Source organism: Eleutherodactylus coqui, chromosome 11 (genome assembly GCF_035609145.1).
Source record: "Eleutherodactylus coqui strain aEleCoq1 chromosome 11, aEleCoq1.hap1, whole genome shotgun sequence".
Taxonomy (NCBI): domain Eukaryota; kingdom Metazoa; phylum Chordata; class Amphibia; order Anura; family Eleutherodactylidae; genus Eleutherodactylus; species Eleutherodactylus coqui.
Window position 1 is genome coordinate 115,653,085 of NC_089847.1, and position 144,179 is coordinate 115,797,263.

General features: G+C 46.2%; 2 protein-coding genes across 5 annotated transcripts; both read right to left on the minus strand.

Annotated features, from left to right (window-relative positions):
• Positions 1-16,074: 16,074 nt before the first annotated feature.
• Positions 16,075-83,312, minus strand: FAR1 (fatty acyl-CoA reductase 1). Of its 4 annotated transcripts, none has more exons than XM_066583294.1 (12): positions 83,232-83,312; positions 61,790-61,993; positions 56,090-56,265; positions 51,467-51,646; positions 46,851-47,028; positions 43,446-43,490; positions 41,440-41,558; positions 41,263-41,330; positions 35,728-35,899; positions 27,228-27,357; positions 25,458-25,585; positions 16,075-23,402 (listed from the first exon to the last, which is right to left on the minus strand). In XM_066583294.1, exons 2-12 carry the CDS (start codon positions 61,976-61,978, stop codon positions 23,240-23,242), a joined length of 1,548 nt encoding a protein of 515 aa, XP_066439391.1. In that variant the 5' UTR covers positions 61,979-61,993; positions 83,232-83,312; the 3' UTR covers positions 16,075-23,239. The 4 variants fall into 4 exon arrangements, with proteins under 4 accessions (XP_066439391.1, XP_066439390.1, XP_066439389.1 ...); XM_066583293.1 differs by lacking the exon at positions 35,728-35,899 and adding an exon at positions 38,403-38,574; XM_066583292.1 differs by having other exon boundaries at positions 41,431-41,558.
• Positions 83,313-94,213: 10,901 nt separating this feature from the next.
• On the minus strand, positions 94,214-95,620 carry LOC136581775 (uncharacterized). Its single transcript, XM_066582398.1, has one exon. The coding sequence runs from the start codon at positions 95,618-95,620 to the stop codon at positions 94,214-94,216; it is 1,407 nt and encodes a 468-aa protein (XP_066438495.1).
• Between the last annotated feature and the right edge of the window lie 48,559 nt (positions 95,621-144,179).

The following is a 144,179-nucleotide window of genomic DNA, read 5'->3' on the forward strand; positions in this document are numbered from 1 at the left end:
GACGCCTCCAAGGGGGCGGAGCCAAAACGCAGATGCTTCCGAGACCTGCCGAAGGGAGAAGATCCATCTGCGCAAGCGCGTCTAAAAAAGCAAGAAGACCCCGAAGTTAGACGGCACCATGGCGACGGGGACGCCAGCAATGGAGCAGGTAAGTGAATAACTTCTGTATGGCTCATATTTAATGCACGATGTATATTACAAAGTGCATTAATATGGCCATACAGAAGTGTATAACCCCACTTGATTTCGCGAGACAACCCCTTTAAAACTGTGTACGATTTGGTGTTGGAGCCACAAACAGACAATGACTTTGTTACATCCGATCCAGACGTAATAGTAATGTCTAAAAGGACATATATACATGCAGAGTATACATGCGGATAACAAAAAAAATTACAAAAGGAAACACAAAACTTGGGGAAAGGAAAACTAAACCTAAATGCTAGTAAGAGGGAAGACTTTACCTACCAGCAGAGTGCTTGCACTAATGAGGGCGACCCCACATCAGGAACCTGAGGTGACCCTGACTTTCCCTACATGGTGATATAAAACAGTGGCAAATGTTGACCCTTAAATAATAATAAACCACAATATATAGGGAAATAGATGTCAAACATCCCAGATTAAGAAATTAATAACCAGTGGTCTTATCTTTAACTGTGACGCAGGTCAGGACCAGGAGCCACCAACACGACCAGAACATCTTCAGACAGAGTATAAACGGCATCCTCTGTGAGGAGGAGCCAGAGTGAATGTACACAAACTAAGGGCGATTGGCTGGCCGGGATGCCCACCTCTAAGCCAACCAGCCACCAGCAGAGAAGTGTCCCCATAACGTGCCAAAATGACAATGAACACTCAGGAGAGTGAGGATCATGGGCTCAGCCAATCACAGGCAGCTCTCAGCTATTTATTGAATGACAACTGAGTGCTGCCTGTGATTGGTCACAGCACTCAGCCAATCACAGGCAGTGCATGGCCATTCATTGAATTTTAGAATACAGCCCGTTCATCAGATTTTAAATCCCCACCTGCTAAAAGAGGTTCAGAGCAGTGCAGGGAGAAGACAGGCTAGATGTGTCTGAGCCCCTGCAGCTGAGGAGAGGGAGTATAATTTTTTTTATTTTTAACATATTCTAGGGATGATTTTTCAGGGAAGAGCTTATATCTAAAGCCCTTCCCCGAAAATCCCTGCAGGGCTTACAGGCAGCCCATTGCTTTCAATGGGATTGCAGAAGTGCCGGTCCCATTGAAAGCAATGGGAGAACATCGTGATCCTCTGCCACAGCTGTGACAGCTGTGGCAGGGGCTTCTTTACTCCCTGCGGGGAGTCCTCTTGGCACTGATCACCATGTTCAGTGACAAGGGGACTCCCCGCTGAAGAATATTGACACGCACCACGGACCTATGGTGCACGCATGTCCTTTGTTTTGCAGGTACGTGAGTTTGCACACCTGTAAAACATGTGCATGTGAACACTCTATAGGGAACCAATGTTTCTAATAGGAGCGTGTCTTTGTGCGCACAACTGTACGAATATAAACACGCTCGTGTGAATCCACCCTAAGGGGAGAGATGTTCTTTAATAAATCAGTCATGGGGTGTGTAACTTAAAAACCATGTCCTTTAGTTGTTCTGACAAGTGTATACTTACTTGGGTACATCATAGATGGGAGGTTTCTTCATTTTCTGACAATAAGGGTATGTTGAGGGAGAGCTATGCAATGATTAACCCTTTCCAATCCACTGTCTGACGTCTGCCTACATTCTGATTGAAGCTTTTACAGCTCCAATGTCAGAAGACGTCTGACAGGGTATTCTTACCATCTACTGCCAGCCACTTAGCTGTGGGAGCCTCTCTGGTGCACACACACTGGCTTTAGCCAGCAGATGGCACTGTTGTGTTACACCAAAAAGAGAAAGACTTTTAGGAAACCCTGAATCTAAAATTGGATTGGAAAGGGTTAAGGGTCAGGTGTATGGTCTAAAATGTGGAATAGGTTTTTGAGGGACGTCCTGTATTTCTTAAAGATGCTTTATTAAAATTTTGATTTATTGAACGACTGCTGGGGAAAACGTGTATTTTTATTTGCTGGATAAAGTTGCCCATTTGCCGAGAAGCATATATATTATATACTGCACCAGTCATAAAGCTGCTGGTAATGCCTGTGGGTGGCAATGCCTTCTATGATGCAGTCCTAGTACACAAATAGCACTGCGGATCAAGGAATGTTATATGCCCATATAGATCTTCATAACCCGCAGGTCAGGGCAGCGTTCCTTAAGCTCCATGGGATATGAGAGCAGAAGACCCACCTCTGTTAACACCACGACACAGCACCTCGCTTGGGCTCATGAGGATACTGACTGGACCCTACAGGATTGGCAACATGTGATGTGGGCGCTGACCCCATAGAGTCATAGAGCCAAATTGTCAACAAGACACTGTGCAGGCTGGTGGTGGTTCCATACTGGTGTGGGGGGTGTTCTTGTGGCATGGATTGGGTCCACTAGTCCACCTAAACACATCAGCAACTGATACCATTTATAGCCCTTCATGGACTTTACGTACCTTCATAACTATGGGATATCCCAGCAGGATGATGCATAGTGCCATCAGGCCCAAGTTGTCCAGAACTGGTTGGAGGAGCATTCCGAAGAGGTCCTATGAATGGTATGGCCAGCACGTTCATCCGACCTGAGCCCAATCAGGCATTTACAAGATGTGGTGGAGAGGTCCATTGACCTTGAGATCTTGCACCTATAAATACAACTATGCTGTGGGTGGCTATCAAGACTGTATGGCCCAGCATCCCTCCAAAAATCTTCCTTTCACTTGTGGAATTCATACCACATCAAGTTGTTGCACTTCACTGGGTATAGGAGGTCCTACACAATACTAGGCGTTCCTGTCCCATGACTTTTGGCATATCAAACAAATGAAAAACCTACCACAGCATACTTGTGTGTAAGTGCGCAGCAGTGCTCAACATCCTTGTTCAGTATGCTTGGGCCCCTTCCCTGTGGCTCTGTAGGTGTTGACGGCTCTAGAAATATTGTGCATTGTAGCTTTAACCCTTTCAATCCACTGTCTGACATCTAAAGACATTATGATTTAAGGTTATACTGCTCTGATGTTGGAAGACGTCCGTCGGGGTTCTCTTACTGTATATTGCCAGCCTCTCTGCTGTCGGAGCCTATCCAGCATGTCACCTCATGCAGTACTGGCTTTAGCCAGCAGATAGCGCCGTTGTATAACAGCAGAAAAAGAGTAAGCCCCCTAGGAAAATCAGAATACAAATTGGATTGGAAACGGTTAATAGAGCTTGATACTAGAGTGAAAACCATAGCATGGGCAGTTGGTCCTCACTAGGGTAAACATCGTATCACTAGGTCAATTTTATAGGATTCTTCTTTCATTTGTCAGTGCGGCTCAACATTATCTATTATATGTACAAGGGGTACCTGGCCTGCAAATGGCGTTCTTCTTGATGAAAGCATTGGAATTAGCCGAGCATTCTAACTAAAGTGCTTTCAATTGTCCCATTGAACTCTCTGTAGAGGCTTGGCCATCATCATACTGCTCTCCATCGGAGAATAGGGATTTAGGGCCCTAGTACTTGGCAATGTTGGTGTTTGTAGTGGTCTGACCCTTACTCAACTTACTTTTTGATCCATCTCATTGGCGGGTAAGGCCGGGGCAGCATCAACGTGCAGCACTTTTTCTTCCAGTAATATGTTGGGCGGCTGAGCAGAAACCAAACAGACTGCATTATAGTCAAAGGGGTTCATTCAGGCAAGGGATTCCCCTATCCTGCTCTCCGAATGGAAAGCAGCCTTATAAATGTAGAAAAGGGGTTTCTCTTGAAAGTAAGCAAAGAGGGTTCCTATTAAATGGCAGCAAGCAGAGATGTTGAAAACCATCAGGAACTGATACAGAAAGTATACTGGAATGAAAGCGTCATTAGCTGCAACCATAATGCTCCTTCCCAAGTATGTTCTTTTTTTCAAACCCGATCCCTGCTATTTGTGCCGCGTGGCGTTCTTGCAGACCCACAGCAAGAAAACCAAGAAGACCATGACTGTTTCCCACAGGAGACGCTTTGGAACATTTCCTCAACATAGTTTTCATAGTCAGTTGAATGAGAAATCTTCACCACTAGATGGCAGCGCAGGAACAGTTCTGCAGACTATAGAGTGTAAACCTGTTCGCAACTTGTGGAAAATTTCTGCACGGGATTTTCAAAAAGTTCACAAATTTTGTGCAAATATTTGAAGGAAATCTAAGCTTGACTCCGCCTGCGAAAATTCATATTGTTTTAGACAGCAGCTATATTTGATTTTTCATGATTTTCATTCATTTTTCACGATTGTGTTGAATTGGCACTCAGCATTCCTTTTTTTTTTGCCCAAAACCGGCATTGCATGGAAGGAAGAAAAGAAAAAAAAAGTTGTCCCTCATTCACTAAGAATGAAAATGTATGCCAACCTATGGAAAATGCACAATAATTATTTTTTAAATCGTTTCCTTAGTTATAGGGTTAAGGGGTTACATGCCCATTCCTGTCAGGCCTTTAGAGAGAGTGGATATGACGGATCACTCTGATTTGTGTTGCTATGAGGACTAGGCTATGTGTGCTAGGACCTGAGCTGCACACTGATTGGCTGGGGGGGGGGGGGGAAAAGAGATGTCCTGTTCCTGGTCTCTAGTGTGACTCAACAGTTTAAGACAATGCAGGAAAGAGACTCAGCCAGTGAGAGCTGCAGCAGAGCTGACCTGCAACTGGACTTGTGTACCCAAGAGAGTGGGAGACTTAGGTGATTGAATCTATGTTCTCCAACATATATAGTCCAGGCTCCAAAGGCAGATTAAGCTGGTGCCAGAGGAGACTTCAGCTGCCCGATTGCAGTCACTGGCAGCAGGCTCCGAGATTTCAATGGCATAAAGCACAACAGTGGTGATGCAGAAAGCGACATTTCGGAAGTGTGTACAACCATGAACACGATCTCTGATGGAATGGAGATGGATCGGGATCCATCAGTGTACAGAATCTCCAAAGTTACTGTAGTAATCAGTTGTTCGGCAGATAGTGAATGTATACGCCAATCAGGCGGATTTTGTCATTTGGGTAACCGAAGATTCTGTAAGACTAAGTTGCCTTAGGAGGGCGCTCTGACCTCCAAATAGTAGCTGTGGAGCTACTTACCCCATGACCAGGGTTAATCGTAAGTTGACCAATATTCCAAAATTATGGGCATACCCTAACGATACTTTTACACAATCCGACAGCCACTTAGTTTGGAGGCTAGTTAAAAACCAAGCAACTTCGACAAGTGAGCCATTCTCGCACACGTACCCCGACGGGTCCCATGAACGACTGATACCCACAATTCTCTTTTGAGCGAACACTTGGGCGTCTATCAGCCCGTGTAAAAGGTCTCTTAAAGAGGTTTGTCACTAGAACAAAAATGTTCGAACAGCTGCACTAGGCATAAAATAAGACTATATTCCTCTCTCTTCAGCCCCCTGGGACACAGCTTAGTGGCTCCCACGGCCCTGACTTTGTACGTCCAGCGGAAGTCAGGTGACGTCTGTGGCCAATTAGAGGCTACAGTGTCACTGTGAGAACTCCTGCCATCAGTGCTCACATCCCAGACACCATGATGCCAGGAGTTCGGGATGGTGACGCTGCGGCCTCTCATAAGCCACAGCAGTCACCTGACTTCTGCCGAACGCACACACCGGTACACAGCGCTGCGGCTACGGGAGTTGCTCAACTGAGTCCCGCGGGGCTGAAGCGAGGTAGAGAGGAAAGTATAGTTTATTATTCTATGCCGGGCCCAGTTGTTAAAGGAGTTGTGTCACTACAAAACTTTTTTCTCTAAGTTCATCTCATTCATGAGGTACGGACCAAGTTCTAGCGTTAATTGATCGTTAGTAGCCTCTTCTACTGTATCCAAATAAGACTACTGCATGTTACTGCCATCGCTTTCTTTATGAGACACTTCAAACCCATACATAAGGACAACTTAATGTGACTTAGCTGTAATACCAGACCCCACCTATAGACAAGAGTGGTGCTGTGTCTGGGGAATGAGAGCCTTTCTTTAAGCCTGGCCCAGAGCTGTCTTTATGTTGGATGGGGCACTGTACAGCATCATCTGTTGGGGAAATGTAATACCTTTAAATTGCTTTAAAGGGATCCAGTCATCAGATATGAGCATCATGAACTAAGTTAGGCTTATATGGCAGGTTTCCTTGGAGTCTGGGGAGGTATTTCTGATACTTACTCAGCTTCCCAATCCAGCACTGTCACCCCAAAAGCCAGTGCGGACCGTGTGGACGGACCACTGGCTGCACACTCCCATTGATTGCTATCAACCCTTGCATACCCTGTAACAAGTGTACAGGAGGAGAAATCATGTTAAAGCAACGCTCTAGTCTTGGAAAAGATGGCCGCACCGCTTCTCCGACTACCTGATGCCCACTATGTATTAATATTTATGCTACATGCTGCTCTGACTGGTCAGTCCTGCTAACACGAGCACCACTGGCCAATCAAAGCAGCATGTAGCGTCTTATACTAGTTACACACACTGCGCATTTGTATATCTGGTAGTCAGGGAAGCTGTGCGGCCATCTTTCTTTGTCCAGGACCAGACGGTCCCTTTGCAAACCAATTTGAGATTCAGGGTTTCCTAGAGGGTTTTCTCTTTCTGTCATTATACAATGGCGCCACCTGCTGGCTAGAGCCAGTACTGCAGTATGGGACATGCTGGAGAGTCTCCGACAACAGAGCGGCCAATAATATACAGTAAGAATACCCTGCCGGACGTCTTCTGACATTGGAGCTGTGTACAGCCTTCAATCAGAATGTCTTCAGACGTCATGCAGTGGATTGGAAAGGGTTAAATACAAAAACATACAGAATGCAGCCTATAAGAATACAGCCTGCATAGTCTATTATTATACGGGTGATATAAGCGTCGCGGCAGTAGATGGTTAAACCGCCTTGATAGGTGAAAAAAAATTAATCTCACTAAGCCAATGTTTGCAATGACCTTCTCAGCAACGCCGCCGCAAACCTGCGACATTTCTAGCATTCATAATGAACTTTCAGAAGCGGCATGTGAAGCGTGTCCAGAAAATAACTTGCATCTCATCAGCAAAAGACGGAACAATGGGCTTTTTAACACAAGCCGGACTGGAACGTGAAGAGCAGAGGGCAGCAGTCCCCTGAGCGCAGCATGAAGGCTAGGAGTGGGCTGCGGTATTTAGGGCACGCTCTGCTGTCTCTGGCAGGGAGGGGGTTGAGTGCTTATTACAGAATTCCGTCTGTAGGGCTCATTCAGTATACGGACTGAACCCTGTGGGGACAGATAGAAAAAAGCATTAGTTCATAACATCAGCTTCAGTACTAAAAGTAGTGATAAGTGCAATACACCCTTCGAGGCCCAAGGGTCTGCAATAGTGATGGTGTATATTAAAACAACCGTCCATTCTCGGGACAAAATGTTCTCCTGGAATCAGGAAGGGATGGAGGAATATTACCTGCACTTATTTTATCTGCCACCCTTCGCTCTGCTGGTTCCAGGTCCTGTATGTGTCACCCAATATGGCTGACGCAATCTTCAGACTACCTAATCCCCACAGTGCATTGGCAAAGTTCAACTATACTTGCTCTCCGATTGGCCAGAACTGTTCATGTGATCAGCACTGGCCAGATAGCAATGCCCAGTCTGCTTTAGGTGGTTAGAAAATGGCTGCGGCGATCTTGTTAAAAAGTGGATTAGAGGAGCAGCAGAAAACAATAACTGCAGGTACCCTGTTTCACCGATAATAAGACAGGGTCTTATATTAATTTTTGTTCCAAAAGATTTTCCTTTTTAAAAAGTACAGCTACCTGCACATTATTTACATTGACTTATTTTATTACCAGTAACTAGGGCTTAATTTTAGAATAGGGATTATAGATCAAGGAGCCTTAAAAATTCTGAAAAATAATTCTGCATCCTCAAAAATCTTGAAAACAATCGTGCTAGGGCTTATTTTTGGGGTAGGTCTTATTTTCAGGGAAACAGGGTAATACTGTATAAACCTCTCAACAGGAACATTTTATCCGAAAACCGAAGGGCCACTCTGACATATATCCACACGTGGAAGAGGTGTTGCAGAATGTGCTTCCATTCAATTCAGATGAGATAGATTTTCAGCACTATTCTATGCCAAAAATAGTGTAGTACAGGGACTGCCAACAATAGCCGGGTGCAAGCACTCGGCTATCTCTGGCACTACCACTGAAATGGGCTGGCGGTGCGCATGTGCCCGCCACTCCATTCCAGGAGCTTTGGTACCCCCACTTCTTGTGAGCAGTGATGTCCCATTGATCTGTTATTCCCTATGCTGGGGACAGGTGATAATTATTTTATGGGACAAACCCTTGGAACAATTTTTTCAGTGGCAGGGCGCATTATCCTGCTGGTAGAGGCCATTGCCATTAGGGACTACCATGAAGGAGGATACTTTGTCTTTATAAGGTTTAGGGAGGTGGTAGGTGTCACATCCACACGAATGCATCCTGGTGCCATCTCTTCCATTGGTAAGGGACGCACATGTTCCCGACTGTGAACATGATTCATCACACCAGACGCCTTTTTCCATTACTCTATGATCCAATTCTGATAATTAGAGGCCCATTGTAGGCACTTTTGTTGGTAGACAGGGGTGTGAATTGGCACTCTAACTGGTCTGCAGCTACACAGAGAGCTGCGATGCCCTGTGTGTTCTGACACCTTTCTATCATCGCCAGCTGTAACTTTTTCAGAAATGTTTGCTCTTCTGTGCATTGGACCAGATGGACTAACCTTCACTCTCCACCTGCATCAATGAGCCTTGGGCACCTATGACTGTGTCGCCAGTTGTCCTTCGTTGGACAACTTTGGTAGGTACTAACCCCTGTATACCAGGAACACCCCACTTTGGAGTCATCTAGCTATCACAATTTGGTCCTTGTAAGGATCTGAGGGATTGACATTTGCCCATTTATCCTGCTTCCAACATATAAAATTCAAGAACTGTCTGCTCATTTGCTGCTTAAAGCATACCTGAGCTTTTGACAAATTTTCTAACACATACCAGGTTCTCCTTACCCTCATTTGAAGCGGTTTGCACACTGTTTCACATCTGTAAGGTCTGATTTTCAGGTGGTCTTCTCCATTTTTCTGTTGTCCTGTTTAGAATCCACTTTCAGGCAGGCTGGGTGTAGCAAGCCTATCATTCTGCCAATAGTTTACTGTCCTGGACTTCCTTGCCCTGATTTCACATGCTGCATTGCTGTTTCTAGTCCAATCAGCAGTGAGGCAGTATCTGAATGCCCGCCCCTCTACTTTTTCAGGACAATTCAGGCATTAGGACATTCTAACCGAATGTTCAGTAAATCCACTATAACGTATACACACACTCAGGTGCTGTAACAGCAGGAGAGATAGAGATTGTGGAGCAGGCAGAGACTGTGGCTGCAGACCTGTCAGCCTGTGGGTGCAGGGAGCAGTCTGTGAAGATAGCTGTAAGGGAGGGACTAAGAAACTGCCCCAGCAAGTACAGAAGCTTAATCCCTAACAACAGGCAGTGGATTGCAGAGGGGCTGGAAAGGAAAACCTTAGAGGCAGCCACTTCAAAAACGTTATTTATAGCAGAAAAACAAAATTTTGACTTAAAGTATATTTACAACATTGATGAGGCTATTAGATGAACATAAACTGCCCAAGAGTTAATGCCTTTCTTCAATATACCCACCCAACCCACCAAAAGGCACCGCCTTGCACCAAAGACAGTACATTGCAGCAAAGGAGTAGGAGGTCATCTTGGTTTGATGATCCAGAGGTCTACTGAGACATTTGAGTACACCATCATCGTGCTAGTATAACCAAAGTGCGCATTGGGCAGATCTGGCAACAAAATTCCATTAACCCCTTCCAATCCACTGTCTGACCTCTGAAGACATTATGATTTAAGGCTGTACAGCTCCGATGTTGGAAGACATCTGTCGGGGTTCTATTACTGTATATTGCCAGCCTCTCTGCTGTTGGAGCCTATCCAACGTGTCACCTCATGCAGTACTGGCTTTAGCCAGCAGATAGCGCCGTTCTATAAACAGCAGAAAAAGAGTAAGCCCCCTAGGAAAACCAGGATACAAATTGGATTGGGAAGGGTTAATCCAGTATGAAGACCACCTGGATTCTAAACTATCAGATATTCTGCAAATTTGCATGAACTTAGTTTGTAACCGGATGTTCCATAATAGTTATCACATCTTACTCTTCTGCTTCTGACCTGGTGAGACCCTAGATCTTGTGCTAAGACCAAAACTGTATTAGGGGATCGAAAATTAAAGGATCTTCACACTATAAACACTCAAATCTACTTTAGGGGAGCCATTTCTTTTTTTTCTCTTTGTCTGGGATAGAAGATACAAACTTCAACACCTTTGCGTTTGCAGTTCCCACTTTAATGTCAAAGGCAGCCCTGTATTTTATGACCGCTGTAGCTTAAGTGCTGCTCCCTGCCATTAAAATTGCATAGGAATCCTCTTTAGTGAAATGAGGGTCAGAAGTGAAACGCTATAGGTTTCTCTTTCCAAATGAAATATTTACATGGATGAAGGTTAAAGGAACGTCTGGGAGAGATACGGTGCCCATTTATACTCAAAACAGGCAGACGTTCTCCTGGGAAAGGACAAACACCATTACTGGCTGCAACAGAAGAAAACTTCTAAAAGTTGACAAAAAGTTTTTACCCTTTAAGGGTTTCCGCTTTGTAAGATTTCAGGTCCCCCCCATCTACGCCTGTCATTCAGGCAGTGCGCTGTAAACACGGAGGACAGAGATCACTTTGGGTTCTCAGTAATGTATTTGTTGTTTGACAGCAAATCTGCAAAAAGAGAGTCCATTAGGAGAGGATTAGCAGTCCCGACCATTTACACCATATGGCCTAAGAGCTTTACCGAGTGACATAATCTAGCTCAGCATCAGTATACAGGCCCATCTGTGAGGAGGCAGGACTCTTGTATGGGATCACCATGTACTATTCCTTATTCCACACGATTATTCTTTGAGGGGGCAGAGACGACAAGTGAAAGATACAATGATTAACCACTTCATAAAAGCCCCCAGCCCTGGCATGTTTAGGGCATCCCTGTATGGAAATTAGAGCCGTGACCCCGGAGTGCAGCATACCATCAGATGATGAGCTTGCTGTGGACCAGTGTCAGGGTGAATTCATACTAGAATGGGAAAATCCAGCGATCTGAGCGATTTCCAATGAGACCTGGTCATCAGTGCTAGACTAGCCAGGCCCAAGATTTCACTGCCAACCTAGTGGTGTTTTCTCCTGCAGTGGTGTGGAGTCATGGCTGGCCTTAGCATCTTGTGGAGCTACGTGAATCATCCTCTTCCTGGCTCTGTCTATTCCCTTCTGAGGTTCTAAGGCACCACTGTCAGCCCTTGAGCAACCCTGCAACACAATTGCTCCTTTGTGTTACCGTAGTCATGTACTGAGCTTGGTCCTGATGCTGCATTTACGTGCCGAGCTTGGTTCTAGTGCTGCATTTATGTACAGAGCTTAGTCCTGGTGCTGCATTTATGTGCCGAGCTTGGTCCTGGTACTGCATTTATTCGCCGAGCTGTTCTGCTGTGGGTATGCTATAATCTTGTTGCCTAACTTAGGGCTAGGACTGTGAAAAGCAAATTGAAAATAGCATGATCGAGGAAAAACATTCAGCGGAAGGCGATCCTGTGAATGTAAACAACTCATCGGTGAAAGGAATCCGTCTGAATGATTCTTCACATCATCGAACAGGTTCTGCACAGTGAACAGACGTTAAATCTTACTAATTATCATACTGAAGGACAACTTCAAGTCACAGCATCACAGGAGACTTTGGGAGTATAAATTTATGGCCATTTTTGATACCCTAAAGAATGGAGTGAATCTCAGAGCAGTGTTCTTGCATCAGTTGAGAACATAAAAGGTCTTAAGGAGGTCAAGAAGGGTGTCCTTAGGGAGAGCACCCAGGGGTTGGTTGGGGGAGGGGGGGGGGGGGAGGGAGGGGGCCGGATATAGCATCATCTCTCCCCAAGGAGAACACCCAGAAGAGGTGCTATTCCAAATCATTGTTTTACAGACTTGGTAAAGACTCATACATTGATTTGAAGGAATACTGCCATTCAATAGGTGGCACTGCCGAGGTATTGTTCCATCTTCCTTATTTGCAGGTCTGGAGAGATTTCACTTTCCTTGGCACTGGCCTAATTATTTACTGTTACGGTCATCGCTCCCTGGGCTTTATCTAAATCCTATTAATCCCAACATGTCTGCACCCTCTTACCCACTGGCTCTGGTATTTATCCAGTGCAAACTAAGTTTGGCATGTTCGTGTCCTCCCATGTGATCATGCGTTATAGTAAATATGTCTTTGGATTATTTCCATTATGGCTGAGGAAGGACCCTGAGCAGACTGAAAGCTTGCTATAACAGCATGTATTTTTGTTAGCCATTAAACGTCTACAAGATTACTTGATTTCTATTACTCAGAACAATCACAGAAGCCAAATGCCACACGGCTCCACCCACATAACTTGCTGCGCCTAAGCACAGATGAGCTATAACCGTATAAGTTCTAGCCCCATTGCTACCTAAGAAACAGAAAGGCAAGATTCCAGTGGATTAAACAAAAAAAAAAAAATTGTACCACCGAGGACCCACTGACATGGTCTACTGCACCATCCGTTTCACGTATGGAATGCAGAAGTATGTCCTGGCCATGGGTCTCCAGTCCCAACCTTAGAGCATCATACGCACATATGATGCTCCGCAGTCAGGTCCAGAGACCAGTGGTCTAGCTGGGATACACTCCCTATGTGAACCAGATGGTGCAGTGGACAGTATAGTCAGGCGCTAGGAAATGCAAAACCAATACCTGCTCAGATGAATCCTGATTGCTGTTGCACCAGGCTGATGGAAACATCAGAATTTGGCACAAGCAGCCTAAATCAATAAACCCTTGCTGTCGGTTGTTCATAGCATGTCAGCATCTCCAGCTACTGTAATCTGAAGCAACTACAAGAAGCTTCCTGTCTACATGGGTCAATATTCCTTCGGAACTATTTTAACACCTCGTAGGCTCTATGCCATGATGAACTGCTGCGGCTCTGAATGCAAAAGGAGGTCCAACGCGCTATGAGATGGGGTCTCCAATAACGTGGCCATTTGAGAGCAGCATCGGCCCCTAAGCCAAGGATCAAAGCAGCAACTTCTGGAGTTTGCTTTTCCACTATCCAGGAAAACACTGAAAAACTACAAGGGAGTGGAAACCAAGTCAGCAACGTACAGCGAGAACCGCACGCTAATGGATATAAGGGGTACGCCACGGTACAGTCATCGTGAAACCATCCCAATTCTTGTTCAGGTGTCCAAATACTTTTGGTAGTGTACATTTTACACAGGTCCAAGATATTTCATTAGTTAGTTGAATTGGTGTAGAAGAAAGGGATGTTTTGATCATGAGCTCCACATTACTTGCATACTCATACAGGGAAGCTTTATTAAAAGAAATTAGTTTTAGCCACTGTAAATGGATACAGATAAGACAGAAGTATCAGAAATTTGCTGTCAGCACAAGTGTTCATTCACAGAATGAAGTTTTGGTTCGTGAATAGGCAGCATATTCTCCCTGAGCACAGAGGTAGTGTTGGTGTTTTTTTTGGTTTTTTTTTTATAGACAGACAACTGGGTGTTACCACTGTTTTAGTCAAAGAGGCATGTCCCTAAGCAGCCCAATACTGTTAGGGTTGTTTTGACTGTGTCAATGTACAGTCATGAGAAAAAGTAAAAGGACACCCTCATTGAATGCTTTGGTCAGCTCCTAATGGTCCATTTACACGGGACAAAGGTCGGGCAAATGATAACTGACACTCGTCCCTATTCTTCCTCGATTCCGTGCGCCTGCACGGGAGCTAACAGAGCTGCCTCGCTCATGGAGCAGCCAGCAGGGGGGGCGCGGTAGTGCAGGAGATGTTCACTACTGAACGGCCGCTGTTTAAACTGAACGATGAGCTCATTGCTGATGTTTTAGACTGCATAAACTATGGACGATCAGCTCATCGCTCATTTTAAACAGCGGCCGTTCAGTAGTGATCAGCTGCTGTGTTATTTCAATGGAGAGGGGCAGGGGAGCAGGAGGAGAGACATCTCCTGCACTGCCGCGCCTCTCCGTGAGCAAGACAGCTCTGCTTGCTCCTATGCAGGAGTATGGGAGCGAGGAAACACAGGGACGAGTGTCAAAGGACCTTAACTCCTAACTCAGCAGTAAAGGTGTACTTAAGTTTTCACACACGGGTTCTGCATTTTGGTCTAGTTCTTGTTAAACAAGAAGTGTATTGAGTCCTGTTATTCCTCGGAGGTTGTATTTACACAGTTTTAAAACCTTCTAAGCACCAAATGTTTTCTTATGTCCCAATAAGTAAGAATTCAAAGCAGATTACTTAATTTTTCTCAAGACTGCATATGGAAACCCAACTGGTCACACCCAATTGCCAACTTATGCAGACATTTCTAGGAGAAATAACAGGAAAAGCACAGAGTTCTAAGAAAAGATGTTTGCTACTTTGAGCTTTTTAGAAAAGGGGTAGGCCAGGCATTTACTATTGATGACCTATCCCTAGAAGTCGCTCACACTGAAATCAATGGGAACCATGCCTTCTTTTCCACTTCCAGCTCTGACATCAACGAGTTTTCAATAGGAGTGAAGCAGTCTAATTACACTTCCGACCAACGATCCACACGCCCAGCGCTGACAGCAGGCTCAAAGATCAACAGATGACTAGGGATTCCGCACAATCAATAGTAAAAGCATGGGATACCCCTTTAAGGCAGTTTTAAAACTACTGACCTACAGTTACATCACTTGGACCTTCCATGCTGCTACTGAATAGAGTTTACATGTATATAACCATAGATCAAAAGTGCAGCTCTTAAACAGTCAGAAGGGCTATTGGGGATGAGCGACGTTTAGCCCTGTTCATAAAGTGCAAGAACTGTGGCATTGCTGCACCAAAAATCTGTAGCACTTACAGTATAAGCCATGCGGATGAGATTTAAGAAGTTTCATCCACATGACATGGACAAACCTGATAAATCCACAGCAGAACTGACATGTGGTATGGATTCCAACTCCACAGCATGTCAATTTAGGCTACATTTCTTTCAGTGCCGATTCCACCCCAAACGAGGGAGTGAAATCCACACCAATTTGCCCGCATTTTCCACTTGAGAAAATCCGGAGCAAATTTACTAGCCTGAACATGGCCTAAAAAGGGTTGTCTAGGATTAGAAAAAAATATTGCTGTTCTCTTCCCAGGTACAGCACCACACCAGTCAATAGCTTATGACCATTTACTAATCCTGAACAGCCCCTTTAAGCGGTTCCTTATTATATGCTCAATGGCTCCAAGTTGAAGCAGATGTATAGCTCCGAGCTTACAAATAATATGTAACTCGAAACCTATAGGCGATACGTACCTATTTTCTTCAGTGTTAATTGATTTTTACCATTGGTATATTATAGCAGAAGTGATGAGAGACACTGTAGGTATTATGTCATGCTCTAGTGGTCCGATATTCTTGTATGCTGTTATTCTCAGCGGCTTGGGCTACGCTGCCCCCATGCTTCACACCGCAGTGCACTGTTTATTCCATTTGGCTACTAAACAAATCAAGACATCAAGGCATGGAGCAATTTCCATTACTGCCATAGACAAACCAACTCGGCAAAGTATGTTCTTGGAGGTCAGTTGGTTGCCGGTACCAAAAAATAAGTTCTGAACACAGCAGCCCCTTCTACTGGCTGCTGAGAGTCCAGGGGACTATAGGTGGCGCTGTGGAGCATTATTCCATCAATAGCAGCAATGTATGTGCTCAAAGCATATATAACATTCTCCTGCGGGCAGGAACGACTAATAGGCAATAATATCAGCTCTGCAATCACTACTCAGGAGGCAAAGAAAAGGCCAGAGACGTCACAAAAAGTCATAATTTATTATTTTTTTTCTTTTTAGTAGCCGACCGCACGGTCTCTCACACACAAGTGTGGTCCTGGACCGCGGCAGCTAGAGAAGAATTAAAATGCTATACAAGTCTGAAAAAAGAAAAAAAAAAAAAAAGCAATGACATTTCATGTATTATTGAAAACGGCTGAGCTTCGACACTTTCCAAATTAGATCCACACCTACAGAAAATAAGGTGCCTGGTAAGATTAGCATTGCACAACATGTAAGCACAGTTAATGACATTTGGAGAGGAACAATATATTTTAAGTCCTGGTTATAACCAGCTTCATGTAGTTAACGCAAATTCATTAATTAAGGTAGAAAGGTTCTGCACCGAGTGACTGGACTGACGGACCACATGCCGGGGGCACTTCTAGTTACACATACAGTACTTTATTCTTCTCTCTATAACAAGAGACTCTCCAATACTTTCAGGGATTGTATGATCATAAGTACACTGGGAGTTCACACTTTACAGCTTTGCTGCAAATGTTGTCTTGGATTCTGGTGCAGATCTACAGCAGATTTCACCCCTTCCATTGAAAGGGTGACATCTACAACAAATTCCACAGCTAATCAGCAATGTGTGAACGCACCCAAATAGTTACAGGAACAGACACTACAGCTTCATCGATTAGGGCAAAAAGGAAAAAAAAATGGACTCCTTCGCCATAAGAGCACCATTCCGGATGAACGAGATGTCTGGCATGCAGCTGGCCCAAATCGTTAGAGCGTAAGTGAGCTGCAATACCAGACAAGCCACAGGCATGAGTGCTGCGGTTACTGAGGGGAGCGGGTGGGACGTCTTGTCCAATCCCGACAACCCCCTTAAAGAGTAACTGAACTTTTTAAAGAATGACACGATTAGAGCAACATGTCAGAAGTTTTGATCAGTGGGGATCTGGGTGATGAGACGCCCACTGATGGCTGACATGAAGGGGCTGTAGCGCTCACACAAACACTGTGCCCCATGCCGGATCCTCATCAGCAGAAGACGGATGCATAGACTTCTATAAATATCTGTGTGTCCGTCATCAGCGACAGCTGAAGCGATGCAGCCTCTTTATGTCAGCAATCAGCAGACGCCTCATCACCCGGACCACCACTGATCAAAACTTCTGCAATGTCGCTTCAACAGGTAAAAAGTTTTAAAAAGTTGTTAACTCTTTAAGCAGCTATACACAGGTCCTTCACTCTGTCATTCCTCCCCCAACTTGGATGTGTGTGACTATTCAGTGACCCCCCCCCCCCCCCCCCTCCTACATGAACATACATATTCCGGTCAGCCAAAAAAGACCCCATATCTTCAGCTTCTGTTTGAAGGAAGAGTGTGTATATATATATATATATATATATATTAGAGAGAGATTTTATTTTTTTAGAGTCCCAGTGCAGTTTTGCAGTAGGTTTGCATAAGGGTCGTAAACATAAAAACAGTAGAAGACTTAATCTAAACCCATGTGTCCCATGGTCACAGACAAAACACTGTATGATGGGATCCTGCCAGCCCTCATGCTTCTCTCCATGAATCCCCTTTATTCCTTAAAGGTACCTTTTACACGGAGCAACCAGTCAGACAGTCGCTCAGAACCGTGGCAGTGTACAAGGGATAGTCGCTCGCTCGAGGATTATTCATTACCCGTTTGCAGCGATAGATCAGTCATAGAGAAGATCATGGGGTTTGGTCCGCAAGTTGGTGTAGTTGCAGTCATTTGTACTTTGCGCAACCAGCAACTTATGGTAAGCCAATACGAAACGACTAGCAGCTTATTGTTCATCACCCTGTTATTGGTCTTGTTTCCACTGAATGACTATCACTTAAAATTTGCACTTTTAAAGGATTTTAAGCCTTTACGCCTTATGTCCACGGCATGCGCGGATTCCACGACGTGCTTGTGGACAGTGAGCCCTGCTTACCCGATTTCCCCGGCAGTGGCGTCCATGCAGATCTCTCCACTTCCAGGTTCGCTGTACTGCGCATGGTCTGCACGGCTCGCTGTCGGACATGCGCAGTACAGTTTTTTTTTTTAAATCTCCTGCTGTCTCACGCATCCGCAGGCCCATCAGCCGCGGGTGTGCCACGGATCAGATGGCTTCCATTGACTTCAATGGCAGCCATCCCTGCAGGACCGGCAGAAAAGCAGAGCACGCTGCGATTTGTTTTCTGGGCCAAAAGGTGCGCAAATCAAATGCGCATGCTTTTAATCCATTTGCGGATGCCCATGCTTCTCGATGGACGGCTTGACTTGCAGATCTCCCATGTGGATTCCGCAAGTCAAACTTGCCCGTCGGACATTGGGCCTTACTCATCAAATGTATGTTAGTGCAAGGTTGGAAACGCAGGGTCGCATAACCGCAGGATCAGATGATATAGTGTTGGTTATCCGTCACCATGGAGATGCACGGGTTGACATAAGACCTGTAAAACCACCACAATACAAGAGATTTAATTAAAACCCATTGCAAAGTTACTTAATAATAGATGCATTTGGACACTAAAAAAAACTTTTGCTGCGAGGACACTAATTTGGTCCTACGTCACCCACTGACTACAACCCTTTTACTGGTTTAGAAAAACACGGTTGCTTTCTTCCACAAACAGCGCCACACTTGTCCATGGGTTCTGTGTGGTATTGCAGCTCAGCCACATTCACTTAAAGTGGAGCCAAGCTGCAATACCAGACACAGCCCATGGGCAATGTGGCATAGTTTCAAAAAGGACTCATGTTTCTTTAATCCTGGACAAGCAGTCAGCTGCCCCTTGGCATTCCTCAACAGAAGTTGTAGGGAGATTAGAAAGATCTCCGATTTCTTCCATAAACGGCACCACTCTTACCTACAGGTTGCGTGTGGTACTGCAGTCCCATTTATTTGACCGGGAGTGAACGGCTACCCAAGGAGCATGAACAGGAGCGGCGCCGTTTCAGGAAGCATTTTTTTCTAATCTTACACCATCCATTTACCAAGCACATTAGGCAGCGCCCAATGCTTGGTTGGCAGTATTGGCATGTTTATTTATTAATTTTTATTAAAAATCCATCATTTGAGTTTAAAGGGGCTATCCGAAAATACTTATCACCCATCCACAGGACAGGTTATAAACGGTCTAACAGGTGGGGGGAGACACTCACCGATCCCAAGAAGCGGGGGAGTCCTATCCTTGGCTTCTAACTCACTGAACTCACCTGTAACCACCGCTCCATTCATTTCAATGGTGTAATGGAAGTAGCCAAGTACAATTGCTCAGCCATCTCTGGCAGTCCCACTGAAGATGAAAGGAGCGGCACTGCACATGTGCGACCGGCAGCGCCATTCAATCTCTACCTCATTGCGAGGGAGGGTCTTGCAATACGCCTACAGTAAAGATGAAGGGGGAACCCCATTCTCAGGATGCAGAGGGACCCCTACACCCCACGATCAAACTTTCAACACCTACCCTGTGGATAAGCCATACAAGTTGATTTTGGGACAACCCTTTTAAAGAGGACCTGTTACGATGACATATGTAGCACTCATTAACATGACCGGCGAACTACAATGCTGTAAATGGTCATCAAAAACATGCTAAAAAACGGCAAAATAAAGTTGATCGCATCAGTATTTACTAAAACGGGCAGAACAGAAGTGGTATTTCCCATGACAGAAGGATTCGGAGGCATCTTGTCTTACACTTCTACGTTGCTCCATTCCCACTATTCATACTAGAAACTTACAAACTGAACACTGGGTGTTACCAATATAGGGGCGTTGGCGTACACCCCATTGGGCACCTTCCCACGGAACGGAGCACCCGCAGCAAATCTGCGTCTAAATGGTGCAACCTTGGCGCGCGGTTTAAATTCTGTATCAGCTGCGGAGTTTAACCCTTGCATTTCAATGGTCCGATTCTGCAGCAGAAGTAGCCATGCTGCAGATTTAGAATCAACAGGTTTTTTTTTTGGTTTTTTTTAAAACTGCAAATTGCGAAAAAAAGTTTGCGCACCATGTAAAGTGGATTTCTGAACGCTCCTCCGCACGGCTTGTACTCTAAAGACTGCAGAACGTCCGCAGTGATTCCGCTATTGGAAGTTTTGGAGCGTTTACTGCACTTAAAAGCCCAATCAGTGCCGATTGCTCTTTGATAAGAGAAAAGGTAACGCCCAGTTGTCAATTTCTAATCTGAATAAGGGTACTTTTACACGCAAGGAAATTCATTTAAAGTTCGCTAGACCCACCGAAAACAGAGCCAATGTTTTCTTTGAAAGAGGAGCGTTTGAAAAGGCGACTTTCACGAAAATCGTTGGGTTTAATCGCTCTGTGTGCCGCTCGGTAGGGTTTATATGTAAAGCTACAGGGTGATTGTTGTCATCGCAGGGCGGGTGCATTTGTGAATGATTGGCCTTTGAGAGCGGGTGGGTGGGCATAAATCCACGCCTAAATGGCCAGGAAGTTTAGGCGTTTGCTATACAGAAGGAATCCTAATTTCCTGATTCGTAATAATGGAATTAAAAAGAAATACAACGGCTAGTGCTGGATGTGTCACCAAGTGGGACTGTGAAACAAAGGCGCAGGAAAGGAGGGTTTTTTCGCTATGTGCATTTTCGGTGGTAGCAATTTATGCAATAGGAGAAAAAAAGAAGTGTCAATTGTCGCAATCCGCCATTGGACGAATAGTGCAGAGGCTGTGAGGGCACGAATAATCACGCCATATTCTAACACTCAGGACACGGAGGTGTGGCTGGCATGTAAAAAGAAGGTTCGCTTTTTTTGCCCCTGCAGCCAATAGCTGTTCCGGTGCAAGAACACCCTGCCAAACGAAAACCCATCCCCACGAATCGCTCAGCGGCAGAACGATTGTCAATTAAACCGCGTGAAAATGAATTTCTGAACGAAAACTTTTAAGTGGTCTAAAAGTCAGCGAAAAACGTTCAGTGGCCCGCGTTTACATGTAAAGAAGATTGCTAATTTTCGGCGGCTTTGGACGAAATGTTTTGCGTGTAAAAGAGCCTTAACAGAGGTACTGCACAATCCACGGCACTACGGATAATCCAGAACTGCCATGTCCGCTGTAGTAAATAATTGTGAAATGTCGAGAGGGGACAGATCTATACCGTAAAATAGGCACGTGGCCCGGATACAGGTATCCGTCAACAGACATCGGACATCTGACTTGTTCCCATCAATAGCCATACCCTTAAAGGGTTTCTCCAGGACTTTTACCATTGATGACCCATCCTCAGGTCAGGCTCGGTATAGTACTGCAGGCACAGCCCCCCTTGAATTCAAATGGGAGTTGTGCCTGCAGTAGGAAACCAAAGTCACTGCAATGCTGACCATCCAGAGCGGCAGACCCAGCTGATGAGCTACTATGAAACTGGTCTGTATGCAAAACTGTAAATGAAGGGCAGACCATTTCATCCCTCCAACGAAAAGGAGGAGGTGACAAGAGTGTTCATGTACAAAGCAATACAAAAAGGAAAGCAAACCTTTCAGCCAGTCGGTGACTTGGATATTCAGCGGTTCCCACGCTTTATGTAACATACAGATCACAGCATTAGGCAGAGACTTCCTTGGGTATATAAAACTACAAAAGTGTTCAGGACCGTTTCAATTGTTTGGTTAAACTGATGCAGTGCAAAGAATTAGGGGGTGAAGTAGGAGGAGGTTACATGTAGAGAAGGAGCAAAACTAAATGAAATTACGATAACAAGTCCGAGGGGCAAAAAAAATAAAATAAAAAAAAATAGAAAGTATGGAAAAGTAAGAGGACTTTAGAGGCAGCTGAAGCAACACCGGCTTCTTCATAGACACAAGCCGTGGAGCAACCTGCAAAACTAGCGGTCGCCAACATTGGTCTTCCAGCTGTTGAGACTACAACTGCCAATATACCGTGACTGCATGCGGGCTACACCTCCATATGTAAGAGGATTGTTCAGGGCATTTAATCCCTTGCAGTATTGATGATCGATCTTCAGGATAAGTCCTCAATAGCTGATCGGCAGGGGTCCGTCTGACAGGACCCTCAGCGATCAACTGATCTCAGCCACAGGCTGCAGAGCCAGAAATGCAATAGAAGGTATAGCTTTTATTGATGGTATAGCTCCCATTAAAATCAATTGCTCTTTCGGCTCCTTACCCAATGCGGACGTAGCTGTCAACATCCGGCCCGCTGTAGTGAGTGCGGGGGCTGAGATCAGCAGCGTCCAGAGCAGAGGACCCTCGCTGATCAACTACTTATGACCCATCCTGATAGGTCAACAGTGCAAGAGGTTAAATGTCAGGAATACCCCTTTAAAAAAGGATCTCTTTTAGCTCCCCTGACATGTTGGCTTTAGTAAATCCTTGCATTTCCCATAAAACACAATTTTGGGGAAAATTTTCTTAAAACTTTGCATCGTGCGGTTCTGCCCTTTATTCCTCCTTGGAAATGTATGAATAAAGTGACAACTGGGTGTTAACTATTCTGCCTGTCGGGTGAGGCATGCCCCAACACACCTATACTGTCCAATCAGTGTTGATGGTGGAGGACACACCCTATTGACAGAACTCAGGTGACAATCTGATTTTTCACACATTTCCAGGAGGAAGAAGAAAGAAAAAAAAAAAAAGAGGCGGGACAACACTAAAGTTCTAAGAAAAGAAAAAAAAGCGATGATGCCCCAAAACGGAGATAGATATCTAACATACATACACTACAAGTGACACGTCAGAAGAGCCCCAGTCCTCTTGAACCAGTACTGGCCTGACTATACTGGGGGGTTTTAGCTGTACGTCTCGACTGTAAGCCCACTTAGTACAGAGACACGCGATCATAGCACCCGTCAGTGTCCAACGCGGGATGCTCAACATCCGGCATGGCACATACCTGTGTATGACAGTGAGGATGCGTACACGTTTACAGGTTTGGATTTGAGTTGACTCTCCATAAACCATTCTGCTTAGTGCCGGCTTGATCTGACGAGTGCGGTTCGTTACTAGAAGTACACTTGGAAAAAAATAAAAAATAAAAAATCAAATAAAAAAAAAACTGATATCATGTTGTCTGGAGCTAGGATGGCCGTACACGACATGAAGAGTACACTGATCGGTTATACAGAGTCTGTGCAGTTTGCCGCTGTGTGCATAGATGTCCAAAACCACTCAGTGTCCAGTGTCTTCAATATCTCATGGTGCTGGATGCTCGGAAGTAAGACAGAAACTTGAAACACAGACTAACCACAAAGTACCAGATGTTTCTTGCCATTTGTGACCTTGCGATGAAGACGCGCCAGATGAGGACAACAAGGATGGTATTGAATCCGTAACGAATGTTCCTTAACCTGGAATACAAGGGGATGAAGTGACGCAATGAAAAATCTGCCCTGGGAGGAAAGTACAGAAGTCCTAAAGTTTAACTTGCCCATTAGCAGGTTAGGATAACTTTCTGTGCCACCATTTGTTTACCCTTTCAAATCTTTGGTTTTGCGCATGTACATTGGATGTGCGTGGGTTTATACTGAGGGAACATGGGAGGCGAGCTCACGCCATACACATCAGGTGTCGCTGACTTTGACCCAGCCGCGGTCAGAGGTAATGCCAACCACAGCCGTCAACCGATTAGATGCCGCTGGCAATTCTAACTGCAGCATGTAAGTGGCCTGACAGAGAAAGGGGGCTCCCAGACACCCCTGGCAAAATTGCGGCTGTTCGTATATCATGGTAGCCTAGGAAAGATCTTCATAGAATGCCTGCTCAAATACTGTACAATACACTGCAATACTGATATATTGCAGTGTATTGTTTAAGTGATGAAATGACCTCAAATTCAAGTCTACCAAAAGGACTACCAAGAATTTTTGTTTTGTAACTCCTTAAAAAGTATAACCACGTTTAATAAACATTAAAAAAAAAAAAGTTGGTATCACTGGGTCTGATCTAGGAAAAATAATTATCTGGCATTGGAAGAAAAAAAAAAGCCCCCACACAACCAAATCAACTGGGGAAAAGAAACAAAAAAAAAAAAAAAAAAATGACTTAGGGTGCCTGTCCACGGGCGTGATTTGCTATGGAAAGCGCTGGCACATTGTCCAAGAGTGGAGAATCATTGCGATTCTCCACGATCAGCCTATCAGACAGGGCTGTCCAATCGAGATCCGGCGGCGGCTCCTGCTCCCCGGCAGCGGCGGAGCTCCGCCGTGGGATACCGCAATGCCCATGGACAGGGGGCCTTAAGCCCAAATCGCAGGAGGGGGGTTCAATGACAAAGGAAGCGGCTACTACAGGTCTAGTAGCACAAGTATCACAGGTCAGAGACTGCCAGAGTAAATAGCCGAGATATCCAAGTAAAATAAATATCAAAAAGGGAAAAGACGGGCTCAAGTATTTTGCATCGGGTGGTCACGCAGCACAAATGTTACATCCCAATGAGTATCCTATAGATCGGACGGTCCCCCATGGGGCTGGGGCTGTGACTACAAGTTCTTGTTTACGGCTTCAGTTTGGCAGCCTGGATGTACAATATATACTTCTGATCTGTAGGGCATTTTGTATGCCCCATCATAGGGATTTAACACGACTACCTGATACTTATCAATTGGGCGCCTTTCTTTTCCCATTGATATCTTACTTGCATACCTCGGCTATTTACTCCGGCAGCCTTTGACCTACTAGACCTGTAGTTACTCTGGCAGCCTTTGACCTACTAGACCTGTAGTAGCCGGCAGCCTTTAACCTACTAGACCTGTAGTAGCCGGTTCCGTTATCTTTGAACCCTGGCTGTGTTCTGCCTCCGTTTTGAGATTAGCTTATTTTTGTGTCACTGTTTTTCTACTCCTTTTGTGTATAATAAAGCTCCTTTTTATAGCCTAGTTGTGCAAAACCTTTTCTGGACAGGCTTTTGTTGTATTGTCAACAGAGACCCGGCCCAGAGGACACATGTGCGGAGAGGAGTGCGGGCTGCTTCATAGTTTTTATACATGAGGAGCACGCATTTAAAAAATGACTTCATGCAAGCCCTTTAAACATGTCCCCCATGCCTCCATGCCGAAGCAGTTTTTTTTTTGCATAGTCACAAAAAAAAAACCTGAGCAAGCACTGGCCAACCCTGTGAAAGAAGCCTAATCTCCCCCAGTAATTGTCTGCTTTATTATCCTAATTAACAGCAATCGCCTGATTAGGCAAAGCCTTTGTCAACAGTTTCTGCCCAATATACAGCCAGATCACCTCTCAGTGAGCCGCCTTTCTTAAGGATACAAAAACGTTAATATTCATTTTTTATTCTTATTAATTGTATTAATTTTTGTTAATTCTAACAGTCTTGGTGACACATCTGAGGGCAAGATGTCCTTACGGTCCACAGACTCCACAATTACCAAGTGAAGTAATAGCCAACTTACTTGTTCAAGTGCTTCCTGGCCGCCGGCAGGCCCGACATTTCCTCATTGAGAACGTACTTTTTCGTGCCCATACAATAGTTCTCCATGTATTCTGCCCAATGCAACTGTCGAACATCAAAGTTAAACACCTGCAAGTAAAGAGAAGCCACCATGAACACCTCCGGGGGGCAGCAGAGGACGGACTCGCTCCTACAGGGGCTATAAGGACTAGATCAGCTCAAGCCCCCAGAACTCCAGGCATATCTAGAACTACACCGCTTGTACTTACTTGCCCTAGAAGGCAAAGAGCCTTATGTTCTATATGGCAAGAAGTTAGACTGTTCTAATGGTTCAGATACTCATTAATCAGGGCGGTGGAACAGCTTTTTCCTACATATTCATGGAAACTAATTGCGATTTCCATGAGCGGAAGAAAAAAAAAAATAAAAAAATTGTAGAATGTTCCATTTTCATGCTGTTTTCGCACAAACGGCTTCCATTGAATTAACATTGCGGATACCTGCGTCATCGCCTAGCGATGGCGCAGGAAACGGACTAAAACACAAATCAGTACTGCGCATGTCCAACGGAGCCATGTGCTATACAGATATTTAAAGTTACGCGCAGATGCTGATCGGGCACAGGGCTGGATACCGCGGCAGGCCCCCGCATGCAGAATACAACCAGTTTGTGTGCTGCCGACCTTACAGACAGGACTAAAGGCCCATTAAGGCCGGCGGCACACAAACGGGTCAGATCCCACATACAGGAGCCCACAGCGGAATCTGTCTGACCGCGGCCGGCGGCCCTACGTACCTGTATACTTTCGTCGTAATCTGTATTGCGCAGGTGATCACTGTTGGGCATGAGTAGTACATATTTTTTTTTTTTTTTTTTTTAAATCGAGCAGTCGTTGGGCAATGACACGTGTGCCGGCGACCTATCCGCAAGGTCAATTGCGGATGGGCGGCGGGTCGTATGGCTTCCATCAACTTCAATAGAAGCAGTTTGCAAGGAATGTGGACAAAAATAGAACATGCTGCGATTTTATTTCTCTGAGCGGAAATTGCAATCGCCGTCCGCTTGTGAGAGCAGACATGAAAATGTTCTATTTTTGTAATGATGCGGAATGCCGCGGATCGTCCATGCGGGTGACCATTGCGGTTTCCGCAATTCAAATCCTGCGTGTGCCGCCGGCCTTACAAGTAATGATTACCGCTCAAAAATGGCTTTTAAAAAATAAAAAAATAAAAAAAAAACCAAAAAACCCCTAAAAACTGTTGGCTTGCTAGCTTCTCGTTCGGTGTAAATACTCCCAGCTCAGTGCTTCCCATAGGAGGTGAAGCGCTAAGCGAGAAGCAGAGGTGAAGCCTATAGTTTGAATGTTCTGCACAAGTGTCGACGACCTTAGCGGTGACACCAGCGCTCAAGGGTCCTGTCTGCATCACGGACAAGAAATGGGGACATGCAATGCCCCAGCATGTGCATCATCCATGCATACTGGACAGCGCACTGCCGAGCCAAGATGGTCACCTCCAACCCCCTATGCAATGCTCTACTAGGTGGCCGGGATCTCTGGAGTGCATGCACACTAACAGCCGGCCTGGCCACCAGCTACCGCTGTGCTCTGCTTTCACTTTCCACAGAAGACCTTCTGGGCAGCAACGAGGACTTATTTACACCACCCAGGTGGACCTCATATTTGAAGCACAATGGAATTTTGAGTGGAGAGATGGGAATACCCCTTTAAGGACTGGATCACCAACGTTGTACAATAGACTAGATCCTCACCTTCTTGTCTTCTGGACTGAGCTGGTTCATTAACATGTTGGTGTTCTCATTACTCCACACCCAGGAGTTACTCGTGAAATACTCCAACAACATCATGGCTTTATGGAGGCGAGTGATAGTCTTCATCATCCTTAACCAAAAGGTGGGGGGGAAACAAAAACAAGAATGACTTACTGCACCCCAAGCGTGTGTAATATGGGGAGGGGGAGCCCCAACTTCCAAGAAACTCTGTGCTGCAAAACTTTTTAAGCAGTTTACTTCAAAAACCAACCGGAATGAGCAAAACAGGAATAGTGGCTACGATGCGAATGTCACTAACGAGGAGGTAAAGTAAATAAGATCCACTTAAGGAAGCGGTTTTTAATTTGCAAATGTAATGGAAATTAAAGTAGGACAGACAGACAGGGAATACTGAGCGCTCCGGATTAGATCAGCTTGGAACAGAACGCGCTTGCTAAGCTGCGGACACCGTGTTCTGTGCGATGCAGCTGTTACCGGCAAGAGCGCAGGATTTTTTTATTTTTGCAGCTGTGCGTTCTGGGAATTGTGGTCCTGCGATATCTAGATAACGAAGGCTCGTTATATGGGGAAACACGGACGCTCTAATGCCATTACACAATATGGATCTCTAGTTACATCCGGGGCTTGAATCATTTGCAATCCATCCAATGGATAGGGCAGGCGGCATAAAGACCATCAGAAGGCGCTACGGTCCCGCTGATTTGTAAGGGACTAAGATATGTACATATGAGTAATAGGGAATCATCAAGAATTAAAATGGTCGGGTCTACTTTGTTTCCAGAAACAGCCCCACTCTTCTCCACAGGATGTGTCTGGTATTGCAGTATCTTGATTCATTTACATACGGTATGTCTATAGATAAGACTAATGTCTAAAGCCACCTATAGGTAGCCATCATGTAAGTCAATGTCAGACTCACTTACCCCTCGTCGATGCAGCCCTTTGTTTTTGTTTTTTTTTTGGGGGGGGGGGGGGATTAAAGCCCCCCCAGGCGATCACCTGGTTGCTTATACAGTATAATGCAATACTACAGTGGGCTAGTGATGTTTGAGATACCGCAAGCACGATTGCTATATTTGAATGCTACAGTGGCACTTAAAGGTTTAAAGGACCGCAGCTGTCACAGATGGCTGACACCCGTGCTATATAGAGTGCCCCCCCGCCAACCCCTCAACCCCTATACAGTAACACTCGACCTGCACCACATGTCAAGAAAGAGCCTTGAGAAGTGACATTGTGTTAGCCAAGTTCAGCCCATTCCTAAAGCAAGACACACCTAAGTAGACTCACACTTGGCCAAAATTCCTAGTCTTGCTTCCAAGTTCGTTGTCAGTAACCGCCCTATCAGTCAATGTCTCACCTGTTGGAGTGTTTACTTCCTTCTGGAGGAAAGCCAATTACTAAGCCTTCTCCCACGAGGACAGACAAGAGTGGCACTGTTTGTCCTACTCTTGGGTATCCCATTTAAGCTGAAGGGGCGTCAAAGAATTAACAGATCATAAAAGCTCTCAAATTTGATGTTTTACCATAACCTGTGAACAAGGGTCTTCATTTAGATTGAAAGGGTTTGTTCAAGTCTCTGAAAGGACAGTAAGGCCGCCTGCAGACCGGCGGAAATTCCGCGGCGGGATTCCCCGCAGAATTTCCACCCGTACATGCCTGCATAGGATTGCATTACAACACGCAATCCTATGCAGATGGCCGTGGTTTGTCTGCGCGAAATCCCGCGCAGAAAACAAACCGCGGCATGCTCTAATTCAGTGCGGGGCTCGCACAGAAACGTCACTCACTGGCCGCCGGCTCCGCTCTGCGCATGCGCTGGCTGACCGGCAACCGACACATGAAAGAACCGGAGCTGCGAGAGCGGGTGAGTTCCGCGCTGCTCTCTGCAGGCGCTCTGGTCTGGTCCGGCTACGAGAATTCTCGAAGCCGGATCCAACCCGGCCGTCTGCAGGCGGCCTAAATCTAATAAAAGCAAGAAACCGTATACCGACCAGTTCAGCCCCACGGCCCCTCTGGTCCTCCCACCAGGCTTTGCTTACATGACTGCAACAGTAAGTGTGCCCTTAAAGTCAATCCCCTACCTCATCGGTCTTGTGCCTTACACCCCTGAGACGAGGGATTGGCTGCAGTGGCCACACTAGCCTGATAGAGCAGCGGCAGATCGAATCATTAAACAGCAGCTACACTTTTAAAAACTTTTGAAGTGACGTGTCGGAGTAACAAGTCAAAAGTTTTGATCAGTGTGGCGAGTAAAATCTCTGAAATGAAGGGGCTGCAGCGCTCACCCGGAAGTTTTGCCTGCCATCATTGCCCATCGGCACTTCGCAGCAGCCGAAGACCAACGCATAGACTTCTATAGACATCTATATATCAGACTTCAGCTGTGGAGAGGTGCCAACAGCCAAGAGGGGCACATGGTTCGGGTAAGCGCCGAAATTCCTTCATTTTAGCGATTTGCAAGGGTCTCGGCCCGTAGACCCCACTGATGGAAACTTAACATGTTTTAGCATATCAAAAGTTTTTTAAAAAGTGCAGTTACTCCTTAAGTATACCTTTTGTTTTACTACATTGTATGCCCTATAGGAAGTTTTTAAAAGCTCCAGGTGTCTTCTTAAGTAGCAGAACAGGTACAAGTCCTATCTCTGCACCCCCTTACAACCATGTCTATCAGAACTCATGATATTGACGTCTAGAGCCATTTATAGAAGTGAACTGTCCAGCTTACCAAAACACAACATAATCTGAGTTCTAGACACATCGTGCCATCCGGAGACTTAATGGCATGTCTGGGATTTATGTGAGGCCTGGAGGAAAGTGGATATTGATAATAAAGCACTTAACCTAAACACTTTCTCTGTTTGAGAAGATTACAGAGAGAGGTGTTACAAGCTCTCCTGGCAGCTAATGCGTCTGAAACCAAGAGGGGAAATTAAAGGGTTTCTTTCCTTCAGGAACCAAAACGCATTTGTTTTCTTGGCCCAAAACGCCCAAGGGACCATGGCAGAAATAATCAGTGTGTTACAGAAAATTAAAAAAGTGAGGTTATCCAATTCTGAAGCATTTGGTAAATTCTTAAAAAAAGGTAAATCTGTCAACACCTTGGAGGCCAATAAACTATGTCATGGGGCTCAAAGATACGGGAATAGGGAGTCTGGGAAGCTGTACTTCCTACTCACCGGATGCCCCGTGCCAGCACTGTGCCCACAAGAAATCAGCGCACACAGGCCATTTACATGCGCCTCCACTGATCTCTATAAGAAAGGTGTGCGTATAGCCTTCTGAAAAGTTACGCTATGTGCAAGCACGCCGATTTCTAGTGGGAACAGCGCTGCAACGAGTATAGCCAGGAGCTCCCCAGACTCCCTATTCCAACACCTTTGAGCTCCGTAACATAGTTCATGGGGCTCAAAAAGTGCCGACAGGTTCCTTTTAAAAGGTCTACTCCGGTGAAATGTCTCTTCATTCATTATAAGCCTACCCCCCAGTAGATATAGGTCACCTTGTTAGTTACTCCTTTCTATCCCAAACTTCTTGAAGTCCCCCTCAGACGATCATGTGATCTCATTCTGACTACATGAGAATTACTCAGCTTTACATTCTCTCAAGGTCAGTTTTTCCTTTAGCATGATATTACATGGACTCTCATATCCCCCCCTTGAGGTGCTTGTGTGATAAACTCCCATCAAACTTCCAGACGATGAGAGGCCACTGTCACAGTTATAATGAAGGACAAGCTCATCCTCCAGACTGTAAACTTTTGAACTGGAGTTTAAGCGAATATAGAATATATTAGGTAATGGAAGTCCTCTATGCAGGCAGAGATGGTACTGACTCAAGTTGGTCATGTGATGCTGTGCTGATGCAACATGGGAGTATTTGCAACACAGAAAGTGAGCAGGGAGAAATCTCAGCATCAAACAGTGCCCGATAAGCATTAGACAGGAGGCTGCACTGCACAGAAGTGACTGCAATATACAGAGAAGATGTCCAGAGTATGGCAGGCAATCAGGTAAGGGGCAGGGATGTAAAAGTGTATTTTTGCCAAAGTGGCTCTTTAAGAAAAGTACCAGCCTTTTAAGTTCAACATTCAGCAGATATTCTGGTTGCATGTAAGCACCACTAGGGAAAAGATGAGGAGCCCGCTACATACTGTGCCATTATTGAATTTCTTATAGAAGTACAGTACATCAATGTAAGCGCCCCCTAGTGGTGCCTGCAAGCAGCAAGAATTTTATTATGCCTATGCAGGGAATTCAGAGCTCTAATCCCTATATTATTTAAAAAAAAACACAGCAAGGGATTTAATGAAAAGTAAAAAATGGTGTTCAAGGGTTTTCATGAACTTTACACCTCCTGTTCTCGCCATGTTTGGCTGGAGCCTGGTTTGGTCTAATCCAGACATATCCGTTTCTCCTTAATCTGCTTGTACACTACTTCTACTAGTTTTGTTGCAGCACGCCGACAGCTCCTTACATCACACAGTGCCTGGGGTTGGTACTGCATGCTTAATCCTATTGAATTGAGCGACACAGCCTGCAGTACAGACCCGGGCCACTGCACAATACATGGAGCTGTCTGCTTCCCGCAGCAAAACAGAAGTAGAACAACCCTCTTAATCCTTTACATATAACTTTTGTTCACATGGTTATGGCATTGGAGGTAGAAGCTAGTGATGGGGAATAAAAAAAAAAAAAAAAAAAAAGGTGTTTCAGGTAACATAAGGAGGACATTTTAACCTTTAGATAGAAAAGGATCATAGAAGATGAGCATATCCATCCTGAGGCTTAAAAGAGTGGGCCAGGATCTGGATAATACAGCTATTTTTTTCCCCAAAACAGCACCACCCTTGTCCACAGCTTGTGTGCGGTGTTGCATCTTAGCCACATGCACTTCAATTTACTCTACATGCAATACCAGACATCCCCTTAGTCATGGGGATGGAGCAGTTTCTGGAAGAAAGCAGCCATGCTTTTCTAATCCTGGATTACCCCTATTGAGGACAGTAAAACAAATGCGCTTAAGAGGGAATCTCAACAGTAAAGTTGTCTTTTGGTTGTGGGGGAGTGGGGGTAAAGTTTTAAAATACTATTCCCACTATTGGACGGCACTTTTACACAATTTATCACATTATACCCACAGACCCTTGTATATTTCTGTTTCATTAGACACACCGCTGTGCCTTCTGTTAAAGGGCCGTATCCCTTCTATACATTCGTTAAAACCAGTTAACAGCATTGAGAGGTTCCTTACAGCAGCTTCATGGACCATCGACAACATGGACAGGAGCTGACCCATTGATTTCTATGGGAGAGTGTTGTCGGCATGCTCGGTGACCCGTGTAGAAGTCTTTCTGCAGGGAAGTTGAGGATGCGAGTTGTGACCATGACATTGCCAATGGTGGATCCTGTATTATCTATATAGGGGTCACCTTTCTTTGTACTCCTGCCTGTGATGAGGAGTCTGCTGAAACACTCTCTACCAAACAGTCATACTATTTTAAAGCTTAGTTGTCAGCGTGAAATTCCTTTTTTGTACATATAGCTCATGATTTTTAATTAAAAGGGGTTCTCCAGAAGTGCTGGCACCATCGCTTCCAACCCATTCCCAGCACCAGGTTACGTGGTTGAGAGTCGTCTTCCACCTACCAATTGTCGGAGACGTCCTCATAGGGGATGGCTGTTCGATTCACTTTAATAGCCAAGTCAATGGGGCTGGCTTTGTTATTCAAATAATCCGAACAGCCAGCTTCTTGCAAAGACATCACCGATCATCAGAAGGTGGAGAAAGACTCGTAAAACGTGCCCCGAGTCGGGACTTGGCTGGAAGTGGCAGTGCCGACACTGCTGGGTCAGTTAAAGAGCAACTACACCTTCAGCTAACTATTGTCATGTCAATGGTTTTGATCAGTAAGGGTCCCGCTGCCGAGACAGTCCGCTGTCTTTGCTGCTTCCAGCAGCTGAAGCGAGTGCAGCAGCCCCCCTCATTCTAGTGAACTCTATTCTCTAGGACATGTCAAAAGTTAGTTGAAAATGTAGCTACTCCAAGTATTTTGGCTGCTTGTATAACCCCTGTAATGGGGAAGGTGTGTGTGTGGGCTCCTCTATAATGGGATGGGAAGAACAAGATAGGAAGGCCCAACTGCAAACTCATGGAGCTAGATAGGCCAACTCCTAAGCTTCCATGTCAATAGAGGGGGCAGTTAGGTACAGCCCGGGGGCAATCTCTACATTTAGGCCGCCTGCACACGAGCGGGTCGGATCCGGCAGCGAGAATTCTCGCCGCGGGACCCGACCCGAGAGCCTACAGGGACAAGCGCGTAGTCACCCACGCCTGGCGGCCCCGGCTCTTTCATGTGCCGGCTGCCGCGCAGCCGGCGCATGCGCAGACCGGAGCCGGCGGCCAGGTGAGTGCGTGCCCCGCACAAAAATAGGACATGCCGCGGTTTGTTTGCCGCGCGAGATTTCGCGCGGCCAAACCGCGGCCGTCTGCATAGGAGTGCGTATTGTAATGCACTCCTATGCAAACTTTCAGTGGCGGAAATCCCGCGGTGGGATTTCCGCCCGTGTGCAGGCGGCCTAAGTGTGCAAGGTTGTTACATGGAGAGCATCACTAGAAGGCTGATAAAACTGGTTTTTCTATCGAGCCATTTCTTGCCAAGTCCAGTGCAAATGAATCTGAAAGCCTCTAAAGAAACTGCAGGAAGTCTTCTACAACTGCATCTAGAAAAGCCGCTAGGTCAGAAAAGTTTGCGACTTGGAAGAGAGAGCGAGCTACTTATTAAGCTTGTGACCTGCTGCGTTGTATTACCTCACAGTGACCCAAATACTGAAAGAGCCTTACTGCGGGGAAAAGAAGAGAGAATTGAGTTTACAGGAGGAAGGAGAACTGCTCAGTCAGCGTCGGGAGGCCAATTCCAGGCAATGAATCAACTCCTATCTGGAATGCTCAGCTGGCTTAGTAGGGATCCTATTTAAAGCAGTCTTGGATGAGGCTAGAGGAGCGGATCTATAGAGGAGGATGCTACTCATCAAGGACAAGAAAAGTGAAGAAGAAAATATGCTTGTGTTTTTACAAACATGGTAAGATTGGGGGGGGGGGGGGGTTGAGCCTGGGACGAGAGCACGAGGACAAAATTAAGATGCAGTACTGGGAATGGATACAGACTCTCAGGCATCGACAAACATAGAATATTGCAAAGAGCTGACAAGTGTGGATAATCAATGCATATAAAAAAAGGACAGTAACACAGCTATGGATAAAAGTAGCATTAGTCATCCACACCGGCAAATCTAAGGTTTTCAGCCATAATATATCTATAGGATCACATTAAAAAAAAGATAAAATTATGAGTTTTCAAATTTGTGTTAGTTTGAAAGTTTACCACCCCCAATATATAAATATGGCTGAAAAAGAATAAAAGCATTCAAAAAAAGGACTTCACAAAATGCAGCGTGGACTGCAAACTTCAATAATCGGCAACAACTTAATGCAGAGAAACGTGACAGGCTTGATGGCAACAGAAGCACGGACATACGGAATTAGCCGGTTAACTGGTTAAAATGGTTAACGAGGGAACAAAATGTTCGTGTACTGCACCTCCGAATGGTTCTGAGGCTAAAAACAAGTAGCGCAAGCAATAAGGATGAAGGAACATAAAAAAGGGAAAGAAAAACGGTGATATGTAGAACGCAGCTTGCAATATGGCGGTCACCAAACTGTTTGAGACCCACATTTGGGTGACAAGTACAAGGGGTGTTTTTTTTTTCTTCTACAACCATCTTATCTAAAAAGCAGGAGGGTGAAGAGCAATCCCAGCCCCAGCCACCATTGTCGTCTTCTTTTGGTTAGTCCCTTCTCCAGCCGCCCTTCCGAGCACCTCCAGTGATGTACCAGCAGCAACAGATGTTGACAAGGGGAAGGAACAGAGCGGGTTCGGCACCCTATAATGCAGGACTTCCGCAGTTTACGATGACCGTCACACACCATAAACGTTTGGTTGCACTATATGGTGCGGTCACTTCGTATGCCACAGTTCAACATACTGCATTATAGTGTTGCTCGAAACCATCAGTCAGCATAGAATGTGGTTAAAAAGTTGGGGGAACTCTAAGGGCAAAAGTTATAACAGTAGACATAAAAGCGAAAAAAAAGTGAAAAAGAAACAAAAAAGCATAACAAAAGATGAAAATAGAGGGAAAAAAGTGAAAAAAACAAAAAAGCATAACAAAAGATGAAAATAGAGGGAAAAAAAGTAAAAAAAAAAAAGGCATTAAACCAAGGGTTGACATACCGATTAGTAAGGTGACATGGAAAGCGTAGGAATGGGAACACAAGTGTAAAACAACCCTTCGAGGCCAGCAATATTGCCTTGGTACGAGAATTTAGCATTTGGTTTTGCCATTGAGCCTGCGTCTTCTCAGCATGCCTTCACCAGGTTAACAGCACCTCCTATGTTTTTTAAATGCAACCTCCTTACCAGGGTTTCTGACCTGTCAACCTGAGAATAGCATCATACAACACTGCAGGTACTATATGACTGACAGCCGTCCAGTAATGGTGCAAAAGGGGGTTGTTTCGAAGGTTAACATTGGGGCGCCTGAGGGCCTGTTCTAAAGGATTCATCTTGAAGGAAACATTTACATAATATTCTGTAGGAGAAATAAGGATCAGATGCAGTGAGAACACGTAGACAATCTGGGACTAAACACAGTAAGTCAAACAATGATGCATTGTATGGATCTATATAAAGGGAATGGGCTGCCCGAAAATGAAAGTCTCATTCAATTCCAATGGGGTCGGGGGGGAATTCAAGTAGGTGAATTACAGATGTGAAGTCCATGTCTGGTACCAGTCAGGGTGCCGCTAATACCCATCATTACTAGGCTACTCCTTTCTAATTGTTATATAGGCACTTCCCTACTTACTTCAAAAGTGAACCTACCCTTTAAAGATGACTTAGCAGCTCCCCCGACATGCCCGTTTTGGTAAATACTTGCTCCAGAATTGCTATTTTTATGGGGAATACATTTATGTTCGCAACCCTCTACCTGGAAACGTATGAATAAGTTGACGACCGAGCGCCATCATTGCCCTTCCCTTGTCATGAAGGTATCTAATGTCCGTCTAATCGGAGACGTCAACATTAGACTTTGTAGAGAAACCTCATTGAAAGGTGCAACGGTAACATCCAGTTGTCAATTCATTCAATGTTTCCAGGAAGAACAGAGGAACACCTAAGAAACGTTCTAGAATGGCTCTAGTTGTATTACTTTCTGTTGGGACTCCACCAGTTTACCAGCGTTCTCTGGTCTTCCAAGATGGCGGCTACCCTCTCTACCCAATGAATAACCTGAAGCACTTGGTGCCACTTTTCTATTGGCCAGCGCTGTAGCAGGTGTAGTGCGTGGATAGTAGAAGACCGAAGAGCAGCAAGGAACTGGTGAGTCTGTGGCAGGATCTTCTATTACTGCCATCCTCTGGCCATGGGACTGGCTTTGTACTGAAGACCGGTCGGTCACTTTAAAGGGCTCGCTCACACAGGTGTAAGCGTAGACCCCCACTCATCGCTCAACTGAAGGGGCTGCAGCCCTCACCCGAGCACTGCGCCTCTTCGACTGTCTTCATTGTTTGTCGGCTGCTCTCAAAAGCCGCATGTATAAACTACTGCAAACATCTATGCTTCTGTCTGTAGCTGTTGAGGAGCTGGAAGGTAGTGAAGAAAGCCAAAGGAACACCGTGCTTGGGTGACGGCTGCAGCCCCTTCCTTTGAGTGATCATCAGGGGTCTCAGCCCCCAAACCCCACTGATGGAAACTTGACGTCCAAAGTATAACCCATTCAAGTACAAAGTTCCACTTTAAATATGTGCAATCCATTGCTACCTTAAAGGCTATGGAAACATCTGCACCCCTTTGTCTTGAATCAATGCGTCTTTGAAAATGAAGACATTTTGTAATTTGTTTTCATTAAAAATTGTTTGGGTTCTATGCTTGTACTGTTCACTAAGGCACCGGCAGACTGGAGGACTGACAGATTTGCAAATCTGTCAGTGGCTTCTCAGCCCCTCCCCTAACCCTACTCTCCTGTCTGCAGCTGTGAGGGGGGGGGGGGGGGGGGGGAAGAGACATTACACTGCAAGGGATTTGAGAGACACTACCACTCGGGGGCTTTCTGCAGTGACAGAAAGAAAATCAGGACATTCGTCCCTTGTAAGATCATGTGAGTCTTCCACAGAGGAAACTAATGTATGAAAAACTTCTATATCGCTATTACTTATATGTCTTTTACCTCTTACAGTCATTCCAACTTGTAAATAGTAAAAGAGGATAAGAAAACTGTGATACCCTTGTCATGCGCAGTACAGATTAGAGGAAAAAAAAGGAGGTATCGATTTATGCACAGAGGTTTCCGTAGCCTTTAAGATTGTGTAACTGTAAAGCATGTATGTTCATGACATCGAGGGAATACTGCTATAACCCTCCCCAGTAGGTGGATGCTGTAATATACTGAATAACGGGAATTTTTAGAAGAATTGCAATGGCTTGCCATATTTAATGACCCCCTGTTCACGCAGCGGTAATATATGGGCCCTTCTAGAAACCGCTTTTATATTAGGAAATTTGGGCTGCTCATCGCCCCGCACACCTGAGGAATGAGAACTAAGAGCGTGACAAAAACGCAAAAGGAACAAGAATTAAAATAGACTTTCATTTTTAGGCTTGCAGGTGCATTCCCTTTAATGTACCGGCTGCTTACAGGCGGAAGACAACTTAGTGGATCATCATAGGAAAGAACTAGACAAAAGGCACAGAGCGCCCTACGCCGACGGTAAGAAATGATTGTACATTGAAGAATTTCAGCAAAGTTAAGACGGCAGAAAAATTTAAAATTTGTTGCCCAAACCAAAAAACAAAAAGAGACCCAGGAAATCATACATATAAAAATGACGAATTATGTTGATCCAGAAACAGTGTCATTCAGCCGATAAGGCATCCGGGGTAGGTCTACCATCCAAATGGTTAGTACTGGGTTAGGCGGACGCATGCTTTGGGTACAGCAGATGGCCCACTGGCTAAGTGCTCAATACACAGGTCAGTCACTGGCGCTCGACATGTAAGAGGAACAGAAAAATCACAGAGCTATCCACCATTACCTTGGGCTTCTTCCAGTAATCCTGAGGTAGATATCATAGAGGAATGCTGGGGCCTTATGGCTTACAGCAATCCAATAGTGATATAATAGGTGATTGGAGGTTAGATTTACATTGGGCCGTCTGAAGGCCTGTTCGAGAGGATTCCTCTTGAAAGTAGAAATTACATGGTATTCTAAGAAAGAAAAGTTGTTCAATAGCTTCACCATGTAATGAACGGCAACAGAAAGCAGCTCACAGAACCATCAAAATACATCACAACTGCAGGGGGCATGCCGAGGCTGCTGGCTACGGGGAACACCACCGGCTACGCTGGGCAACCTTTCCTGCCCTGACTTGGCCAATTCAAAAAGGTCAGATTAGCCTGGCGCTCTCTCCGTCTGGGTTCATCTTTACTCCTATCTTTTTCTGTTCCTCTTAAACCTTTTCCTGCTATTTTCTCTTAAAAAAAAAAATCGGAACATTTTCAGCTAAAACAAAAAAATAAAATATTCTATATATATATAATTTTTTTTTTTAGGCCAGTGTAGTATTATTCATTCAGTTTTTACCAGAAAGCAATAACCGAATGACTATGAAACAACCGAGTCATTTTTGACAACTTTTTTTTTTTATTTTAGCAGAAAATGTGCCAAAAAAAATTTTTGAAAGAAAAAAATAAAAAAAAAATAGAAGTGTGAATTAAAATCAAATTAACCACCTCCGGTGAGTAGTGCATGTTATATACCAATTTATCCGAATTGTCACCTTTTGCAAAATGTGCCATTTTTTGTGAAAATTAGTTTGAATTTCAGAAATTTTTCAAACATTTTGTAAAGGGCGCACAAATAAAGAAAATTCTGTGTTCAAAGTTGTGCGCTTCACAGAATAATAAGGTCAAAAGATTCACCTTGAGCTCAAATATAAATGTTTTCGTGTGCACAACCAGCGAAGTATGCGACAAGGTCAAGAACTACATACATGGTTTGGTCGTACATGGGCTAATAGAGAGATTAAAGGTTTTTTTTCTTCATTATGTCACTAGTCCCCCAGTACATACAAGTTAGCTAGTATTACCGTGGCTAGTTATTCCTTTCCATCCGAAACTTGCCGGAGTCCTTCACCTCAGGCCGGTCATGTCATCTCATTCTGACAACCTGAGAATTACTTGACTTTATAGTCTCTCAAAAGTTCTCAAGTCTACATAATTCCTGTGTGGACTCTACTACAAATAGCTTTTCATAGGGGAATAAACTGTTTCTGCTCATGACATAGTTATAATGAAGGAGATCAGACTGTATAATTATGTTCTGTATCTTATTTAGGAGAATATAGATGGTACCGCTAAATTACACTGTTCTCCCAGCAGGCAGAGATGGTACAGGTTCTATTTGCACACGTGATGCTGTGCCTCATGGGACTAACAGTGAAAGATCAGGGAGAAAACTCAGCATGAAGGTGTGTCTGATGCATCAGACAGGGGGCGAAGGGCTGCACTGCATGGAAGTGACTGCAATATACACAGGACACCTCTAGAGTGTGATAGGCAAATCAGGTGAGAGGCGCATGTATGGAAAAATGTGTTTTTGTCAGAGTGGCCCTTTAAAAAGAGATTAACCCCACCCCTTTAAAAGAAGGCTACCAGAATGATCATCCAGAAGAAAGTAGACAAAAAGGGCTTCACTTCAGCGCACAGCAAAACTGAAACCGCTGCGAATCACACAGCTCCGCATAAGCGTTTAATGGCAGCTGCCAGCCCCGGCCACCCGGAGGTGCAGCAGATAAAGGGCTTCACTGCCGCACCAAAAAAAAATCTGCAAAGAATCAGTGAAAAGTCTTTGACAAAACCCAAGAAAACCCAACGGCTATGTGTTTCACCGCTGAAGAACAGTCTTCATCAATGTCCACATTGTCTGATGAAGCCTCTAGTTCAGCAGTGAAACGTGTACCAGTTTGCCTTCTCTTGTCAATAAAGACTTTTCACCGATCCTGTCCAGTTTTGGCGCTCTTCATTTACGTTCTCCCAGAATGATCATCCAGCTTCTAAAAGCCCTGCAATCAGCGGTTAAGCTGGTTGACTAGCAGTCGGCTATACATTTCACCTACAGCAGCCACTGCAGGGCAAACGTAGCGTTACATGGTGGTGTTCATGTGAATGAGCGCCAATATAATTACACAGGCCACAAGTGAGACATGTGTATTAGGGGCGCTATGCAAAGGGGAGAAAAAAAAAGACACGCTTTCAAAACTTTTCCTTTAAGGCAACCAAATGTTGTAAACTAATCTATTAGCCCAGGTACAAACCAGACCTACACTTTAAAAAAGGGCTTATCCAGACAGCACCTGCCAGGATTACAAGCGCCGTCCACTACACCGGTTGGAGCAGCCCTTAAGCTCTGGCCCGAATAGTGGCAGGGAATCGCAATTGCAGGGACAGCTCCGCCTGCAATTACAAGCGGCGGCCACTACCCAGGAGTCGGAGCAGCGCTTCCACTCCAACCCTGACATATCCCGGCGGACTTTGCCTGGATAATAACCCCTTTAGGTTTAGGTGAAACCGATCATAACAGGTTCTAAAGCTTGTCGGGGTCCTGTAGACTCGATGTGTACAAAAGACATTTAATCAAAGTATTAAAAACAATATATAACTTCATTCCTGCTCATTACTATATTCAAGTAATGCAAAATCCTACAAAAATCATGCTAAAATAAGCTTGGAAAGAAAAGAAAAAAAACCATATACCAGCACATGAAGCAGTGCATAACTAATGGCTGCCCTGCAAAAATAATAGAGAAAACCAGCTGCAGAACTGCTCTAGAAGGCTATCCTGTCAGCAAGGTGCCAGAGAAAGCTGTGACTGAAGGGGAAATATGCAAGTCATACCAACTTCACCCCAGTGGAAGGGATTGGTTCCTCCGGTCGTACAATTGTACACAATGATATTTTTAGGCCTACGATGGAGAAGAGACAACATTAGGACATTGTTAGGGACCGTAAACTGTGAGCCAGCAGTCTACGCTAGGAGGACTATTGACAGTGAAGCCGTGTCACCTGCTGTACCTATTCACTCCGGAGTACCACGCCGCCGCCACCGTGGTATTCACAACTACATCCACCGGTATGAGGTCGGCCACGGCGTTGTTGGAGGCTCTCATCGTGCGGAGGATTCCTTTTCCTGCCTGTAAGACACATACAAAGATATAGAATGTATTAAAAATCAATGAAAATGCAATTTAAAAGCCATCATCTGGTAATGCATATCACCTACTACCGCCAGCGCAGTAATCGTCCCTTGGGAAGCACCAGTCATCAGTAACGGAAGGCTAATTGACTTGACCCTTTAAGGGAAGGAACAGACTACAGCTGCGGCTCTATGAGATTATACCGACATCGAATGGACACTTTATTAGAGACGCCGATCTAGTAGTTTGTTGGACCTTCTACGGCCTTCAGAGCTGCAGCTATTCACCATCATGGCCTAGATTCCACCAAGTGATCGTTCGGCAGGAATATTGGCCCCTGCGGACAGGAAGCTTCTTGCAGTTGGCACAAGTGATATGGAGGCACTGGCATGCTCCAAACAGCTGACAGGAAGGGGTCATCGATTCATGCTGCTTGCACCAAACTTACTCCCCATCAGTACGGTGCTGCAGAAATCTGGATTCATCTGACCAGGCTCCACTGCTCCAATTGTTGTGCTCTTTTGCCCGCTGGAAAGTCTGGTCTTTCTTTCTCTTACACCCAATGGTGCAGGAACTGGGGGTCAGCTGTTCTAACCCATCTACGCTAATGTATTTAGACAGTTGCAGCCCTAGCGCCATATTCTGCTGCAATTTGCTTGACTGTTCATCGGAACGATTCTTGACATCCTCCTCTGACCCTTTGTGGATGCTACACAGTTGAACAAGAAAACCCCCACAAAGTTGACAGATGCTGAGATCCAGGCCCCCGCTAGTCTAGCACCAATGACAAAGCCTTGGAAGACTTGCTGCCATGCTCTCATGCTGCACTCCGAGATCACCGGTCTAAACTCCGTACAGAAGGAAGCGCCGATTGTGAAAGTGCTGGAGCGTCTAATAAAGTGCATCTGCACGTGTTCTAGGAGTTTCCGGGAAAGCAGGGCGACAACAGACATGGCTGCAACAGGATACAATAAGTGTCTGTTGGAGGATTGTCCCTGATCAACAGGAGTCCTCGAAACCTGTTCTGCCAGGTGAGGCGGCGGCATGGAAGTGCTTGGCAATGCCAGAGCTAGCATAGACTTAACCGGAGCGGGATGTGAACATGGGTATCCCATAACAGCCTATAGAGTGAGTAATAAAACAGCAGGTGTGGATGGAGGTAGCTGACTGGAGGCGGACGGGTTCAATTAGCACATTTAAAGGGCTTCTTCAGGACATGAAATTATTATTTCCTTTTACAGTACTAGAATAGTGCAAAATAGGAGAAAAAAAAACCAAAAAAACACTTTTCTACTCCAGAGAGGACTATTTAGCACATGGCTTTCAGCGCTGACACCGGACTTACAACACTGACATCCCCGGACTGACTGGGTCAGCCACTTTGAGCACATAAGCTTAGCTTACAGGGCTCATAGTAACTGACAGATGCCCTTTAAAGCTTATAGTGAAATATAAAATCACACAAAGCCGCTTGATTTGTGGCCCTTTTTCAAACTGCAGCATGCTCTCTATGGGATTTACTCCCCGCCACCTAAAAAGCCATAAAAACTGCTATTCGAGACTCTAGGACACTAGATGACACCACTGGGGCTGTAAAAGCCGCTCTACAGGTCATCCCACAGCGGTCCCAGAGACTGAAGCCAGTAGTCTGCAGTCATGCATGAAAGTTGTGTGCGGCGTCAGCTTCTCCACGCAGCATATAGCCGCATACGTATTTCTTCAATGGGACCGTTTGCCATCATCTCCAGTGAAGTGAATGGAAGACGCTGCGCACCTCTTGGATGCCCCACACTTCAGAATGAGCTGCGGCGAGATATGGCTGTGGAGAGACAGGCCCTTTAATGTCGTCGACTGGTTCTTGACCCGTTCTGTTGAACTACTTACAGCAATGAAGAGACCACTTGGACCATTGAAGTTGTCGATCCAGCCCTGTTGAAAAGCGATAAAGTATGAAAGTGTTACATTCTTAGAATCAGTCTGCAAGTAGATCCGTTCTGTTACAGAGAAGCAGAAAAATCCTGACCTCATGGAAAAAAAAATATGACACTATATACCTCTCCACTCGCTACTGTATACCTAGTTATGCAGTTCGGCTATGCTCTAAATTAATGCCAAGACACAACAAAGTTTGCCTCCCTCTGTCGCAGTGCCTGAAAACAATATGCATTGCCCGGTGACGTTTAAAGGGCCGTTTACAGGGGGCGATCACGCAAAATCGTTGTGTCTAAGTGGCGCCGCTGCTCGGGCGGTCGTTTAGAAGACGGTCGTTCCGTCTAAATGGGACATTAGATTGTAAGAGGTGATTAATCCTAGAGCACCATGGTGACTGCTATACAGGCGCAAACAATACAGCGAATGTGCGGAAATCAACGCCCGGCTAAGTTTACTCTGTGTATACAGGTGGTTTGGTCACACTTAACCCTTTCCAATCCACTGTCTGACGTCTGAGGACATTCTGCTTGAAGGCTGTACAGCTCTAATGTCGGAAAACGTCCGGCAGGGTATTCTTTTTATATATTACTGGCTGCTCTGTTGTCAGGGGGCCTCTCCGGCATGTCACATACTGCAGTACTGGCTCTAGCCAGCAGATGGTGCCATTGTATAATGACAGAAAGAGAAAGCCTCCTAGGAAACCCCGAATCCAAAATTGGATCGCAAAGGGTTAAGGCCTGCTCAGACAAGTCGATTTATCGTTTGAACGTGTGAATGACGATGTATCGGCTGTATAAACATGAACGAACGGACATTGGCTCGTTCAAATGAGAATCATTCAGTCCTTCGTATTCACTGTATAAGTGAGTGAGAACGAGCGCTGGTTGACCCCATCGACCCGAGCCAACGAAAAGCGAAGGATTGTTACTTTTGCTGGTTTGAACACTAATGGTTCTGTTTAACGGCACCCTGACCCTGTTCCTCAGGTGGTTTTAAGAGACTGTCAGCTACTTTGAGCCCTGTAAACTAAGCTTATGGGCTCAAACAGCCGACACACTGAGGCCGGGTTTTAAGTCTTAGCCTTACCTTCGCCGCTGTTCGCCCTCACCCCTGCCACAATAATGCATTCTGAGGATTACATAGGACTACATAGGGCTCATCTCATTCTATACACGCAACTTCGTAGTCTGACGGAAGCGGTCAGCGTTGGGTTTGACAGCCGACACCAAGGGAACTGCCGGCAAGTGTAACACTTATATCCCCGCACTCAGCAGGTCAGACACTCTTGAACCCATAAGCTTAGGCTCAAAATAGCTGACTGTCCCTTTAAAGGGCCTCTCAAGAGATGACTTTTATTCCTCATTTAACTAGCCCCACCCCCAGCCTCCAGTATATAGGCAAGCTAGTATTACCTGGTGGCTGAATATTTTTGGCCTCCTCCTCAGCAGGGTCATATGATCTCCTTGTGACAACCTGGAAATTACTTGAATCTCCGTTCTCTCCAGGAGTCACCATTTCAGTGACCTTAATTCCTGTATGATGAGACTGCATGGACTCTACCACACAGGCTCTTCACAGGGGGAACAAACTATCAGTTACTGTTGATTGCAGGCTCCTGCCACACAATTATGAGGATAAGTTCATCTTCCCAACTTTACACTTATGGTGAACATAGAGGGTAATTGATAATCAGTTTCCTCCCAGCAGGCAGAGATGGTACTGGCTTTAGCTGGGCATGTGATACTATGTTGATGGTTAGAGGATTCTCTTGATAGTCACTGCTAATCTAATATCTGTAGGAAGCTGTGATGTATACAAATGGGGTAGATATAAATTTAAAAATTTGACAAGTTTTCTGAAGCACGATGCAGCATGGTTTTGCATGGTTTGAGACATTTAGGTGTTTTTAGACACGGACACCTTTTCTGCCAGAAAGTAGCTTTGTGAAGAGTGTGTGTGGCCTATATGTGACCAGTACGCAAAGATTACACCGGATTATGGTGCAACTTCTCATAAACTAGGTGGTATAAAGTTAGAATAAACCGTCTAAAGTTACTCAGCAGACCGATACATCTGGCACATTTAAAAAGACTAATGACCCTTTCACGCGGGACGATTATCGTTCAAGATCCTGCGGAAATGTAAATACATGCAAAAACTGAAGGGAACTGGTCAGTCGTTCAGCTTCGGTATGCAGAAACTACTTCTGAACTGTTTACTGTTGATGGAGACGGGTGGGGGTGGAACAATGTTCCCCTCTTGCTCTGCCTCTGCTATAAGCAATGCCAGAGATACTCACTCCTGTGTAACAGCACCAGAGCGAGCATCACTGACGATCTGCCGAGTATCGCTTGGCCGACAACTAATCCTGTGTAAAGCCGGCTGGCCATGGGCATAGCGGATTTCTGCTGCGGGAGAACGCTTAAGTCACCGAGATTTTCCGCAATGAACCAATGAAGGAAAAAATAAATAAATCGCAGCATGCAGCAATTTTTATACGCGAACGGAAAATCACAGCGATTTTCCGTTCGTGTACATCGGGCTGCGCTTTCCATAGTTATGCTATGTAAAGCGTTCATTGCGTGTGTGGATAACGCAATGGAATATCGCCCGTGGACAGGAGGCCTAAGTGGACTATAAGTCTGAGCTTCCTCCGGCTAACTATTAGACAGCATTAGTAAATCTCCCCCAGGGACTGCATCGGAAGGAGGATTCGGGGTGGTAATAAAGCGGAGACAATTACACAGGTAGCTGCACACGGCAACAACCACCCAGCTTTTATGGTCCAGGTAACACCCGCTTGCCTCCACACAGGTACATCGCTATATGATCACTCCTAAAAAAAACTCCAGTTTTTTTTTCCAACTTTTGCCAATTAAATGCTGGAGGGATTAGAAAAGAAAGGGTCGGATACTGAAGGCCAACTCCGGTCATTTCAGAAGAGAATGTAAAGGATTCACAAGACTAATTCAATGACCCGTTTACACGTAACGATTATCGCTCAAAAGTCGTTCAAATGAATTTGAGCAATCACAGTGACGTGTAAATGCAAAACAAATTAAAAAAAACTAAAAAAAAACACGCCCACTGTTTATTATCGCTGACTTTCAGTCGTATAAAACCCGATCGCTGGCTTCTTTACGTGTAAACGCTCCCCGCTCAGTGCTTCACGTAGAAAGTGAAGCGCTGAGCGAGAAGCCAGTTTAAAGTGTAAACGCTCTGCACGAGGGCCGACGACCTTAGCGGTGACATCGGCGCTCCTGCAGTTGTTTAAACTGTCAGCTCGTGTGAAAGGGCCATAAGATGCAACTAGTCCGATCTATGGGCAAGGGTTAATCCTGGGATTGTGTCACTTACAGGGAACGGCTCTTTCCAGCTGGCACCGACAATGGAGGGTCTGACGATGGCGATGTTGAGTTTACTTCCTTCTTGTTGGACTATATATTCTGCCAGGGCTTTTGTATAGGTGTAAGTGTTCGGCCGATCCCCTATGAGTTTTGGGGTGATGTCGTTCACCAGGCCATCTTCCATCCATCTATAAAATGAGCAGACAAGCAGAAGAGTCAGCAATTCAGGGTTAAACTCTCTAGATTCTTGGATCCGTTCATGCGTCACGCGTTCCCCTGCGCACACCTATTTACCTCTAAATCACCTCGAATTTTATAGGACAGTCTGGATCTGTCCAGTTCCGTAAGGAGATCAAATCCAGAAACCTGATGAAACCAACCACAACTAGAAGACTTTGCAAAACCCCCACGGCCAATCATTGTAAGAGAAGCAGACGATGAAGACATTAATAGTTTGTTCTCCATTAACAAGCTGACAGACTCCGCCCATATAATTAATTATATTCCAACAGAAAAGCCCGTGTCAACGAGTCAATCAACACATGGAGATCTCGTTAAGCAAACACGAGGCAGCTTACACACCCTAGAAGTTAGGAGTCACTATGTAACCTGCTGTATTTGCCTTCCGGACGCAGAATAAAGGTCAGTGCAGGCCCGGACAGAGACCGACGGCCGTTCCAGCAAAAAATGCAGAATTACAAGTTTACTTTCCCAGCCTGCAAAGTCAAAAGCAAACGTAACGCAGTGTGCGGGCGGCAGACACCGTCCTTTAACCCTTAAGGACATGGCCTATTTTGGGCTTACGGACGCAACGATTTTTGGCGGATTTTAATCTCCATTTTTCAAGAGCCATAACTTTATTCTTTCATCGGCGCGGCCGTATGAGGGCTTGTTTTTTGCGTGGCGAACTGTAATTTTTATCAGTGCCATTTCTGGGTACATTAACTATATTGAAAAACTTATTTTTTATGATCGCAGGGAGAGAAAACGCATCAATTTTACCATTTTTTAAATTATGCAGCATAAATGACAATCCATTTTTTCTGTGGGCCGGTACGATTACAAGGATAACAAATTTTTTTTTTCTTAAGGTTTTTCCACTTTTCTGCAATAAAAACCCTTTTAGGAATTTTTTTTTCTTCTAAACAGCTGCATTCAAAGTCTTATAGCTTTATTATTCCATGGACACAGCTCTGTGACCGCCTAATTTTTGCGAGAAAAGCTGTAGTTTTTATTGGTACCATTTTAGGGTACATACGGCTTTTTTGATCATTTTTATTGCGTTTTTGGGAGCAAAAGGCTAAAAAATTTGCATTTTTCCCCATAGTTTAGCTTTTTTTGTAACGCTTTTATCAAAGACCTAGGGTAAAGACCTAGGGTAAAAAAATTTATATAAGACAGGGTCTTATTTTCGTGGAAACGCGGTATGTACCTCAAGCAAACGAAAAAGAAAAAAAGGGTTTTTTTTAACTTTAGATTCAAGTCAAGACTAGGACTGTAGCAGCTCTCCCCCCCCCTCGGTCCATCAGCAAGTCTCAGCAGTAAGTCATATACATGAAACCAACTCTTTGCCAACTTGTCTCTTGCAGCAAGAAGGGCGCCGGAGTGATCGTATATCCCACACCAAGCAGAGCCGACTAAGAACACTTTTACACCCGCCAACGATTGGCTGAAAATTTGCTCAAACAAGCGATTTTAAGCAATAACTGTCGAGTCAACATGGGACCAGACAAGGTGAGAGATTGCTGGTTAGCCGTGCAGGATAAAAAGCATGTTCAACTTATTGTACATGTCGTTACGGACACGATACTAAATATGTGGGATTTTTTTTTAATGCCAATATGAGAAAGACCAAAAAAGTTTTTTACACACACACACACACACACACACACACACACACACACGATCTATCTAATCTATCTATCTATCCACACACAGGCTATGATAAGGCATTGCAGGACCTTTCTTCTGCAATGCCTTATCGCTTATTACAGCGATCATAGGCAATGGCAATACAGGATACCAGTATCTGGCGTTCTGTTGCCCTGGCAACCAGCCAGGCTCTCTACGATTATATCGCAGGAGTCCGATATTACAGAAGTAGCGCGCTCCCTCTGTGAACCCTTCCCATTCCGCGATCTACACAGATCGCGGCAGGGAAGGGGTTAACAGCAGGGGGCACAACTCCTACGCACCCCCGCTGTTGCAGCAGGCGGACGGCTATCAGTGACAGCCGGCTCCTGCTGCCGGATAGTGCGAGATCTCTTATGATCGTGCGCTATCCACATGACGTAAGGTGTGAAGTACCCCACTGCCAGGACGTACGCTTACGCCATATGAAGGGAAGGGGTTAAAGCCCATTTATACAACGATTGTCACTCGAACACACACCATAATTGTTCCATCTAAACGCGAGCCATCGTTCACTCTTCGTTTGTCGTTCGGTTTCAGCAAACAAACATCGCCGACTCTCACATAGATGTGAAGCGCTGAGCGAGAAGTGAACGGTCCCCAGCGATGATCTGCCTGTCTAAACATGCGGCACAAGAGCGAACGAGCCAGCGGTGACGTCACCGGCTCATCCGCTCCTGCAAACTATAATGGTTCTGTCTAAGAGCAGCCTTCGGGCCACAGATCTCGGGGCCCCTGCTGGTCTGCAGAACAAAACGGAGGATTTGGACAAATTAAGAATAAAACACAAATCCTGCTGATCCCGGCCGTACTTTCCAAAAGTATCTGGCGTATGGACCTTGGTGACAACTTGCACTTTCTGCGGCTTGTGCCCGCTGACGAGTCGTTATTCGCCTCCAGCACACGCTGGATGGTGGTATGTGAACTCCTGCACCAGTCGCTCTGCCCAGTTTCACAAATGTATTTATATACTCGCCTACAGCTATGCAGGGTGAGCGGAGCAGTAATTATGGAAGGCCGAGCCCCGCCGTTCGCTTCTCACCCATCAGCAGTCCCTGGATTAATTCCCTTTGGCACCAAGAAAAAGAGCCAAGAAATTCACAGCATGCAATTACCTTGAGAAGTCACCTTTGTTCCAAGGCGGAGGGGGGGGGGCATACAAAGATAAGGCTTCCAAGAAATGGATACTAGTTTCCCCCTTCTAGCTAGGCAAGCGCTGAAGTATTACAGGTTGGCTTGCAGCACACGTCTTAGGGGCCGTTTACATCACATTGATGAAGTATGTTTGGCATATACATTAAACACGCATGCAAGAGAAGTATATACGGATGTATACAATAGTAAGCATACACGCATTTAATGGACAGTTTCCATACGTTTGTGACAGCCTATATATTTATATGCTTTTCACTGTAAAGGCCTCCCTCACACAGGCGTTTGCAGAAACGCAGTGTTTTTCAGCGCTGCGTTTACTGCGGTTTGAGCAGCGATTGTTACTACATTTCTGTTATTTGCTGTAATGCTACTAAAGATTAAAAAAAAAACAATAAAAATCTAATGGTTAAAAAAAAAAATGCAGCCAAAGATGCTGAAGGAGAAAAAAATAAATAAAAAAAAATCAATCCTCATCTAGCTGGCTCTGTCCAGGTTCCCGCCGCTGTTCTCCGGGTCTTCCAGCACTTGTCATCGCCGACAGAGGATCTTTTGCTAGTCATTGGGTTTGAAGAACCCACCTCCAGCAAGATTGCTCTGATTGGCTGAGCCCGCTGAGTGCAAGCAGGCTCAGCCAGTCATAGCCAGTGCTGGATGCATCAGTCCTGCATTGAATGGCTGTGACTGGTGAATCAAGCACCAGCTCTGATTGGCGAAGCCGGCGCTCCTGAACCAATCAGAGCAATCTCTCACTTGGAGGCAGGGATTTCAATCCCTGTTACTAGCAATAGATGCTTTGTCAGCTTGATAAGTGCCTGGCAGCCGGCCCAGAGCACCGGAGAAAAGCAGGGGGACCCCAACGGCACCAGCCAACTTTTTTTTATTTTTTTATTTTTTATAGGTAGTGCAGCTAGCACCTGCAGTTAACTCTGCTAAAAGTGTGGTACCAAGTTGTGCCTTGTTTTCAGCAGCGCCCATTCATTTCAATAAGCGACGCATCGCGTTTCGACGCTTGTGTGAGCAGCCCCATTGAAATTAATGGAAGCGTTGTACAGTGTTTATCGCAGCGCTAAACGCTTTACTAAAGAGTGTGTGAGGGAGACCTAAAGGCTTTGAAATAAAGGTCTGTAGTTAAATTTTCCCTTTTTCGGTCTTTGAGAACAAAGCTGTATAAGAATACGTATGGAAGCGCGCGTCTCGATGCATTTCCAATTAACCAATGTGTCCGTGGGTAAAAACGCAAACTGAGGAGCGCAATAGTTAGCAGTTTCTCGGCCAGATATCGCGCTCGCCCATGTGTAGGTAGCCTCATGCATACGTTTTACGGGACATAAAGCACAATATCCTATGCTTTTCAATCCCACAAAAAACAAACATAAAAACGTAGTCAGAAGTACGCATTCATTAGCCGTGTTCCACCAGTTATATTCTATGGCTACGTCACGCAATACGTTTATAGTGTTACTGTATACCCATGACAAAGCTGAAAACAGGTTGTGAAAAGCCCCTTGAAGTAGATCTATCCGCACTGAGCGGTCACACTATGAGATTGCCAACACTTACTCTAAAGACTCTATGAGCTTCTTTGGGTCCACAGGAGGAGGATATACTACTTCTTCAATATGCTTCCGGTTGCAGTTGGCATATGCGGTTGATACGTGAATGAAAACTTCCAGTTTCTTCATCCTCTGAGCTAGATATAACAACTGCTGTGTTGCAATGACGTTTAATTGCATGGCATCACTGTAAAATAGAGAAGAAGAGACATCAGTACAACCCCATCATTAATAACAAGCAATGTGTTTTTAAGAGATGCTCATTTGCTGAGGGGAATACAGTTAAATACCCATTTCCCCAAAAATAAGACCTGCTCTGAAAATATGCCCTATCCCGATTTTGGGGGAGGCTTGAAATATAAGCCCCACCCCCAAAAATAAGCCCTAGCTGTATTACATGGAAAAAAAAGGAATACATACCTAGCAGGCTCGGTCCGGGTCCTCCTACTGCTGTCCGGAATGCCACCGTGCATCCTGAAGTCCCCGGCTGCCCACAGAAGATCACTTCCTGGTTATGGGATTCATAAGTCCCACCTCCAGGAATGTGATGGCTCCGATTGCAGCGCTCGATGAACTAATGCGACGGCTGAATTGAATTGGCCAATCAATGCCGGGGCTCAGTGCGTCGCAGCTGCGGAGAGCAACAGGAAGGACCTGGACCGAGCCTGCTAAGTATAATAAGACATCCCCCCAAAATAAGACCTAGCGCCTCTTTTAGGGGTAAAAATTTATATAAGACAGGGTCTTATCGTGGAAAGCAAACTAAGAGAAAAAAAAGTTTGATTTATTTTAACTTTAGATTCTAGTCGAGACTAGGACTGTAGCAGCTCTCTCCCCCTCGTTCCATCAGCAAGTCTCAGCAGTAAGTCATATACATGAAAACCAACTCTTTGCCAACTTGTCTCTTGCAGCAGCAGCAAGAAGGGCGCCGGAGTGATCGTATATCCCACACCAAGCAGAGCCGAGTAAACACTTTTACACCCGCCAACGATTGGCCGAAAGTTTGCTCAAACAAGCGATTTTAAGCAATAACTGTCTTGCATAAATGTGGGACCCGACAAGGTGAGAGATTGCTCATTAGTCGCTAGTAGAACAAAACCAAGAGGAAAGCCTACAGATTCCATTGAAATCACGTTACCTACAAATCCCAGCATGCATAGAGCTTGTAGCTCCGCCCACAGCTCCTACAACTTCCCAATCTCTCTCGGAGCGCCAGAGAAAGCTGCTGAAGCGACAGACAGGACCGTCCGGCCCTCTGAGCTGCACATGAGCAATACAGCGCAGTGCTTCCCCTCCCATCATGCACTGCTCACAGGATGTTAGAGGCCACGGACAGGAGAGGAAGTAGCAAATGCGGACAAGTTATCATTGGAAGTGGACACATTTTTCAGGTGGAGGGTCACATGACAGAAAATGAAGTAGAGCAGGTACAGGGGACCCATTACAAAATGACTTATGGCGATGCTGTACATTAATGTTAGTCGGAGTGGAATATCCCTTTAAGAAAAGAGCAATACACAAATTGAATGACTAATGGAAAAGAAAATGAAACTGGTGCCAGCTGACGACCAACCAACAGAACTGGGTCACACTACCAATCAAATAAGCCTCGCTGACATGCTCCCATTGTACGGTTCTCCCCCCACCGTCTATGTTGGCCTAGGCTCAGCCTATTTATATTTTTGCATTATCCCCCATGCCAGGGGATCAGAGCCGCGGCATCAGTGTCATGTTGTGGGCTGCATGAGCTCACTGTAACCACCTGCTGCCAACCGCTGAGCTAATCGCTGTCAAACCTTACCAAGCCAAAAAAACTTTGTCCCCCGCCCCTCCTCCCCCTTTTTTTTTTATCCTTTCTCAGTAAACCAAAGTTCATCAGGAATTCACACGTATATACAGCACAAAGTGTAAGGGATACAGGCAATCAAAAAAAGTTAAAAGGCTCACTTTTGATCAAACTACAGAAATCTATAACCAACTCAGACCGGGTTAGTACTGCATAGAATTCAATGGCAGCTGCACCTGTAATGCCCACCCAAGCCACTGCACTATGGCCAGCGCTGCAGTGACATCGGGAATCAGCAGGTTGGTGGGGACCCCGCGAAAACCTCTGCTGATCATGTATTAAAATGGACAGTCATCAGATCCATGCTGTATGAACCTGGGACAGGGACGCCTGTTGCCCCTCAGGGTGTTTTGTTCTGAAATGCCGCTGCGTTTCAGAATAAATGCACTTTGAAGTTTTATTTGGAGCAGAGTCACGGGGATGAGCCACGCCGGCGAGCCACGCCGGCCACTCCCCACCCGCTGCATGAAGACCGACAGCTCCGCTGCCAGCTTGTGTACAGGGAAAGCTGTCACTCTGCATGCAGCGGGTGGGGAGAAGTCGGCGGGGCTCGTTCCAGGAACTCCAAGCTCAACTCCGAGCCCAACTGCACAGTGTATTTATTCTGAATTGCTCCACCGGGGCCACAGGCATCCCGTCCTGGCTTCACGCTGCCCAAGTTCAGGCCCCCGAGTAGTTTCGTACAAGTGTGAGAACTAGCCCTACGTGTGCAAAAAAGTACAGTACTATGTGCCGATACGCACGCAAACCTACCTCTTCTAGCCTAGTTTACCCCACAAATACGCCATACTGGGCCAGCGTTTTTATGCATACGATTGTGTGAAGCCGGCCTTAGACAGCGACCATGAAAGATTCTTGTTTGACTGAGCCAACGATAATCGGTCATGAGCAAGGAGCTGAACTGGCATCTGAGCGGGCACCAGTCATGCGCCATCTCAGCCCTGCAGCGATAGCCTGTATACAGCAGGCATGGAAGATCGCGCTGCCATTGGCTTCCTCCACCGAGGAGATAAGAACGCTGGCAGGCGGCACAGAGACCGACAGATGGCTACTGATATCATGACGTGTGGGGAGACTCCGGCCAACGCCAGCATGAAACTTACACGGCATTTTACTGATTGCGGTCTTACAAGCACAAGACCCACTAAAATACCCGTCACTGGTGTCAATAATAAGGTCTAACCGCTAGTGACCGCCCCCTATAAAAGGCTGAGGCTGCACATGTAATAAGTATACAGTATTTTTCGCTCTAGAAGATGCACTTTCCTTTCCCCCCCCAAAGTAGAGGAAAAAAAAGTCAGTGCGTCTCAGAGTGAACGTGCCGCTTGTTCCCGCGATCAGGAGTTTAACACGCGATTGTGCGATCAGGCGAAGAAACTCGATCAGTTAGGAGAGTCGTCCCCCCCCCCCCCCCCCTTCCCCACTGCTGCCCGTGGGTACCACTGATTGGTGACGAGCTCCGTCGCCCGGTACTATCCCCTGCACTGGCCCTGGAGGAGCTCAAAATATTTTTTGCCTCTAAAAAGGGGGAGGGGGGGGGGGGGGTTGTCTTATCACCCGGTGCGTCTTATAAAGGGAAAAATACGGTATGTATGTATTCAGACAGCTAGATAAGAGGGCCATTGGTGGCCGCCGTCAACTAGGCTGGGTCTTCCTAATGCTGTAGTCTTTCTTCTATAGTACTAGATGATTCAGGGACGGTAGTTATCATGGATAACCTCCCCTCACAGCACACTGTCCACCCCAGAAATAGCACCACTCCAATTCATGGTTGGGTCTAGTATTGCAGTTCGTTCCCATAAATTCTTCACATGTGCATCTGTGGCAGCATTTCTGCGGCAAACACATCCAAGGCGACGCGCACAAACCCGTCCTGTCTGGAGGCAACAAGTGAACGCGGCTGAACTGAAATACCATGGGGAAAAAAAAAGGAAAGATACTGAAAATAGCCAACTTTATTCGCAGTATGTAAAGGACAGCTAAACTGTCCAATGGGCGGACAATCTCCGGGGGTCCGGACTCTCTCCCCCCGCTTTAAAGCCCTTTTAGACGGAAAGATCATTAAGAAAGTAAATATAAATATTAATCCACGGGGGGGGGGGGGGGGGGGGGGGGGGGGGGCGCCAATCAAGACTTGGTGGGAGGGTGGAAGGACGTTTTTAGGATAAAGAAAAAAAAGGGGGGGGTAAGATATCATTGGAGAGATCAGTTTAGCGATCATTTAGTTTTAGAACATGTGATAAAAAGCTACTGTTATTCACCTATGGCAGATTTTCTAATACAAGTAACCTGGCAGAATCAAGCGGCTTCCTGCATCATTCCGGGTATCAGAATGGATGTAATCAATGCACCCGAAAGGCTTGAGCGATAAATGGCAATCCTCAACCATGTCCTCACTAATCGAGTCTCTGTAAGATGCCCCGGCGTCTCTTCAGACATGTCTGGAGCATTCTTCCTTATAACCGCTGTTCCTCTGAATATTCCTAATACCATCATCAGAAGGTACAGATTGGTACAGATAATACCCTACTTCCTCCGCTGCTGGGAGGAACCACAGGGGTACGGCACAGAATCCTAAGAAAGGATGTTCCAGAGTTCTTACTTCATGGGGAATGAGCATTTACTTACATGTCAGGAAAGCAGACAAGTCCTCTTTAAATGGCCAGACTCAGACAGGCCGCAGGCCAACAGCAGGGAGGTGAACCGCGTCGTCCCCCAAGTATTCAAAACTTGACCAAATTTAAACGAAAAACCCATTAAGTGGCTCCAAGGAGATAAACTCACCGGAGCGATTCATTGAAGCGGACGGCGGCGGCACAGTGGAACACTATATCAATGCAGTTTATTAACATGTCCTGGTCTTCCTCGCTGAGGTCCAGCGCCGGCTGCGTCAGCTCACTGCTCACCGCGAGCACCTTCTCCGCGCACTGCGGCTGCTCCTCGCGCAACTTCTCGAACAGCTGCAAGAAAGGAGAGAAGCCATTAACGGATATCCCGCAATATTAAATCCCAACGAGCTCATCTAGAGGAGACATCAGAACGGTATTCAGTGTTTGGAGGTAATTTTAACATTGTGATTTCAGCGCCAAAATACATAATATCTCCAATATAGCACAATGCGCGGACATTATATATATAAAAAAGATGGCCACATGTGTGGTGGTGCCGATTACCATACGGCCCCAATGCCAGGAGGGAGGGGAAAGCTGACCTTTGTGTGATGAAGCAGCAACGTGAACTTTCAGTGTTCGCCAAGCGCGCTGCAAAAGGTCTTACGGTGGTAAAACAACTTTAACAGCCAGCAGGCAGTTCAGATGACGGACATTCCTTCCAATCATCCCCCAAATGTAGGAGCGCTCAGCCGGGTCGAAGTTATATGTCTGTTCTCAATACGGGGAAGGGAATTATTCTCTGCTAGGCGAACGCCGTTGGGAGCAGAGATGGGACCCTCCATACACATTAGGCCTCACGCACACGGGCAGATTGTTGCTACGAAATTAAGAGCAGGTGTCCCGTCTCCGGATTCCGCCTCCATAACCCTCCATGGCATGCTATGGAAAAACGATGCTTCACGCACACGAGCGGAAGCCAATTGCGGTTTCAGCTCGTAAATGAAAAAATTGCAGCATGCTCCATTTTACTGCGCACAGATGGCTTCCATTGGAGTCAATGGAAGCCGTCCGACCCGCGGCCCGTCCATAGGCGACATTGAGGTGACGCAGATTCTGCTGGAAGAGCAGGAGACTTAAAAAATAAATAAAATGTAAAAACTAAAAATCTGCACTGCAGATGTGCGTCGGCCGGCACGGTCGCAGACATCCGCAGTACAGAAGACAGACGACACGGACAGGTACGCAGGGTCGCCGGCGGATTCTGTGAGGGATTCTCCATGCCGAGTCTGTGCGTGCCTTGGTCATGAGACCTTAAGTAGGTGGCCAGTCCTACTGAAACTGACAGGTTTAGTAGTTATTAGTCTAGTGGGTATGGCAATAGTCCATCAGAACGACCACTTACTATAAGTTTGATTAGGGCAGGTCGTCGTCATCATGGAGAGGGGCAAACTCAAGATTTTTATAAGCCAGTGCAAAGAACCACACAGCAGTGGCTTCCTCAAACAAGTACAAGGATGGCAGCACCAGCTTCTTAGACCACGCCGCTTTTTAGCAGCCCGTGCCAGGAAGCCGATGTGGCAAATTCATCTCCACATTCAGTGTGTGCGCACCGTCACGAACCAAGAGAGATGGCATCCAGGGGCAAACAGCGAGAGAGTAGGGAGCCAGGCAGGCGAGGATACCACCTGTGACCTCAGCAGCCCCGATGCTGTGCGCCAAGTTTAGTTTATGGTGTTCGTACGATCAGTCCTTTCCTGTAATTGTTTTATAACCTTTTTACAAGCACTTTTAATGGTCCTTTTACACGGGCCGCGAAGCTCACAATTCTAGTTTGCCCGAAGCAACGAGCCGTGACGTCATGACCAGGTCTTCTGCGCTCGGGCGCCCGTTTATACCCCACGAATCGTCCTCAGGCACTTCTACGTGAATGATCAGTGTTTAAATGGCACAATGTGTCCAAGCGGGCGAGGATATTCATGCCGGCCGACACTAAACGAAGGACGAGAAGCTCGCAACTCTCAGTCGTCGGCTCGCATTTAAACTGAATCCCTCAATTTCCCTTGATTATTAATGAATCGTTCCGTGTAAGCAGAGTTACTCTGCAGCTTGTGAGACATTTGTGTGCCTGCAGCCTTTGCGGCACGTCAGAAATGCCCACCCAAGGGCTCCATACCCGGAGCATGCATCATTTTAATTTGAGGGGCGTCACAAGCTTCGTCCGTATGTTACTGTGTACTCTGTTTTCTGCGTTTTTGATCCACAAAAGAAAACTTAATTGGAAAACACAAAGCCGAAAATTGCCGGGGGGAATCTAGTCTTACACAAAAACTGAACACTGAGGGACGACAGGGAGGCCGGCCACGACAGGGAGGCCGGCCACGACAGGGAGGCCGGCCACGACAGGGAGGCCGGCCACGACAGGGAGGCCGGCCACGACAGGGAGGCCGGCCACGACAGGGAGGCCGGCCACGACAGGGAGGCCGGCCACGACAGGGAGGCCGGCCACGACAGGGAGGCCGGCCACGACAGGGAGGCCACCTGGGTCTGCAGAGTCCGGAATGACAAATCTGCTCATTTAATAAGGAAGCAGGAAGAATACTGTCCGACAGAAGATATAATGGGAGACACTCGACTCTCCCGAAAACTGAAGGTTAAGAAAATAAAAGCCTACGGTCGGGTTTACATTTTTTTTTTTGCAGAAATTTTTAATCCTCATCAGAAAAAACAAAGCCAAAAAACGGAAAAAAAAAAAAAAAAAAACTCACTTGACACAGATTTGCCTATTGAAAAGGGCTAGATCTACGAGCATACGAGCGTCCGGCCTCCGGAGGAATCCACGGCTCAGCGATGGATTTTGAGGTGGAATCTGTGCATAAAAATCCAATATGGATCCCACCCATTGAACACAACACCCCAAGGAGCCTTCATGCTCCAACGCAGAACAATCCACATGTGAAACACGGATGCGTTTTGGAATTCCACATGGCGAAATCTGCAGCATTTCCACCGCAAGTCAAAACCCGGATGTTACAGATTTGTGTGTAGATTTTTCTGCAACAGTAAAGCCCCTTCATTGGGCATCAGCGGGTGCGGAAAATAGCTCTAATGGTAGAATAGGATTGTCCTAATGCCGCACCAAGTAACACTTGGCAAATCAAGGTCTGGCGATGCCCATTTCAGATGCAACGTTGTAGTAGTGATTTCTCGGGCTTCAGATGCCCGGCTCCGTATCAGATAGAAGCGGCTGCCAAAGAACCGCTTATGACTCCAGTCCTGTCAGCCCAGCGCTCCAAGATAAGATACTGAAGACTGCTCCAGTTTCCTGCCAAGATCTACCCAGTCCTGCTGAAGACAGACTGGGTAGACATTAACATCTTGGAAAATTTGGCCCACCGTGCATTCCGCAGCAAAAATCAGTTCGTGTGCAGGCGGCCTAATGTGGAGAAGACTTTTATACTGTATTGAAAGGGTTGTCCAGGAGTGCCACAAAATGGCCATCATCCATGCAGCCTTCAGAAACCAGTCGTAGGATGGGAGCGTGCATCTGTAGGAGGAAGAGGTCAGGACAAATTCTATCACCACGCTGTTTTTCCCGTCAGGCATAGCATTCAGTCTCCGAGGACCAAAGAGTAACATTAGTTTCTGCAGTTTTCCTCCTCCGGCCTACATATACTTTCTCCGGGTTTTCCCAGGCTGCAAGGAACCTCAGAAATATTGCGGCATTCCTGGAGGAGTCCTTTAAGTCACGGGATGAAATGGCAGTCCATTATAGCATGGGCAGATATAATTAGACATACCTACAGCTCAGGATATAAGACACTAGCTATTAAATATAGATGGCGGTAAATTCCCCTACTACTTTTGCATTAAAGTCCTTGGTATGCTGCATGCACAATGCGTCTTCCCCGTATGGCCGTCCCTGGTGTGTGCGCGGTTACCATGGCAGACAAGCATCTCCAGCGAGGGATTGTACCACTTGGGAAACTTCGCTTTCCTAACGAGCGGTGTAAATGTCACGCAACAACGGAAGATGTTATATAATTATCTCAAGGTGAACGGGTCGAAAACAGCGAATCCCCAACGCACCCGTCCTAGAGGCTCCGAAAGAAGTTCCTCTTCTGAATGCAATGCAACCCAATGTCCTCTGCCAGCAGCCGGAGGCAGCGGGGTTGGGCTGTGTTCACATCAGCATTAGAGGATTCCATGGGGCAGGAAAACCGAACCCTTAGCCCATACTCCTTTGTATGGGTGTATTCACATGCAGCACGTCCTATCGGGAGCGCCTTTTTCTGCATCCGTATGCATATACATTAACGCAGCGCTGCACATGCGTTTTCCCGCTCGTGAGGAGAAAAAAAAAAATTGCATGTTTCAATAGTACCAGTCACACACGAATGAAAAAAAAAAAAAAAAACCCATTTACATGTGAGTGCGATGCAATTTTTTTTTTATTTCTGACTCCCATAGGAGATGATGGGCGATTCCCAAACAGAAACCCCCAAAAATAGAAAATTTGCAGCGTATTCTATCTCAGCATCAGGGATTATTTACATGAGCATATATCGGCCGGTGTTTTCACGGCTGTCCGGTATACGCTTCCATCTAAGCAGTTCCCCCTTCTCTCCCCCCTCACGGGTTTTCTGCTTCTTTCCTCCCCACTAAGCGGTTTGTAATGGGAGGGGCGGGAAGGGGGCGGAGCTTAGCTCACACCGCTCCCCTTGTCCATAGCCAGCAATGGGAGGGGGTGGGACAGAGCAGAGCTTAGCACCTCCCATTGCAAGTGTCAGAGTAGAAGAGAGAGACAAAGAGCCGGTGAGGGAGAGGGGGGGGGCGGGACTGCTCAAATGGAAGCGTTTATTGGTCGGCCATGAAAACGCCAGCTAATATATGCTCATGTAAATAAATCCCTCATAGAGGGGGAAGACATAAATTTAAAAAAAAAAAAACACACATGTAAAATAGATTTTTTCACAAGCAATTTGTGCCCCTCGCAATGAAATGCGTGAAAGACAGATCGCCCGTGTAAAATCCACCATAGATAGGAAAGAGGAGAGAAGTCATTGCAGACGTCAGAGAGGCGGACTCTCCTCAGCATCAGAGCTTCAGCACAAAGCAGAAGAGACCCCCGACGGCAGCGTTCCCCAAACTCCAGTCTCCCCGACCGCTGAACCGGGCAGGTTTTCAGGATTTCCCTAGCACTGCACAGCTGATGTGGCGGTCAGTGCCTCAGACATTACCGTAGGTGCTCTAGCTATAGGATATCCTCAAATCGTGACTTGGAGAAGCTATGCTGACGCATGGGCTAGTGAGGCAAGCAGTATCCTGGAGTCACAGAACTCATAGTAAAGTATGCATTAGGCTTCATTCACACGGGCGAGCGCAGTATTGTGCTTGCCAAGGTGAGTTAATTGTGCCGATGCAAGGCATTTTTTATTGATTCTGTGAAAATGCGATCCTCAGGCATGAGTGAGTCGGAGGAACGCAAGTGTTTTCTATAGATTTCAATGGGAAACATCACACAGCGTTTGAAACAATAGGCGAGGAGTTCCGAAGGGATGCCGGAAGAGACCATGCTGCGATTTGTATCCTCGCTGCGAGGGAATAATCCGCTCATGTGAGTAAGTCCATTCAAAATACTGGAGTTCATATTTGTGCGAGTTTTGCGAGTCGCGCAATTCTCAAAACTCACAAAATCCTCACCCGTGTGAAACTAGGATCAGGTTGCAAAGTGAATGCGAAAGTTTGCAGCCGGTCTCAAATTGGGATCAGAAAAACCCGTCCTCCGATGTTCTGATCACAAGATGCTCAACAATTACTGTATACGCCACACAGAGCCACGGTCAGCGTTACCGGAGACGGTTTTACTACCCACCTTACAGCTCATCATTTCGGCCACTCGTTCCTGAGGCTTCTGGCCAGCTTTGGGTCGCACCAGCACATAAACTGCCTTGATGCCCGGACAAGACCGTAGCAACTTCTCTAGAAGAACCTTCCCCATGAAGCCCGTGGCTCCCGTGATGAGGACATTCTTCCCTCTGTAGAAGTCTGAAATGGATATCATGACGAAGGTGAAGTCCTGGGGGTAGAGAGAAAGAAGAGTTTTAGTTATGCAAAATAACTTTATGACAAGAGATAATTGGCTGGGCGTACTATAGACCAGAGATAAACGGCTCTGTATACTATAATCGATTAGCAAGACCAGGCAGACTATTCCTGCCCACAGACCCAGCCTGCACACTTCCTGATACACATGGGTAATCTATCTACATGCCATCGCCCTGAAAGGACCACATCCAGCCCAACAGATGGACGGCCCGTCACTGCAAATACAATCCTGGCTGATCAAACTATTGTGGAAGAGACGCAGCAGCGGGGATCAGGCTGACAGCTTGTAAATCCTACAGGAGGGACGTGTCGGGGCCGGATCGCCTCAGCCCAGAGTTATATACCAACCTGTTAATAAAGTGCCATATAGTGACGGTCATACCGACACTGGAAAAGGGCTTGTGAAGTTGCTCCCCCACCCCTCACCCTCACGGGCGTACACAGTTTTGGCCCATGAAAAACATCTTGTTTTCACTTTACATGTGCAGTTTCACTTTCACGTCGCTTCCTTCTTAGGCTGCCTGTCCACAGGCGATATCCTGCGGCGGGTCTCCGCCACACCAAGAGCCAGCTGACAGTTCTCCGCACTAAGCCCATCTGACAGGCTCACCGTGGAGAATTGCGGCAAATGGCAGCATGCTGCGATTTGCCAGCCCTGAGCGGAGAATCGCTATGATTCTCCGCTCGTGGATAGGGGGCTGCGCTTTCCATATGGAAAGCGTGCACTGCGTTCCCCGCGGCCGGATTATCGCTGCGGTGAACGCAATGCAAAAACACTAACATAGGTAAAAAAGAAAAGAGAAGGTAAAATAAAAGTAGTTAACATGCATTTAAGGCTTTTTCCCCCCCTCTTCTTCTCCCGCAAACTATGGCCGCCTGCAGACGGCCGGGTCGGATCCGGCTGCGAGAATTGTTGCAGCGGGACCCGACCCAAGTGTCTGTAGAGAAGTGTGACACTCACCTGCTCCCGCGGCCCCGGCTCTTTCATGCGCCAGCTGCCGGCGCATGCGCAAAGCGGAGCCGGCGGCCGGTGAGTGACGTTTCTGTGCGGGGCTCGCATTTGTTTGCCGCATGAGATTTCGCGCAGCCAAATCGCGGCCGTCTGCATAGGACTGCGTTTGTTAAGGCAATCCTATGGCAGCTTCCGGGGTGGAAATTCCACGGGAAATCACACCGCGGAATTTCCGCCTGTCTGCAGGCGGCCTATCCGAAGATTTTAGTCTGTAATATGGACCAAAACCAGACGTGCTGCGTTGGGTTTTGTTTTTTTCTAACACGAGAAAAAAACAAAAAAAAAACAACCGCGTCTCCATACGGCACTTTAATCCAACGGCTCCATATTTGGTCATAAATGTACAGGCTGAATATGTGACAAGGTATGAAACACGAAAAGCAGAAGTGACATTGGAAACACTTGTAGATATTCTCTCTATATACACACATATGCGAGAGGAAGTGGGGCCCGCAGGTCACTTCCTCATGTACACATCTACTGTAGGTGGGGTTATTAGGAACGACATTTCACACACCAGTCTGAAGTACATTGGAGTAAATGGCGTCACGGTTAGAACGAGGCGCGCTGCTGGAGCATCTTTCGGCGGTCTGTACTCCAGTAAATCAAGTCTAATGCAACCCTGTAAGAGGGGTTAGGCCAAGATATGAGATAACTTAGCATTCCCCACTGACCGGGGGCTCTCAAAGGCCTCCTGTATGAATGGGGCGAATAGGGCGGAGGCGGCGCAGCGCCCTACTGCTGTGTCCAATTTAACAGAAGCTCAGACATTGCAGCGTACGAGCGCTCACCAATCTCCAGCTAAAAGCAGTGAGTGGCATGAATGCCCGACCTCTGCTCTACTCCTGCGGGCACCCATGAGCCATCAAAGTAATCCCCCATCATCGTGTGGACACGGAACAACTTAAAATTGCCTGAATCCGTAATATTGCCTGTTCCACCTCAGACATCTCCGTGTGACGCATCCCAGCAGACTGCCATCCCCTTTATAGGAATATTCCACTCCTCCCTCTTTGAGGCCAACTTCCAAACCTCAACCCCCCCCCCCCCCCAAAGTGATGGAACCAATGGAAACCCTATTAGTTAGGGACCCTTTACATTGGTCTTATAAGCGAGTGAGAAAAAAAAACGATCGATCCAACGATTATGCAAATGAAAGTCCAAAAAGCGAATGACCATTCGTTGTTGGCCCGCGTTTAGGCCAAATGACCATCGTTCACTTTTGCTCGTTGGGACAATCGTTCCGTCTAAACGCCCTCTTCCCACCTCCAGTCACCATTGCTGAGACCTGCTGTGCTCCCCAGTTACCTCCGGCTGTCCGGTGGAGCATCGTTCTCCTCCAGTGCAACGAGGACTAGTTTTCTCTAAATCCTCCCAGCCAGAAACGTAGCAACCCGAGCGCAGTATATCCGCTTATGGCCCATTTACACGCAACGATTGTCACACAAAATTGATTCAAATGAACGAAAATATGCGATAGTAGTTCCGACTAAACGCAAAACCATCGTGCGCTGTTAGTTTGTCGCTCCGTTTCAGGTTGCATAAAAATCATGGCTGGTTCGCTCGCTTCGTGTAAACGCTCCCCGCTCCGTGTTTCATATAGGAAAATACTCGTGATAATTAGCGGAGCCTGTCTTTGCTCGTTTAACCCCTTCAGTGGCAGGCTTAGGTAATCTTCAGCACATTCAACACTGATTTTTAGGAGATTTTCCGGGCGTGCCACTAATGGGGTTAAAGGAGAGTCGTCCTGTGTAAATGCGGCATTAATGCGAATGCAGATGAAGACCAACCACATCCATCCGGGCGGCTCCAGACACCAGATTAGTACCTGGACGGCAATGAGAAAGGACACCGGTTAATGTAGTTGTACGGCTACTACTACGCACCCCGCGGCCCGCACGGGATCGCTCCCATCTTGGCCCGTGAATGTGCGCCGGCGAGCCGTCCAAAATACTTGGTAATATATGAAAGGTGGAGAAGGCTTCATAGTTTCCTATGAGACCGAGTAAACATGAAGCCCGCCATTAAACACTCCGAAGGCATAATTGTGTTATTTCTACATCTACGAGGGGAAGGACAGGAAATTCCCGAGGACAGGAAGCGTCTCACAGCTCGGAGATTACAGCCCATTATTAACTGCAAACACATCACTTTACTAGCATCATCCATAGTCATCATACGTTACCGAAAACCCCAACTGTCCTCCGTGGGACGCTGTCCCCTGCTGGGAGCATCTCTTCTAGATACGATACCTTTAATGGCTGACCAACGTTACAGCGAGCGTTACAACCTACTTGGGGCTCTTCATCAGACGATGGGCTCGTGTACATACTCTGTTACACAGGAGCGAGTAACATTGGCATCAGTCATAGCACTGCCGGCATGGAAGTGGGGCGGACCGGGGAGCGGTCCCTGCTCGTATGAGCCCTTAGATTGGAAAATCCAGCAATCTGAGAGACTTCCAACAAGGCCTGGTCATCGGAGTTAGACTAGCCGTGGCCAGGATGTCAATCACGTGGGGTTTCCTCATGCAACAGTGAGGAGTGTGTGGGTGCAAATAACTCATTGCTAAAGGCCCCTTTAGACCACGACTTTCGCATCAAAAGATGTCGCTGAAGCAGCTTTTGAGCGATAATCGTCGTGTCTAAATGGACCTTAAAAAGGGTCAGAGGAGGATGTCAGGAATTGTTCTGACCAACAGCTGCTGCGCAGTCAAGCCAGCTGTAGCTGACTATAACGCTGGCGCTCCAACATGTCCGACTACAACTCATTGTTTCTCAGCGTGGACGGGTTATAACAGCAGACGACCAGCTCCTGCGCCATTTTTGTCTAAGAGACTCCAGGGGGAGGAGTGCAAACATTGTATCACTGAGCAGCGGAAAAACATCACGTGGTCAGATGTCCACAGGGGCCGATATTCCTACAGAACGATCTTGCTGGATATTAAAATGGACTCCACCATTGCGGTTTTGAAGGACAAAGGAGGTCCAACATGCTACTAGATGGGGGTCTCTAAGAAAGTGGAAACTTCTCCTGCCTTGATCATGTGTTACAATGTATCACTATAGGGTAAGTGTTTCAACCTGCTGTCTAGGTAGTTTATGGCCAGTGTACACAAGCGTATTACCGCTGCCTTTAGGTGTCCGTACTTTAGACGAACCGCAGAGCCAATGACCTGATGCTCTGGGCCCCGGTCAGCAGACCCACGTTTGGGCCCAGACCCTCATCTGTATTAAAGTACACATGAATGAGCCCATAAGACTCGTGTGAAACCGGCCTCTCAAGGACTATCAGAGCTAGAGCCAACTACAGCAAACTCAGCTCTACAAACCCAACTAGGTCAGGATGGGTTGTCCACTGATGACCAGGAGACAATGGCCTGCCAGATGAAGAAAGTCATCAGCCCCAAATTCTGCTCTTCCAAGTCACTCCAACACGTCTCATACATGGGGGTGAACCCTCCTCTAAAAGGGCTGGAAATAAAAGACAGATTCAAGTCAGACTGAAGCTCTGCTCTTACTGATTGGCTCCTTGTAACAAGCACAAGCCCACCAGAAAGTGCGTGGATCCTAGCAAGCTCCAAAGGACGGGTCATCCATATTAGATCACTGGGGTCCGAGTCACAGCAGCTCTGGCAATCAGCTGTGTAAAGGGGTCTGCGGCCCAAGGGACGGTAGTGCAGCCTATTCACTATCTCAACCTCATTCACGTAAACCGGACTGCGATACAAAAAGGCCATGTGACCGACTGATGGGACATCAGGCACAAGATGCCAGAGCGCCAGCCTAAGCTTCCCAGCCTCATTAAATAGCTGATTGGTGGGGGATGCTGGAAGTCGTACTCCCACCCATCAGAAACCTATATTTAATAGGGTATTCCAGTAAGATTAAGTTTTCCGCCATCTATGGGATATAGCACAACTAGCTGATCGGTGAGGGCCCCATCAACAAATCGCCAGAACAGGGCTCCCGTTGCCCTGAGAGACTGGCAAAGAGACTAGCAAAGCAGCGCCCATGCTCGACCACCGCACTGTTGGAATGGGAGTGCCAAAAATACAATTCAGGCTCTCCGCTATCTCTAGCGCCCCCAATTCATTTCAATGAGATCACTGAGCGCTTCAACTATTCCTTTCCATGGAAGTGTCGAACAAAGTTGGCTGAGTTTAAGAGCTATGGCTCAATTTTATGGATATGACCCCTGTTCCAGCAATCGTGGGAGGGGGCAGAATTTGGACCCCCACCTATCAAGCTAGCTATCCCCTATTCTCATGATAAAGTCTGAGTCTTACCAGAACACCCTTTAAAGCCTGGATAACCCCTTTTTAAACAGACGTTGGCTTCTCTAGCTGTATTTGGCCTTAATGTAGTGAATGCCCGTCGGTGCAATTTACGGATGGGCCAAGTTTGCCAGAGCCATTCTCCATACAGACCCCCCTGTACGACATCCGTATGCGCCAATTCCATACATGTAGCACACAGGGTTTACATACTTGGCTATTGGAGCTGGTTAAAGCAAGATAAGAATTGTAATTGACTCCGATAAGGTTCTTATCTATTGATTAGTAATATTCCTATCACTGGGTGCTACAAGAAGGAAGCTATAAAACACCCGCCGATAAGAAAAGGCTCCATAAAACACTTCAGACTGATAGGGCGGCGCAGGGAGAGGCCGCTTTGCTAGGAGAAAGGGGTATGACACATGCTGGCACAGCGTCCGGCTCCAGCACTCACACCAGCCCTACAGTCCTGGACAACGACTACTTTGTCTTCCCGGAGTCCACATTGACTTTACAGAGCTCTTCTAGCCAAGACAGACAGGACCGTCAACTGTGAGAGACAAAGACCAGAAAGTCAGTCTCACAGTCGCCCATGGCACCACATACAGGTCCCGTCCTCGTCTCTATACCGTGCATTGCTCTTCATGGAGGACGGAGACCAGGACCGAACGAGGGCCGGATGCAGAAGTTGCCGCGTAAATCTGCCCAAGATGCAACCTTTTTTCTTAAAAATCAGAGGACCGCTTACGAATTGCGCGCCCGCCTGGTGGGGCTTCACCAAATTTTGTTTGTAAAGGACGTTGCACGCTAATAACAGACTGGTGGAGGTGAAAGTCAAGGACACAAAACGCTGTCTTTGTTGGTAGTCATTTTTCTCATATTTCCCCGCGACGACTGCGGTAGAATAAAACTTTGTGCCTCATTTATTGAAACTCTCTAATAGTAAAAATGTCCTTCTTGTTCATAGCAGCCAATCACAGCGTAGCGTTCATTATACCCCAGCAAGCTTGAGAAGTGAAAGCTGCACTGCGATTGGTTGCTATGGGCAGCAAAGACGTCTAACTTCAGTTCTGCCAAATGAAACTGAGTTGGTTTCCATCGATAACATATTTCTGTATCGGAGTGTCATTAACGAGGAGTTATGAGGGGTCCCATCAGGGGGATCATCGTAACAACCCGGTATTACAAGGACCACCACTTATCACAACAGCCACCATATGAAGCCACATTGGGTAAATGCCTGGCTGACCGCATCTTCCACCAGAAAAAAAGCAGTTGTCCGAGAGGGAGACCTAGGGTTTTTATTGCCTCATGATATATTTTCCAAAAATGTCACTAATGAGAAACCCCCTTTAAAACGGGATTTGGTGGATTATTTTAATTTTCTATGTTTAGGGTATGTTCACATGTAACGTAAATGCTGCGATGTTGTGAACAGAAAATTCACAGCATTTACAGAACAAGGCATCTGAATATCTTAAATCTCCTCCACATAGGGCAGAAAAAGAAAATCCACGGCAGAATTAAAAAACTATTGCTGCTCTAGGCTCAGAATAGGTCAACAATAGTTAGGCTGCCTGTCCACTGGCTTCGCGGTATCCTGTGGCGGATCTCCGCCGCGGGAGCTGCCACCCAGGAGCCTGCAGAATCGCAATGATTCTCCCCGCGGCCACAGTATCGCCCCGCGGGGAATGCAATGAAAACCCGCCCGAAATCGCCTGCGACTTACCGCATGGGGTCCCCCTCGATCACCTGATCGCTCGGCCTTGCTGTCACCGCAGCGGGCCAAATGTGCATCCCAGTAGATGGACTCTCAAGTAGCTTAGGCCCCTATTCCATGGGTCACCTGAGGACAGGTCAATAGTATTTGCCTTACTAAGTATAATGTAGACTAGTACTGCTCCTTTAAGGATTAGCCAGGCAGTAATGTGCGAGCTCGGGTGGCTTCAGATGAATTCTAGCTCTTATTCCCCAGGCACCTGTTAGATTAATTCAGTCATGTATAATGTGAGGCGTTAATTGGTCAATTACATTGAGAAGACCAAAGCAAACAGCGTCAGATCAACAAACGGGTTTTCCGGCATTACTGCGATTTTGGAAACATTTAAGGAGACAAATGCAGCAAAATTCACCCTTCTGGGGGCTCAAGATGACTTTGGGAGGCGACAGCGAGCCTACTGGCCACTTCTCTGGTCTGCATACAGACGCGGTACAAGCGCACGGAGCTAGAATACGGCAACCATGGCGGTCTAAGGCCTCATAGAGCACCTATGCCTCCAATTTCACATGAAGGCATACAAATGTTTTTGCATTGTCAGGAAGAACCCGCCGCATAAGGGCTCTCACACGAGCGTATTATGCACGCACCCCCCCCCCCCCCCCCGCCAGGTATGAATGCAGCCCAAGATATGCTCACACGGGCAATTAAAGGGAACCCGTCACCTCGAGCAGCACCATGTTCCGGGAGGAGACGGCGGATGTATTTGTATACTCCTGCAGCGCCCCCCGGTGAAGTCCGCACGTGGTCCGAGGTGGTCTCTTCAGCCAAAGAAGTTTACGGAAACGCACACACGGTGATCTGAGAAGAGTTCGGTTTTCAGACTGCGCACGAACTTCCCCGAGAGGCACCGCAGGAGCGGATGGGTATAAAATGCACCCCCCGCTGCCCAAATAGCACCATAACTAAGTTTGTGTCGTTCTGAGGCGATGGGTTCCCTTCAAACTTTCTCATCCGGCAGTTCAATCCTCGAGTCCGGGGGTCCGGCTGCAGATCTCTATAAGGATCTGCATGCAGGTTTAGCCCTAGTTGACAAGGAACATCCGTCTGCAGCCACCAACGCAGCGTCCGCCCGTTCTTTTTACTTGCCCCTGCAATACGTATTTCGATACTAGTATGAAATCGGGTGCAAATCTGCATAGCATTCAATATGTTAACAGTGAAATTGAAGCCCACATCCAGGGTGAAATTCCGTCGCATCAAAAAGGCCTAATGCTTAGACAGTTTACACTTAGAAGAGGTAATCTAAAAATGCGCCAAACTTATCACATCGGCTCACGCTGAATGACAAGTTTGGTGCATCTTTAAAGGAGACCCGTCACATTCCCTCAGCACTATAAACCAAGTCATGGTGCTGTTAGGGGACGTGACCGGGAGTCGGGTGGTTTGGCATTTACACTCGCCCGCTCCTGCGATGTCGCCCTCTGAAGATCATATGGGGCTGAAAAAAATCTGACTTTTAAGAGTCCCACGCATGTTCTCCCCTAATAGACCTGTATGGGAGAGTGCATGAGACTCACCTGGTTTCCTGTCACATCCCCTACAACCACCATAACTTAGTTTACAGTACTGAGGGGGTCCTGAAAGATTCCCTTTAATTACATTTGGTCAACTTACTTTGCTTCAAAACTGAGTTCATGAACCAGGAAGATCAGGATGAACTGTGTTAATGCTCCCATCAAGATAGGCGTATTTGATAACAAATAGCAGTATGATTTATAGCATTAAAGGAGGTATTCCAGACTTTTGATCTACTGAGTAGTTGATGACTAAAGTCAGTCCCTTAGGGCCCCCACCGATCATCTGACCAACTGTCAGTGCTGAATCATGCGGGGATTGCGGCGATAGCGTACACTCCGCGCCACGTGAGGCTCATATCTAATATCAGTGGCCGATGCAGAACCCAAGTGCCACCTGTATGGGCCTCCTGGACACCGCAGCTCTATCTAGCCTCAGGTGACAGAAGTTTCCTAACAGAATCAACTTTGCCTTGCACTTTGTCCTTAACTAAGGCTAAGCCTAAAACTTTCAAGACCCCCCCAGCCCCCACACAGGGTCATATTTACCTGGTCTTCTGAGCAAATTGGTCAAACATCACTTTATACATCAGACAGATGATCAGCACTGAACCCGTCGAGCAAAGTCTTCCCTGGGGGCCGACACGACTAGCAGCTCATACCGGAGAGGTGGATGGGGGTAGGGGGGAGCTATGTTTACCTGCAAATGTTTTTGCTGTCTGTCAGTTGCTTTCGGCAGTTCTATAGAAGAAGTCTATGCATCCATCCTCAGCTGCCAGGGGAACAGAAGGGGGCACTGCAGCCCTGTCAGATCAGGATCTGGACCCCCACTGATCAAAAAACTTCTGACATGTTGCTCGAGAACAAAAAAAACCCCCAAAACACCACAACTTTGCAACCTTAGAGTAACTGCGTATTGATGGGTCATTCACTCGGGCGAGAATCTTGCGTTGCGATACTCACAAATATAAACTCCATTCTTTTAAGTGGACTCGTTCACATGATCAAATCCCCCCCCCCCCAAAAAAAAACAAAACAGCATCTTTTGGTTTTTTGGGACGGTTATAAGACATTGCATGGCACTCGCTGGGTAACACTTGCCATCATCTGCTGGGCATCAAACAGCGGAGGATCCCAAAATTTCACAGAAACAATGCGAGGAGTTTTTGAATGAAAATGCCTCGCTTTTGCGTAAAAAAAAAAACAAACAAAAACAAAAACACACAGACCTTGCCAAGCGCGATATCAGGCTGAGTTCCTTGAGGTTATCCGGGGACACACACTGTAAAACCTCACTCAGCCTGCAGTAGCAAGATAAGACATGGTCACCCTTCCCTGTTCCCCACCGCTGCAGTCTCACTGGCTCCCCAGTCCCTGCTGGTTTTTACTACTAGGTGCAGGAAGCCTACGATAGGGTCATGTGACTATTGCTGCAGCCAATCACAGTCTCCTCTCAGCCGGTGACCAGCGCTCATGTGATGCTCATCATCACTCCCCTCCGGGAAATGACGTTCAGCAGGGATCGGCAGCGGCGAAGCAACGGGGAAGGGGGAGCAGGAAATCTATCTACTGCTGCAGGCTAAGCGAGGTATGTCCCCGGATAATCCCTCTAAAGAGGTTTTTTCTGGGACCTAGATACTGATGACCAACCCTCAGGATAGCGCATCAATATCTGATCTGTGGGGGTATGCTGGTCAAGACCCTCAGACATCAGCTGTTCCAAGAGGCCAAAACACTTGAGAGCTGCGGTCCCGTACGCCAGTGACATCCCGGTTATCTGTCACATGACCCACGATCCACTCAATCACACGGAAGAGAATGGGACCGAGGTGCTATACCAGGCAGCGGTGCTATGAAGTGTACGATGCTGAGCATGGCATGCAGTGAGCGCTGCGGCCACTTCAAACAGCTGGCCCGTAAGGTCCTGAGCAACCCCATCCGATACCGAGGAACTACACCATGAGGATAGGTGCCCAATATCTTAAACACTAAACCCCCCTGTAGGTGCGAACCCCTGCGATGAGACGTGACGGATTGTGATGCGGATCTGCATTACGCCACCCTTTTAATCGAATGGGTGCTGCGGATCAGAGTCAAAATCTACTGCAAATGCGCAAGTTTGGGCGCAGATTCCCCACTGTTGAAAATTTGGCAAGTATGCAGCTGATCCGCACTAAAATGTCTGAAGTCAACACCGAAAAACATCCAAGATAGTGACAAACCTATAAGGCGGTGTTCACAGGCTAGTAAAACCATCCATGATGCAGCCATGGGGTCCCTCTTGACCCATCACCCAAGGAGGCTCCAATTACATAGAGGGTGCACTTCGTTGTGGCACTCAGCAGGTGGAACATCATTCACCACCGGCTAGAAGGGTCCGTCACGGGGACAGATTGCATTCCCCTAACCTGCGACTGTAGCCCTGAATGAGCGGACCAGAGCGGAGAACGCTACAATGTATCGGAGTAAAGCAAGAGTATTGCGAGGATGACAGATTGTAGCAAGCGCTTCCCCATCAGAGGGGCGCTGATGGTTCCTCTGCCAACTTTGACTTTTACTGTTCCAGCACCGAAAACTTTGACATTAGTAGAAAAAAAACCCAAAAAGTCAAGTGAAAACCAGCAGATTTTGCCGTCTTATTTACACGGGTTTAGTTACTTAGTTTCCATGACAAGTGGCCTCAGGAAACCGCAGGAAGCATCTTAAGACTTGGTTCTTAAGTGAGGATTACGGCATAAGATATTTTCTCCCACAGCCGGCATCTGGCTGCCGGCCAGCGAGGAGTTACAATTGTGTATTTAATACCAGATTTCTTCACCACCAGAGTGGACCCACCTCCGGCTTAGTGGCCCGCGTTCGCTTTCGGCACAATTGCTGCTCATTTTAGGCAGAGCTCCAAGTGTTGTACAAGGTGCGATCAAACGGCGCCCGTTGTATTGAGGGCGCGAGTGCCAGATGCCTGTAAGGTGATCTCCTCAAGAGACGCAGAAACCAGGACAGCCCAGCGCTTACGATAGTAGGTTGACTGTCTGCTTGACACACATTGTACGCCGTCCGCAGTACACAAACAGCGGGCCAAAGGAAATCGGAAAGGCGCAACATGGTCGAAACAATATCCCATTATCCCAGTGTAAATACGGGTTTATAATCCAGGTTGGCATTCATTTAGCACTGGTCTCCCTTTCAGACCCTCGACAGTCATTGCCCCCGTGTCATCCGGCGCCGCCAAAGTCAGCAGGTTCAGACGACTCGCCTAAAAGGTGCACCATGGCCTTTACAGGAGGCGCCGAACACAGGGCAAAAAAAGGGCATAGGGGCACAATTCTCCAAGACCAGTGCATTACACGCGGTGGCTGCCTGAATAAGATCCTCCAAATATAAGACATGCGAGGCTCTTATTTCGGCACGTTCTGTGACAGCAGTGCGCACCTTCCGAGATCTATGGAAGATCAAGCAGGGGCAAGAGGGAACTGAAAAAAATATAAAGTTCAATATAAAAACTTTTATACAGCAGGTCATTTTCTGACGGCACATTCCCTTTAAGAGAGCCGGAATATAAAGTCCAAGCAGATCTGCTAAAATCAAGTTCAAATTAGTAATTAGCGGTTCTCCGGTCTACAATTTATTAGTAAATCGATTTCTACAATCGGGCCGTCTCCGGGGCTGTGGTGGGATATCCAACCGCCAAAACCATTTCTACAGAGTGCACACATCCATCAAGCGCCAATTAGGAGGTGACCACCTAGCTGTCAGGCTGCACGTGGCAGCAGTTGTGGCAGGCATTGCTTGCCAAGTACTCAACGCACCTGGATTAACCCCTTCAGGACCAGTGTGCCTTGGTCCTAGAGGACCGGACACTTTAGGGATTTTACCCATGTGATTGTTTTATTGCCCTATTTTTTTCCTGGCTTGCCAAAATTATTTTTGCTGTGTTTTATTTATTTTATATATCGCCAGATCCCATGCAGGAATAGACGCTGCCGCCTCCTGAGCGCTGTGTAGCCTCGAAAAGAAGGTAGAAGCGGTTATAAACTGCAACGGTCTTCTCAGCATCCGAGAACCCAACCAGCTGCCGCCGCCAAGATTGCGGGAGCTTTAATGAGCGCCGTATATTTACCATCGGCCGGGATCTAACCCCAGGACCAAGTGCCGTACGTTTACAGTGCTTGGTCCTTAATGGGTTAATCACAGGGCAGACGAGTATCCTCACACGTGTCTAGATTGCCATTTACAGCCGCTTCCTTGCTATCGAGGAGTAAAGCCGATTAGGAGATTTTAGGTCTGGAGTTACAGGTTGGATGCGATTGTGTAATTCCTAGAAAGCGAACACAACCAGCTGAAGTGCCGGCCGCGACTCCAGGTTACACGCAGCGCCAAAGCCAAGAGGAGCTTCTGCAAATATTGTGCTCAGCGGGATCTACAGGTAGGTTGACCCACGGCAGTCCGAGCACCTGAAGACGTTCCCAAAAAGTCTACCTGTTCTGTAAGCTCGTGCTGGAGGTCAGGCCGCTGTTTCACCTTATATTTCAGGACAGTTTTTAAAAATGTATCAGGACCCCCCCCCCCCCATTGATGTCCAATGGGTTAAAAAAAAAAAAATCATTATATATATATATATATATATAATATATATATATAGGCCTTCAGTCAGCTTGAGTCTTCATGACTAGGAGGACCCCCCAGCTACGCCTCTTCAGAAAGCTCCTAGTTCCCGGGAGACTGTTGACGGCATGCTTTGTCGCTGTGCAGAGGTCACCGCACAGGGAAGGGGAGGAAGTGGCTCCGGTGTCATCTGCCTCCAGCTTTATAACAGCATTGCCTCTACAATGTTCTCCTACTTCTAGCTACTGACGACCGATCCTCAAGGTGGGTCAATAGCAGATTGGCGAGGGTCTGCCGCCTGGGATCCCCAGCAATCAGTCATTTCCCCCCGAGCCAGTGTCTTCGTATATAGAGCGGTTTTGAATGCAGGAAGCAAACAATTCCAGACAGTCTGCAATACCAATCCAGGTTACTGCATTACACTACATTATGTCTTAGCCTGCAGTACCAACCTGGGCCACTGTGCAATGTACAGAGCTGTCTGCTTCCTGCAGCATAACAGCTCCATGCACTAAGACACTGACCCGGGTAAACAACTGATCATGGGGGTACAAGGCGGCAGATCCTTGCCAATCTGCTACTGATGACCCATCCACAGCTAGAAAAGGGGCGACCCCTTTAACCAGATAAGGGCCAAGTACCATAAGTAACAATGGTTTTAATTGTATCAGAGTGTAAAAATACAGCATGGGATTAAAGCTTCTGCAATCTAACAGGAGCAGGTCAGGTCCAGAGGAAAAGGGGGAAGCGGTTTTTAACAGTTTCTGCCTTTTCTAATGCAGGCTACTTAGCACTCAATGAGCGCTGTGCAGTGAATAGATAAAGCAGAAGTGCCGCTTCCGTTATTTGACCCGGCGATCACACGATCTCCAAATACCCACTGGCACGGCAGAGCTGCAGGGTCCTAGCAGACCCATATCAGCTGTCCCAATCTGACCCAAACATGCCCTCGCATCACTAGGTTGACGGAAACACACACAAAAAAAAAAAAAAGTTATGATTGTCAGAAGAGTTTTTCCCTTTACATTAAAGTAGTACTAAAAAAAAAATATATATATATATATATATATATATATATATATATATATATATACATATACACACACACATATATTATCGTACTGCACTATGGAATGGTTATATCATGTTCGCCGCAGTTTGTATGCCGTAAAAACAAGAACGTGCCCAAATACGGCGTTGTTGATGTTTTTCTTCATTTTGCCCCCTCAGAGGTTTTTTTCGGTACATTAGTACAATTCTAAACAACTTGCTAACAGTAAACTTCCTGTTAAAGCAAAGCCTCTGCAGCGGGAGCGTGCTGCGAGGGCCGGGACGTGTGGCTTCAGCAATATATTTACTAAAACCCCCAAGTTATAAGTCCTGACTCTTGTCAGGGTCACGAGATCGTCGCCCCTAATCTGGGAATCCTTTCTGACGAGCGCAGCGGCAGCAGCAACGCTTCTCTGTAGCTGCCATCCTCTGCAAACTGTTGGGTCCATCCGACACCACATCAAGGACAGAAGCCACAAACTGCGGTGTTACTGATCCGTCAGCCATATATGTCCCCACCCATAGCCAGTGGAAGAGATCCCAGCCAGCATCCTACGGCCCATGCATCAAAGGGATGCGTTAACACTGTAGTAGAGGACTCGGAAGGTACGTTAGGTTGGTTTCTGATAAGTGGGTCAGGAAGGGTAGCGTTTCACCTTAGGGAGAGAGCACCTAGAAGGCCATCCATGCTCCTCTGGGAAATATGCAAATTAGAAGATGGAATAATACCTCTGCAGCGCCACCTACTGGAAGGCAGCATTCCTGCAAGTCATGTCAGACAGCTGTTTCAGAATGATTTCCCCTCAGTGTGCAGCAGGTTTCTGGCCTGGCTAGTGTGAAGTCTATAGATGTCGGCCAGGAAAGGTATAAAAATAGGATGCATCATGTTCTATTTTACCACAGAAGTCTGCAACGTGGAGCCCATTGTGTCCATGGTCGCGGATATAGCCGTAGCCCATACACATTGCATATGGGCTGTGGGTACCTGCGTATTCGCTAAGGGACGGTGTGGGAAATATAAACCAAAAAAAAAGTACTGCGTATGCCCACTTGGGCGAGTACGCGGTCATACGCGGTACATTGGCCGCTATATGCAGTCACAGCAGGGCTCAGCAAGCGGATTCGCCATACAGTCGAGTGAGCCCGGCGTTAACCCTTTCCAATCCACTGTCTGACCTCTGAAGACATTATGATTTAAGGCTGTACAGCTCCAATGTTGGAAGACATCCATTGGGGGTTCTCTTACTGTATATTGCCGGCCGCTCTGCTGTCAGAGCCTATCCAACGTGTCACCTTATGCAGTACTGGCTTTAGCCAGCAGATATACAACGGCGCTATCGCCAGAAAAAGAGTAAGCCCCCTAGGAAAACCAGGATACAAATTGGACTGGAAAGGGTTAAGGAGAGCACCTAAGGCCATCCACACTCCACCAGCCTACTGTAACAGACCACAATGCATCCCTTGTGAGCCGGCCCTTGCACTAGTTCCTGTGGTGTAACTGTGCGGCCCAACCATACACGTTGCCTCATAACCGTGTAACGCTCTTACAGGTTCACAGGACATCGGACATTTCAACGGGTGCCAGAAATCGCTGAGGGCTTGTATTCTGCAGTTTCCGACACTCCCATGGCAGTGAATAGAGCGGCAGCACACATGCATGACCCGTGTCATTCATGCGGGGACCTTCGGGACCCCCATTCTCACTACAGTGGGGCACGGTGGTCCGATCGCCAACGATCATAAAGTTATCACCTACTTTATAACTCTGACGCACTTTTAAGACTTCAGATATTCTTTTATTGCACCAATGCATTTAAAAAAGTGAAGCAACTTACTTTATAGTCTGGGTGTAATTAAAGGGATCTGTCATTGCAAAAAACACAAAACATACTCGCCTGTCTTTGCCCCCCCACCGGGACTCAGCTGAACGGGGAGCACCCCGATGTCTAAGTCAGGTGACCGCTGTGGCTATTCAGAGGTGTCACCATCCAAACTCCTAGCGTCAGCGCTCACATCCTGAACGCCAGGAGTTTGGAACTGCGATACTGCAGCATCTGATTGGCCGCAGCAGTCACCTGACTTCCATAAGCCATTCTCGCTTGGGGACAGGGAAACAGGAGCAGCTCTGCTGTGTCCCAGGAGGGGCCAAAAACAGGAGAATGTTTTTTTTTTGTTTTGTTTTTATTATGACATCCTTGGCTGTTTTTTAGTGCAATGACAACCCCTTTACCTGCCATATTGTGTATACCACTCCTATCGTAGACCTGTGTCTCCATGGTTACGCACTACAAACAAGCCCTGAACAGTCCGATTCTTCCATCCTAGTATGTCGCCTACTGGAACAAACACCATTCGACAAAGGGTTTGTTTGTAACCATAGAAACCCAATGATCTGCAGGAGCTGTGTACACAAAACGGTAGATGGTTAATAAATGCTATAGGCACAGTTGCTTACATTTCCCATGCACTGGAGCAGTACGTACCCTCCGCAGTGTACGGCTTTCAGGATGAGTTCCCCGGTACGGTAATACATCGCCTGCGTTTGTACAAACACAGATAAAGAGCCCCGGCCAAGGATTAGGCTGTGAGTTTCTGGGGCTGATACAACGAGAAACAAAAACATGGCCAAGTCAGCAAGAATTAAATTAATGTTACATCTACAGCGGGAAACAGAATGACAGAGCAGCACAAATGTCTGAGCACTCAGCCGGCGGGCCGGCAACGCCGGAGGGGAGAGCGGGACTGCTGAGGGAGCCCGGGGACCGAAAGGGGGCAAGTGGAGGAAAAGAAACTTCGTGAAAGTTTGAGAAAAACAAAAAACACATCTTGAGGAATAAACACAAAATACGATAATTTAAGAGGCTTTTCTAAAATATGCAAAAAAGTTTTTTTTAAAAAGGCGAATACAGACGGTTTCAGTGAGATGCAACAACATCGAAGTATCCTGTTTTATCATCATAGCAGAGCTGTACTTCTATACACCCTGCAGCAGAGCAACTACAAGTCCCAGCATGCCTCCGCACCATATTATGGAGGTCTCATCCCCCGGAAGCCACTTACGGATCCAGGAAACGTGTCGTTTTGGGACCCTGCTGACCACCACATACAGGGTCAGCGCACAGAGCTCCATCATTGACCAGCACCGAGGATGGCGCTCACTTCCGTGAAAGCAGTCGGCGGTTCACTACATTATGGTAGGCACACCCACGCAGCCGCCAGCGGCCATCACCGTCCGGTATTACTGCATACACTTCCCGCACGTGGCTGAACGAACCCACTTTGTGACAGATGTACGGCAGGGGACCGCTGGCATACGACCGGTCAGAGACACCAGTAGCGGTCCCCCGAATAAATGGGCGGATTTTGATATCCACGGCGTGCGCCATTTGTAGGGGTGGATTTTCACCGTGGACTTTATTGGTTGTAATGCAGGGAGGGAGGTTTCCATTCCAAATCCGCACCAAAGTCTGCGCCCGCAATCTGATGTGAGTTTTCACATGGCTTTTGTCAACTCCGGGGAAAGTTGGGTGACCACCAACATGACCGCTGCAACGTTCGTGCGTGACCTAAAGGGGTTGCCTGCAACTGTACATACCCCAAGGCCATGATAACTTATGGGTTTGCGGATTCCATTTTCCCGCTGTTATGGGGGGGCGTAAAGGAGTATCCCCTTGCGGAACGAACACGTTAGCCAACAGACCAGAAAACCACCATTGACTATTATCGGGTCTTTTTGGCTTCCATTCATCATATCACACTGGATCTGCGACGGACCCTCCAAAACGAAGATGTGCCCCTACAGTGACCGAACGGAGCGCACACGAGCGACGGCGCATTTCAATGCAGCTGACGGAAAGCCCAAAGTACAAGCGCTCGCCATCTCTTGCAGTCCCGTTGAAGATGGAGCGGCACCACCCAACCATCGCCCCACTCAGTCTCCTCCTCAGGAGTCTACAGAGAAGAGGGGGTTCAGCAGCGAGACCCCCACCAATCAGACTTATCACCTGCCCTACAGATAAGTCAGTTGTGCTACAGCCCCTTTAAATCCCTCCATGAAGCAGCTCATAGAGCCGCAGCTGCTTTGGTTCCCCAGAAACAGCGCCACTCTTCTGCATTGGCCGTGCCAGGTACTGCGGCTAACCCTCATTTACTCCAATGAGGCTGCGATGCAATACAAGACACGATCCTGGGTGAAGAGTGGCGCTATATCTATAGGGGGGAGAAGTAGGGAGAGGATAACCCCAGAAAACCCCTCCAATAACGTTATGTAATGAGGAGTGCCGGCAGCGGCAGGTCTTGTATCCAGAGGTAAACCCCGAGGCGTCCGATCGATGGCAGCAGGTTTATGGCGGCGGCTCAGCAGAGGCACTAATAGCTCCATTACTATGTAAATACTTGGTAATCCTCTGTAAACGCCAATAAATAATACACGCCCCAAGGATAAAGAAATCACATAACTGACTCCCCCATCAGGCCTGCATGGGCACTACAACTCCCAGCACGCTCGGGGAGACTGACAGCTTGCAGGCGTTTCATGTCACCTGCAAGACAAGAGGAAACTGCAAGAACATAAGCGAGAGGGCCGTCCGAGGGGCGTCACCGGAGGGCCAAGGTCGTTTTAAAGGCAAAGCCTTGTAAAACCTGCAGCCAACTGCCATAAGAGAGGCCAATGGGGAATGGCAAGACCAACCGGCAGAAGGTGGACTGGGGAGGGAATGGAATCTTGAGAAAGTGGGAGGAGCCAAGGAGATGACAGCCTGATAAGAGCCCTGGAGGGAGGGAAGTTATCATGACCTACAAAACTGGAAGCGCCACCTGTAGAAGAGACCAGCGGCCTCCACTCCGACCAACAGGTCGCATCACAGCGAGAGATAAGCGGCGCCAGAGGAAAAGGGACTGAAGTGGGTGCCCAGTCCTGTCTGCAGGGGGCGCTCATACGGGTCATGCGCAAAAAAAAAAATAAATAAATGGAAGGCGGCCCGATGACTAATGGTCGATATCAGTGACTGGGGGGGGGGGGGGGGGGTGTTGGAGTTTTGGGGCATTCCATTAAAGGAGATGTCCCGCGCCGAAACGGGTTTTTTTTTTTTTAAACCCCCCCCCCCCGTTCGGCGCGAGACAACCCCGATGCAGGGGTTAAAAAACCCACCCGCACAGCGCTTACCTGAATTCCGGCGGTCCGGCGTCTTCATACTCACCTGCTGAAGATGGCCGCCGGGATCCTCTGCCTTCGTGGACCGCAGCTCTTCTGTGCGGTCCACTGCCGATTCCAGCCTCCTGATTGGCTGGAATCGGCACGTGACGGGGCGGAGCTACACGGAGCCGCTCTCTGGCACGAGCGGCTCCATAGAAGACTACAGAAGACCCGGACTGCGCAAGCGCGGCTAATTTGGCCATCGGAGGCCGAAAATTAGTCGGCACCATGGGAACGAGGACGCTAACAACGGAGCAGGTAAGTATAAAACTTCTTATAACTTCTGTATGGCTCATAATTAATGCACAATGTACATTACAAAGTGCATTATTATGGCCATACAGAAGTGTATAGACCCACTTGCTGCCGCGGGACAACCCCTTTAAAAACGAGCACTTTATACTGCCCAAGTTCTGCCCGTTACAAAGCCGACCGTTAAAGGCGCCCGCGAGGCCCTGAGGCTATAATCACAACGGCAAGTGCGATTAAAACAGACCGTTTTGGGTGCGATCTGACCACCACCACCATCATACGTTGGCTACGCACTTTTGCGCAATCGGCGTGCGTCTTGCATTGGTCCTCGCTGAGCCGCACCTCCTGGTTCTTTGGTCCCAGAATACAGCCTGTTAAAAAAAAAACGTAACGCGTTCGCCCGGCATACGAGTGCAACCCGGTTTTTGCAACACTGCTATGGAAAGCGGGTACAAAATTAGGACCCGCCACGGTTTGACTATCGGTTCGCGCGATCCGTCACGAGTCCGGGCGAACGGATTATTTTTTGTCTATCTCTGTAAGATCTTACGTGAAAAACCGTCCGTGCGAATACAGCCCGCGGGGCGTTCACATCTGCGATGGGAGATCCGGTCGGAGAATTGGCACGAGATACCGAAAGATAACCGTTCACTTCTACTGCGCATCGGCCATCTTTGAATGTCGGCCTACAAGGTCTCCACTCGTTTCCGCCTCAACCAGAGCGGCGCCCGACGCACAATACAAGCGAACGGCGCCTTTAGTTTACGGGATTCTGTCCGCAGCAGGGACCCCCGAACGCCGTTACACCGCGCGGACAATAACGCTTGCTAACACTGGGGGGCTGACCACCAGGATCCGCGCCAAACAGAGCGACGGCCGCTGTGGCTCCGATTGTCAACTGCAAAATCTGGCGATCCGGTCAACCTGAGGGGCCAAAATAGCGCCTGCGGATTTTTTTTTAAAAAAGCGAAAAAAAAAGAAAAAACGGTAAAATCCACATTTAAAAAAAAAAAAAGCCACCGCAGATGGCGACGACAAGCGACACTTTTACCCACAGATTTACGAGGAGTTTACGAAATCCAGCGACCGCAGGGCGGAATTTTTTTACGTAAAAGTCACCAGGAAACTCCCTCGCTGTATAAACTGCGGGCCGGACACGGATCTGAGCGGAAATCGGCGCCGTAAATGACCCCCAACGCCAAATAAGTCACGCAGCGCAGAGAGCGTTCTGTACGACGGCGAACAAACTGTTTCCGATCCCCCATCAGTCATGGCGGCCATACTGGGGGGCACCCAGCTTTCCCAGGGAGGGACAGACCGGCACTAACTGTCCCTGACCGCACTTGTATAGACGGCACTGCCTGAAGAGCTGCCCATTGTGGAGGCAGTCAGTAAGGCGAGGAGCCCGTCAGCAGCGCGCACTCATCCCCCTCCCTCCTGGCCATGAGGCCGCACGGTGCAGGCGGAGGACTGGCAGAACTCAGTGCCCGTTATGTGGGCGCCACACCCGCCCCGACCCCCGCGCTCACCTCGGCGCCGGCAGCACTAACACTCGCTCCGCTCTCCTCTCCACGACTGACACACCAGCTCTCAGGCCGCGCCGTCCGTCCCCTCCCGCAGCCGGCGGCCGCGCCTAACTCGACGCTGATTGGACGGTCGCTCGTGACGTCACGGAACAGGCAAGGAAACTCCGCCCTGTGATTGGATGGTCTTGTGGTAAATGAAGGAGGGGACCACACCCATCCGTTACCGGGGGGACCAGGCGGGAGACTGAGGGGCGGAGAGCATGATGGGTAGAGGGTGGATGGAGGATGGAGAGGCAGGATGGGGAGAAGGGGGTTAATGGGATGGAAGAGAGGGATTATGGGGCGGTTGCCTTAGTAACGGTTAATGCATAACAGGAGCCACAGAGGAGCGGGCTCAGTCATAGGGGTGTAGAGAGGGAGATGCGAGGGGATGATGGGAAGTGAAGGATTCTGGGAAATAACCAAAAGGGGGAACGAAGCTGCTACATTTTTCTGCACATTGGTGCACCAAGGGTCCCCATAGAAGTCAATGGGGGTGCGCAAATGTGAGTGATGTTTGGCGCCTGGGTCACAAGACCCGCGGTCAAGCTGGGACGTACAGGAAATACGGATGTGTATTCCTGGCCCATGGGTCTGTTACCAGCGGCGTTGGGGACTCCATGTGGGACCTCCAATGAATCCTGGTCAAAATAGCGCAGCGCGCCGACGCTGTTTCATCCGGGAAGAACATAACAAAAGCCGGACGGACGCCATTCTAGTTAATGGAATCGGTCCGCCACCGCTGCGTTCCATCGCAGGATGGATTCATTTACTGCAGGGTCTCCTATGGCAGAACGGAAGCCCAAACACAGATATGTGCAAAGCCTTATGGGGGTCCAGACGGGGCGGATTTGTCACGGAATTTCGCCGGTATCTACGCTAGTTGTACGTTTTTTTAAAAGTCTCACCCGTGCCGAAATTAACATGCAGTGCAGAATTCAATTCCGCAGCATGTCAATTTTTTCGCCATTTCTGCTGCGGATTCACCTCTTCTCAATCAGGGGGTGAATTCTGCACAGAGATACGCAATGGCGCGGGTCTGGAGGCGGATCTGCTGCTGCGGACATTCCGCTACAAATCATCCCCTATGCGGACCTCGCCTTAGCGCCCATTCCCACAGGCGTTTTTCTTATCCGTATGCTGCCCGCCTTTGTTATTGACTGTATAGAGGCGGCATATGAACCCATTAAAGTAAGTTGCGTATTTTACGCGTAATAAAAAATCGCGGCGTGTTCTTTTCTAGTCCGTATTCACCGACCAAAATCCACCTCTGAAAGTTTATGGGAGAGTAAAAAACGCAGTGAACACAGCACTTTTTATGCATGATGCCAGCAGACTGAAAAAAGGGGACATTGATTGGTTGTGTTTTCTGCGCATGTGGAAAACGGATGGCGCATGATGGTAAAAAACACACGGTTTTCACAAACGAAATTGCATACGCCCGTATGAATGAGTCCTTAGTACATATGACCAAGGGCCTTAGGCTGTGTTCAGATCTGCGTTGGCGGCTCCATTCGGGGCCTCCGGCATAGTACCTTCTAGAAATTGCTTGAAGCCGCTAGGCCCCAATGCAAAATCTGGGGCAGGGCCCTTGAACCATAATGCTTCATAGTATTGGTCTCTTAATATGGGGAAGAGAAACCTCATGGGCCCCATAAAGCAGCAGGACCTAAGTGCGACCACATCTTCTGCAGCCATTATAGTTACGCCCAGTGCCTGATTCAGCCAGCTTTCCCATCTCCTCCGCTCCTGACCTTGGGTTGTATTTTACCACAATTTACCTATACTCTCAGAGGCTTGTCTTACTGTTCTGCAGGAACTCCGCAAGTCCTGCCCATGTCTACCCATCCCTCCAGTAATGGTGCTATGGAGCTTCTCTTGTATCCTGGTCAAGGTACCTTTACACCGGACGACTACTGGCCAAATAATAGCTTGAAAGAGCTAATTCAAGCTAGAATCATTCGGTGTAAACATGGCCACCCATAGAGAGATCAGCAATAATTCTCTAGTCATTTTGTTTCAGCTTACCAAAAAATAGTCACTGGTTGATTCCTCTGCCATAAAGTCCCAGTCGTTCATATTTTATTGAGCTGAGAACGAATTTGCATGAAGATTTCCTCTATGAACGACATCTTGGCTAAGGCTCCGTTTAAACAGCCGAGCGGCCAATGTCAGAGTTCGCTCGTTCGCTCTCAGGGAGCCTGTTTATACAGCAGATACATCATTGGCTCGTTCAAACAAGAAGTTGTTCAGTCCTTCACATTCGCCATATGAGTAACTGAGAACGACTGAGCGATGGGTATTTAAGTCAACGAGGCAACAATGATTTTTCGATCGTTGGTTGCATTTCAAACAACACTTTAAACGAAAGGGTCTAAAAAAGGAACGAACAATCATCGCCGTGTAAAAGCAAAGGATTGTCATTCATGCTTATCAGCGACTTCTGAGCGACAATCTGAACGATAGTTGCTACACGTAAGGGTGGTTTCCCATCTGCGCTCGAGGTTCTGTTTTCCTGCCCCGTAGGGGGATCCCCGCTGCCGAACGGCTCCATCTCTGGACGGAACCAAACAGACCCCATTGACTATAATAGGGTCCGTCTGGTTTCCGCTCAGCTACCCGGCTTTTGGATTAAGGAAAAAGCGATGTAGGCAGTGCTTTTACTTGCAGTATTGTGTGCCGGATCTGCAACAGAACCTCTGACCGGAGGTCCCAACGCAGATGTGAAACTGGCCCAACGGCAACTTAAGCCACCATTGCAACGAGACCACTCCTGGTTTAATGGCCTGGGGTCCCCTGCAACAAAGACCAGATCCCGCTGAGAGGGGTCAAAGGGTGAAAACCAAGGGACCCATAGGTGCTACCCTCAGGAGTAGCCTAAAGCCAAATTGCTCAATGGTACAATGGGTCTACAACCACTGCGGGAAACACACACAGTGCCTACATAACAAGTCTAGCACCCAGGTATGTTGCCTATATGCCAATGACACCAAAAAACACAAAATCCCACAATACTGCACATTACCTCCACAAAGACAACCACAATTATACTACCCTCATATCAGAGCCAAAAACGGAGGCCCCCATACTGATGGTTGTAGTTCTTCTCAATGACAGATGCACCCCGATGTAAAGTGCAGCAACACCGCATGTTGATCCCACATGACAGCAACCAGGCTCCAAATAGAGCCCACCACATTACCCCTATAATTCCACAGTACTCCATAGAGATAACCATAGTCCAAGCAGAGAGCAATATACTTCCAGCAAGTAGTCTTCCAACCCTAGAAAGCCTTGGACATCAGTACCATAGTTAACCTGATAGTTCTCAAGGATTCCGATTACAGGGGTAGCCGTAGGGGGAGCAGAGGTGGCCGTCACACCTGAGATCCTGGAGCCTGAGGGGGTCCAAAGACGCCTCATAAGAAGACACTAGTATTTAAAATGGTACAAGGTAGGTAGGGTCCCTCTTGTAGATTTTACATTGAAGCTCAGGAGCTTAATGTTAGGGTGGGTTCACACCTGCGCATTCCTGATCCATTCGGGGAGCAGAAAAGGGGAAGTCCTGTGGCAGAACTGCCTTGTCTCAGGACGGAACCAAACAACCCTGAATGGACCTCATTGATTATAATGGGGTCCCGCAGCGGTCACATGCTATTGAATGTGGATGTGATTTCCGCCAATCACTTGTCTCTTCACATGGACAATTTTAACCAGACACTGACGGTCGAGATGATGAACCCCTTAAAACTGGGCTATGCCTAAAATAAAAAAATGAGGGTATACTTACCTCTCCTGGAGTCCCAGGATGCAGCTGACAGTCACCACTGGTATTTGTCAGTGACTTCCGGGTAGTCAGGAGGCGGAAGCACATGACTGCTGCAGCCAACCAGAGGCTTCAAAGTCACATCTGCGCTCCTGGCATCAGCGCTCATCACCTGGGTGTCATGGTGCCCGAAGTTTGGGGACGTGACGATGTGGCCTCTGGTTGGCTGCAGAGGTCATGTGCTGGGGATCGGGGTTTTGTCCTAATAACTAAACCACTTTTAATAAGGTGACCAGATTTTACCAGGATCGAAGCGCGACAGAGGGGTGTGGCCAGGGGCGGGGCTTATAACAACATATGATGTTACCTTCGTTATTATAAAAAATACAGGGGCGTTTCAAAAAAGACATGGAGCAAATTCCATAGCATTTCCACATCCAAAACACAGTTAAAATCTGTACCATTTGTGTGGATTTTGACTGGTAAACAGTAACATATCTGCAGCTGAATTCATACAATGCGCGCTCCCCTCACCTCCTCCGAAGGCTTCTCGCTGTCAGCTTCCGGTTCCCAGTGCCTGTAGTGGCCTCAACTGACCAGCAGTGCTGGGAGCCGGGGAGTGCTGACAGCAGGAAACTTTCAGAGGAGGTGAGGGTGAGCGGTTCATTTCCAGCCAAAATAGTTTTTGATGCAGAAATGTTGCGGAATTTGCAGCGGAAATTTCCGCTAAGTACATTCGCAGCATTTCCGACACATGTAAACATACCCTCAGTCAGAGGGGCCTCAGTTGTAATAGTGTCCCCCACCATGGCCCCAGTTGTAATAGTGTCCCCCACCATGGCCTCAGTTGTAATAGTGTCCCCCACCATGGGCTCAGTTGTAATAGTGTCTCCCACCATGGCCTCAGTTGTAATAGTGTCCCCCACCATGGCCTCAGTTGTAATAGTGTCCCCCACCATGGCCTCAGTTGTAATAGTGTCCCCCACCATGGCCTCAGTTGTAATAGTGTCCCCCACCATGGCCCCAGTAGTAATAGTGAACCCCTATAGTCACTCCAGTAGTAATTGTAACTCCCACAGTGGCCATAAGTAGTAATAGTGACCCTTAGGCCTCATGTCCACAGGCACGCACAGATTCCGCATCTGTGTACCTATCAACCCGGCGTACCTATCCGTGTCTTGAAGTTCTGTACTGCGGATGTGTGCAGAAGTGCTGGCCGGTGCACATGTGCAGTACAGAATTTTTTTTTTTAAATTTCCTGCTCTTCCCATGGAATTCGTAGGCACTTCACCTCCTCCGTAGGCTTCATGCTGTCAGCGCTCCTCGGCTAACAGTTCCCAGCAGCCTAGTCAGGTGCAGCGCCGCTGGTCAGGTGAGGTCACTACAGGTTGCTGGGAACCGGAAACGGGGAGTGCTGACAGCAGGAAGCCTACAGAGGAGGTGAGGGGAGCGCCGCATAGCATGAAATCAGCTGCGGGTACGCGGCTTATTTCAAGTCAAAATCTGCACCAATGGTACAGACTTCGACTGTTTTTTGGATGCAGAAATGCTGCCGAATTTGCTCCCTCTTTTTGCAGCCCTGTACTTTTTATAATGACGGAGGTTAAATCATACGCTGTGATAAGCCCCGCCTCTGACCACACCCCTCTGTCCCACTTTGACCCTGGGAAAATCTGGTCACTTTATGGTAACCAAACTACAAAGGTGCTATTAGTTGCCTGGGGGATGTACAATCACACCAAAGATAGCTAGATCTAGATGCTAACTGCCTAAGCTACAGAGCCAGAACCACCCAAGCAAAGGGATCCCAGTTGAGAGAAAATCCCAAAGAGTAAATAAAAATAAAAAAGGTACAATCGCCAGCCCTGATAGTGGACTGGTGATCTTTAGTAAGGAATAGCCAGAGAGCCACCTGGTTATATAGCCCACAGTCACCAATCAGAGCACAAGGGGCTTGGCTCAATCAACCAATGGAACGGTCGCATCCATGAAATCCCCAGAGGTAAGGTAAAAGGAGCAGATTAACAAATTATAATGAATTATATTTTGCTCAAAAAAGTAGAGCAAAAAAACATGTCTATAAGTTGAACTACGGGTGTTATGTATACTGTTAGGGACAGACCAGCCAAAGTAAACCTAGTCAGAAAAAAAGACACAGATAAACCAGGGAGGATCATAAAGATAATCATCTGAGGACAACTAAATAAACGGGGCAAAGGATAAATTCTCATTTATGCCCCAGGGTTGACAGCAGTTCAGCTTCTTTTTGTAGGACTCTTTTATTGATATCCCCTCGTCTACCATTTGAACCACTGGAACAGGATAAGAATATCATTATAAAATCTTCTGACAAGGGAGGAAATGTCGTAATCCTCGATCGAGCCCCTTATATCAGTATCCTAGAAGATCGGGTTCGCTACAGGTCCTCGATCAGAATCCCTCTGATCTTTTCTCTAAAAAACTCCATTCTTTACTTGCAATGACCTAGGAGAATGGCCTTATTAGTCAGAATGAAGCCTCGTTTATGGAACTGCAATATCCCCAGACTCCACTTTCTACCATCCTCACAAGGGTCTTCCCCCTCTCAAGCGATGTCCCATAGTGTCGGGTATCGTCAGTCTCTGTCAAAATTCCAGCATATATCTTAACAGAGTCTTACATAGATTTTAAGAACCTATATATTATAAAGCACCAATGAATCATCCCATTTTAAAAACTGCAGTCCTCAAAGTATGGCATTTAGGAAGTTTATTAACCCTTTAGATATTTCACAGGAATTAAAGAAAAGGACCACAGAAATTAGAGCATTTAAATTTTTTTTCAGATTTGCAATTTAAAACCATTTTCTTCTAGAGCACAGCAGGAGATAGCAGAGAAACAAAAATCTGAATTTATTAGGCCGATTCTGCAGTTTTTAGGACTGCCCCATATGTGGACGTAAACTGGTGTTTGGGCACACGGCCGAGCTCAGAAGGTAAGGAGCGCTATATGGCTTTTGGAATGCAGATTTTGCTGGAATGATTTTCAGACCCCATGTTGTGTTTGCAGCCCCTGAGGTACCGCTACATATGAAACCCCCAAAAACTGACCCCATTTTGGAAACTAGACCCCAAGGGAATTCATCAAGTTGTGTAGTGAGTGTTTTGACCCCCCTGATTTTTCCAGTAATATGTAGGTTTAGCCCCAGATTATTAATTTTTGCCAGGGGCTAAAGAAGAAAAGGAACCCCACAATGTGTTATCCAATTCCTCCCGAGAACTGAAATATGTGGACGCAAACTGCTGTTTGGGCTCATGGCCGAGCTCAGAAGGGAAGGACCGGCTGTGGCTTTATGTATATGCTGTGCAGAGCACATCAGGGTAAATCATATAACGGTGGTTCAATGCAATAATACAATTACCATCCCAGGGACGTGTGATATATTTTGAAGCAATCTTCTTTTCACAGACCGGGTTGTGTGGGGCACGCTTCACAGTGATAACTTGTGTCTTTCCTTGTCCCTCGTATGTAACATTTTTTTGGGCCCTTCCCTTCTTACCAGTGGAGGGAATTTCACTAGGAAAGTGTTGCCCTGTTATCATACGAGTGGCCTCGCTTCCAGAAGTACTGGGCTCCACCCTGCCTGGTCCCCAAATATTAGGGCCTTGATGACCTCCTCTTGGAATTCAAGAACAGTACCCCTCTGGCCTGCACATTGATATAGCATGTAGGCACTATAGAGTGCCACCAGTATGATGTGCACTGACAGTTTTTGATACCACACCCTTGTGTTCCGCATTGTATGGCCCTAGTACTTGATTGAACAAGTCAACCCCTCCCATGTACCTATTGTAGTCAAGGACGCAAGTCTAGCTTGGGGTCTCTCTACCGGTAGCTCGTACTGGGCAGGGGGTACTGCTATGGCCGTGTATTGTACTCAATATAAGGAAATCCCTCTTGTCCTTATACTTGACACACAATACTTTGTTGCAGCATAGTGCTCGGCTCTAACCCCTTCTGAGAATTTTCCCAAGTAGCGACTTAGGGTGGGCTTTTCCATTTTTTTCTAATGATACCCCATCCGGCAGTTCCCTGGAATAGGGGAACACCAGTGTAATTACCCTGATGTACTCTCGCACAGCTTGTACATCTCCATACCATACCGTTCCCTCTTACTGGGCAGGTATGGCGTAATCAAATCCTTCCTTTGAATTGAACCAAGGACTCATCTACAGACATGTTCTTCCCAAGGGTCTACGCTGGGCCAAACTTAACATCAAAATGCTCTGTTACCGGCCTGATTTTAAATATTCAATTAAAATTGGGGTCATTGTTGGGTGGGCAATGGATATTGTCATTGTAATTCAGGAATTTATGATGGCTTCAAAACACGTCCTTGACATCGCCATGTGGAACATTGGGGTGTGGTATAAAATATCTGTGCTCCAGTAGGCTCTAATGCTTGGCTTCTTTACTAGCCCCATACATAATACAATGCCCCAAAATTTTGTGATTACTGATGCCTCCATGGGGCTCTATTTGTGGGCTTTTGCAAGACTGGAGTTGGGGTATTCTTAGATGAAACTCTGAGCATATAAATTAGTTTGGGTAACAACGTGGGCAATAAAAAGAACCCCCCCCCCCCCAAAAAAAAAAAAAACTTACAGTCCACCCCTCTGAACCCTGCTGTATTACATTGCATCCCTCAGTTCCCAGTAAAGTCGGGGATCTGGGGTCTGAAATTTTCTGGCGTAATCCACTGAGCAGATGAATTGGGGTCCTCTGAAGTGGCAGTAGTTGGATGCCTTCTCAGGGCTACAGGGGGTTCAGAGGCGCTTGATGAGGAAGAGGATAACGCCAGAAAAGTGGGGTTATTCTTACTAGTTGAGTCTTACCCAGACATAATTATTGCGTAAACCTCCTCTGCAGTAAACCTCCTGCAGGCCATACTATGGATTTATAAATTTATTATACACCCCCCAAAAAAATTTATTCGGTGGGTGACAGGGACAGAGCCTGGGGTGGGGTCGGGAACACAGCAGGAACTTTTGGTTTTTGTGTTTAGTTTTGACACTACACTAACTAACCACAAACTATACTTACTAACCAAACACTACAATGACTAACGACGGGCTGGGTGACTACAGAACACAGCAGGAACTTTTTTTTTTTTTACACTGAGGGATACGATGACACAACACTGACTAACAACACTCTATGCCACCGTGGCAACACTTTAAACACAGGATGTAAGTTTACGTCCTGTTGCGCTAAGTACCATGCGCCCATGACATAAACTTACGTCCTGTAGGGTTAAGGGGTTAGGCACCTGTGAGTGGCCACTGCACTGTCCACTGTGGGTAGACATTAACATTGTGGATCGATGAATGTTAAATGTCCGCATTACTTCAGAAATGTAATGTCCCGTACGTTTGGCACCCACCATCACGCATCGTTCCAACTCACAAGATAACAATTCACAACTTGTGTGCGATCCCAAGCCATCAACTGATGTAACACCACTTCATCATCAATTCATGCACTGCTATCCCATGACTTTTGGCACATCAGTGTGTATAGGTCTGGGTGATGTGGTGGAGTTGGTACAGCAGAGTAGAGTGTCAGCAAGACACACTGCAGACTGAAGTATCCAGGAAAATAATGGGATATGTCCTTGGGAGATAGCAGTGTAAAAGTCCTAGCCAGGAGGATCGTGCCTGGAGAATGGGAGAGCCATAGCCACCAGGGTAGAAATCTGCAGAACAAGCTTAGAGGAAAAGGCCAAAGTGTACCCAGTTGTCAAATACCACTGCCACAGCTGTACTTATAACCTACAGAACTGGAAATGAAAGAGACTACTAATTGAGTTGTGGCATTGAACTGAGTTGGCCAAAATAAAGCTTCCAGCATGAAGTCTAAGCGGTCATACTTCCCAAGCATGAATAAAAGTTCTGTGGTCGGGTATCTTCTCAGCACTATTACAAGCCAAGAAGCTTGATTAATTAGTAAACCTAATGACTTCCACAGATGAGGCGCATCACACTAGCATTTAGGTACCCATATTATAATCCAGGACCACCAGTAGTTCTATTGAATGTCTGCTGTTAGCTATGCACAACTGAACTGAGTAGAACTGAGCGGGTTCTGGTGTTGTAGCTGTAATACAGAACCTAAAATGCAACCACAATGCAGTTATTTAAGATGGGCATTGGTGTTAAGACTGGCTACAGAAATATTGTTAGGTATAGCAGACAGGTCAGCTGCTCTGCCATGTCTGTTATCTGAGCTCGTATTCATTTTGCTCCAGCATCTCTGGAGTTAACAGATCCTGACTCCTGCTCCCAGCTGAGGCTGTTTGCCAATCACTCCACTATATAGCTCCCTCAGATCTAGTATCCAGTGCTTCTGGGTTGTTGTTCTTCTATGACCGCTCATGGCTGCTGTTCCTGCAGTATCTCTGTGACAACTGACCTCAAGTCTGCTGTAGCTGTAAGCTACTTGTGCTTTACCCTGATCTTCTGTTCCTGCTCACATCCTCAGTTCTTGTTTCTGCTTAGTACGTCCTGTTCCGGTCGGGGCCTTGACAGGGTTCAGCACCCAGGTTCCACTTTGGGGTTGTCCTTATCAGGACAATTACTCCGCTCTGTTAGGCAGGGACTTCATCTCAGGGACTCCAGCTCAGGGCTAGCTCAATCCCAGTCTCTGCCTTGTATCAAGCTACGCGCCGAGGAGTGAGCATCCGGTCTCTGGGTTGACTGTCAGTCCTTCCGGATGGTTTTCCCTGCTCGGAGGGATGACACAGTGGTTCCACATCCAAATACATAACAAATATCAACAATCTCAGATATGCTGATGACACTACCCTACTGGCTGAAAGCAGAAAAGTTCTGGAGGGACTCATTCTGAAAGCTCAAGAGGAAAACAAGAAGATGGGGTTGCAACTGAACATCATAAAAACAAAAGGTGATGATGACCTACAAAAATGGACTATGCAGCATGGAGATCCCCAGTGAAGAAATTGATACAGTCCAGTATTTTCGTTTACTTGGTTCCAAGATGGACAGAAATGGGGACACAACCTCTGAAATCAAGAGATTATTAGGCCTTGGATGGAAAGCAGTGGTGAGCATGAATGCCATGTGGAAAAGTAAGGACATCAACACTGTCACTAAAGCCAGACTTATCAGTGCAATTTCCTCCCTTAGCTACCTATGACTATGAGACTTGGATAATCAAGAAGACAGAAAAAAAGATTGATGTCTTTGAGTTGTGGCGTTGGAAGATACCCTTTGAGTTGTGGTGTTGGAAGATACCCTTTGAGTTGTGGTGTTGAAGGATACCCTTTGAGTTGTGGTGTTGAAGGATACCCTTTGAGTTGTGGTGTTGAAGGATACCCTTTGAGTTGTGGTGTTGGAGGATACCCTTTGAGTTGTGGTGTTGGAGGATACCCTTTGAGTTGTGGTGTTGGAGGATACCCTTTGAGTTGTGGTGTTGGAGGATACCCTTTGAGTTGTGGTGTTGGAGGATACCCTTTGAGTTGTGGTGTTGGAGGATACCCTTTGAGTTGTGGTGTTGGAGGATACCCTTTGAGTTGTGGTGTTGGAGGATACCCTTTGAGTTGTGGTGTTGGAGGATACCCTTTGAGTTGTGGTGTTGGAGGATACCCTTTGAGTTGTGGTGTTGGAGGATACCCTTTGAGTTGTGGTGTTGGAGGATACCCTTTGAGTTGTGGTGTTGGAGGATACCCTTTGAGTTGTGGTGTTAGAGGATACCCTTTGAGTTGTGGTGTTGGAAGATACCCTTTGAGTTGTGGTGTTGGAAGATACCCTTTGAGTTGTGGTGTTGGAAGATACCCTTTGAGTTGTGGTGTTGGAAGATACCCTTTGAGTTGTGGTGTTGGAGGATACCCTTTGAGTTGTGGTGTTGGAGGATACCCTTTGAGTTGTGGTGTTGGAGGATACCCTTTGAGTTGTGGTGTTGGAGGATACCCTTTGAGTTGTGGTGTTGGAGGATACCCTTTGAGTTGTGGTGTTGGAGGATACCCTTTGAGTTGTGGTGTTGGAGGATACCCTTTGAGTTGTGGTGTTGGAGGATACCCTTTGAGTTGTGGTGTTGGAGGATACCCTTTGAGTTGTGGTGTTGGAGGATACCCTTTGAGTTGTGGTGTTGGAGGATACCCTTTGAGTTGTGGTGTTGGAGGATACCCTTTGAGTTGTGGTGTTGGAGGATACCCTTTGAGTTGTGGTGTTGGAGGATACCCTTTGAGTTGTGGTGTTGGAGGATACCCTTTGAGTTGTGGTGTTGGAGGATACCCTTTGAGTTGTGGTGTTGGAGGATACCCTTTGAGTTGTGGTGTTGGAGGATACCCTTTGAGTTGTGGTGTTGGAGGATACCCTTTGAGTTGTGGTGTTGGAGGATACCCTTTGAGTTGTGGTGTTGGAGGATACCCTTTGAGTTGTGGTGTTGGAGGATACCCTTTGAGTTGTGGTGTTGGAGAAGACCATATCGTATTTACAAAATCACCAACAAAGAAGTCCTGGATCTCATCGAGCCAAAGGTCTTTGTAGAAGCTAGGCTCACCAAGTAGAAATGATCCTACTTTGTCCATGTCATATGCAGCAATTCACGTGAGAAGGCACTTAGGCTGGAAATGGTTAGTAGAAGTAGGAGGAAAAGACACCCAAGAACTTGTTGGCTTCATAGAGTCAAATCTAAGTGAGCCTTAATGAACTTAAGGAAGCAATACATCTGCATGGAGGAGAATGATCCATAAAATGACCAAAAATCGACGTCGATCAAATAGACAATTGAACTTTGACCACTTTCACACAATTTTCTGGTCAGTATTTTGCATCAGTTTTCGGGAGCCAAAGCCAGGAGTGGGTCCAAAATTTGGAGGAAGTACAAATCATTTCATTACTCTTTTCCCTGTATTTTCTCACTCCAGGTTTTGGCTTTCGTGTGAAAGAGACCTTCGGGACATAAATTATTGCGTCAATTAACTTTTTTAAAAGCAAAACAACACTAAAATACCGTGTAAACCCACAGCGGACGGAAATCTACGCGTTCATTGTCATTTTCAAACAACTAATTCAAAAAGTGCCTGAGGCATGTTCCAACTAATAATGCAATAAGACATGTTACCGGGAGCCACTTGTAGAAGAATGGAAGCCAACTATGATAAAACGATATGTGACAGCTAACAGAGGCACAGAGCGCAGGATGCGATGACAGTATAAAACACTAGACGTAGCAGAGCTGAGCTGGTCATTGGCACCGACTCATTGGGATATCACCTTGTGCTATCGAAGGTTTTCCATAGAATTGCAGGGGCTTACACTGAACGGCTCCTTTATTAGAGACTTTCACGATTGGAGCTTCCCTGTATGGAAATTAGAGTCGTGACCCCGGAGTGCCGCAGAAAATCAAGTGACGTGTTTTTCGTAGATCAATTTTCATGTGAAACCACAAGAGATCGGGAAAAAAAAAAAAAACGCACATTCCAAGTGATTTTGAACAAGACCTGATCATCGGTGCTAGACTAGCCGGGGCCAGGATTTCATATACCGCCAGCCTTGTGAAGTTTTTTGTGTAACGGAGTGGTGAGTATACAGAGAATGGCGTAATCGAGGAAATACATCCAGTAAAAAGGGATCCTGTGAATGGAATCAACTCATCGACAAAGGGGTCAGAGAGGTCAGAGGGGTCAGAGAGCAATGTCAAGAATTGTTTTTCAAGTAGCCGTATAGAACATTGGCCCTCCAACTCGTATATCATAACGCACATCTTCCGTTCCTAAGGCCACTCTCACACGAAATACGCAGCACTAAACCTCTATTCATTTCAATGGAGCCTCTTACACTAGGATTTGCACAAAATCACATGCAGCATGTCCTTTTTTCAACGTTTTAGTGCGTATTTCACGCATAAATTGCCCATTGAAATGAATATGCTGTATAAAAAAAACGCAGGCTGCCATGCCACTGGGAGGAGAAAAAAAAGTTGTGACATCATCAACACTTGTCTGCGCAAAAATATGCTGTAAAAATGCAGACAAATGTGCATAAAACGCAGCCCTGCATGTAGTAAGAGACTGCGTAAAAAGCTTTTTAACTTGCGCACTAGCACGAAATTTGGGCGGTAAGAAATGTCGCTGGTTCCATAGCATGCGTTCCATAGCAGCGGGCGTATTTGCGCATATACCCATCTGTTTAAGCCTTTAGAGTGAATGTGCTTTAACAGCAGACAACAAGTTTGAGCGCTTTTTGCAATACGCAGAGAACTGAACCCATTGATTTCAATGGGTTTGTTAGTAGAGATGAGCGAGCATCCAAATGCTCGGGTCCGCGTTATTCGACTCGAGCTTTTCGTAAAATTCGAAAGCTCTACTCGAATAACGAACCCCATTGACTACAATGGGAGACTCGAGCATTTTTGTATGTGGGGCGCTGAGAACCAACCTTTACCAACCTTAGAAGGATGAGTCAGCCATGAGCCACCTACCTGAACCACGCAGAGATTGAACCCACAACCTTCAGGTCATGAGCGAGAGCTTAGGACTGCATTCTGCTTCCTTAACACTCTGCACCATATGAGGGTCATGTAAGTTTACATTGCTACCATGTTTCCCTGAAAATAAGGCACCCCCTGAAAATAAGACACCCCCTGAAATTTGCAGAAGTCCCAAATATAAGGCACCCCCCGATAGTAAGGCATAGTAAAGTGTGCAGGCAAGTCAAGAGGCCTGTCCCCTGCTGCCATCCCCGTTGTCTCCTACCTCCAGATGTATAGGTAGATCTGCAGACAGTCTGCTGTTATCCTGTCCCTGCTGTGCTGTACGAGTGTGCTGCTGTGAGCTCCCCTTGCTGGCTGGAAAAGTCCATACTGTACGTTCTGTTCCTGCACATGTCTGCTGTGATGAGCTCCCCCTGGTGGCCGGAAGCTGCAATACCATCCCTGCTTACAAGTGGTACAGGAACTTCTGTCTGCAGACAGGTACGTTACTTTACAGCCCTTTTTTTTATGGCTCTGTGTGTGAGTCAGGCAACCTGTGTGATTCTTAAGGCTGGGTTCTCACAGAGCGCATTTCCAGCGGAAATCTTGCAGTTTGGCCACAGCGATAAACAGCGAGATTTCCGCCGGGAAAGCACCGCTTCAAAACCCCAGCCGCTTGTTTTGAAGCGACCTGGCTGCACGCTTTTCAGTTTCTGTGGCCGGTAAATCCGCACCACAACACCGACTTCTCCCAGCTTTGCTGTGACAGATTTGCTGTCCCATGTGGACGAGATTTCTGAGAAATTTCGTCCACAAAGCTGGCCAATTGAGGGATTAGCGGCCACAGACGGATTTGCCGCGGCGAAATAAGACACCCCCTGAAAATAAGACGTAGCGCATATTTGGGAGCAAAAATTAATATAAGACGCGTCTTATTTTCGGGGAAACAGGGTAACTCTGATACATATAGATGGACACCACAACACATTTCTGCAGTTCTGAAGGCCATAAACCATCCAATGCGCTACTGGATGGGGGTCTTATAAAAAAATGGGTGTCTAATAACGCGTCCATTCATCCTTTGTAGAACCCCATTGACTCTTAGTAGTGGTATTTCACTAGATGAGGAGGCGGTTCGGATGCGGGGCCTGAGGTTACCGCTCTTTATAGGCTCCGGTTTCACTGCTCTCTAAGGATTTCCATTTCTCCGCGTTCATCACTATTTACGGTACTTACATGTTAACAATGCTGACAAACGGCTTCTGTACATAGGGCATGACATTACCTGGCTGGGATGTTTAGTGTAATAATATATACAAGTGCTCCCAGGGGAGCTTTTGGCTTGGCAAGGAAATATACTGTGTTTGGTTAACCCTTCGTGCACGTTTCGATGCGGCGGATCGGTTGTGAATTTATTCCGCACTGCAAATGTGCAGAACATTATATTACAATACAGGCGGATGGCGCTTAGAAAACCCGCAGATATGTACGGGGGAAAAACATATTCAATATTCGCATGACGGGACAAAATCACGCCCATGTGTTTAAGCCCTGGTTCGGTCATTTCTTTTTTTAATTCCCAATTCTGTTTCATAGTGGAGATGCGTATGAATCGCCACCCATACACAATGTATTGCATATGGACAGTGTTGCAAACACTGCCCATACAAATGTGTAGGGCTCACGCTGCGTGGTTCGCGGCGAAATAGAGCGCGCTGTGATCTTTTTATCTACATGCAGTCTCTACATGCCAATGAAAACGGATCAATGAAAGTCTATTTACTTTCATTAACTCCATTCACTGCGTGTCACACAGCCGTGCATCACACCATTAATAAGTGCCGAAATCACAGTCATGTGAATGAGCCCTAACTGTGAACATACCCATAGTGAGAAATCTGCAGGGAGATCTGCATTTGGTTTGTGCTGAACTGTTTTCAGGAGAGGACTCACCCGGTGTGATTGGTTCTGGAGTGCTGCGGCTCAGCCAATCAGAGCCAGCGCTCGATGAACCAATCACAGTCTTGACAAGAGAGCAGGGACTGTGAGAGAGTTGGTTGCTGCACAGCAGACAGAGGAGCAAGAAAGGAGCTGTCTACTGGGCATGGAGTTTCTGTGTGGTTGAGAGAATAGCTGGATGCAATAGTCTGCAGAGCAACCACAGGTTGGCAGGCTGAGCAGCAGGAGCTGCTGCAGAACGCTGGGATCACTTATTGTACTGCTGAAGACTGCCTGGATCGGCTGAGTGCCAAAGTCAGCAAAGGGTTTCCCAAACGAGTGACGACAATCTATGAAAGAGAGATCAAAACTGTGTAATGGGACCCATGGATCAAGCTAGACCAGAAGATTTCAAGCTTTTCATCAGCATTGGGTTGTAAGTGAGGTCGGCCTCATTTAAAGCTGAATAGTGCACACACTAACAAGGACTTTGTAGGGACTAGCAGGTCTGCTGTTGGATTAATAAGACTAACGCTATTGTTTGGGAGAGTGTCAATGAGAGGAGATTCAAATATTTTATCAGTGAACTGTCACTGAGACCGTTACCGGAATCGAGTCTAGAACTTATGAATATTATTGTTAAAGTCGTTGTAAACTTCTTTAGAAACCCATAGGGCGCAGAGGGTATTGTGATATAGACGAACTGTGCATGTTAAGCTGCAATTATTGTTGCAATAGACTCCGTTGTTATTTCCAGTTACACAAAACATGGAAGCTGCATGTTTCTGTTAGTCGTAGTCAGGCTTATGTGACGTAATGTAGAATTTTGATTGCCTTCGGAACGGTTTCCTCCCCTCTTTCAGTTCATTGGTTAAAATGAAAGTTTGCTATCTTTGTAAGGCTACACTCACACAGGCGAGTGCGATATCATGCTGAGAAACTCGGCCCGATATTCTGCTTGCCAACGTGCATTTTTCACACCGATGCAAGTTTCCGATAGTTTAAGAGACTCTTGTAATACAAAGTTGTGAGGTTCAATTTCTATGTCGTCAGTCAGTCTCAATCAAGGCAGATTATTTAGAGGAATTTACACTGAAAGATAATCGCTCAAAAATTGCTCAAACGACAGTCATCTTTGCATAGTCTATAGTAGCTAATTAGCTACTAAAGAGCTATGCAGGCGGAGGGGGACACAGTCGCTATCAGTCGGCGAACAATACAGCTGTTTTGAATAAGCAAACAGCTGCATTGTTTTCCGTACTTACAGCTCGCGTCCTGCTGGGAACTACCAGCTAGATATGAGCTGAAAGAATCTTATCGGCGCTGTCGACTATGGTAACAGCCTGCATCCAGATAAGAGTTCATCGCTCAATTCTGGAAAACTAGAATTGAGCGAGAAACGAATCGTGCATGAAAACTGCACGATGTCCGTGCATTTAGACGCAACGTTTATCGCTGAAAAGACGGCTTTGAGCACATTTTGAGTGAGAATCGTTGTGTCTAAATGGGCCTTAAGCAGTTCCTCTTGTTCCATTGTAACCCACTGTTTACATTCAGCATGGAAGTGCCAGTCGACTAGCCGAGACAAGACTAAGTGGTATCACCAGAAATTTTGCAAAAGTATTCCTCCATCAGATTTATATCTGAAGACAGTGTTGATTCCTTCCCTTGGCTTGAGACCATCCCACACAAATGTAATTATAGTAGACTTCAGTCTAAGGAAAAACAAAGGCAGGGGCAGTATGGGAATGGCCTGGGAAATGTATAATATGTATAATGTGGTAGAAATTGTAGAGGCCGATGAGGAGAAAGCAAATCTATTAAATAGAATTTTCTCCAGTGTATTCACAGAGGAAAATGAAATGTCAGATGAGATGCAAAGTGATAAAGTAAACTGTCCACTAAATATCACCAGTCTAACCCAGGAAGAAGTGCAGAGCAGTCTTAAAAAGATTAAAATAGACAAATCGCCAGGTCCCGATGGCATATACCCCCACATTCTAAGGGAATTAGGTAATGTGATACACAGACCCTTGTTTCTTATATTTAAGGTCCCTATAGTGACAGGGTCCGTTCCATTGGATTGGCACATAGCCTATGTGGGGTCGATATTCAAAAAGGGTTCAAAAAGGGAACCTAGAAACTACAGGCCAGTAAGTCTTACTTCTATAGTGGGAAAATGTTTGAAGGTTTTCTAAGAGATGCTATCCTGGAGGATGTCAAGGAAAATAGCTGCATAACTCCGTATCAACACGGGTTTACGGGAGATCACTCCTGTCAATCCAACCTGATCAGCTTCTATGAGGAAGTAAGTTCTACATTGGACCGGGGAGAGTCATTGGATCTTGTGTATCTGGACTTTTCGAAAGCATATTAACATAATATGTAAGACTGAAAAAAGACATATGTTGACCCAGTTCAGCTGATTACGCCCCAATGTTGATCCAGAGGAAGGCAAAAAAATAAATAAAAAATCAGGTAGAAGCCAATTTATCCCATTTAAGGGAAAAAATTTTCCTTCCTGACTGCAATCTGGCAATCGGAATATTCCCAGATCACTGACCCTTCTGAAGTTCCTAAAAAGAAAAATACTTCATGAACAGCGCTCACGGTGGTTATAAAATTCAATTATAAATATATGGAAAAGGAGAGGACTCACCCGATGTTAACGGTCTAGCCACCCGGTACTGCTACACCCCAACGGTATGGCATCTCTCCCAATTTTCGATCCAACTTGCACCCAGTAACCAAGACCACACTGGTGATGTTAGGTCGTGCTGCTGGGACCTGTAGTACTATGGTTTCTAGCAGCCCAAGCCCCACAGGTGTGGAATGATTGAGCTGGCTGGGTGTAGTGATCTAGCCAATCCCCCGAGTCTTTGCTCACAAATTTATCCAGCTCCTGTCAGTGTCTGTTTGGTGTCCAGGGGGAGCAGTCATGTATCCTTGTCCGTTGCAGCTTGCTGTGTGTTTGGTGTCTTGTTGGTTCATATCCATTCTTACGTTTATTTTCTGTCAGTTTTATATCATTTTGTCTCTGCTTTGTCCTGCTGAGTTTGTTTGCCATATCTGGGCTAGGGTGGCTCTTAGGGTCCTCTGGTACATGTTGTCTTGCTAGTGTAGGGACCCGCAAGACAACGAGGAGCCTTGATTGTGGCTTGTGGGCTTAAGTATTTTGGCTAATATACGAACCAATACCTCATGCGTTTATAGCTATAATATCTGCTTATGTGTACAGGTATGCAAGGTGAGTGTCTTGGTCATTTGTCAGTCCCTATGTTATGTCTGTCCGTCAGTCCAGTCTGCAGTATGCAGTTCTCTGTCCAGTTGGTGTTTCCGTCAGCACGTCCAGTCTGTATTCCGTTTTAGGTTCCCTTGTTTCTGAAATACCTGTATCAGGGCACGTTCGGGTGGGCCTTGTGCTTATTTGCCCACACGAATGTAACAGGTGAGCTGCAGAGAACCTTCTCTGGATACAACCAATAAATGAGCCCAGGATGATAAATGAATCTGCGCTCCTTCAGGGACAAATAGTCAATTCTTTCCAGATGGAGCTCAGACACTTACTTTCTGCGGGAAGTCCCCTCCATGAAGACCCCCCAGGCCCGAAATGTCAGCCTTTAAACCACAGTTACCAAAATGGACAACTCCAAAACTCTTCAAAGTATTTATATGGTGATTTTTTCAAAACAACCAAAACATAATGAATTCACAAAGCAAAAACAGAACATACACAATCTTTTTTTAAAGGTTAACACTTCCAATGTCCACTGCTTAGGTTTTGAAACATTTGATTCACTCTGGGAACAAGGGTTCGAGTACCGGATCCTTAGCCATGGTCCGTTATCACAGTGTGGTTTCTATCTCTTCCTGCAGCAGGCCTGCTGACTAACTATTTGTAATAATTTGTTAGTGTGCACACACAGTGCCCCTTTGAGGCCGGCTTCACTTACGGTTCTGTTATGCAGAAATCACCGCTACTACTGACCTAAGTTTGCCCTGGGTCAGGAGTGCGACTCTACTATGGCTCCCCTCGGTCTCTTGGTCTGCAATGCAATCAGACAATGTGGAAGGGTGCATATCTGTGAATTGGCCTTTGATACTATAGAGCTCGGTATGATAAGAACAGAAGACCTCCAAAATCTCGGTGGGACTGTGTGTATCAGTACCATCTGATTATGTGAGATGTGGAATGAATGTAGGTGTCCTGTGTGGGTACAATAAACGAGCCAATGTTCTTTAGTTTTTCCTTGACATTAATGAGTTCCGCTAGGATGGCAGGAAAGTATTTGCTTTCCTTTTTGAGCTTAGTGCCGTGTTTAATTAAAGTTCCCCAAAGGACACATTTTTATGCTTCTCTTTGGGTGAAATAGTGGGGTCCACGGGGTGTATATTTAAGAAAGACTCAGTGGTATCTTTAATCTCAGACACGCAAGCTGCATCTTTTACAATATTATTGTTTAATCTCCAGGAACACTATTGGTGCATGATCCGACCACACCGCCACTCGCTCCGGTGCCATTTGACCTGTCTGGATGAGCTGCCATTGTACCAAGACAACTCTTGTAGGAGTGACCTGGAGGTTCCTTGCAGTGAAGACCAGATCCCTCAAAAAATGGTTAAAGGGTGAAGATGACAAACCTCTTAGCGCAGCCTTCAGGAGTACCTCGAAGCCAAATCAGTCAGTGGCATAGTAGATCCACACCTGCTGTGTTATTCTCTGATTTTCTATGAGAACACTTAGTTTAGCATTTATTTAAAAGCCACTTTGCGCCACCCCTTCTATTTAAGAAGAGTCATTCAACAAAATAGTTGATCACAGTGTCCTGCTGCTGTGACCCCAGGGATCAGCTCTAATCTGCAGGAGAATTTAGCAGCAAGTTGTCACGACTGATCAAGATGTACTGAAACCGATCCCCCTAACAGTTCCTGAGCTATGTTCACATAGTGGGACAAACATAAACCACCACAGGAAACATGCAATAGCAGATGGAGAAAGGAACTTTTCCGATATATCTCAGAATGAAAGACCATACCTACCTATAACGGATGACCCGTCCAGACAAGAACGCACCCGACCCACAATCCTCGACCACTCACTGTCCCTATCAGCGACAGACGTAAACAACTAAGTAAGAATACAATTTACACCTATAACCACACTACTTACCTTGACATGAGCAGGGAAAGAAAGGAGACCAAGATGCATCTCTGACTCCACCAAGTGTCAGATAAAGACTGAGAATAATCAGCACAGGTCCACAGCTATGGCTGGAATAAAAGCCCTCCCCAATTGCTAGGCAGGTGCAACAGGTAGCAGAACACTCCCATAGACACTTCCACCAGTGCTAGAGAAGGCTGAGAGGAAAATCCAAAATAGTGCTAGCAACCTGCTGCAACACAAGTGTTCAATTTCACATGTGGACAAATAAGGGCTCTGAATGGGCAACTTTTCTCGATGACTTTAGAGTGTACTTAAAAATATGGGACAATCCCTTTAAATTATTGTACAGGTTATAATTGATCTGTAAGTGTGGGAAAATCGACCCCTTTTTGGTCTGCTCTGAATGCCCTTTACTTACGTCTGTCATGCCCATGTGACTTGGTCTTTGGTAAGAACTTTACTCTCCATAATACCGAGGTCTCTTTCTTCAGTGAAGAAGGAGTTGTTATGCTTCTTCTAGTAAACTGCCCATTTAGTCATGCCTTGTCACTGGAAATCTCCTCAGTCTAATAGAATGGTATGATACATTCTGTGAGATGTACCGCTTAGAAGAGATCATTGCTCAAGACCAAGACAGTTGCAATAATTTATTACGCATTTAGACCTATTGGATAATGTTTCAAGAAACCCTTGAATTGTCCACCTGGCTCTGTAGTCTATTGGCTATCATTGGACTACCTCTGCCTTCCAACCCTCCTTCTTGTACCCTTATTCCCCCCTTCACCAACCTTTTTTTCCTTACTCTGCTTCTTTCCTTGTTGGTTGATAATTTTCTGCTTATTACATAGAAAATGGTGCTCATTTTGAGCATCTGACATCTTTGGTAACGACATATCTTGTAAGGTTCCATTGCTTCATTTGGTTTTACGTGAGCACATTATATACAGCGTCTCCAGGCATGATATTTTCTTTACTGGATTGTTCAATAAAAGTGATTGAACCATAATTGAGCTGTAATACAACTTGTTCAATGCTGCAAAGGAACACGATCACTGCACTGTACAAATGAGGGAATCCCGTTAACCCCTTAAGGACCAGGGTGTTTTGGTCCTAAAGGACCAGACACTTTTTAGGGATTTTACCCATGTGGTGGCTGTCACACTGTTGGCAGCTGTGTTTACACAGCTGTGAAATGACATGTTGTTGCTAGGTGAGCTAAGCACTGTCTAGTTAGTGCCCAGCTGGCCAGGTGTTTTATTTCTGTTCATTGCATAACGTTTTATGTTGCTGCAAGTGGCTGTTTTGCCATTGATCTTCTTTTGCTGAGTTTGGGCTACTAGGGGGTCAGCAGGGAGATTGTGCCTTCATTTGGACTACCTAAAAGTAGTCACTCAGAAGAGTTGCTGAAGTGTACAAGTGATAGTCGTTCATTTGCTTTCACACAGCACTTATAGTTCATAACTTGCTTGCCGACATACAAGGGATCTCCATGCAAATTTGTTTGGAAGTTGATCAAGTACAGACAACTGTGACTTTATACCAGATGACTTTTGATCAACCAGAAACTATTTTTCTGGCGCCCTTAAATGAAATGATTAGCAATTAGTGAATGAATAATCGCTGTCACACTGTTGGCAGCTGTGATTACACAGACTATCGTTTGCATTTGCTCTTTTGGGCAATTATTTGAAACCAGTTACCCTGTGTAAACTTACCTCAAGGGCTCATGTCCACGGGCGTACGAGTAGAACACCGTGGGACTCCCCGCAGCATTTTACTATTTTGCTGACAAACACCACGCATGGCTGTGTTTTGCACTGCGCAATATATTGCATATGGACCGAGTTTCACATGCAGCACATACATATGTAGAGGGCTCATGCTGCGTGGGGGTATTAGTGTATCTTGACGCCACCGTTAGCTAGGGGTTTGACAGGGTGAACTTTTTGGCTTGAGGAAGGTCTATTACGACCGAAACGTTGCCGTAATTTTTTGTAATGGGGAAATAAATCTTGTATTTTTCTACATTGCTGAATGCTGCCAGTCACTATTTCCTTATTCCTGACTGCACCCTTGGAGCCTCTCTGGTTTAGGCTTCCTGACTGGCTTTTGCACACTGTTTTGCCTGGCTCTATGTGAGGATATATGCTGTGCTGCTGGGAACCTCTTTTTTCTACACAGGGTGAACGCCCCTGTCACACCCCCAGCTCCTGATTGGGTCAAGACTGGAAGGTGCTAGCACGACAGTGTGCATTAATGTGTGCCAGCGGTGCACCCAGAGTCTTTCTGATCTAATTAGGCATACATAATGAGATGTAAATGCTGCTATGTTACCGCAGTAACATGGCATCATTAACATGTAATAATGTATGCCTAAGAAGACCACACATACTCACCCTCAGGCAGCATCGCTGACACACATTAATGCACAGGCTGCATCAATTTCTGCTACCGAAAGAGACGTCCCCGGCTCCAGGGGGCCGCCAGCTCAGCGTCGTGTCCGGGCAGCCGGCTCTGAACGTTGTGTCGGGCGCCGCAACTCTGTGGTCCCTGACATCCGCTTCCCCGGTCTCCGATCGCAATGGTAACGGAGGCAGTGCTTGTGCTCTGACGGCTGGGAGAGCCAGCAGCCTGACGCTGGAGCCCTGTCACCCAGCAGCCGCCTGTCAACTCCGTGGCGGCCGGCCCCGCAGCCTCTCTACTTGCTCAGCGGCACTCCCCATACTCACCGGTGCCAGTCGGCTTCCCCGCTCACCACTACCATTTCCATCCCGCGTTTACCGCTGCCACCTCGGATTCTGCAGTGGTCTTGCAGGACCAACAGACCTACCACATGTGCAGCCAATCAGGTACAGGGGGCGTCACCCGCCCTGTCAATCTTGACTCAACCAGGAGTTCCTGGTGGTGTCAAGATACACTAATACCCTGCGTGGGTACTTAGCATAATAGAGCATGCTGCGATCTATTTTTGTACATATCAATATGCAATGTCTACACCCCAGTGTACATGGATCAATGAATGTCCATTGACTGTAGTTGACTCTATTCACCGCATAATGCTTGTCCGTGCAATACATGCATGATACGTGCTGAAAACACGGTCGTGGACATGAACCCTAAGGAGGCAATTAGTAGTCAGGTATGAGAGCTCTTCAAGGGAGGTGTTCAGCTATTCCTCAATGCTTCCAGTTAGGTGAAAGAAGCAAACAAAGCCAAAGTTCTGTGGGAGGCAGAATATCAAGATAAAGATGCACTCTGTAATGATGTGTTGGGGGTTTCGGTGGTAGGCCTCGTTAGAGCGGAACACTAAAAGCATAGTCAGTGGCCAGATGGCCAGTCTTGTTTTTCACTGTATTGTGATTTTGTTAAGGTTGTGCATCTGGGGCCGGTGGTTCTACAGGTTTCCTTGTGCACACCTTCATAGGTAGGGGTTAATTGAGCTAGCTGGGTGTGGTGTTCTCCACCAGCCAATCCCCCTTGTCTGCAGCAGATAAATACCAGCGAACTCTTGTGAGAGATTGCTGGTCATTTTAGTTCTTTAGTTCTTCACTGTTAGTCCCATTTAGAGCTGGTGTTTGCATGCTTGTCTGTAGTGTCCCTCTCTTCTCCCCTGAAGACAGTCTGGACACCTGCTGTCCCTCTCCTCCTTACTTTCTGGGGTGCATGCATTGTGTAGTGTGTGCTGGCGACCTGCAGGTTACTGCTTATCCCTGGGCATATGCGCCCCCCAGAAGTCTGATGTCCTATGTGTGTGTCAGATGTGTGATGCCTGACACTTCCCCATGTTAGCATGGTGGCTGACTCTCTATTCCTCTGGTGTGAGAACATTTAGACTATGGTTTACCATCTATATGCATGTGAGCTCTGGGTGGGTTCCCGTTATATGTTGTATCACAACCATGTGTGTTGGTGTGAACAGTGATGAGCGTTATGTCTGTGCAAGTGGCCAGACATGTGCTTTATGTGCAGTCTTGTTCTGTGTTGTATGTGGTATGTGTAACCTTATTTTCACATCCCCATTTACGTCAACTCGCAAAGGTTCCTGAGATTTGCACTGAGAGTGGAAGGGGAAATCCGTCACTTCCAGTTTATCTGCCTCCGATTTGGAATCTCCTCAGCCCCTCGGATCTTTTCCAAAGTGGTGATCGCAGGATCATTATCGTCCCTTATCTGGATGATTTCCTGCTGGTGGCGGATTCTCTGACTATTCTGAGATCACACTTGGGTTCCACGCTTCAGCTTTTTAAGGACCTGGGTTGGATCATTAATGATCTGAAATCCAACATGGAACCGGAAACCCGGAAAAAATTCCTGGGAGTCATTTTGGATTCTCGCCTCCAAAGTTCGTCCCTTCCTCCTCTAAGGAAACAGCTTATTTTAGAGGGATGTTCCACTCTATATAAAAAATTTAGCGTATCAATAAGAGAGGTGATGCAGATCCTGGGGCTAATGACTTCATGCATTGGTGTGGTTCCCTGGGCCCAATTCCACAGTCGTGATCTCCAGGCACTTATCCTTCAGAATTGGGACAAGTTAAAATCCTCACTATACCAGACAATCCCTATTTCTGCTAGGGCCAGATCTTCACTCCGCTGGTGGTTGTCCTCAACCTTTCACGGGCATCTGAATGGAACTTGGACCCCGCAATAATAATAACAGCGGACGTTAGCGCCAAAGGGTGGGGGGCCCACTTTGAAGGGGGCCATATACAGGGTACATGGGACCCTCACGAGAGATCCAGTTGATCTAACTTTAGAGAACTTAATGCGGTGTGGAAATCCCTGCGTAGCCTGCAAACAGTTTTAAGGATGAAGCATGTGAGGATCTTTTCTGATAACATGACGGCAGTGTCACTCATTCGCCACCAGCTACCACCAGGAATCCTCTTCTTCAGCACCTAGCGGGAAGGATCCTTCAGTGGACGGAACTCACAACCAGGTCACTGTCGGCCTTCCACATAAAAGTAGCTGAGAATTCAGCCGTGGACTTTCTAAGCAGGAAGAAAGTGGACCCAGGAGAGTGGGAACTCCATCCCGAGGTGTTCAGCCTTCTCGTGACAAAATGGGGGGTACCCGAAATAGACCTGTTTGCGTCAAGCACAAATACCAAGTACCGTCTTTTCTTTTCCCAAGGCTCGGAGAAACAAGCCTTAGGCACAGACACCCTCTCTCACCCCTGGGTTTGGGACTTAGCATACGCTTTTCCCCCTTTACCGCTGATTCCGCTCTTTCTAAGGAAATTACTGCGGTCAAGCCTGTCAGTAATTTTAGTAGCGCCTTATTGGCCCAAAAGACCTTGGTTTCCTCTCCTGAGATCTCTGTCAGTGGGAGAGCCTTTCCATCTTCCGCCAAGACCGGACCTACTGCTGCAGGGTCCTCTCCTTTACCCGGAGGTTCGCAAGTTCAGGCTTACGGCCTGGATCTTGAATGGGTAAAATTTTTAGGAAAGGGTCTACCGTCCAATGTGATTGCCACTATTTGTGAGAGCCTTAAGCCCTTGATGAAAAAGATTTATTCCAAAGTCTGGAAAAATTTTTCGGAATGAATAGGTCAGGACATCTAGCAGTTAGACCAGCCATACATCCGTAAAATCTTAGATTTCCTACAGGCGGACCTAGAGTCCAAATCCCCTCAAAGTTCTAGTGGCGGCTTTGGGGGCATTCTTTGATCTTGCGCTTGCCGAGCATAGGTGGATTAGAAGATTTCTTAGAGGGGCGACTAGATTACATCCATTTACAAGACTTACGGTGCCCCCCTGGGATCTGACCATAGTCCTTCAGGTCTTCGGCGATCCCCCATTTGAACCAATTAGAGACCTATCGATCGCCTTGCTGACGTATAAGGTAGCCCTCCTTGTGGTGGTCATGTCGGCTAGGCGCGTGGGTGAAATCCAGGCCCTTTCACAGAGACCCTCATATATGACTATTCACCCCGACAAGATTGTATTCTCTTTAGACCCTTCCTTCCAACCCAAAGTCTTGTCAGATTTCCACAGAGGCCAGCCAATAGTCATTCCAGCCTTCTGCCAAACTTTTAAAAAGGAAAAGGAGCAGAGGCTCCATAATCTTGATATTAAAAGAGCTGCACTAGCGTACCTTGAGGCGATGGAAAGTTTCAGAAAAACTGATAAACTTTTCGTTCAATTTCAGGGGCAGGCCAAAGGAAGGGCCGCTTCTAGAGATGCGATCGCCTGGTGGCTCAGGTTTACAAGGCCAGGGGCATCCCTCCCCCAGAAGGATTGAAGGCCCACTCTACGCGAGCAGTGGCATCTTCCTGGGCAGAAAGAGAGCACGCCTCAATCGAACAGATCTGTAACGCGGCCACGTGGACTTCTAGTCATACCTTTATTAAACACTACAGGCTGGACATTACATTTAGTCAGGATGCAACCTTCGGGAGAAAAGTGCTACAAGCTGTAATCCCACCCTAAGAAAGCCCATGCCAGTTATTTGGTATTCCTCCAAGCGTATGCTGTCATGATGTCGGAGGGAAAATGGGAATTTTTCTTACCAATAATTCCCTTTCTTGAAGGCATCATGGCAGCATACGGTCTCCCCCCCTACCAACATGGTTACCCTTGTTTTGTCTAACACATGAGGTGATGTGTATGCTTATGATTTCCTTGTCTGAGGTGTGTGATGCCAATAAAGACACACCACCTGGTTAAGTATTCTATCTCTGTGGTTATTTGGAATGTACTGGTGTTGGTGGAGGGCAGGTGCTTTTTATGCTCTGCCTTTTCCTGTCCCTTCAGGTCAGCAGGTGAGCAACCTCCAGCGTACGCCGTCATGATGCCTTCAAGAAAGGAATTATCGGTAAAAAAAATTCCAGTTTTTTAAATGACACAATGGCTAAAATAATGAAAATCGCAATTTTTTTCCTTCTGCCTTGCTTAGATTCATTCAAAAACTGTGGGGTCAAAATATGCAGTTCACCCCTAGATGAAGGGGTCTGGTTTTCAAAATAGGGTCATTTGTGGGGGTTCTCTGTCGTTTTGGCCGCTACAAGTGGGCAATGGGGCCTAAATCACTTTCAAGCAAAATGTCTGCTCTGAAAGCCACCAGCTACTCCTTTCGGCTTGGGCCCCGTTGTGCATACGGACATAAGATTAGGGCCACAATGGGTATGCCTCTGAACACAGGACAAACACGGGTATCCATTTTGGGGTGTAAATCCTTATGTGCACAATAGAAAAGGAGAGGACATCTTTAAAATAACATATTTGCAAAAATATAAAATTTTATTCTTTCTCCTCTAAATTGCATTAATTCTTGAAAGAAAACCGAGGTGTAAACATACTCCTGGCACCCCTCAGTAAATACATTAAGGGGTGTAGTTTTTAAAATGGGGTCATTTGTGGGGGCATCTATCATTCTAACACCTATGAGTAGAGATGAGCGAGTATACTCGCTAAAGGCAATTGCTGGAGTGAGCATTGCCTTTAGTAAGTACCTGCCTGCTCGAGACGAAAGGTTCGGGTGCCGGCGGCGGGCAGGGAGCTGCGGGGGAGAGCGGGGCGGAACGGAAGGGAGATCTCTCTCTCCCCCCCTGCCGCTCCCTCCTGCTGACAGCCGCTACTCACCGCTCCCCCGCGCCGGCACCCGAACCTTTCGTCTCGAGCGGGCAGGTACTCGATAAAGGCAATGCTTGCTCGAGCAATTGCCTTTACCGAGTATTCTCGCTCATCTCTACCTATGAGCCTTTGCAATCTTCGCTTGGTGTAGCAAAACAAAGTGTTCCTCAAAATGTTGATAAGTAATGTTAAATTTGTATGTCATCTAAATGGTTAAAAAAAACAAAGTTTTTCAAATGTGTGTCCAAAATAAAGTAAACAAATGAAAATATATATTTTAGCAAAAATTTCTACAGTATGCTTGCACATGTTCAAAATGTGAAAAAGTAACTTTTTTTCCAACATTTTCCCAACTTTGGAGCTAGTATCACTGGCTCGCTTACAGAGCAGCTAGCAGGGGGGCAAGGCGGCTGCAGGAGATTTCTCTCCTCTCGTTCCCCCGCCCCTCTCCATTGACATAACATAGCGGCCATTCACTACTGAACAGCCGCTACTTACACTGAGCGATCTGTAGTGACTTGGATTGGCACTACAGGATAAAAGTACTTTACCTGCAAGTTAAGAGCAACTGTTTTAACTACCAGTTCATTTAACAAAGTGTAGTTAGGCTGGAATTCATCTAATAAGAAGAGGGAGTCAGGAAACTAAAGAGTTAAGGTTGTTGAGGCACCGTCGTAAATCAGTTAGTTAGCAGAGCTGTCACAAGCTCCCTGGGTGGAGAAAAGGTGGGGGTTCTGGTTGATTTTGAAGATGGAAGTGAAGAGCGGTATGCAGGGCGTATGGAGTGAGGCAGTGAGACGTTCAGAGGGGCGAGAGAGGACCCAAGATTGAACCGGAGGAAACTAACAGCCATGTAAAGACCCATTTTTTTCTCTTTCTATGACCTGCCGTAATTAGAGACTTGTTATGTAAACTTTAAAGCAATCCTGTGTGCAGCAGTCCATAAATCACCTGGATGGACGGTAAGAAACTGGTTTGTCCAAACCTGATGTCCGTTCAAGCCAGCGCTGCTTTATATCGGACGACAACTTCAAACAGGAAGCAAAAAATCCTTATAGAAGTTTGTGAGTACTAAAGAACACTTGAGCACAGTGTTTCAGGAATGGCAAAACTGTTAGTGGGGTTTCTAAAGGGTATTTTCTTGTCAGGCCTTTCTATATAGTTCTTCTTTAGCTCAGGTGCTGGCCCCTCAAAGTTTGTTTATCCATATATAAAGTGTTAAACAGTGTATATGCAATTTCTAGAGCGTAAGAATAATGCAGACAACCACAAGCTTGAAAGTAAATGGTGTGCCTGTCATTTACCTACATACGTGTGTTAGTCTTATTTCGCTACCAAGCACTCTTAATCAAGGCACTGGCGTCATGATCACCTAATTCTATTAGCCATCCAGATCCTGTTATATACCTTCAACGGTGCACAAGATCACAAAATGCGTGCTGCACTCATTGCCACCGTGACATGGTTCCTCAGCCACATTTAATAAACCGCTAAGAGATTGCAGGCTTCTTCCCACTTGTAGCCCGTTGCAGCTCAGGTCATTGTCCATCGTTTATGCAGCATAAACAATGGACAATGAGCTGATCGCTTATCGCTCAGTGTAAATAGCGGCCGTTCAATACTGAACGGCCACTAGCTTAAGTCAATGGAGAGGGGCGGGGAGCACGAGGAAAGAAATCTCCTCCAGCCTCCCCGATGTGAGCCAGCAACACTAGCTCCCATGCAGCATGGGAGCGAGGACACACAGGGATGAGTGACAGGCATTGTTTACCCGACACTCGTCCCGTCAGGCTTCGTCACTAAGGGGTTAACTCCTTAAAGGTGTTGTACCAACATTGCAAGTTACCCACTATGCATAGGATACAAGTTAACTTGCTGATCGGTGCAAGAAACGGGACTTGTCATCCCAGATGACCTTCTGCCATGCGTCCAAGATTCATCAACATCTTTCCTCAGCCCATGAGAGGTGTTGTCGGCAATAATGTGGGGTCATCAGGGACACCCCTGTCAGTCTTCAGTTAGTGAACCACTTTCAATACAACATACACCACATGGTTGTTGTGGAGATTTGCCTGACGTCCCCACTGCTGTACTGCTGGATCAGTTGGTCCACTGTGACACCTGATGTTCGCCTCTAGCATCAACCACACATGATTTGCTGCTGATCTTCTGTCGGATATCTGTTCATGGTTCAACCAGTCTTGGTACATTCTTGATACCATAAGTTGAGAACAGCCAAAAAGAGCAACTATTTCAAAATTACTAGGACCACCTCTGGGTACCAACAATCTTCCCATGATCAAAGTCACTCAAGTCACCACATTTAACTATGACTGACAAATATTGCCTTCTGCAGAACAGAGGAGAAGTCATGATGCACCCATGATATGCTACCGCGTCACTGATCACAAGATGTCACATGGCAGCTGTAGTGATCCTTCAGTGTAATATATATAGTAGACAGGAAAGTTACTGCAGAGAATGTACATCTCACCCAAATGTTTAGTTTACTGAGCTGTATTTCAAGTGTGCTACAGGCTTATTTTATTAGCGTGATAGGTAGGTTGGTAGTGAGACCCATCACTCCTTCTCACAATCCAGTACAGGACTTCTTGGTTCCCAGTTAGTTCAGCTGTCTCCACTGAGCTGGTTACTGGGACATAAAAGACTGCCATCTCAAGAACTGAATAAACACAAGTCCACTGTGAACTTCTGATTGTTTGCTGTGAAATGCCATGTTATTGCTAGGTGAGCTAAGCACTGTCTAGTTAGTGCCCAGCTGGTCAGGTGTTTTATTTCTGTTCATTGCATAAATTTTTATGTTGCTGCAAGTGGCTGTTTTTCGTCCACTGATCTTCTTTTGCTGAGTTTGGGCTACTAGGGGGTCAGCAGGGAGATTGTGCCTTCATTTGGACTACCTAAAGGTACTTTTAAAATTGTTCAGGTAGTCGCTCAGAAGAGTTGCTGAAGTGTGCAAGTGATAGTCATTCATATGGTTTCACACAGCACTTATAGTTCATAACTTGCTTGCCGACATACAAGGGATCTCCATGCAAATTTGTTTGGAAGTTGATCAAGTACTGACATCTGTGACTTTATACCAGATGACTTTTGATCAACCAGAAACTATTTTTCAGGCGAGCCTAACCCCTTAGTGACCAGCCCATAGTGTTTTTACGTCCTGCTCAAGTGGGCTTTAATCCCTGAGGATGTAAAAACATGCTTCCTGCAGGGATTAGGGCCACGTGGGCTATGGATGTGACAGCTCCATGTTGTCGGTGCCTGGAGGTAGCTGACAACATGGAGCTGTCATCCTGGGCTGAGCCCCCCTCCGGCAATGCAATCGGCGCTATCCATCGGATAGCGCCGATCGCATTAAAGTGAAAAAAAGTTTTTAAAAAGTTAGAGATTCAGCTGCCCTCATGGATTGGATCTTACCCTGGACTTACCCTGGCCCTCCACTCTGGATAACGGCGATCATGGAAAAGTGGAAAAAAAGTTTTAAAAAAGTTAAAGTTTCCCTTCCCCTCATGGATCGGATCCATGAGGGGAGGTGAAAACGCTCACCCCCATCCTCCATGATCTCCGGCAGCAATGTGCAGTTGTTCTGCGCATGTGCCGATGGCCGGTGAGCCAGGGAAATTTAAAATTCCCCTGCACCCGGCTGTCAAATATAGCCGAGTGCAGGAAGATGTGACCGGGTACTGCTGTATGCGATTCCCGATCACATAATCAGGCCTCAGTCACATGGACGACGATCGGCCCGTGTTTCTGCATGATAAGACCGCTGCACTGCAGGTGCGGATGACTCTCCGCACCGGTCGGAAGAAAGAACACATAGCCGGCAATGGAGCCGGTCATGCAGACAGTCGTTCGCACGCGGTGCGGCCGTCTTATCATGCAGAAACACGGGCGGATTGGCGACCGTGTGACTGAGCCCTCACTGTTATCCATCGGATAACGGGGATCATGGAAAGTTAAAAAGCGTAAAAAAAGAAGTTTAAAAATTTAAAATTTCATCTACGCTTACGGATCGTATCCATGGAGGGAGATGAAATTACATACCTAGGGTCCCCGGATTTGTCCCCCAAGGGGATTTTTATCCGCGGACCTTACTCCGGCTTTGGCGCATGCACCCGTCAGGATAATGGCAGAAGCATGCGCAAAAATCAAGGATTGCCCGGGAAATTTTAAATCTCCTTGCTCCTGGCTACCGAAGGTAGCCGAGAGTCTGGAGAGGTCATGGGGGCCCGCGGTATGCGGTTACTGGTCATGTGATCGCCGTTATCCAATGGATAATGGCAATCACGTAAAAGTTTTTTAAAAAGGCAATCATGTAAAAGTTTTTAAAAAAATGTACCTACCCTCACGGATGCTTTAAAACCTCCAAGCTCCCAGTGACCAACGGTCGCTGAGAGCCTGGAGCAGTGACCGGAGGCCTCGATGAGCGGTCCCCAGTCACATGATAAAAAGGTAGCGATCTACCTTAGGCCGGTCTTGGATGACGGGATAGGAATTACGGATACTGCATGCGTTTGATCCGCAGTAATACGCGGATCAATCAAATGCACGGATTACATAATCCACTCGCAGAAAACAGAACGCAGCATGTTCTATTTTACCATGGATATACGTGACATAGAGCTCATTGTGCTCCATGGTCGCGGATATACCCGCTGCCCATACGTAACTACATTGTATACGAGCTGCGGGTACCCAGGTCATCGCTAAGCGACAGCGAGGGAAATACAAACAAATAAAGGTGTACTGCACATGACCGCCTGTGTGAGTACGCAGTACATTACGCGGCCGTACGCAGGGCCACGGCTGGACTCACAGCTGGGATCCGCTTCGGGCCTCCACAAGCAGATTCCAGATTCCGTGTGAGCCCGGCATTAATCAGACCACGACCTGTAATATGTAATTTACAAGAACCCCCGGGAACGCTTGCCTTCCTGCAGTTTCAGGAGCAGTTTGTTGAGCGCCCTCTGTGTAAGACCGCCACACCTCAGCGAGCTTACGAAGCCTCACAGAGCGCCACGTTTTACATCCTATCCCTGCTACTGGGGTCAAGAAATACCCCCCAAAAAAGCATAGGAGGAGGAGGTATACCCGGTTTTATTGCCCCATGTGCCCATCCCAACCAGCCTCCGTAATTACCCCTGTCTTCGGACACAGAACACTGTTTACATTATTACTGTTATCTAAAATTAAGGGAATGCCAAAAAGGATGCGGAGGGGAAAAAAATGGACTCCCTAAAAATAATCCCCCCCGATTATTTTTAGGGAGTCCATTTTTTTCTGCACAAGTGAGCAATGGGGCCTGGAATGTATTCAATTGTGCCCTGAAATCCAACGAGTGTTCCCTCCATTATAGGCCTAGCCATGTGTCCTATAAGTAGATTGGGCCACAAGGGATGTTTTTTTTCTGAACACAGGACAAAGAGGGGTATCTATTTTGGGCTTAAAGTCTTCATTCATGTGTGTGCTGTACAAAAAAAACCTGTTTATAAAATGACACAATTGCCAAAAAAATGAAGATCATAATTTTTTCCTTCTGCTTACTTAGATTCATTTAAAAACTGTGCGGTCAAAATACATATTACACCCCTAGATGAATTCGTTAAGGGGTCTAGTTTTCAAAATGCGGTCATTTATGGCAGTTCTCCATCATTTTGGTCGCTCAAGGGCTCTACAAGTGGGCAATGGGGCCTAAAACACCTTCAAGCAAAATTTCTGTTCTGAAAGCCACTGGCTGCTTCTTTCATTCTGGGCCCCGTTGTGCATCCAGACAGAAGATTAGGGCTACAATGGGTATGTTTCTGAACACGGGTCAAACACGGGTATCCATTTTGGGGTGCAAGTCTTCATTGATATGTGTGCTGTACAAAAAAAATCTGTTTATAAAATGACGCAATTGCCAAAAAAATGAAAATCATATTTTTTTTCCTTCTGCTTTGCTTAGATTCATTCAAAAACTGTGGAGTCAAAATTCGCAGTACAGCTCTAGATGAATTCGTTAAGGGGTCTAGTTTTCCAAAATGGGGTCACTTGTGGGGGTTCTATATCATTTTGGCCACTCAAGGGTTCTACCAGGCCTAAATCACCTTCAAGCAAAATCTCTGTTCTGAAAGCCACCAGCTGCTCCTTTCAGCTTGGGCCCCGTTGTGCATACAGACATAAGATTAGGGCCACAATGGGTATGTTTCTGAACACAGGACGAACAGGGGTATCTATTTTGGGGTGTAAATTCTAATTTTCATGTGCACTCTAGAAAAAAAAACTGCCTTTAAAATGACATATTTGCAAAAATATGAAATGGTATTTTTTCTCCTCTAAATTGCATTAATTCCTGAAAAAAAAAACGTGGGGTCAAAATACTCATGACCCCCCTCAGTGAATACATTAAGGGGTGTAGTTTTTAAAATGGGGTCATTTGTGGGGGTATCTATCATTCTGACACCTATGAGCCTTTGCAATGTTGGCTTGGTGCCGGAAAATAAAGTGTTCCTCAAAATGTTGATAATATAATCAATGTTAAATTTGTACATCTCCTAAATGGTTAAAAAAGACGAAAGCTTTTCAAATGTGCTTCCAGAATAAAGAAAACAGATGGAAATATAGATCTTATCAAAAATGTGTACAGTATGTTTTCCACATATTTGATATATTACAATTGAAATCGTGAAAAATGTCAATTTTTAAAAGGTTTTCCCAATTTTGGCGCTTTTAATAAATAGACACAAATTCTATCAGACTTTTTTTTACCTCCTAAATGAAGTACAACATGTGGCGAAAAAATAATGTCAGAATCACCTGGATATGCAAAACCTTTACGGAGTTATTCTATGTTAAAGTGACACATATCAGATTTCCAAAATGTGGCTTGGTCACTAAGGGGTTAAATGAAATGATTAGCAATTAGTAAATGAATTATCGCTGTCACACTGTTGGTAGCTGTGTTTACACAAACTATCACTTGCTCTCATTGGGACACCAGTTACCCTGTGTAAAGTTACCTCAGGGCTCATGCCCACGGGCGTACGGGTAGAACACTGTGGGACTCCATGCAGCTTTTTAGAATTTTGTGAGAACCGGCTCTGCCAACAGAGACCCGACATAGCATATCACACTGTACATACATGACCACTGTGCATACCCGCGTATCACACACACACGGACATGCACAGTATGACTTTTCAGTTTTACTTCTTAATTCTCCGCTTTGTTTCAATGTATTGCATATGAATAGCTTTTCATACGCAGCCAATACAAATGTATACGGCTCATGCTGCAATCTATTTCTCGTGCGTATCGATACGCAGTGTCTACACGCCGGTGTGTATGGATCAATGAAAGTCTGTGCAATGCACGCATAATACGCAGTGAATACATGTCTCTGGACATGAGCCCTAAGGACTCTTTCCCACGAACGTATATCGGCCCGCTGTTTTCACGGCCGGCATATATACGCTATAATCTGATGCATTGGATTCCAATGCATCAGATTCCATTGCCGTATTCCGGCGATGTAAAAGCACCTGGCCGGCCAAAATAGCGCCGGGCATTTTTACGTGAGGCCCAAAAGATAGTCCTGGAACTATACGCTATGTTGGGAAAGATAAAATTGGTGAACGGGGGCACAAATCAAACATTTGTGCGGCATATGCGCCAAGACTACCATGCCCTTACCCCTTTTCCCTCCCCATTGCAGGCTCACCTCTCTCCCCCTCCCTGCTCGTTCTTTGCAATGGGAGTGGATGGGGGTGGAGCAAAGCGCCGTCCCGTCTTGCCTCTTCCTATTGATGGCTATGGACAAGGGGCTTAGCTCCGCCCACGTCCCACCCCTTGTCCACAGCCAGCAATGTGAGGAGGCCGGATGGGCCGATGCTTAGCTCCGCCCCCTCCCATTGCAGAGAGCCAGCGGTAGGAGAGAACAGGTGATCCTGCATGGGGGGAGGAGAGCAGAGGGAGGGTGTTTAGCAGCCATGCTGCTAAACTCCTTCTCATCTCCGGCCACTGCCATGGTCTCCCATAGGAGCCCATGCAGTGGCTGACGTATTCCGGCCCAAAAGATAGTTCCAGGACATAAAACCGCCCAGCGCTATATTGGGCTGGCCGGGCGCTTTTTTTTTTACGTCTCAGGAATACGGCCATGTGATCTGATGCATTGGAATCCAATGCATAAGATCACAGCGTATATCGGACGGTCGTGAAAACGGCCGGCTGATATACGCTTGTGGGAAAGAAGCCTAAGGAGAAAAGCTAGCGTTTCTGTACATATCCTAAAACGTTTGGATGACTGTATTCAAAACCAGAGATACACTTTAAAGGGGTTTCCAGATTTAAAAAAACATGGCTGCTTTCTTCCAAACACAGCCCCACCCTTGTCCATAGAGTTGTGTGTTATTTCAGCTCAGCTCCATTGAAATCAATGGGAGCCAAGCTGCACTACCAAACACAAACCACGGGCCAGGGTAGCGCTATGTTTGATAGAGAGCAGCTATATTCTTCTAACCCTGGACAATCCATTAAAGGCCAGTTTCAGACGAGTGCATTTTCACAGATCCGTAATCTAGATTCATAATACAGATGTGTTGCAATGACATTACAACCAGATGTCATCAGTATTTGATCTGTGGTTGCCTCCATATTTGCTGCCATTGTTTTTATTTTCCCCTGGCAAGTATGCATTTGCCCACATGTAAAATAAAATCAACGAATGCAAACACGGATGCAAAAAAACAGATACATTTATGTGCATACTGCGTTTTTAAAGCATGACCGTGAATAATTTGGCCCCATAGATTTATGCATTACATTCCGTAAAATGCAGACCAAATATGGAGTAAAATATGCTAGTTTAAAAACGGCGTCTTTCAAGTTTTTACCCATTACCTGGTTGGGTGAAAACTGATAGATGGGTGAAGGTATGACTGCTTGGACTCCCACCAATCCTAAAAATGATGGGGGGGATCCAGTGTCCCCATCACTCCTAACATTCGGGTGGCTTGTCCCACTTGCAGTGATGTAATTCAATGGAGCACAGGCTGCGCATGTGTGACCAGCTCTCCAGCTTGCCGCTCTTGGTATTGTTGTATTATGTCGCCACCGGAAGTTAGGGGTGGCGAAATAATACAGCAGTGTCAAAAAATGTTAACGCCCCCAGCTTGTGATTGCCTGGGGGCATGTATCATCCACAAAGTGCCGTCCTGAGGACTGCGGCACCAGGAGCGTCTGCGGCAGCAGCACATGGGCAGAAAATGTGAACGGGGGACTGGGCGTGATGGAGCAGCCAGCTTCCGGTGGCGTCAAGATACAATAATACCTCAGCTCTCTATGATCTCAAATCCTCTAAATCTCCAATCTGACCTCTGCAGCCAATGGGAAGTCACATACAACACTCCATAGAGAAATACATTACTACAGTTTATGTATGACGACCATTAGAGGTTGCCCTTATACCATCCAAATTACAAAGCTATGGGAACCATAACAGAGCTCATTACAGCACAAACTCAAACCTCGACTCTTTCCTTACAAGTGAGGAGTAAGGGGGACATGGGACCTCGTTCTTGGGATCGGTAGGGGTCCCAGTAGTCGGACCCACTGATTATCTAGTTATACCCTATCCTATGGATAGGGGATAACGTCTCACAACCGGAATACACCTTTGAGGAAATTTTGGGCAGCTTTTGGAAGCCCCATGATCCTGTTGAAAACTGGTGTGAGCTCAGATGACCAACCAGCATATTCTGGACAGCTTTATACATTGTAGTGTTCACATCCCTGCTGTTCAGACATGCATATTAAATCAATAAACCGTGAATATTTTGATGAGAAATCCCTTTAATTACAATAGAATTTGCCATCAGCTTTATTACAATTCAAACGTGTATGGAAATTAGTGCTTGCAGTACCTCCACCACACCCACAATATATAAGCGCCAAGTCCCTGTACAATGGCAAATTTGGGGAGATGTATCACCCATTTTACACATAAAATTTCCCAGAGGAGCATGCATGGCCTTATAGGTCTCCTCATTCACTGTTAGACGTCGACCTACTCTCTATGTATCATGTGGCCTTACTTGCACTTTCCCTCAGCACTGTGGGAGTTAATCCTCCCCAGTGCCCCTAACCCAACTGCAAACTAATGAGCCATCACAGGGCCAGAGATGCTCCACCTTGCCAAAATCTTGGTGTTCATTTATGTCTTGCTCCCAGCCAAGGGATACTCTATTTGATTCCCGTGCACCACCCTTAGAAAAGTTACCTGGACTTGCCTGAACTCTGCCTGCCCCGACCCTCGGACTTGTGACCCGGTTCTCATGTAACGGCTGCCAGCCCTGCCATCAGTCCTTATCCTGACTGTGCCCTTTGGCCTATCTCGTGGTGCGTTGCCAACCCCTGGATGGTCAGCCAACTACACCAGGATTACTCCAGGAGGTAGCAGCCTGCTCAGTTCCCCGCAGCGGAGGCCAGATCCCTGTACAGGGGTTAAAGGGTGAATACTGAGGAACCGCCAGAATAACACCCTCAGGTTTAGCTCAAAGCCAAACTGGTTAGTTGACACAGTGGGTACAGTCGTAACACTCACCTGCTATGTGCTTTCCTTAAGGAGTGATGATACCCCTCCAGACACACATAAAGTTGTCATCATTCTTTATATATAATTACTCTAAGATAAATTACTTAATTATGGGTGTATTTGGACAGACTGCGCTTGTATTGTTTCGTTAAAAAGAATTCCTCTCTGGCCACAAAAATGTGGACACAGGGCGCTGAGCTGTGGTCATTACTATTCTATGAAGAACACCTCGGTCCAATGCTTCCTGCTTTACCTGCAAGGGAGATGTTTCATCTTCAATTCCAAGAGCACGAATGTGACTTATGAACTTGCACTGTAGGGAAGTGAGGGGTGTTCACACTTTTCTAAGTATCCGGACTTATACTATTGATGACCTACCCTCAGCACAGATCACCAATAGTTGATTGGCAGGGATCCATCTTTCAAGATCTCTGCCAATCAGCTGATTCTTGACAGCGCTGTCAGTACAGACAGCACTGTCCCTATTGCAGTGACCCAGTTTGTGTGGGAGTATACACCAAGCAGCCACCCCCCTCATTATCAGGAGGCAGTGTGAGTGGTTGTCTTATCGGTGTCCTGCACAGGTGTTATTGGCTCCTCCATTTGGTAGTCAGCTACCTGCATGGTGAGAGGAGGATGCAGCTATATGCACTCCTCACTCAGTAAGTAACGGCCATTTTCTGTGATTGTTTTTAATTCTTGATTTCCCCTTCTGTGACGCATTTATATTAGTGTGGGGACCCACTACAACGCAAGGAACCGTGAAGTGGTTAGTGGGCTCATGTATCTTGGCCAACATCCAACCAATGCCTTGCATTTATTATCTATCATTCACATGCAGTGTGGCTTTAAGACTCCAGGGGGAGCCCAGGGTGGCAGTACCAATGTGGTTCACTGTTTGAAATGCAGGGCAACCCACCGAATTATCATGGCATCATTAATAGGTTGCTGGTCTGCATGGTGAACTACGTATATCAGAATGGTCTGGCACCCTGTATCCACTATGTGTGGGAGTATACACCAAGCATCCACCCCCCTCATTATCAGGAGGCAGTGTGAGTGGCTGTCTCATCGGTGTCCCACACAGGTGTTATTGGCTCCTCCATTTGGTAGTCAGCTACCTGCATGGTGAGAGGAGGATGCATCTATATGCACTCCTCACTCAGTAAGTAACGGCCATTTTCTGTGATTGTTTTTAATTTTTTGTTTCCCCTTCTGTGACGCATAATACAGATGTGTTGCAATGACATTACAACCAGATGTCATCAGTATTTGATCTGTAGTTGCCTCCATATTTGCTGCCATTGTTTTTATTTTCCCCTGGCAAGTATGCATTTGCCCACATGTAAAATAATACCAATGAATGCAAATACGGATGCAAAAAAACAGATACATTTATGTGCATACTGCGTTTTTAAAGCATGACCGTGAATAATTTGGCCCCATAGATTTACGCATTACAATCCGTAAAATGCGGACCAAATATGGAGTAAAAACATGCTAGTTTGAAAACGGCCTCTTTCAAGTTTTTACCCATTACCTGGTTGGGTGAAAACTGATAGATGGTTGAAGGTATGATTGCTGGGACTCCCACCAATCCTAAAAATGATGGGGGGGGGGTTCAGTGTCCCCATTACTCCTAACTTTCGGGTGGCTTGTCCCACTTGCAGTGATGTAATTCAATGGAGCACTGGCTGAGCATGTGTGACCAGCTCTCTAGCTTGCAGCTCTTGGTATTGTTGTATTATGTCGCCACCGGAAGTTAGGGGTGGCGACATAATACAGCAGTGTCAAAAAATGTTAACGCCCCCAGCTTGTGACTGCCTGGGGGCATGTTTCATCCATGAAGTGCCGTCCTGAAGACTGCAGCACCAGGAGCGTCTGCGGCAGCGGCACATGGGCAGAAAATGTGTGCGGGGACCTGGACAGAGCAGCTAGCTTCCGGTGGCGTCAAGATACAATAATATCTCAGCTCTATATGATCTCAAATCCTCTAAATCTCCAATCTGACCTCTGCAGCCAATGGAAAGTCACATACAACACTCCATAGAGAAATACACTACTACAGTTTGTGTATGACGTCCATTAGAGGTTGGTCTTATACCAACCAAATTACAGAGCTATAGGAACCATAACAGAGCTCATTACAGCACAAACTCAAACCTGGACTCCTTCCTTACAAGTCCACAGAAGGGGTGACTACCCACTAGCGGGTTTTTTTCACAGCGAATTCACTGCATTTTTTTTTTCCAATTGTAAATGGGACTTTCTAATGTTAAAAATGCAACATGAAGATTGACTAAGCAGATACTCCCAATCCATAGACTTGCAGTCAACGTGTGGCAGACATGCAAAACACTGACTAAGCAAGACAATACCCCTCTGGAGACCCCCTTATGGGACAATAGAGCATTGCCGCACCTGATGAACCAACCGGATAAACAGTTCTGGATAAATCTGGGAATTACCACAGTGGAACATCTATACATTGACCAAGTATTGGCCTCCTTCGAACAATTACAACAATTATATCAAATCCCAAGAGAGGGCTTCTTTAGATACCTGCAACTTAGGCACGCTCTGACAACACAATTCCCAGAGCCCAGACAAGCCTTCTCACAATATCCATTAATAGGCATACTTCACACCCAAGGACCCAAAGGCCTGATATCGGTGTTGTACACCCACCTACTATGATCCAAGATCCCTGACACGCCGATGGCAGTGGTGGAGAGGTGGAGAGAGCTTATTCCCACTCTCACTAGTGAGGACTGGGAGTCTGCAATGTCCACATACACTACGGTATCACCAGCTGCAAATAATAAACTAACACAATTATACATCCTACACCAATGCTACCTAACACCAACCAGACTATATAAAATGAATAGGACACCCACAAACCAATGCCATCGGTGCAGGGCACCTAACGCAAATTTTAACCACCTAATATGGAGCTGCCCAGATATCTATACGTACTGGGGAGAGGTCACAGAATTCCTAACCCAATTGATGGGTATACCAGTACCACACAATCCAGCAGTGTGCATATTAGGCCTTCTAGACAAAGAGCAATGGCAACACCATGACAGCATATTCCTTACCAAAATATTATTCTTTGCCCGCAAAGCAATAGCCCTACGTTGGATGGACAGACGTCCCCCGACACTCTCGAAATGGCAGAATATTAACGCCATTTTGCATACGAAAAAATAGTCTACAAAAATAGAAAATGCCCTGAAAAATTCAACAAGGTTTGGGAAAGATGGTGCGGATCAACGTACACAGTATTCACACAAGATCGACTACAGAACCTGCTGAAGGCAACGATACCCAGGAATGCTCGGTAAAATGAGCGAATGTCACCACTCTCCACTGATACCACGAGAGAATGTACTGACGCACTGTATTCAACTACTGCATATATTAATGTAAAATACTTAAGTTCTGACTACATGATCACAAGGAGCCTATGATGTATTCAAAGTTATTTATTCATGTATTGTACAAAATACACAATGTTCAATGAAACGAGTTTAAAAAAAAAATGCAACATGAAGCAACACAACGTGTGTTTTTGGTGCATTGCGTTCTTAACATTAGAAAGTCCCATTGACAATTGGGGGAAAAAACGCAGCAAATTCGCAGCGGAAAAAAACGCTAGTGGGTAGTTACCCTAAGGGTGACTACCCACTAGCTTTTGCGAATTTGTTGCTTTTTTTTTCCAGGTGTCTATGGGACTTTCTAATGTTAAAAACGCATAGTGGCAAAATCGCAATTTACCGCAAAATCGCGATTTTGCGCCCTGCAATTTTAACACTAAAAAGTCCCATAGACCCCTGGAGAAAAGAAACGCTGCAAATTTCACAGTGAAGAACTGTAGTGGGTAGTCACCCTGAGGAGGAAGGGGGACATGGGACCTCGTTCTTGGGATCGGTAGGGGTCCCAGTAGTCGGACCCACTGATTATGTAGTTATACCCTATCCTATAGATAGGGGATAACGCCTCACAACCAGTATACACCTTTGAGGAAAGTTTGGGCTGCTTTTGGAAGCCCCATGATCCTGGTGAAAACTGGTGTGAGCTCAGATGACCAACCAGCATATTCTGGACAGCTTTATACATTGTAGTGTTCACATCCCTGCTGTTCAGACATGCATATTAAATGAATAAACTGGTAATATTTTGATGAGAAATCCTTTTAATTACAATAGAATTTGCCATCAGCTTTATTAGAATTCAAACGTGTATGGAAATTAGTGCTTGCAGTACCTCCACCGCACCCACAATATATAAGCTCTAGGTCCCTGTGCAATGGAAAATTTGGGGAGATGTATCACCCATTTTACACATAAAATTTCCCAGAGGAGCATGCATGGCCTTATAGGTCGCCTCATTCACTGTTAGACGTCGACCTACTCTCTATGTATCATGTGGCCTTACTTGCACTTTCCCTCAGCACTGTCGGAGTTAATCCTCCCCAGTGCCCCTAACCCAACTACAAATTAATGAGCCATCACAGGGACAGAGATGCTCCACCTTGCCAAACTTTTGGTGTTCATTTATGTCTTGCTCCCAGCCAAGGGATACTCTATTTGATTCCCGTGCACCACCCTTAGAAAAGTTACCTGGACTTGCCTGAACTCTGCCTGCCCCGACCCTCGGACTTGTGACCCGGTTCTCATGTAACGGCTGCCAGCCCTGCCATCAGTCCTTATCCTGACTGTGCCCTTTGGCCTATCTCGTGGTGCGTTGCCAACCCCTGGATGGTCAGCCAACTACACCGGGATTACTCCAGGAGGTAGCAGCCCGCTCAGTTCCCCGCAGCGGAGGCCAGATCCCTGTACAGGGGTTAAAGGGTGAATACTGAGGAACCGCCAGAATAACACCCTCAGGTTTAGCTCAAAGCCAAACTGGTTAGTTGACACAGTGGGTACAGTCGTAACACTCACCTGCTAGGTGCTTTCCTTAAGGAGTGATGATACCCCTCCAGACACACATAAAGTTGTCATCATTCTTTATATATAATTACTCTAAGATAAATTACTTAAAGGGGTTGTCCCGCGGCAGCAAGTGGGTCTATACACTTCTGTATGGCCATAATAATGCACTTTGTAATGTACATTGTGCATTAATTATGAGCCATACAGAAGTTATAAAAAGTTTTATACTTACCTGCTCCGTTGCTGGCGTCCTCGTTCCCATGGAGCCGACTAATTTTCGCCCTCCGATGGCCAAATTAGCCGCGCTTGCGCAGTCCGGGTCTTCTGCAGTCTTCTATGGGGCCGCTGGTGTAGAATGCCGGCTCCGTGTAGCTCCGCCCCGTCACGTGCCGATTCCAGCCAATCAGGAGGCTGGAATCGGCAATGGACCGCACAGAAGCCCTGCGGTCCACGGAGACAGAGGATCCAGGCGGCCATCTTCAGCAGGTAAGTATGAAGACGCCGGACCGCCGGGATTCAGGTAAGCGCTGTGCGGGTTGTTTTTTTAACCCCTGCATCGGGGTTGTCTCGCGCCGAACGGGGGGGGGGGGGGGTTAAAAAAAAAAAAACCGTTTCGGCGCGGGACAACCCCTTTAATTATGGGTGTATTTGGACAGACTGTGCTTGTATTGTTTCATGAGAAAGAATTCCTCTCTGGCCACAAAAATGTGGACACAAGGCGCTGAGCTGTGGTCATTATTATTCTATGAAGAACACCTCGGTCCAATGCTTCTTGCTTTACCTGCAAGGGAGATGTTTCATCTTCAATTCCAAGACCACGAATGTTACTTATGAACTTGCACTGTAGGGAAGTGAGGGGTGGTCACACTTTTCTACGTATCCGGACTTATACTATTGATGACCTACCCTCAGCACAGATCACCAATAGTTGATTGGCAGGGATCCATCTTTCAAGATCTCTGCCAATCAGCTGATTCTTGACAGCGCTATCAGTACAGACAGCACTGTCTATATTGCAGTGACCCAGTTTGGTACTGCAGGCACATCTCCTATTGAATTCAGTGGGTGCTGTGACTGCAGTACTAAACCGGGTCACTGTAATATGGACAGCGCTATCTGCTGCCAGCACTGTTCATATTGACAGCTGGCCTGAAGATCAGCTAATTCGTGGGGATCTCAAGCAGCAGGCTCCCGATGAACAACTAGTAAGGGGGTTTTTCAGGCAAATACTAATTGATCGCTGGGGATAGATGGCACAGCACAGAAAAAGGGAAAGCAGGAGGAAATCAAAAATTTAAGATGGTGTCTGATCAGAATGAAACAGGATGCTTTATTGCAAGTTAATACATTGTTTGATAAACAATTAAGTGGGGGTGGGGGGCACAATGGTTAATAGTCATGTTTAGGGGTATCCATAATATATGATCATTAAGGAATAATATATATTACACACTAAATGGGAAACCACTGGGCAAAACTGACAAGGAAAAGGACTTTTAGTTAACTGTAAACTTAATGGGAACAACCAGTGTCAGGCAGCTGCTGCTAAGGCAAATAGGTTCATGGGGTGCATCAAAAGAGGTCTTGGGGCGCATGATGAGAACATTGTTCTTCCTCTTTACAAGTCACTGGTCAGACCACACAGGGAATATTGTGCACAGTTTTGGACATCGGCACTCAAGAAGGACATACCAGAGCTTGAATAGATACAAAGGTGAGCAACTAAAGTAATAAATGGAATGGGCGGACTACAACACCCAGAGAGGCTATCAAAACTGGGGTAATTGAGTTGAGAAAAAAGACGGCTGAGGGGCGACCTAATAACTATATATAATATATCACGCCACCAGAGAACGGGAGACGACAGCACACGCCAAACCTCAATATAGAGAGGGAGGAAATAACCGGGCAAACAAAATGCGCGCTTCTTTGCCAGTCCTGGATCCACTTGAACCGGAAGGAGCAGAAATCAATATGATAGAAGAGAAGCAGCATCCACGGATCTTTATCTCAACACTTTAATTATCCAGCATAAAACAACGTTTCAACCTTATAAAGGTACTTGACAAAGACCTTTATAAGGTTGAAACGTTGTTTTATGCTGGATAATTAAAGTGTTGAGATAAAGATCCGTGGATGCTGCTTCTCTTCTATCATATATATAATATATCAGGGGACAATACAGAGAGCTCTCCCATCATCTGTTTATACCCAGGACTGTGACGGTAACAAGAGGGCATCCGCTACGTCTAGAGGAAAGATGGTTTCATCACCAACATAGAAGGGGGTTCTTTACTGTAAGAGCACTGAGACTATGGAACCCTCTGCCTGAGAAAGCGTAGATGGTGAACTCAATAAAAGAGTTTAAGAGGGGCCTGGACACCTTTCTTGAGCGATATAATATTATATGTTATACTAATTACTTTAGAAGGGTCGGTGATCCGGGGTTTATTCTGATTGGCAGATTGTAGTCAAGAAGAAATTTTTCCCCTAAATGGGGAAAATTGGCTTTTTTCCTCAATGGGGTGTTTTTGCCTTCTTCTGGATCAATATTGAGGGGGTAATGGACTCAACTGGATGGACATATGCCTTTTGTACATACTATGTGAACCACAGAGTAATTGGCAATTAGGTGACTGTCCCCTGACCAATTTAGTAGCGCAGTGTCTTTAAGAAGGCTGCACAGTAATGAAGTCAAAATAATCTATTTTACTGGTGATGATCCTGGGTGATTGTACTCGCATTACACACCTTGACCATCTAAATAGTGCTTGTTGGTTTATCTGCTGTTGTTGGTGGTCTCTCTCTCAGTGACAAGTTCAGCACTTGCAGTCGGTATTTGCAGCTGTTTCCTTGGACGATCAGCAGACATCCCTCTGGCACTTGCGCCGCAACAGCTAGGTACCGCCACCTCCGGATTCCCAGTTGTGCTCTTTCTCTCTGGTACAGGAAAACCCAGCTCTCCAGTAGCACTGGGACAGCTCACTCCTCACAAGACTCTCTGCTGATTCATCACCGCCTTTTATACTCATCCTATCAGCTAATAAACGGCAGCTCGCTCCCTCCTAATCAATAGCTGGAAAGCTAGCATAAACCTCTCTGAATGTTATAGCAAGAAAATTAATAAAATTCTGCAATGATATACATTGATATATATGTAAGGGTATTTATATTTGTACAGAATGGTCATCCGTACTTGTACATAGTGTAGATCCCAAAAGATGATCACATATTCTATCATCTCCACTCCACTAATAACCCACTTAGCTTTCTGTTATTAAAGCAGCAGCCAATGATTTTTGCCACTATGACCCTTCTCAGTAATATCCTGTATACAAGGTCCTTTCAGTTCCAGCGTGCACACATCTAACAGTACGCTACATATGACCAAGGACATATTACATCACTGCATCCTCTGCATTATGACACACCGGTTCAGGCATGCAAACACACCGGCATCAGTATATAAACTATGGATGTAAAAGTAGTTTATAATCAAGTAACGATTAAGGACATGGTTGCACATCACTACTAACATACCGGCAACTGCTACGATAACTGATTGCCCACTGATTAAAGCTAATTATCCATACTGAGATAGCAGATTAATTGGGGCATGTAAAGCGTACGACCCTTAGAGATTTGCCGAAGGCAAAAAAAAGTATAATAGCTAACTATTATGGCATATAATAAAATGATTACGCCTCACCATACTTATAAATCGATGTTATATATTGTAATGGCAGACAGCCAAGACAAGTAGCGGATTCCCTCACCCCAGTCTGGCTTCCCATCTGCAGCCAAACCGTATCTTTCCTCTAGCAGCTGCCTGGACCTGTAGGGGGCGTACATGCTTAACCTGCCACTTTAAGGGCTAGCTTATGTGCCCAGCTTGCCTATCCTAAGCCAATCTCAGCCCTTCTTGGGTAATTTAAGACACCTTCTGCCACGGGAAGGTGCCTGAGCATTGAGGGTCCTAGTGAATGTCACCACTAAGGTCGTCAGCGCTCGTGCAGAGCATTTACACTGAAAGACTTATTGCTGGATCGTGGGTTTCTCGCTCAGATCTGAACGACCCAGCGATAGTGTTTTCACTGACTGAAGATCAGCAAAAACGAGAAGTGAATGAATAGTGAGCGTTTTGGGTTTTTTTGCATTTAGGCCTCATGTCCACGGGCTTAAAATCCGCAGTGTTTCTCCCGCATGCGGATTCACGCGCCCATAGGGATGCATTGGACACCCGCAGGTAGTCCAATTAGTCCCATTAGTCAACTCAATCAGTGACACAGTGGATCCATGCCTGCTGTGTAGCACATCTTTATATTCCTTGGGCCTTGCTCACATGAGCGTGATTTTAGCGCATAATAGGCATGTAAAAAAATCGTGTTTAATAGAACCAATGGTTTCCTATAGAACTGTTCACATGAAGGAATTTTAGATGTGCAGAAAACTCAGAGCTTCCAAAGAGAGGACAGAGCTGGCTACCATGCCCGCATCTAAGGTCCATGCTGTGAGTACATTTAGGATCTTTGGTGCGTGCTGCGTAGGAGTTTCCATAGACTCCTGTGGGAGCGGCAAATTCCTCTGTTCACGCAATTTTTGCACAAGCTAGATGCGATGTTTTCACGTGCCTATTCTGCGCTAAAATTATGCTCCTGTGAACAAGGCTTTAGACAAACCAAGATAAAGGTCAAGGATAGTGCAGCAATAATGAGGAGAGGTAGGATCAGATGAAGTTAGAGGAAACAATGAGGTTCCGTATGTCAAAATTATCAATCGAACAATCTCTGCCTGGTTTTCTGCTGTAGCAAATGAATATTTCCAATCTTCCTAATCTCTCTATCTTCATTACAGCACAAGTAACTACTATATGTCGTAAGCATATACCATATATACTCGAGTAATAGCCGACCCGGGTATAAGCCGAGTCAATAAGTTTTACCACGAAAAACTGGTAAAACTTATTGATCGAGTATAAACTAGGTAAAAAAAAAATGCAATACTCACCTCCCAGTCGGCGTCTGTGTCCCTGACGTGATGGTCTCCCCGGCAGTATGGCAGGCTGCTTGAGAATTCTCCCCGCTGTCATCTCACTGCTTGGCTTTGAATCCCCCCGCCATCAGCGCAGTGTAAGTAAGTGCTGTGATTGGATCGAGCGCCAGCCAATCACAGCCGGCGCTCGATAAACCAATCACAGCCATTTAGTGATGTAATTCACTGAATGGCTGTGAATGATCGAGCGCCGGCTGTGATTGGCTGGCGCTCGATCCAATCGCAGCGCTTACTTACACAGCACTGCCGGCGGGGAAATTCAAAGCCAAGCAGGGAGATGACAGTGGAGAGAATTCTCAAGCAGCTTGCTGCACCACCGGGGAGACCATCGCGCCAAAGACACAGATGCTGTGTGGTAGGTAGGTGTTGCGGTTTTTTGTTTGTTTGTTTTTACCTCACTCGAGTATAAGCCGAGGGGGGCTTTTTCAGCATAAAAAAAATGTACTGAAAAACTCGGCTTATACTCGAGTATATACGGTAATTCATGAATTATATAGTTTAAACAAAGTAATAATTCCTTAATATTATGTTATCAAACGCTGCAAGTCAAGTTAACCAAGTTTACAACACAATAAACTTAATTTGTCATCACACGTTTTCACGAGTAGATTGTTATGCATTAAATTCACATAATCTTCAAAGTTTTCCCCCAAAACAAAACCCAAAGAGATACACTATTAATCTAATTTGTGCAAATAAATTAATACATAGCAATATGCTAGCACACAGTCATCAATCATGTGAATCTCATATCGGTACACTTGTATCTTGTCTCCACCGGAAGTATGGGTGGAGACAAGGGTGTACCGGCCATAGTGACAGGAAACACCTACGAAACGCCCACCAGCGAGCGGCTCTGACGGTCACACACACAGAGAGCAGGGGCAGCAGCGCGGCCGCACAGAAGCAGATCGGCCAGCGCTGATGTGAGGTAGCCGGGGAGACTGACAGCGGTGACTGGCCAGCGGCAGGGGAGCAGAGAGAGAAGGCAAAGTGCCGGTAGGAGTGTAACAGGTGACGGCAGCGGAGCCTGACAGCGCAAGACATATTGTAGCATCGGACCTGAGAGCTTATATAGCCGCTGAGTGAAGGGCCGTCAGGCGCCAATATCGGCAGCAGGGATACCGGAGCACACAAGCAGATACGGCAGCGCTGATGTGAGGAAGCTGCCAAGACTGACAGCCGGCACCGGAGAGCGGTGGAGCAGTGATGGGAGAAGGCAGAGCAGTAGGGACTGTGTGATAGGTGACGGCAGTGGAGCCTGACGCTGTGAGCTTACATGGCCGGTGAGCGAAGGGCCGGCGGCTGCCAATAGTAGCAGGAACATCAGAGCCGGGAGCTGACATGTCAGTCAGCGCAGTGGCAGGGAGATACAGGGCAGCCAATCAACAGTTGGAGGCATGCACTCTGCCTCCATCCATTCTCCTGACCAGCCAATCAAGTTGTGGGCGGACTGTTTGTCTCCACCCATTCTTGTGGTGAAGACAGGATACAACAGTACCTCTCATACCTACACTTTTCCTGTCTTCACTAATCCATTTATTCAATATGCAGGAAAGTTGTTTTTTTTAAAATGATGTTCAAAGCGGTAATCAACCGCGAGCAAATGGTGAGCAATTTTTTTTTGTTAAATTCGTTCATTTGAATGAATTTTGAACGATAATTGTTACTTGTAAATAGATGATTACACAGATATTAGTGCTCCGTGACATTTGAGGTGTAAATGTAAAAACTATTATAAGGATCTTACAAACATTTATCATGTACACAGACAAAGACATTAAAACAAGGATGTTAAACAAGTCCCTTCTACAGCAAATATTCGCACAAAAATACACTGTCAGTTTTTACAACATATACGAGTTTGTCAGAACTCAAAATACACTGGAAGCAAAGCTAACACTGTCTATTGTAGGGCGATATCACATGTCAACCCCTTAGTGACCAAGCCTGTTTGCGCCTTAATGACCAAGCCAAATTTTGGAAATCTGAAATGTTTCACTTTGGCATAGAATAACCCTGTAAAGGTTTTGCATATCTAAGTGATTCTGACATTGTTTTTTGTCACATGTTGTACTACATTTGGGTGGTAAAAATAGTCAGAGAGAATTCGTGTAACATAGTAACATAGTAACATAGTATGTAAGGCTGAATGAAGACATTGTCCATCTAGTCCAGCCTGTCTATCCTACTGTGTTGATCCAGAGGAAGGCAAAAAACCCCAAGGCCAGAAGTCAATTAGCCCTTTTGGGGAAAAAATTCCTTCCCGACTCCCTAATGGCAATCAGACTGTTCCCTGGATCAACCCCTAATAGTTCCTACCTGCCTATATACCAGGATTGACACTTAACCTAATATTTATATCCTGTAATATCCTTCTTCTCCAGAAAGACATCAAGTCCCCTTTTAAACTCCTCTATGGATTTTGCCATCACCACTTCCTCCGGTAGAGAGTTCCACAGTCTAACTGCTCTTACAGTAAAGAACCCCTTTCTGTGTTGGTGATGAAACCTACTTTCCTCTAATCGTAGCGGATGTCCTCTTGTTACCGTCGTGGTCCTGGGTGTAAACAGATCGCGGGAGAGATCCATGTGTTGTCCCCTCATGTACTTATACATGGTTATTTGGTCGCCTCTTAACCTTCTTTTTTCTAGAGTAAATAGTCCCAATTTTGATAGCCTCTCTGGGTATTCCAGTCCCGTCATTCCATGTATTAGTTTAGTCGCTCTTCTTTGAACCCCCTCAAGCACTGTGACATCTTTCCTGAGCACCGGTGTCCAGAATTGTACGCAGTATTCCATGTGAGGTCTGACAAGTGCCTTATATAGTGGGAGGATGATGTTCTCGTCCTTCGCCCCTATTCCTCTTTTGATGCACCCCAAGACTTTATTTGCCTTTGCAGCGGCTGACTGGCATTGGTTACTCCAGTTTAGTCTATTATCCACTAATACCCCCAGATCCTTTTCCATATCACTTTTCCCTAGTGGTACCCCATTAAGTGAATATTTGTGACATCCGTTCCTCTTGCCCATGTGCATAGTCTTACATTTTTCAACATTGAACTTCATTTGCCATTTTTCTGCCCAAGCCCCCAGCTTATCCAGGTCCGTTTGTAGCCGCACATTGTCCTCCGTTGCATTAATTACATTGTATAATTTTGTGTCATCTGCAAATATTGATATTTTGCTGTGCAGCCCCTCTATCAGGTCATTAATAAATATGTTGAACAGAGTGGGGCCTAATACTGAACCCTGTGGCACCCCGCTAGCGACTGTGGTCCAATCAGAGTACGAACCATTTATTACCACCCTCTGCTTTCTATCGTTGAGCCAATTTTTTACCCACTTACACACGTTTTCGCCCAGTCCGAGCTGCCTCATTTTGCATATTAGCCTATTATGTGGCACGGTGTCAAAGGCTTTAGAGAAGTCCAGATATACAAGATCAATAGATTCTCCCTGGTCCAGCTTAGAGCTTACTTCATCGTAGAAACTGATCAGATTTGTCTGACATGAGCGACCCTTCATGAATCCATGCTGGTGAGGAGTTATTCCCTTAATCTCCTTGAGGTACTCATCGATGGCGTCTCTCAGAATCCCCTCGAAAATTTTTCCCGTTACTGAAGTGAGACTTACTGGCCTGTAGTTACCAGGCTCACTTTTGCTCCCTTTTTTGTAGATTGGAACCACGTTGGCAATGCGCCAGTCCAATGGTACTACTCCGGTCTTGATAGTGTCTAGAAATATAAGGTATAGCGGCCTAGCTATCTCGTCACTTAGTTTAGCTATCTCGTCACTTAGTTATTTTTATTAAAAGCGCCAAAATTGGGAAAATTTTAAAAAAACCTGTACCTGACCGATGACCCCGCTTACCTGTCGCGAGTGCACAGTGCAGAGAAAGATGACGTGGATCTCGCAAACCTTCTGTATGTTTCACTGCAGAAAGGCCGCGGGACGGAAAACCGCACAGAATGGAGCGTGCTGCGTGTTTCTTGCCACAAGCGTAAATTTCTGCTCATGCGCAGGAAGCAGTGGTTTTCCATAGAAGGCCATTAGCGGTATTTGCTGCGGAATCCAGGGACAGCCCCATGCCTCGGATTGCGCAAATTAAAAACGACCGTGTGCAAGAGCCTTAAAAGGGAAAAAAACAAAAACAAGATCAGACAACAATAGCAAAATAAACAAACAGAAGACTAGAAAAAATTGCTGTTACACAGGCTTATATTCCCACATTGGGGAATCTGGAGTTTTATCAGGTACTTTTTAATTGTTACTTTTTCCAATTCTCCCCCAAGACCATCTAAACCCCTTTTCTTATACATTCTTCACATCTCTTCTGTGCTGTTGCCATCTATTTTCTCCTGTGAGACCCCACCTTTCAATAAAGTTTTAACACTCGTCAATAACACTCTTCTCAGCAAATCACTCTTCATTCATTGCAATTGCATGATTCATCATTTCTTTTTTAATTCTCTCCATACAATCACACAAAGTATACCAAGGCTTCTCTGTATGTGGCCAATTAGCGTCAGTAAGATATCCACATGCCATACCAGTTGCCACCACATCCAAAAAATAACAATATTTTCACACTATGCCAGATTATCAGGAGTTATTTAAATTCTAGATTATCAAATTTCGTTTAGTTAGTCTTCTGCGTATCCTGCTGACTACGCCAATTTATGTGTAGTGGCCCAGTACATGATTTCCTGCCCCCTCTATAATGTCATACATGTATATCTTATGTGGATGCTCTGTGCACAACTGTCTTGTCATTGTGTTATGTGTATTGCACAGCTGCAGCGTGTGATGGGTTAATATCTTTAAATATGAGCTGACTGTCTGTAATGTAACAATTTCATCCAGTCACGTTGTATGAGAGAGGTTATAAAAGTGAGTGACTGAGAGCAGGAAAGGGTCCAACTTCTGGAACAGAAAGAGAAAAGTGCACGGGCACATGGGGGCACCTTCAGCCCTCATGTGTAGAAGATGGGGGAGGAGAGATTTCCCAGAGTGTCTGTTTCCATGACGTTGATGGAGTGAGCCCCCAAAGAGAGAGAGTGAGTAAATCAGTGAGTAGGATTTTCCCCAAGGCCTTGTGCAGAGGTACTCAGTCTTAATTGTTTCACACCCACGTGTCCTAAAGTCTGGCACCGCCAGGTGGAGGTACTCTGTTTTCACTGTTCACACTCCAGCATCCTGAAGTCTGGGTCCTGCTGAGTGGAGGTACGCGTCTTTATTTAGTCACACACAGGCGGCCTGAAGTCTGAGTCTGCCGTGTGGAGGTACTTTGTCTTATCTAATTCCTGCACTTTCCAAACTTGTCATTTGTGCCTTGTACTGCTGAAGTTTCAAGTAAAGTTGTTCCAGGCCCTGACCGTTCCCGTGGACCTGAGGTACTATAGAACTGTCCGTAGCTCATTTATTTCTCCGCCGATGTTCATGGCAGGGGGGGGGGGGGGTTCTGGAATGGTGGCATCACCCGTGACAAACTCTGCACCTGTTTTCCTCTTTATTGGGCATCCCTATGCCGGCGGTGTTTGGAAGATGCCCACCGCTGCCCTGGCCTTAGGTATGTGCATCCCTCCAGGAGGGAGTGTGGTAAGTGCCGCCGTGACAAGCCATCATCTTGCCCTCCCAGCTCCTCAGCATATGCCATGTGTCCAGGGTCACCCTACGGGACACTGCATATGTGTTGTCTGGTTTGGTCAAAATTAGGTTCAGATACGACTTTAAAGAAGACTGACACATTACTAGCTTTTATTAATTTATTAAACAGAAGTAATTATAAGTCTTATAATCTATAGGTAATATTGTGCATACTTTAGCCTTTTTGTATTTATATTATGGCAAATGATAAATAATTACATCACCAAGGAGTCTTGAATCATCATCTGTCCAATTAACATCAGCTGGGAAAGCACCAATGATGGACAGGGTCTTCAGGGGAAATTCCACACGGTATAGACATCCCTCATGCAGGTTCAGAGCTGCTCTACTTATCCTGGTTCTTCCCTCAGCTTATATACACAAAAGGACGTATATCTACGTGTTGTTAGCTTTGAAGCTTACACATCTGTAAGGGACCAATCCCTTTGGCATCTATGAGGGAAAGGTCTTAAGAATATTCAGACAATGATCAAAGGTCTTAAGAATATTCAGACAAATGATGGCTCAGTACCAGATCATTACAAGGCTCCAGGCTTTGGACCAGTCCATGTGTTCCTTTGCCAATTTTAACCTATGCACGGCATCTTTTTTTCAATAACGGGACCTTGCGGGGAGTTCTTGCTGATGATTGGCTTCACTTAATCGTCTTCTGATTGTAGCACTACTCACTGGTAAGCTTAGATCTTCTTTGGTCTTTCTGGAGGTGATCATTGGCTAAGTTTTTGCCATTTTTGCTACTTTTCAATCCATTCGACCGGTAGTTCCCCACTTCCTTCCTCGTCTTTCAGGTTTGGGTCGCCTCTTCAAGGCATTTGAAATCATTTTAGCTGAGCTGCCTATTATTTTCTGCACCTCTCTGTTTTTTTTTCTCTCCAATCAAATTTTTAATCTAAGCAGGTCCTTCATCACAAGAAAAAATGCACTATAACCAACAAGATTTGCCCCCTCTCACCTTAAATAGGAGCCAAATTAACAGCTGTTATTCCACAGAATTAATGACTTCACCAATTTAAGTCCTCACTGCTAGTATTCTGAAAACTCCCCTTTCAATTAATGATTCAATTACTCAGAATGAGGGCACGGACGTCCTAATTGTTGGCCCTGTCTTTCTTTTATTACTCTACTACACTAATATACAAGTCATATACTTGCTGTATAGAAATATCACCTCTACCAAAAACAGTGATTTATCAGGTTAATAATATTGGAATGCTGTGTTTTGAACACTGTGAGATGATTTATCACTATTTTGAAACTTGATTTTGCTCTTTGAAAACCCTGAGCGAACGTACTCGTTTAGGACAATTACTCAATCGAGCATCGCTTTTTTTGAGTAACTGCCTAATTGGGTGAAAAGATTCGGGGGGCGCCGGGGGGGAGCGGGGGGGGGGAGGGGGGGAGAGAGAGAGAGCTCCCCCTTGTTCCCCACTGCTACCCCCTGCTCCACCCCGCCGTCCCCCACCCCCGGTTCAGCGCCTGGACTCTTCTATTGTGAAGTCATGCTGCTGTGATAGATGCAGTACGCGGTTTAGCATTGTCTTGCTGATATATGCAAGGCCTTCCCTGAAAGAGACGTTATCTGGATGGGAGCATATGTTGTTCTACAACCGCTATATAGTGCTCAGCATGGATAGTCCCCTTCAGGATGTGTAAGCTGCCCTAATGTAACCCCATACCATCAGAGATGCAGGCTTTTGAACTGTGCATTGATAACTAGCTGGATGGTCCTTCTGCTCTTGGGTCCGCAGGACATGGCGTCTGTGCTTTCCAAAAAAAATTTCACGTTTTGATTCACCGGACTATAGAACAGTTTTCCATTTTGTCCATTTTAAATACATTTTGGCCCAGAGAAGATGCCGATGTTTCTGGATTATGTTGATATAGGGCTTCTTCTTGTCATGATACAGCTTTCACTTGCATTGATGGATTGCACGGCAAACTGTGTTCAGAGATAATAATTTCTGGAAGTATTCCTGAGCCCATGCAGTGGTTTGCATTACATAATCATGCCTGTTTTTAATGCAGTGACACCCAAGGGCCCTAGATCTCAAGCATCCAATACTGACCATCAGCCTTGTCCCTTGTGCACCTGAATTTTTTAAAGATTCTCTGAATCTTTTGATAATATTATGTACTGTAGTTTGTGCGATATTCAAATTCATCTCAATTTAAAGGGGTTGTCCCGCGAAAGCAAGTGGGGTTATATACTTCTGTATGGCCATATTAATGCACTTTGTAATGTACATCGTGCATTAAATATGAGCCATACAGAAGTTATTCACTGACCTGTTCCGTTGCTAGCGTCCTCGTCTCCATGGTGCCGTCTAATTTCAGCGTCTAATCGCCCGATTAGACGCGCTTGCGCAGTCCGGTCTTCTCCCTTCTGAATGGGGCCGCTCGTGCCGGAGAGCTGCTCCTCGTAGCTCCGCCCCATCACGTGTGCCGATTCCAGCCAATCAGGAGGCTGGAATCGGCAATAGAACGCACAGAGCCCACGGTGCACCATGGGAGAAGACCTGCGGTCCACCGTGGGTGAAGATCCCGGCGGCCATCTTCGCAAGGTAAGTAAGAAGTCACCGGAGCGCGGGGATTCGGGTAAGTACTATCCGGGTTTTTTTTAAACCCCTGCATCGGGTTTGTCTCGCGCCGAACGGGGGGGCTATTGAAAAAAAAAAAAACCATTTCAGCGCGGGACAACCCCTTTAACATTGAGGAATATTTTTCTGAAATTGTTCCACAGTTTCTAGACTCAGTTTTTCACAGATTGGTGAACCTCTGACCATCCTTGCTGCTCAGAGACTCTGCCTCTGTAACATGCTCTTTTTATACATAGCCATATGACTTATTAGAAAATTGACTCTCCAGCTGTTTAAAATCACTGAAAAAGGAAATGCTGAAAAATCCCAAGAAGCGGCTATATACTTAACAATGTACTGATACAAGAGTGCAGGTAGAAGCACCGCACCCCTCAACATGCAGACAGCCAAATTACTAACTGGAGGAGCATTGCACAGGTGCAAGGTACTAGTGAACAAGCACTCACACACCTTCCTTATACTGAGGTGGTCAGCTACCTAGTACTACACCTGCACATAGATAAAGCATACCAAGGTTGTCAGGCCATATAGTACTTGTAGTATATTGGTAAGTATATGGTTTCTTCCTGTGATTTCTTTTCCCTGTATATTCCCTTTTTTAGTGATGTCAGTGTAGCGACTCACAAGAGAATGAGGACCCTTAACGTGGGTTGTGAGCTTGTATATTTTGGCTAAAATATTAACCAATACCTCGTATTTATCGGTATTAGTACATATCAGATAGATTGACGGTACACATGCAGGTACCGTCAGTGAAAGAATAATATTAGCCACCATTGATGTGGGGAGCCTATACATCAATTACTGCCATGACCTAGGCTTGAAGGCTGTAGATTTCTTCTTACAGACCAGAGTCAATCATTTTCAAGCACATAACCATTTTGTTCTGAGACTATCATTTATTTGTAACCACAACTATGTTATCTTTGATGATACATTTTTCCTTCAATTGTGTGGCACAGCGATGGGCACGACATGTGCGCCTACTTACGCCAATCTTTTTTTGTGATGGTGGGAATCGATGGTTGTGTTCTCTGAGGATATTGAAGAAGACAGTGAGCGAATTTTGCTGTGGGGGCGTCACATCACTGATGTTCTGGTCTTCTGGAGGGGTGATAGTTCCTCCTTCGAACATTTCATAACATCTCTAAATAACAATTCGTTGAACATGAAGTTCACTTATGAATGTTATGACTCTGTGATCAGATTTCTGGATTTAAGCATCTAGCTGGATAAGGAGAGAATTCAAACGGAGATTTACAGAAAAGATACGGCCACAAATTTATAACATTGGGATAGTTGGCATCCGCCAGCACTGAACAGAGGAATACTAGTTGGCCAATATTGCATGCAAAGAGGACTTGCTCAAATATCATCTCTTTTAAGAAGTGTACTATTCCAGAAGCAGTGTCACAAGGCCTCGCCAAACCCCAGCAAACCAACAAATCTAAAACCTGATTCTTCTACAACCACATTGCAGGTAATCTGATGCCCGGTAAAAAATGCCACCTTCTAAATTGGGAGAGAGATTTGGGGATAAGCATATCAACCGAGTGTTGGACAGCGGCTTTTGGGTGGTCATACTGAGCTACCAGATGCACTAGTATGGTGGAAATTCATTTGAAAGTACTGACAAGATGGTATCTCACTGCTTGTCAACTCAAGGCCAGACATCTTGTCCCTGATGTTTTAGGCTGTGAGCAGGAGGGTTCTCTCATATATATATTCATGTCCGCTACTCTTCTCCTTCTGGAATGAAGTATTCTCCCTTCTAAACAAAATTCTGGGTGTAAACATCCCAAAACACCCTGGCACGGCCCTTTTACACCTGGATTTAAGGTCAATTAAACCATGGACCAGGCAACTGGTAGGCCATATCCTGCTCCACTGCTTGATGATGGTGAACAGCCATGATGCCACCATTAGGGGCATTGATACAAATGGTATCTGAACATAGCATTTATGAAATAATTTTGGCTCTTAGAAACAACGCCATATTAAAACACAACTCTGTGTGGAATCCATGGCCTACCATGTTTCCATTGTGATTTCTTAAACCCTGCAACCTGGCTTGAACTTACCCGTGTGTCCATTCCTTCCTTCCACCACCCCCCCCCCCCCTCCCCACCTTCTCCTTTATATAAGAACTTCCGGTTTAGGAACTCAATCTTTCCCATGTTGTATCCATGAAAAATTTGTATCACAATGATTGCATGACAAGATGATAACTGTGGGCAAGATGTCTCAGATTAATGCTCGATCACTCTGTAATTCTTCATTGACTGTTACTCTTTGTCAAATCTGTTTGTGATGCTAATAAAAAATGTTTGCTAAAAAAGGAGTGTACTACATTACAAATGAGTTTAGAAGAAGAGATAATCCTTCTACCTGTCTCAGAAAGGCTTATAATAGAGCACTGATAATGGACTATGATACTCTTTTGAACCCATCTAATACTGAACAAATGAATAAAAACAACATCATAAGATGCATTGGTGCCTATGATGGCTATACAGATGAGATCTATGGGTTCTTTAGAAGGTACTGGCTCATCTTATTGGCAGACCAAGATTTAGCCGAGGTTATCAATAAACATTCCAGCATTACTTTCTACCGGGGTCGTAACCTCAAGGATTTACTTGTCCACAGTTATTTTGGAGCATCCCCTGCAACTAGTGGCCCTGGTCATATCAAATCTACCAAGGGTTGTTACCCATGCGGAAATTGTTCATACTGTGCTGTCGTAATGAAAGCAACCACCTTTCAGAATCCTACGGATGGCAGGAGTAATGCCATCCATGATTTTATCAATTGCAGATGGGTGGTTTATACAGCTATGTGCCCTTGCCTGAAAGTGTATATATCAAAACTGTACAGGGGTCACGCAAAAGAATTGACAAGTGCCTTGTCCGAAGAGCGGGTCCATAGCCGAGGAGATAGCTGGGTAGATAAGGCCTTGTCAGGGGGCTCTACCATTTCCTCCCCCAAGGAGAAGCATGTGACCTGTCCAAGTTACCGCTGGGGGAGTTTCATGGGCTAAACCAGTGGTTTACCTTTAAAGTCCTACCACCGTTCCATCTTCCACGGTGAATCCAGATGATTGAAATAAGTACTCCACATACACAAGGAAATGTTTCAAAGCAAAGC

What these genes read in the sequence shown, in the direction of transcription:
- FAR1 (XM_066583292.1), bottom strand. Translation starts at nt 61,978, where the DNA reads ATGATATCCATTTCAGACTTCTACAGAGGGAAGAATGTCCTCATCACG. An exon ending in GCTGGAAAGAGCCGTTCCCT is followed by an intron (nt 43,491 to 46,850) that starts GTAAGTGACACA and finishes GCTTTTCAACAG; the next exon opens with GGCTGGATCGACAACTTCAA. An exon ending in GCCAGGAAGCACTTGAACAA is followed by an intron (nt 23,403 to 25,457) that starts GTAAGTTGGCTA and finishes CTTGTATTCCAG; the next exon opens with GTTAAGGAACATTCGTTACG.
- LOC136581775 (XM_066582398.1), bottom strand. Translation starts at nt 95,620, where the DNA reads ATGGACAAAGTAGGATCATTTCTACTTGGTGAGCCTAGCTTCTACAAA.